Source organism: Staurois parvus, unplaced genomic scaffold, assembly GCF_062004578.1.
Source record: "Staurois parvus isolate SC_StPar_1 unplaced genomic scaffold, SC_StPar_1.0 ptg000207l, whole genome shotgun sequence".
Lineage (NCBI taxonomy): Eukaryota > Metazoa > Chordata > Amphibia > Anura > Ranidae > Staurois > Staurois parvus.
The window spans coordinates 9,999,700-10,143,878 of NW_028318003.1; the positions used below are offsets into that span (position 1 = coordinate 9,999,700).

At 43.1% G+C, this 144,179-nt stretch overlaps 2 protein-coding genes across 2 annotated transcripts; one reads left to right on the plus strand and one right to left on the minus strand.

Moving 5' to 3' along the window:
- The first annotated feature begins 17,390 nt into the window (after nucleotides 1-17,390).
- On the plus strand, nucleotides 17,391-32,255 carry RPL28 (ribosomal protein L28). The gene is made up of 5 exons (XM_089678638.1): nucleotides 17,391-17,453; nucleotides 21,044-21,133; nucleotides 23,609-23,732; nucleotides 27,335-27,453; nucleotides 32,124-32,255. Exons 2-5 carry the CDS (start codon nucleotides 21,053-21,055, stop codon nucleotides 32,211-32,213), a joined length of 414 nt encoding a protein of 137 aa, XP_089534764.1. The 5' UTR covers nucleotides 17,391-17,453; nucleotides 21,044-21,052; the 3' UTR covers nucleotides 32,214-32,255.
- A 15,095-nt stretch (nucleotides 32,256-47,350) lies between these two features.
- LOC149461287 (visinin-like) lies at nucleotides 47,351-92,003 on the minus strand. Its single transcript, XM_089678639.1, has 3 exons — nucleotides 91,540-92,003; nucleotides 55,453-55,564; nucleotides 47,351-49,953 (listed from the first exon to the last, which is right to left on the minus strand). The coding sequence occupies exons 1-3, from the start codon at nucleotides 91,918-91,920 to the stop codon at nucleotides 49,856-49,858; spliced, it is 591 nt and encodes a 196-aa protein (XP_089534765.1). The 5' UTR covers nucleotides 91,921-92,003; the 3' UTR covers nucleotides 47,351-49,855.
- Nucleotides 92,004-144,179: the final 52,176 nt, after the last annotated feature.

A 144,179-nucleotide genomic window follows, 5' to 3' on the forward strand; every position in this document is an offset into this window, starting at 1 on the left:
GAATTTAGGAGAAGATTGTAGAAGCAGTAGGCGCCGGTGAGGAGGCCTGCACACTTGGACGACCTTTGCCAATCCCCAAGCAGGAGGCTTGGGATGGGGCCAGGACAGCCTTTAAATGTGCTGGAGCCTGCTCAGCAGCAGGAGATTTTCGGGTGGAAGATGGAATGAGAAGGCTGAGGTGCAGGAGCCTGGGACGGGGCCCAGTTGGGAAGAGGCTCACCTCCAGGCAGTGGCACTGGAAAGGGAGGAAAGCTCAGGACCTCACCAGCTCTCAGAGCAAGGACCACCAGTGCAGCAGGGAAGGAGAGGCCCAGCAGAAGGTCTGGAAGCAACCACTGACCCACCAGCTCAAAGGGAGAGGTCTGAATGAGTAGACCCACTGGGTCAGTTTAGGGGGAAGAAGCACTCTAGTGGAAAATTGGATTAGCTTTCTCACCCAGGACTGTTTCATACTAAAATGGCAGGCACTATATCCCCTGCCCAGGGATTCCTTTAGACAACCGGCTGGATGGAGGATTATCCAGGGTCTTGGGTGGTACACCAGGAGAGGCTGGCTAGCTCTCCAGGAAAAATATTTTTGTCAGAAAGGACTTGTACATTGTTCCAGGAAGTTGTCCTCAGTTGCAGTTCCCTTGGGCATTCCATACACCACGTAACCCATCAAATTTATTTACCCCTTAGAAAATAAAAAAAAAACCAAGCTCAAGGACTGTTTACCTTCTCCTGGATGCAAGTCTATGAGAACTGCATGTTGTCTCGCTGTGCAGAACTATAGGGGGATCCAAATCTCTAGCGACTCCTAAGAGGGTAGTGCTACAAATTAAGTATGGCCCTGGAATTAGTGCTCTCACTCAGACGTTTGTGGGGATGCCTAACATGTTTGCTGAAATAACATAAATGCAGGGGGGATGTATGCATGCATTTGCAGGGGGGGATGCTTTTACAATTTTTGTAATTGTTTCTATTTATTTTATTAAAATTTAATTTGTAATTCTTTTTTTTTCATTTAATTCTATCCCATCACAAGGGAGCTAGAAAGCCCCTTGTGTGATAACATGGGCAGGTGACAGGCCTCTGTATATCTTTTAGATCCACAATGTCTCTCCTGCCCTTCAATGCAACATCCTTGGCTGCAGTAGTTGAGTAATGACAGCTGTTGGCCAGAATGTGATGTAATACACGTCACTTCAGGGTTTATTAGTCACAGAGGGGTTAAGGGAACAGATTATGCCTGCTCACCTCCTGGTCTCTCTGCAGGAACCATTTTCCATGGTCCCAGGCTCCCTGGAGGGGGGTGGGCAGGGAGATTAATGTGTTCATTAACACATACTAAAATGTATTTCCCTCTGTTCAAACAACCTACAATTTTTCAGTACAGGGCATTTGTTTGGAAGAAGTAAAAATCGGGCTGTCACCACCCTGTCTCTCCACCTCAACCAATCAGAGAATACCTTGTATTCATTAACAGAAAATACAAAGTGCTCTGTGAATGAAGGCCAGGCAGAGTGGGTGGTTATGTAGCGCTACCCCTTCAGGAGCCGCTGAGTATTCTGGGTATTCTGTTCACTACTGAGCCCTGAGCAGAGTGTTGCCCCTGCTGATGCCACCAAAATACCTAGGCCAGATGACTCCCTGGCTGTCACACAAGGAATAAACATGGACACACTAGTGAGACAATAAAGGTTTAACTTGTATTAGTGTCACAGAAATGGCAAAACAGACAAAAGAAACCAATTTTGTTTCAAATAGTGGTATTTGATCACCACTTTTTTATTTTGTATTAAACAAATGAAAAAAGACAGAAAATTTGGGGAAAAAAATATTTTCTATTTTCTGTTATAAATGTAGCACCCTCCTAGTTTAGCTAGGGGGAGCTAGACCCCAATAGTTAGTGAAGAGCTGGTTAGCAGCTCAGGTGAGATAGCCAGAGGGGTAAAATTCTGGTCAGGACTGAGAAACTGTGCAGGTCAGCCTCTCTGGAATTTCCCCCTGCTCTGAGCCCTTCAGAGGAGGGCCTTGGAGGCATGTGGGTGAATATGAGGAGTGGCTGGCTACACTCTTGAGGAACTTCAGCCAATCCCCAACAGAAGGCTTGCAAGGGGCTGGGACTCCCTTAAAAGTGGAAGAGCCTGCTCAGTAGCAATAGTGGGGCGGTGGGAGAGGAGCGTGAAGCAGGAATATGTGAGGCTGGAGGTGGAAGGCTGCCAGGAGGCCTAGTGGGATGGGGCCTGCCTGCGAGCCTGGAGCTGGAAAGGAGGAAAACTCAGGACTTACTAGCCCCCTGAGAGATGACCACTTGTATGACAGGGAAGGAGCAGCCCAGCTGATAGGCCAGTTAGCAGCAGCCATCTTGCAAGTGGTACAGGAGAGGATCTGAGTGAGTACACCTGCACCCCTTGGGTGAATAGGGGAAGAAGCACTCTGGTGGTAAACCAGATTAGCCCTCATTTAAAGGAACAAAAGCCAGATCCCCTGCTCAGGAGAAAAGTCTCCAGATTGCTGGGTGAAGAGGAGTTCATCTAGGGTCTGGGGTGGTACCACTGGAGCTGCTAGCTAGCACTCCAACAGAGATTGTGATGGCGGAGAGTAGCTGTACTCTTCAGTATTTCAGGAAGTTTTCCTCAGATTTTGGTTCCCTTGGGCATCCTATATCCCCCTTACCCTATCCAAGTTCTAATCCCTCAATAAAATAACAAAACAAATGCTCAAGGACTAATTTCTGTCTACGGATGAGAGCTTGTGTGGAAAGTGCTAAATGACTGGCTTTGCAGAACTATAGGGGGACCCAAATTTATCAGCAATCCCTAAGAGGGTAGTGCTACATAAAACAAATCCAATTAAAATAATAAAAAAATCAAATTTCTTCATAAAAATGTATTCTGCTATATGTCATTGCCGTTGCCTTTCAGCTTGTCATTGCATTTAGTTGTTAGTCTAGAACAGTGACAGTAAAGGCCTATAGTTTTGGGCAGGGACACAATAACCTATCCAGTGCTGCAGTCTGACCTACTTACTATACTTATTGACACTGCCTGCAGAATACCAGAATTCACCTCTTTGATTCCCTGTTAGGCAGGAATTCTGCACCTACCCCACTTCAGACGTGAGCCATCCATGGACGAAATTAGCTTTTTCTGTGCCGGTTTCTGTTTAAAGGGACATACTTCAGCAGAAAAAATCTGTCCACCCCCCCCTTCTTACTTTCCAGAGCAATCTATGTTGCTATCTGATAGAACTAAAGCAATTTTTCATCATAGCAGTGCTTGTTAAGCCTTAAAGCAAATCTTCATCCTACCAGTGCTGATTAAAGGGGAACTCCTTCAATTATTTTACCCTCCCTTGGGCAACTCTGTTTTCTTCAAAGAGACTACATTCCTATTGTGCACCAACGTAAAGGCCCAGTTAGCCTGCAAAAGAGTTCTTAAAGTGTTTGGAGGTAACCCAATTTATCCATTAAAGGACTTCTCCCAAAGTTTGCTCTTGCAGTTTTCATACTGACAGTATGTTTTGTAGGGAAGTATATCTGTTTTTTTATTTTTGGATACAGCAACAGGGGGAGGTGGTTAACAAGTCCTGGTTAAGTGAGCGCAGTTCAGAATCTCTGTCAGCAGTGCACTGCAGTTTGTGTCCCTATTATGGAGATTCTTCATTAGTTGATGGCATATGAGGAAAAGGGTGGAAGTCCCCCAAGGGGACAGACTCAGTAGTAAAACATGAGGATAGATTAGAACCTCTGTCAGGGGCTTCATATGTCCCCATCAATGACATTTCCCCTTAAATCCTGCCCAGGTGACAGGTGTCAGACAGAACAGGACACAAGCCTTAGGACTCATTCACATCTCTCTAGTGTGGGGCAGAAACATACACCATTCATTTTCAATGAAAGCACATGCGGGTTATGCTGCACCACGGTGCACTGTAATACAAGAAAAATGCTACATGCAGGGGCGGACTGACCATTTGTAAACTCGGGCACTGCCCGAGGGCCCAGGGTCAGTATGGGGTCCCATGAGATACCCCTGGTACCTTTTCATAGACTTTTCTGAGTTTGGGCAGGGACACAGGGGCCCCATGATCCCCTATTGCCCGGGGGCTCCATGAGTTGTCAGTCCGCCCCTGGCTACATGTCAGTATTTTGTCAGTTGTGGGGCATGTGTAGCAGTGCTGGGACAGGGTTCTTAAGCACCCAAGGTGAAAAGGCCAAAGTGCACCCCCCCCATCAAGAGCTACAGGTCCCACCCATTGTGTGCACTCCTGGCATCCATCTCTTCTACCTACTCCCCGACCCCATTTGAGTAAGCTGCCTTAATGCAACACATGTTAATGAGAGACATACTGTGCGTGTGTTAACAAAATGCACCAGAAATGCAAAGTGTGGATGTGCCCTGACTGCTACAACCATCATTTAGTCCTCATGCACACTGGACATTTTTACAGCGGCTGTTTTTGGCTTTTGACGTTTTTTTCTACAGCCAGTAAACCCTAGACGAGTTTTTTAGCTGTAAAACCACTCTAACGCTGAAAAACGCAGCAAATCACGGCAAAACAGCGTTTTTTCCCTTTTTTGACCAAAAAAACCTCTAAAAACCGCTGAAAATTGTAAACGCAAAAAAAGAGAACAAACGCTAAAAAACACTAATACCAAAATGCTAAAAAACTCAGGGATAAGATACCACTCTATAACAGTAGTTATTATCAATGGTCAATTATCAATAAATACCTTTATAATTATGTTAATAATAAAACAAACCATATGAGGTATACTGTATGACTTACATAACAATTGTTGGAAGATTAATGATCTTGTAATATCTTTCTTATTTTCACATGTTCATTAGAGTATCTCAAAATGACCCTAACCTCCTCTTTGTCAGTTTTTTTATTATGTTTAGAATAAAACAAAAGATCATGCCTATCCAATTTTGTTACACAATTGAAGGCCTTTTTAAGACCTGTTTACGTTTATCCTCGTGCTAGCAGTCGTTCAGTAAGCTCATCTGCCTCTCTCTGGAACACATAATAATCTGAACAGTTTTGTTTAATGCACAGAAACTGACTATATGGAATGGATCTCTTTAATGGCTCCGGGTGGAAACTGTCGGCATGCAGAATTGTATTGCCGGCAGTTTCTTTCCTGAAGAGACTACTCATCAGGCATCCCCCCATTGCCTTCGTGATATTAATATCCAGAAAGTTGATTTTCTCTTGACCATAGGTCATAGTAAAAAAAAGATCTGAATCATTTTGATTTATCACTTCAAGACATTGTTTCAATAACATTTCTGTATATCCAGAGAGAGACTCGTTGGACAAAAAATCTTGCTCCCAGACACCAAGGTACAGATTGGCGTAGGAAGGAACACAACAAGTCCCCATAGCCACGCCCTGTACCTGGAGGTAGTGAGAGCCTTTAAACAGAAAAAATTATGTCTCAAAATAAAATCAAGCATAGTCAAAATAAATTAATTAAATCTCCATTCATGCGTTCCACATTGCTGCAGAACATGTTTGACTGCAGCAACTCCTTTGTTATGTGGAATGCAATTATAGAGAGATTCCACATCAACTGTTACTAAATAGGCAGATTGGTACATCAAGATTTTCAATAGTTTTAAGAAGATGGATAGAATCTTTAACATAGGATGCTAAATGTGACGGGAGTCACTTTGGGTGGGGGGCCCATGGAACACAGCCCCCTTTGGAGGGGTGAGGAGACCTCTGTCTCAGCTCCCCATATCCCTATTATCTGTAAGTCACCTTGTGCTTGTTAGGGGTACAGGGTGGAATGTTCTAATATTGGTGTGGAGGTTGTTCATTGTTTACTGCCATGTGGTCCCATTGTTCTATTGTGTGTCTTGCTTGGGAGAAACTATTATGGGATGTATGTGTTTGTGTATTGGCTTGGTGGGGAGTGTTTCCAGCAGCCCTCCTGATGGGACTGTCTGTTAGTGTGTCTCTTGTTGCTAAGTATAGATTGCCCGGCCCTGTGTCTCTCAGGGCTCCGGGTATGACCAGAGGTGTGTGGACTGACACAGGGAAACGCAGGCTTCGGATATGGTATAAACAATATGATTTATTAAGACTAACAATACAAAACGCAGACAATACAAGAGTCGTCAGGCAGGCTGAGTCAGTAGCAAACGGACAAACGGAGTACCAGGAACAGGCGGGAGAGTGGTCGGGGTCACAAGCTGGGTTCAGTAACTCACGGGCAGCGAGGTGCAGAGGGTCAGGCAGAGAATGGTCAGGGTCACAAGCCAGGGATCAAACAGGAGAAGTCAGCACAGGTCAGGATCAGGCAGGGTCGGCAACAAGTCAGACAGGAACAGGAACACAGGATACAAGATACAGGGGCCCATGGAAAAACACACACCAAGGCCTTGACTGTGAGTCTGGCCATTCCTTAAATACAACCCCTGCAATCAGTTTCAGGTGTTTGGCTGATTGCAGGGGTGAGTCTCTGATTGCTGAGAGCACCCGCTGGCCAGCCCTGGTACTGCAGCCCTCAAGGCAGGAGAGTCCCACCATTATTGGCAAGTCCATTCCTGACAGTGTCATTATGCAGGGAGGGGGGATTTGTCACCTGACTGTATAAAAAGCCAGTTCCAGTTTCAAATAAAGAGTTCCATGTTTATACAGACTGGTGTCGTCTAGCCTCGTACGGTCAGCGGTGGTGTCTGTGAATCTGTGTTCGGACAGGGAAGCGGGAGTCTAGCAGAAATACCCTAGAGCAGTCGGGGTTCAGTTCCGTTACACTAAACTTACAACATGGGGTCTAAGACGATGGTCTATAACTTGACTGATTCCTTCTGAAATACAGCCATTTTCTGAAATGATAGGTCTACCAGAAGGATTGTTCATGTCTTTGTGAATTTTAGGAAGTGCATAGAATGTTTTCATTCTAGGGTGCCTAGTTCTAATGTATTCCCATAGATCTTTCTGGATAATTCCATTTCCATATGCTGAATCAACCAACTCATAAAATTCTGAGTTGAATTAATTTGCCAATGCAGCAGAGATTTTCCTACAACATGTTTTATTTCTAAGGATTTTTAAACACGTTTTCATACATGCAGTTGTCCATTACGACAATGTTCCCTTCCTTATCAGAAGGTTTAATAGTTATTTTCATATTTGCCGATAATGATTTGACTTGTTTTTTCAGCTGCACTCAAATTACCATGAATATGGTCAGATTTAAGTACGGTAATTCAATATCCTTAGTAACCTGTCGTAAAAATAAAGCAATAGCTGGGTTTTGACTAAGATATGGCTAAATATCAAACTTCTTGCAAAAACCAGGCTGCAGTCAAAATCTGAGGTTGCAAGATTGAAATCAGCTTTTGGGGGATACCACTGGTATATGTATCACAATAACTACAATTCTGTTAAGTGAATGAGTTGTTAAAATTACTGTACTCTGTATTGGTGAACATGCTATGTCTATTGCGTATGTGCTGATTTGCAAAACAAAATTTGTTTAAATAAAATGTTGAATCTTTTAAATAATTGGTTTCTTTATGTACAGTTTAAGGTTGCCCTAAAAAATCTCATTAAATGTAAGATACAGTTCTCTCTATTATGGAAATAGAGATGGTGACAACCACACCCTAAGCTACAATGAATAACCTTTTAGGGCCAATTTAGACAGGATCCAATTAACCTACCAGCATGTCTTTGGAGTGTGAGAGGAAACAGGAGTACCCGGAGGAAACCCACGCAGGCACAGGGAGAACATGCAAATTCCAGGCAGGTGGTGCTGTGGTTGGGATTTGAACCAACGGCCTTAATACTGCCAGGCAGAATTGCTAAATATTTATTCCTTTCTTACGATGGGATCTTGTGTCAGGATAAAATCTTTTATACACATCTTGAGACATTATGTTCTCATTTTAAAATCATATGTTTATAAATATGTCTGTGATATTTATAATGGTTTTGTCCAGAAAAATAATTTTGTTATGTGGACAGTTTTAAACATATATTCAAAGATTCATCTGTTTATTTCCCAGAGCTCTTTTTCATGAGAGGTGTTTGCTTACCCTTCCCAGAGCTGAACAATGGTAGTTACTCAATGTCCAGAATGCTAATTTGTTGAATCCAGAGTCTATATGCAAGATGTCTCCACAGTTTACATTTATGGGGCCTAGAAAGCTGGTGAATATTGTTCATTTGCTCCAGGTGCAGTACCGAAACCCATTGTTCCTGCACAGAGGTGTCCTTGCTTTTCTCAATTCTGTACTTGTCAAATCGATACTATATGTACAGCAATCAGAGGAATCTCTCCTAGACTTTATGTGGGGAGTTCCATTGTTCAACAAGATGAGCTCTATAAAATCGCTTTGTTTGCAAAAAACAAACTCTGTTGGGAATGAGATTCTATCCTGCTTGAACTGAGATCTGAAAGTGACCCTGGATTTTTGGGCCTCTTAAGTTTAAGACAAATATAGTTTGAGTTGGAGAGAAGATAAAATATAATTTCTCCTCATAAAAATTTTGACACAGCAGAGTGAGGTGACAGGACTACGTAATAAAGAAAGAGCCTGTGTCAGATGTGGATTCTCCTCAGAGTTTGACAGGACCATCTCAAGGAGCTCCATTTAGTAGAGAAAGAGCCTGTGTCAACGGAAGCCCACTGCTGTGTGAGGGACTACCAGAGGCTACAGATTGTAACCAGCTTTAGTGGATGAACAAAGCTGCCTACCAGAGTCACCATGGGCATCCCAGAATGAGCGGATACCCAATTGGAGGGAACATTGCTGTGTTGCTGGGTCTGGTGAGAGGGTCTTCTGGATGCTACTTGTTACCACCGTTGGTGACTGAGCCATTAGTAATTACTTTACAGCTACTCCAGTTCTAATACTGCCTTGGAGTCTCTGAGCCCCTATGCCTCCCCCATAGTGGTGGCACAGAAGAAGAATGGTTCCCTGAGTATGTGTGTCGACTATATAAGAATAGAAGATATCTTAGAGAGCATGTCGGGAGTGAAGTGGTTCAGCGATTTGGACCTAAAAAGTGGGTACTATCAAATATTCGTGCACCCCAAAGACAGAGAAGACAGCTTTTATCACCTCATTAGGGTTCTTTGAGTTGGACAGGATGCCTCAAGGTCTCTCTGGTGCTCCAGAAACATTCCAGAGATTGATGGAGCAGACAGTAGGAGACATGAAATTGATTGAAGTGTTGGTGCACCTGGATGATATCATTTTCGGCAGAACCCTTGAAGAACAGTGTCTGGAGTAGGTCCTGAACAGACTCCATGACGAGGGTTTAAAGTTGTATCTAGAAAAGTGTCAGTTCTACCAGCCTTTGGGTAATTTCATGTGGTCTCTGTGGAAGGAGTGGCTACTGACCCACAGAAGCTTGAAGTTGTCACTCCCTGGCCAAGACCTACTAATGTGAATGAGTTTAGGTCATTCCTGGGATTTTGCTCGTACTACAGAAGGTTCATTGAGGGATTTGCTAAAATAGTTCTGCCTGTCAGGAATGGACTCGCCAATAGTGGTGGGACTCACCTGCCTTGTGGGTTGCAGTACTGGGACTGGCCAGCGGGTGCTCTCAGCAACCAGAGGCTCACTCCTGCAGTCAGCCAAAACACCTGAGGCTGATTGCAGGAAGTGCATATAAGGAATGGCCAGACTTGTAATCAGGGCCTTGGTGTATGTTTCCCAAGAGCCCCTGTACCTGCGTCCTGTCTGCTTCCTGTCTGATCCTGCTTGAACCCTGACTCTGATTGAACTCCGCCTGTCCTGACCTCTGCTATTCCTGACCACTCTCCAGTCTGCTCCTTTGGTACCTTGTCTGCCTGATTGTTCCTGACCCGGCCCGTCTGACTACGCTGTGCCTGCTCCTTTGTACCTTGCCTGCCCGTTTGCTACCGACCCGACCTGCCCGACTACGCTTAGTATTGTTCTTTTATCTGTTGGGGGTTTTGGTTTGGTTTGTTTGCACTGTGTTTATGTTTAGTCTTGCACTGCGTTTATGTATTGTTTAGTCTTAAATAAATTATATTGTTTATACTATATCTGAAGCCTGCGTTTCCCTGTGTCAGTCCACACACCTCTGGTCATACCCGGAGCCCTGACATTACACCAAGGCCAATCCTGACCAGAAGTGGCTGCACAGGGAAGCCATCTTGGCTTATTGTTGCTGGGAAGGATGAATCTTGATGAGGTGGTGTATTTGTCTCTGCTAGTGTTTGATGACAGAGATTATGCTTATCAGACTCTGAAGGAGTATACCAGGGATCAACTACTAGAATGCATAAGGATCGCTCATTGCCTAGTTGATCAGGGCACAGAGTTCTCTGAGGTGCAACCATTGATTCAGGTTTGTGCAGAGTTGGTTTCATCTGGTACCCCCGAAAGCAGGGATGAATTTTTGCCGCCATTTAGTGCCGACCAGGTAGAGTCCCTGGTATGGTTATTGGAGGATGATGTGGGTTACTTTCTGGAGCGTTATTCTGCATGTTCACAACAGGTACTAAGAGACTGTATAAACGCAGTGCAGTCTTTGACCAGACAGGCTTTGTGTAAGCTGAGCTTTGTTCAACCCATACTGCAGACATGGTCAGACTTGTTGCACCCAGCCTCAGTCAGCTTGCAACGTCATTCCTCTGCTCAAGGCACTCTTCCTGCATCCCCGACAGCACCCCCAGTGACGGCCCAGTATACTCTGCTAAGTACCACATATCAGTCCCCTGCTCCCACTCGCTGCACCTATCCTTTCTTTAACCCTGTAAAGAAGTCCTCTGTAGCAACTGCTCCCTCCTTTGTTCCATCCCCCAGCTCTTCTCTGCCTACAGCTGCTCTATCCACTTACAAACCTGCGCTTACTTCCTGTGCTCCAGTAACTAAAACCAGGAAAAAGCGAAAATTCTTTCCAACTAGTACCATCCTGCCAGTATCCAAACCGGTCAGCCTGCCGTCTGAGAACCCGCCTTCTGTGGTTCAGCCTGGTGCCCCAGCACCCGCAATTCAGCCTGATACCCTGATGCCTGATGACCCAGTGTACGCTACCCAGCCTGATGGTTCTACCCAGCTTGATGGTTCTACCCAGCCTGTTGAACTGATCGAGCCAGATGACCTGTTGCCAGATGACCTGTTGCCAGATGACCCGGTGCCCGCTGTCAAGCCAGATGACCCGGTACCCGCTGTCAAGCCAGACGATCTAATGCCTGATGACCCAGTTCCCGCTGTCGAACCAGATGACCCGGTACCTGCTGTTGAGCCAGATGACCTGATGCCAGATGACCCGGTGCCCGCTGTCAAGCCAGATGACCCGGTGCCCGCTGTCAAGCCAGACAATCCGATGCCTGATGACCCGGTGCCCGCTGTCGAGCCAGATGACCCGGTACCCGCTGCTGAGCCAGACGATCCGATGCCTGATGACCCGGTGCCCGCTGTCTTGCCAGATGACTCGGTGCCCGCTGTCTTGCCAGATGACTCGGTGCCCGCTGTCGAGCTTAAAGACCCGATGCCCGCTGTTTTGCCAGATGAATCGGCGCCCGCCGTCTTGCCAGATGACTCAGTGCCCGCTCTCTTGCCAGATGACTCGGCGCCCGCTGTCTTGCCAGATGACTCGGAGCCCGCTGCCTTGCCAGATGACTCGGAGCCCGCTGTCTTGCTTGAAGACCCGATGCCCGCTGTTTTGCCAGATGACTCGTGACCGCTGTCTTGCCAGATGACTCGGTGCCCGCTGTCTTGCCAGATGACTCGGTGCCCGCAGTCTTGCCAGATGACTCGGTGGCCGCTGTCGAGCTTAAAGACCCGATGCCCGCTGTTTTGCCAGATGACTCGGTGCCCGCTGCCGAGCTTGACGACCCGATGCCCGCTGTTTTGCCAGATGACTCAGTGCCCGCTGTCTTGCCAGATGACTCCGTGCCCGCTGTCTTGCCAGAGGACTCCGTGCCCGCTGTCTTGCCAGAGGACTTGGAGCCCGCTGTCTTGCCAGATGACTCGGTGCCTGCTGCTCCGCCTGGTGGCCCGGTGCCCAGCCTGATGTGCCTCTGTCTGGTGCCCAGCCTGATGTGCCTCTGTCCGATGCCCAGCCTGATGTGCCTGTGTCCGGTGTCCAGCCTTATGTGCCTCTGTCCGGTGCCCAGCCTGATGTGCCTCTGTCCGGTGCCCAGCCTGATGTGCCTCTGTCCGGTGCCCAGCCTGATGTGCCTCTGTCCGGTGCCCAGCCTGATGTGCCTCTGTCCGGTGCCCAGCCTGATGTGCCTCTGCCCGGTGCACAGCCTGATGTGCCTCTGCCCGGTGCACAGCCTGATGTGCCTCTGCCCGGTGCCCAGCCTGATGTACCAGTCCTTGATATCCCGCCAATTACCGGATCCGGGTGGTGGAACATTGTGCCCATTTAGGACGGTTTGGAGTGTCCTGAGGCCGCTCCTCGAGGGGGGGGTACTGTCAGGAATGGACTCGCCAGTAGTGGTGGGACTCACCTGCCTTGTGGGTTGCAGTACCGGGACTGGCCAGCGGGTGCTCTCAGCAACCAGAGGCTCACTCCTGCAGTCAGCCAAAACACCTGAGGCTGATTGCAGGAGGTGCATATAAGGAATGGGCAGACTTGCAATCAGAGCCTTGGTGTATGTTTCCCAAGAGCCCCTGTACCTGCGTCCTGTCTGCTTCCTGTTTGATCCCTGACTCTGATTGAACTCCGCCTGTCCTGACCTCTACTATTCCTGACCACTCTCCAGTCTGCTCTTTTGGTACCTTGTCTGCCTGATTGCTCCTGACCCGGCCCGTCTGACTACGCTCTGCCTGCTCCTTTGTACCTTGCCTGCCTATTTGCTACCGTCCCAGACTGCCCGACTACGCTTAGTATTGTTCTTTTGTTATCTGTTGGGGGTTTTGGTTTGTTTGCACTGTGTTTATGTTTAGTCTTGCACTGCGTTTATGTATTGTTTAGTCTTAAATAAATTATATTGTTTATACTATATCTGAAGCCTGCGTTTCCCTGTGTCAGTCCACACACCTCTGGTCATACCCAGAGCCCTGACACTGCCCCTCAATGAAATGTTGAAGAATGAGAGTGATGATGATGACCCAGATTAATCAAAAACAGTCAAACCAGAGGACCCAGGAAGTCTTGTGAGTCAATCCAAGTCCAGTGGACTAACTCGTGTGAGCAATCTTTCCTTCAGCTGAAATGGAGCTTAACGACTGCTCCTGTACTAGCTTATGCTGACCCCACCAAACCATATGAACTGCATGTCAATGCCAGTAGAGATGAGTTAGGCGGAGTGTTGTATCAAGAGCACAATGGACACCTGTTGCCTGCTGCTTATGTGAGAAGTCTTACATCCGCTGAGAAGAACTACCCCCCACACAAGTTGGAGTTCTTGGCTTTGAAATGGAAAGTGGTGAATAAGTTGAAGGACTGCTTGTATGGTGCTAATTTTGTGGCCAAAATGGAAAATAACCCACTCACATACAGTACATACTCACCACAGCCAAGTTGATGCACAGATGGTTGGCCACCCTATCGGGATTCTGCTTCAGCCTAAAGTACTATCCAGGGGTTGGGAACAGAGATGCTGATGTCCTGTCGAGAAGACCCTATGACTCAGGGGCTTCCTCTAAAAAGTGAACTCAACTGACACTGAAAGGGATACAAGTCCTGTGCCAAACTGCAAAGTATCAAGCCGGAGGAGCAACAGGGGCTGAATCTACTGGAATCTCAGTGGCAATCGTTCGCAAAAACTAGTGTGACCTTTCCCAAATAAGGGACAAAGGCTTTCAAAGAAAGATGAGAGGAGGATTATGGTAGAGAGAAGTGAAGGTGAAGGAGGACTATGGGGGGAGCAGTAAAGATGGATGAGAGGAGGACTATGGGGGATGAAATTAAGGTGGATGAGAGGGGGACTATGGGGGAGGGAAGTGGTGAAGATGGATGAGAAGAGGACCATGGGGGGGCAGTGAAGGTGGGTGAGAGGACTATAGGGGGGAGAAGTAAGGGTGGATGAGAGGAGAACTATGGAGGGGGAAGTAGTGAAGGTGGGTAAGAGGAGGACTATGGGGGAGCAGTGACGATGGATGAGAGGAGGACTATGGGGGGAGCAGTGAAGATGGATGAGAGAAGGATGAAGTAGTGAAGGTGGATGAGAGGAGGACCATGGGGGAGCAGTGAAAATAGATGAGAGGAGGACTATGGGGGAGCAGTGAAGGTGGGTGAGAGGAGGACTATGGGGAGAGCAGTGAAGATGGATGAGAGGAGGACTGTGGAGGGGGAAGTAGTGAAGGTGGATGAGAGGAGGACTATGGGGGAGCAGTGAAGATGGATGAGATGAGGAGGAGGACTATGGGGGGAGCAGTGAGGGTGGATGAGAGGAGGACTATGGGGGAGCAGTGAGGGTGGATGAGAGGAGGACTATGGGGGGAGCAGTGAAGGTGGATGAGAGGGGGGTGGGGCAGTGAAGGTGGATGAGAGGAGGACTATGGGGGAGCAGAGAGGGTGGATGAGAGGGGGTTGGGGCAGTGAAGGTGGATGAGAGGAGGACTATGGGGGGAGCAGAGAGGGTGGATGAGAGGAGGACTATGGGGGGGGAGCAGTGAAGGTGGATGAGAGGAGGACTATGGGGGGAGCAGTGAGGGTGGATGGGAGGAGGACTATGGGGGGGGGGAGAAGTGACGGTGGATGAGAGGAGGACTATGGGGGGGGGCAGTGAAGGTGGATGAGAGGAGGACTATGGTGGGAGCAGTGAGGGTGGATGAGAGGAGGACTATGGGGGGGAGCAGTGAGGGTGGATGAGAGGAGGACTATGGGGGGGGAACTGCAAGTGGATGAGAGGAGGACTATGGGGGGTGCAGTAAGGGTGAATGAGAGGAGGACTATGGGGGGAGCAGTGAGGGTGGATGAGAGGAGGACTATGGGGGGTTCAGTAAGGGTGGATGAGAGGAGGACTATGGGGGGAGCAGTGAGGGTGGATGAGAGGAGGACAATGGGGGGGAACAGTGAGGGTGGCTGAAAGGAGGACTATGGGGGGAGCACTGAGGGTGGATGAGAGGAGGACTATGGAGGGAGCAATGAAGGTGGATGAGAGGAGGACTATGGGGGGAGCGGTGAAGGTGGATGAGAGGAGGACTATGGGGGGTGCAGTAAGGGTGGATGAGAGGACTATGGGGGGGGGGCAGTGAGGGTGGATGAGAGGACTATGGGGGGGGCAGTGAGGGTGGATGAGAGGAGGACTATGGGGGGGCAGTGAGGGTGGATGAGAGGAGGACTATGGGGGGGCAGTGAGGGTGGATGAGAAGAGGACTATTGGGGGGCAGTGAGGGTGGATGAGAAGAGGACTATGGGGGGGCAGTGAAGGTGGATGAGAGGAGGACTATGGGGGGTGCAGTAAGGGTGGATGAGAGGAGGACTATGGGGGAGGAAGTGAGGGTGGATGAGAGGAGGACTATGGGGGGGGCAGTGAGGGTAGATGAGAGGAGGACTATGTGGGAGCAGTGAGGGTGGATGAGAGGAGGACTATGGGGGGGCAGTGAGGGTGGATGAGAGGAGGACTATGGGGGGGCAGTGAAGGTGGATGAGAGGACTATGGGGGGAGCAGTGAGGGTGGATGAAAGGACTATGGGGGGGGCAGTGCGGGTGGATGAGAGGACTATGGGGGGGGGGGCAGTGCGGGTGGATGAGAGGAGGACTATGGGGGGGGGGGCAGTGCAGATGGATGAGAGGAGGACTATTGGGGGGCAGTGAGGGTGGATGATAGAAGGACTATGGGGGGCAGTGAGGGTGGATGAGAGGAGGACTATGGGGGGAGCAGTGAGGGTGGATGAGAGGAGGACTATGGGGGGAGCAGTGAAGGTGGATGAGAGGAGGACTATGGTGGGAGCAGTGAGGGTGGATGAGAGGAGGACTATGGGGGGGAGCAGTGAGGGTGGATGAGAGGAGGACTATGGGGGGGGAACTGCAAGTGGATGAGAGGAGGACTATGGGGGGTGCAGTAAGGGTGAATGAGAGGAGGACTATGGGGGGAGCAGTGAGGGTGGATGAGAGGAGGACTATGGGGGGTTCAGTAAGGGTGGATGAGAGGAGGACTATGGGGGGAGCAGTGAGGGTGGATGAGAGGAGGACAATGGGGGGGAACAGTGAGGGTGGCTGAAAGGAGGACTATGGGGGGAGCACTGAGGGTGGATGAGAGGAGGACTATGGAGGGAGCAATGAAGGTGGATGAGAGGAGGACTATGGGGGGAGCGGTGAAGGTGGATGAGAGGAGGACTATGGGGGGTGCAGTAAGGGTGGATGAGAGGACTATGGGGGGGGCAGTGAGGGTGGATGAGAGGACTATGGGGGGGGGGGCAGTGAGGGTGGATGAGAGGAGGACTATGGGGGGGCAGTGAGGGTGGATGAGAGGAGGACTATGGGGGGGCAGTGAGGGTGGATGAGAAGAGGACTATGGGGGGGCAGTGAGGGTGGATGAGAAGAGGACTATGGGGGGGCAGTGAAGGTGGATGAGAGGAGGACTATGGGGGGTGCAGTAAGGGTGGATGAGAGGAGGACTATGGGGGAGGAAGTGAGGGTGGATGAGAGGAGGACTATGGGGGGGGCAGTGAGGGTAGATGAGAGGAGGACTATGTGGGAGCAGTGAGGGTGGATGAGAGGAGGACTATGGGGGGGCAGTGAGGGTGGATGAGAGGAGGACTATGGGGGGGCAGTGAAGGTGGATGAGAGGACTATGGGGGGAGCAGTGAGGGTGGATGAAAGGACTATGGGGGGGCAGTGCGGGTGGATGAGAGGACTATGGGGGGGGGCAGTGCGGGTGGATGAGAGGAGGACTATGGGGGGGGGGGGCAGTGCAGATGGATGAGAGGAGGACTATTGGGGGGCAGTGAGGGTGGATGATAGAAGGACTATGGGGGGCAGTGAGGGTGGATGAGAGGAGGACTATGGGGGGGGGGCAGTGAGGGTGGATGAGAGGAGGACTATGGGGGGGCAGTGAGGGTGGATGATAGGAGGACTATGGGGGGGCAGTGAGGGTGGATGATAGGAGGACTATGGGGGGGCAGTGAGGGTGGATGAAAGGAAGACTATTGGAGGGAGGGGGGGGGGCAGTGAAGGTGGATAAGAGGACTATGGAGGAGGAGGTAGTGAAGAGGGATGGGAGGGATCATATAGTAACATTATCCAATCACTATACAGGATGCTATGAAGTACGGCTCATCCCTGAAATAAATAAATAAGTTACGTTGTTTGACGTTTTCTGATGACATGAGATGAGTTACTCCATGTTCCACAATATCTCCTCCCCCTCCCCATCGCATTAACACTCAGCAGCCGAACACTACAAATCCTAGCTCTGCCCTTTTCAAATATGGCGTTACAGACGATCCAGGTCTTTTCTTTAACGTAATGACATCACATCCCGGGGAGGCCGGTGATTCGTGAAGAGGAAATAAGACCTGGCTCCGCCCCCTTTCCTTCCTTTCCTTCCCCAGGCCCAGCGGAGAGAGGTAGTGTTCTGTGTCCGCGGCTCTCCAGTCCGGGGGATGGGGGGCTGTAATGGCGGGGACACGGCTCCGCTGCACCCCCTGCCGCTCTCTGTTGTCAGGCCTGCCGGTCCTGTGGCGGCGGGAGCGCTGTACGTGGTGCTATGCCGGGGCTCATACAAGCACATGGGGTGAACGTGGTAGGCCCGGAGCGGCGGGCGACCTAACCGGTGTCCTCTATACGAGCGGCCAAGAGAGCGCTGTGGAGGTTTCTATATCAGTGCGGACATTGTGTGTCCATGGGGGGGAGAGGAGTCCTCCGGATGGGCAGTGAGGGGCGGCCTGTCGGTGTGGTCTCGGTGATCTATGGGAAGGGGATCGCAGTGTTGTCCTCCCAGCAATCCGCATAGGGGACAGAACTTGTTCATCAATAGATGATTGGCTCCTTCCTGGGCTGGATGAACGCAGGTTGCCGCTAGGACATAGGAAACAATTGTTCCCTATGTGTCCTGTTCACACTGCAACACATCTCGGAGGTGCTCCACAGTGATCTACCATACATGTAGACATGCTGCATATTATCTCCGCGTACAGGAAGGGATCACATGTCACTGGACAGCACAACACGCTGGTGACATGAACAAATCGTCACTTTGTGAACTTCACATAAAGTTGATGCTAAAAAGCTAACTATGTGATGTGCTGAAACACCTATCACACTGCCCCCTACTGCTGGGTCACTGCAGCTGGAATGGACAGCTACCAACACACTGAACTGCTGCAGTTTAGCGTGTGTGCAGCATGACCTGGCACTGACGGTAGAATGTGTGCTGATTCCTCTTCTGTTAGTAGTAATCCTTCTCCGTTTTCCATAATCTTGTGGTGTGTCAGGGGTTAAATAAAACCAAGTGGTTGTGATGGACTCTCATTAAGAGAGCACAGCTATACCCGCCCAGCTCCTCAACTCTTGGAAGCTGTATTAAACCTTCTATGAATCAACTGTGATCTATAGATGAAGATTAGCCCCTCTATTCGTAGATCCATCTTCATTCATAGAAGCTGTATTTAACCTTCTATGAATCAACTGTGATCTATGGATGAAGGACAACCCCTCTATTCATAGATCCATCTTTATTCATAGAAGCTGTACTACACCTTCTATGAATCAACTGTGATCTATGGATGAAGGACAACCCCTCTATTCATAGATCCCTCTTCATTCATAGAAGCTGTACTACACCTTCTATGAATCAACTGTTATCTATGGTAGAAGGTCAGCCCCTCTATTCATAGATCCATCTTCATTCATAGAAGCTGTACTACACCTTCTATTAATCAACTGTGATCTATGGATGAAGGACAACCTCTATTCACAGATCCATCTTCATTCATAGAAGCTGTACTACACCTTCTATGAATCAACTGTGATCTATGGATGAAGGTCAGCCCCTCTATTCATAGATCCATCTTCATTCATAGAAGCTGTACTACACCTTCTATTAATCAACTGTGATCTATGGATGAAGGACAACCTCTATTCACAGATCCATCTTCATTCATAGAAGCTGTACTACACCTTCTATGAATCAACTGTGATCTATGGATGAAGGACAACCCCTCTATTCATAGATCCATCTTCATTCATAGAAGCTGTACTACACCTTCTATGAATCAACTGTGATCTATGGATGAAGGTCAGCCCCTCTATTCATAGATCCATCTTCATTCATAGAAGCTGTACTACACCTTCTATTAATCAACTGTGATCTATGGATGGAGGACAGGCTGGTGAGTGGAAGGTCAGCCCCTCTATTCTTAGATCCATTTTCATTCATAGAAGCTGTATTAAACCTTCTATGAATCAACTGTGATCTATGGATGAAGGTCAGCCCCTCTATTCATAGATCCATCTTCATTCATAGAAGCTGTGGAGGAGTTGGATGGAAAGGGCGGCATAGTCAGGCTGTTTAGATGAGCTTGTCCCGGATCCCTTAGTGGAAACAAAGGTAAATAATAAAAATTCCGTGAGCAGGCAGCTCTTATCGCAGAAGTGAGCGGCAACGTTAAGAACTATCTGCCTGCACTCTCGGCATACTCCGGCTATGCTGGAGAGACACTCTGTCCTGTGGTTACGTCATTCCGCTACAGGCCAATCAAGCTGCAAACCCAGTAATAGCCAGGTAGAATATGATAGCGACCGGTGAGAGATTTAGCCTTATTGCTGGAATAAGGAGGCAAGTATAACTTTCAAGTTAATTTCCACTTTAACCCCTGCCACACCAGAAGATGGGTAGGGGGGAGGCGTGGATGGAAGATTACACCTAGCAGAAGAGGCATCGGCACAAGAGACATCCTGCTGCAGGATCTGCTTATGTTCAGTAAAAGCAATAAAGAGATCAAAGATTGCCGGTAGAAATTACTTCCATTACACCCCAGCTCTTGGTCTCTTCCTGTAGATATTGTTGGGGCTGCGTTTTGGGGTGGAGTCATGACTTCATCACTACATCCGATTGGGCTGGAAGTACAGAAGGGACTGTACTAATCCCATCATGTTAATGAGCAGGTTTGACAGATGAAGAGTAAAGCCAACATGACAGCAGATTGCTTTAACCCTGAGAAGTTTATTGAGTTAGGCTTCAAATGTTCAATGCAGGTCTGTCCGCTTAGCTTTCCTATTGGTCCCCTAGGTGCCACTTGTATACCAGGGGCCTCTGGTATGCAGATATCAAACAGCTTTTCTGCTTTACAGCCTGGCCCACTATCCCTGCCTGTGGGGAGGTCACTCATCACAGTGATGGGCTAATACTGATACTGGGCAATCTGTGGGATCAGGCTGTTGATCATGGGACTGTCAAATTTTGTATTTAGGATACCCAGGGGACAGTGGGAAACTGGACCTGATGTGTGAGTGCTTGGTATATCAGAACCAGTGGCTTGTAACATCTTCATTTTTTGGAATTTTGTTTCCTCAGCCTTCTTTTTTGTCCTGATCAATGTGTATTTCTTAAAGCAGTAATAAACCCAAAACAAAAATTTTAACGTACTGCAGCTTGTTCATTCTCAAATGTGGTGGGTGGATGCAATCTTCTTTTTTTTTTTTTTTTTTTTTTTTTTAAGACTGATTTTCTTTATTTTCAGTTCAGCCAGTAACAACCTTCATGTCTTAGGATGTCTCCAGTTTGGATGGCAGAGCAACTGAGAAACCTTTGGACAGCAGCACTGTCAGTCTGGGCAGAGGGTAGTGTTAGATGCACTAGCAGATTTCAATGGACATGACTAACATTGTTTAGTTTCAGCGAACATATTTTTAAGCAGTTACAGCAAATGGTTTTAAGTACGTCTGTCAGTGTTAACTGGTTTATCTCAACCCTCTAACTGCAACTTTGGCTGGACATAATCTGTTAAAGGAAGAAAAGAATGAACAGACTTACTGGCAGGATCCAATGGTAAAAATAAAGTGTAAAAGAAATATAAGAAAACCAATGCAGCCACCACATCTAAGGATTGATGAACTGCAGTATATTTCTGTTTTTGGGTTTAACACCATTTCAAGCTACCTGCTTACTGTTTGATGTTTGCATATTAAAAACTATTCTGAACAATTTGTTTTCTAGGTGCCGAAAATGTCTGCTCATTTGCAGTGGATGGTCATCAGGAACTGCTCCAGTTTCCTGATCAAAAGAAACAAGCAGGTGTACAGTACAGTAAGTAGAGCTTTTTTCATTCTGTTTAAACAGCTTTTCAGAGGATAAATTCACCTTTGGAACATGCTGCACGTTCTGCCTGTGACAGGGGGCGGGGGATCTTTTCCCCACACTTGCTGATATGATTTAAAAACAGTGTGACCGCGCGGGGCTCCACCAACATGACCACTTCATTCATTCTCAGAGTTCTGTGAAGAAATGAACTACAACTAGGCCGATGACTTGCAGTTGTCAGTGAACTTTGAGGACACTGGTGAGTGCGCTTTGTAGTTCATTGATCTTTCAATTCAGTAACTGCCTGCCCATACAGGAGGTATAGGCGGACAGTGTACCGAAAGAGCCTGGCATTGCTCCTGTGATCTGCTGATGCCTTACAGGCTGCAGAGTTCAAATAAATAAATGCATGTTTTTTACCTGCGAAGAGATGTGCTCTTTTTTTCTATAAAAGGTGAACTTAGCCTTTAAAGCTCATCTCTGGGATAAGCAAATTGTCTAAATACAAGATTGTATTCTCACCTCAATCTTGATGTGCATTTTTTCCAGATCTGTGAAGTAATCCAGTGTGAAACCTTGCACCTCTGTATATGTTTCTTGTATTAAGGACCAGTCACTACTGCTCTCTCCTCTTGTGCAGGGTGACTGGTCTTGTATCTGCCCCTTCCTGTAAATTTCCGCAGGCAGTCTGTAGTGGGTGGAGATTACTGGGTGCCTCTCACAGATTTGCACAGACTATCACTTCTACATTTACAAGGAAATTGGGTTTGCAAAGGTATTTGGTGCCCACAATGGATTTTTATCCTTTGCGGCTATTGAGGAATGCATTCAAATGAATGTTTTTGTGCACAGTGTTTGGCTTTAATGTCAGCTTTGGACTGGTTGTTAGCCAGCTCTGTCTTGAGTGAGCACTGCTTAGTATAGTCAGACTGCCAAGGTTCAATCTAGTTTGCCACCAGCTGAAAACTAAAAAAAAATATTCAGTGAATATTAATCTGTCACACAATTCTCTTGCTGGCAACACATGGGCTAAGTCAGAAAGATACATAAAGCAAGAATGATGTGCAAATCACAGCAACACAAGAGCATTGTTTTTGTTGCGCTACAGCTAAGTTAAAGATTGAATATTTTGGATAACTTTACCTAGGATATTACACATTTTGTACTGCTTTTGGCAGCATACACATTTTGTACTGCTTTAGGCAACATACACATTTCCATAGAGAGAGTGCTCAGCACACTTTCTATCAGTTGAAAGAAAATAAATTGAGCCAGGTGGCTCAAAAAAGATGCATTGTTAGTATTTTTTAGGGTCTAAATGTAAGATGAATTTTGACAATACATGCATGCCATTGATGGTGGTGCTTCTCTCTTGATTCCCATCAATTGCTCATCTCAGGCCTTTTGCTCAGTTGAATAAGCTTTTAGAATACCTACTACAGGGGACATAGGTTTTAGGATGCTTTGTATCTAGTTTCTGTATTCACAGAAGAGCCCTATTGGCTCATAAACTATGCTCAAACTTTAAAGAGCATCAGAGCTCTTGGTGGCACAGCTTGTATTCAAGCACAAACACTTGAATACACTGAAAGGATTCTTTAACATATCTAAATGTATTTTAAAAATGTGCCATTCCATGAAAACATTAAAAAAAAAAAACTTCCACCTGCAAATGAAGACTTACTTTGTACTGGCAGGTAGAGAGTCTTCAGTTACTTTGGCTGAAAAATCAACAGTATCCAGCAGACAGATGCTGAAGACTCTTTAAAGTAGCTCTTGAAGAAAGTGAACAAAGGACTTTCACCCTGTTACAGTCAGCCTAGGAAGAAAGAATTGTTTATTATAGTACAGGGCATTCTTGTACAGGTTTAAATACATGAATCTGTTCTACTATGGAACTGAAACTCTATGCATGAAACTCTTCTACTATACCCCAAGTGGGCAGTAATTTATTTAATTTCCTATTTTCTAATGCAATTCTTCATCGCCTGAATATGGTAGCATGATTGCCTAATTAGGTTACATCGTCATGTTAGTAATAATTGTTGGGATTTCTTCTTTAGACAGTAATTCACTTCTGCCCCAGGTTCTTATCTGGAGATGGCTCATAAAGAATGTAACATCATTGTCTTGAGATGTCTCAGTATACAGCACATAAAAAATGTGCCTGTCAGACTCTTGTTCTCATCCCATAAAGAGGCCCTGCATTGTTACAGATAGAATGAGCAGTGTTATAACTGGGCATACAAATGACTATTTTGGCTTTAGCCACCATTTTTTACACCCCTGCCAGATAGACAAGTTTTAGGAGTGTTGGGGGCAGATATGTACTATTAATTGTTGGGAGCTCCTAAACTATTCCTGTTTTTTTTTTTACCAGGGTAGTCATACATTTAGATGTTGGTTATTGGTGGACTTTGTGAAATGTTTGAAAGCCATTTCTGTACTTGTACAAATTATCAGTATAATTTTTTTATCTAGGAGCCAAACAATCTGAAGGCCAGGAACTCATTTCGCTACAATGGTCTGATTCACAAGAAAACAGTTGGTGTTGAGCCTGCTGCTGATGGAAAGGGGATCATTGTGGTCTTGAAAAAGCGTGCTGGTAAGGAGTTGTTAGAATAAATTAGTCTTGATGGTTCCTGCTTACTTGTATCAGTTTACAGAAACCTGTATTAGGAGAAATATTTGACAGCCGTTGCTGAGCCCACCTGAAAATACTAATGGACTAGCTTTTATTGGCTTCAGTGTTTTAAGTTAGTGACTTAGACCATGTGTTTAGATAAAAAAACCATCTGACTACTATGACTTTGCTGATTTTAGGGCTGCAACTAACAGTTATTTTCATAATTGATTAGTTGGCCAATTATTGTTTCAGGTAATTGGATAAAAACTTCAAAAAAAGTTTGTATAATCTAGTTAATATGTAAAGTTTTAAAAAAAGACAGTTTATTCTTGAATATCTATATGCAGTGGTAAATAAAAATAAGAAGCTGTATGGTTAGAGAGAGAAAAATATCTAATCCACTCTGAGAATGACAGACAATAGAGATACACTGTGTATATGCTATTAGAGATTGAATTTGGTACATATCTTCAGATCAACATTTTTATTTCTTTAGATTAAAAAAGACCTAAAACACTGTTTTGCAGTTTTCATACAAGACTGTAATAAAATATTTTGCATGACCGACTCCCTTGTCATAGGCAGATAGCTTGATACTGTCACTTAAATCCTGGTGCACACAATAAGACAATAAATAATAAAAAATATATATTTCATTTTTTTATTTTTTTTATTGTCGTTCAACCCAGCTGGCTGAGCAAAAAATAAAAAACTGACAGATCGCTGTTCTAAAGCTGGGCACACACTATAAGAAAATTGTATGAATGATCATCTGATTTTTCACAGCAAGTTGAACCTGAGGATGGTACTAATTGTATGAACATCCTCAAACTAGAGGGTTTTTTTTAAATTATTTTTTGGCTGAAGTAGAAATGTAGCGTAGATTGTTTTATTTCTGATCATGCTCAGTCTTTCGGAAACTGCATGTGATTTGGACAGGAATTGCATGCTAATCTTTGCGGTGCAATTTGCGTCCACAAATCACACCGCAAAGTATCTTTTAAGGTATCAGGAGTATACTCATAAAAATACTCGGCACCAGTGCATGCCTACTTCCCACTGTGCTGCAGTGTCTGGGAGGTGAATTGTGTGAGATACAAATGAAGAGTAGAATTTGACTCAGTCGAGGAGGGTAAAGGAATTTTTTTGAGACTTGTGCTTCACATAGTAGCTGGATTTGATACTTGTTTAGACTGTCATTCAGGAGCCTTTACTTATACTTTAATGAGAAAGACTAACCGCTTTCACACCGCCCTATAGGAGAAATACTGCTACAGGGCGACACAGCTGTGCAAAATCACGTGTGTGTGTGTGTATATATATATATATATATATATACAGTTGCAAGAAAAAGTATGTGAACCCCTTGGGATTACGTGGAGTTTTGCATGAATTGGGCATAAAATGTGCTCTGAACGTCATCTAAGTCACAACAATAGAAGAACACAGTCTGCTGAACATAATACTACACAAACATTAGATGTTGCCATGGTTTAATTGCACATAACATGTAAACATTCACAGTGCAGGGAGGAAAAAGTATGTGAACCTTTGAACTTAATAACTGGTTGACCCTCCTTTGGCAGCAATAACCGCAACCAAACGTTTCCTGTAGTTGCAGATCAGACCTGCACAACGATCTGGAGTCATTTTGGACCACTCCTCTTCACAAAACTGTTTCAGTGTAGCAATATTCTTGGGATGTCTCGTGTGAATCGCTCTCTTAAGGTCATGCACAGCATTTCAATCGGGTTGAGGTCAGGACTCTGACTGGGCCACTCCAGAAGGCGTATTCTGTGCTGTTGCAGCCATTGTTTTGTTGAATTACTTGTATGCTTTGGGTTATTGTCCTGTTGCATCACCCATCCTCTGCAGAGCTTCAGTTGGCGGACAGATGGTCGTACGTTTTCCTGCAAAATGTCTTGATAAACTCTGGAATTCATTTTCCCATCAATGACAACAATCCCTCCAGGCCCTGAGGCAGCAAAGCAGCCCCAAACCATGATGCTCCCTCCACCATGTTTTACAGTGGGGATGAGGTTTTGATGTTGGTGTGCTGTGCCTTTTTTTCTCCACATATAGTGTTGTGTGTTCTTCCCAAACAACTCAATCTTGGTTTCATCTGTCCACAGTATATTTTGCCAGTAGTGCTGTGGAACATCCAGGTGCTCTTTTACAAACTTCAAATGTACTGCAATATTCTTTTTGGACAGCAATGGCTTCCTCCGTGGTGTCCTCCCATGTACTCCATTCTTGTTTAATGTTTTCCTTATTGTAGATGTGTCAACAAAAATGTTAGCATGTGCCAGAGATTTCCGTAGGTCTTTAGCTGACACTCTGGGATTCTTCTTTACCTCATGCAGCATTCTGCACTGTGCTCTTGCAGTCATTTTTACAGGACGACCACACCTAGGGAGAGTAGCAACAGTGCTAAACTTTCTCCATTTGTAGACTGTCTTACCGTGGACACATGAACATCAAGGCTTTTGGAGATACTTTTGTAACCCTTTCCAGCTTCATGCAAGTCAACAATTCTTGATCGTAGGTCTTCTGAGAGCTCTTTTCTGTGAGGCATGGTTCACATCAGACAGTGCTTCTTGAAACCAGTAAACCCAAAACAGATGTGTGTTTTTTAAGGGCAGGACAGCTGTCAGCAACACATCCAATATCATCACACTGATAGGAGTCAAGGTTGGCTCACTCCTGGCTCCAATTAGCTCTGGGAGAAGTCATTAAGCTAGGGCCTCACATACTTTTTCCTTCCTGCACTGTGAATGTTTACATGTTATGTGCAATTAAACCATAGCAACATCTAATATTTGTGTAGTATTATGTTCAGCAGACTGTGTTATTCTATTGTTGTGACTTAGATGACGTTCAGAGCACATTTTATGCCCAATTCATGCAAAACTCCACGTAATCCCAAGGGGTTCACATACTTTTTCTTGCAACTGTACGCTGCCTCGGCTGTCTGTACTGGGTCCCAGCCGGTGATTCCCTGCCGGCACCCAGCAATCGCTGAGTATCACCGACGGGGGAGAGACCTGTGTATAAACACAGATCTCTCCCGTTAGCTCCTGCATGCTGCTTTTTACGGCTCTGCATGGCAGAGCCATACAAAGCAGTGTGTTTACAGTGTACAGCACACAGTAAAACGGTACACAAGTTAAACCTTTGATCGCCCCACGTGTTACCCCCTTCCTGCCCAGTGCCATAAGTACAGTATCAGTGCTTTTTATTAGCACTGATCACTGTATTGGTGTCACTGGGGATGTCCGTTCCCCCCAGTGTCAGAATGGCTACATCAGTCCCGATCTAAGTCGCTGATCGCCGCCATTACTAGTAAAAAAAAAAAAAAAAACAGTATATATACCGCCATTTGTAAATGCTATAACTTTCACGTAAACCAATGAATTTACACGTATTGGGATTTATTTTAGCAAAGACATGTAGCAGAATTCATTTTGACCTAAATTTGACAATTTGTTTTTTTAGAAAAAAGTTTACTGGACATGTTTTTAATTGCAAAATTAGTTGTTTTTTCCCCCAAAATTATTAATTATTATTTTTTTTTTTTTTAGGCCGGCGCAAACCTGCCTCATCGTATGAGAAAATCACAATTAACAAAAACTCCCGTGCCACCCTCAGCAGCTTGCGCCACATTATCCGCAAGAATAACTACAGGAGGGATCTGCGTATGGTATGTTTTTGTCTAAGCTTTTTGTGACTGATTAGTGACATGAGTGGAAATTTCAACAGGTTTTTAACCCCACTGTTATTCAGATCTGAATATGTATGCCTTTGGATTCCTCTTTACCATGCTTTAGTGGCAAATGTAAAAAGCAAAGATAAGCAGAGGCCTCTAAAATTTGATCATGTTTTTCAAGGGAATTCTTTTTGACTTGCATACCAAAATATGAAAATCCTTATGTCTAGAACCATAAATTGGGGTCTAAAGCTTTACTGCTACTCTGAAGCCTACAGAACTTTGATTTGGGTGCAACCCGCAGGCGATGGGTCTTGTTGTTGTAGCCTAGTGGCTGGTGGGCCAGCCAGTGCTTAGTTCATCAGCTTATTCAAATTACTGAATGGTCAGATTGAAGGATATTCTTTGATTTATGTTACTATAGCAAAGTTCTTTGTGTGAATAAAGGATGATGTGCTAATCAGTCATTAGTGCTGTGAACATGCAATGTAGTTTTTCTTTCCCCAACATAATCTAATTTCTTCCTTTGACAATCATTGCCAATATATAGTTAGCAGATTTTTTATATTGTCATATTTCAAAGTGAAAGTAAAAGAAAAGCCCAAACTTTGGGTTGTCCCCAAAATTGTAATAGAGGGGAAATCTTCCAATGGGGACACTAGTTCTGGTGACCTGGCGGTCCCCAAGGAATTCCCTTACTAGAGGGATTTCCTCTCACTTCCTGTGAAGGAAAATCCTCGCAATGGAACACGGATGGAGGAAAAAAAAAAGTACAGGTTTTATAACCCTCCCTTACTCTATTTAAAATTAAAAAAAAGTATTGCCTATAGTTTTACTTAAAAGAAAAAGAAATCAAAACCTTGGTTCTGCTTAAAATACTGTATATACTCGAGTATAAGTCGACCCGAATATAAGCCGAGGTACCTAATTTTACCACAAAAAACTGGGAAAAACTATTGACTCGAGTATAAGCCGAGGGTGGGAAATGAGGCACCTACTAGTCAATGTAAAAAATTGGTGTCCGTGGAAGGAATAGTGCCCCATCATTGGTGTCAGTGGGAGGAATAGTGCCCCATCATTGGTATCACTGGGAGGAATAGTGCCCCATCGTTGGTGTCAGTGGGAGGAATAATGCCCCATCATTAGTATCAGTGGGAGGAATAGTGCCCCATCATTGGTGTCAGTGGGAGGAATAGTGCCCCATCATTGGTGTCAGTGGGAGGAATAGTGCCCCATCATTGGTGTCAGTGGGAGGAATAGTGCCCCATCATTAGTATCAGTGGGAGGAATAGTGCCCCATCATTAGTATCAGTGGGAGGAATAGTGCCCCATCATTAGTATCAGTGGGAGGAATAGCGCCCCATCATTGGTGTCAGTGGGAGGAATAGCGCCCCATCATTGGTGTCAGTGGGAGGAATAGCGCCCCATCATTGGTGTCAGTGGGAGGAATAGCGCCCCATCATTGGTGTCAGTGGGAGGAATAGCGCCCCATCATTGGTGTCAGTGGGAGGAATAGCGCCCCATCATTGGTGTCAGTGGGAGGAATAGCGCCCCATCATTGGTGTCAGTGGGAGGAATAGCGCCCCATCATTGGTGTCAGTGGGAGGAATAGCGCCCCATCATTGGTGTCAGTGGGAGGAATAGCGCCCCATCATTGGTGTCAGTGGGAGGAATAGCGCCCCATCATTGGTGTCAGTGGGAGGAATAGCGCCCCATCATTGGTGTCAGTGGGAGGAATAGCGCCCCATCATTGGTGTCAGTGGGAGGAATAGCGCCCCATCATTGGTGTCAGTGGGAGGAATAGCGCCCCATCATTAGTATCAGTGGGAGGAATAGCACCCCATCGTTGGTGTCAGTGGGAGGAATAGCGCCCCATCGTTGGTGTCAGTGGGAGGAATAGTGCCCCATCGTTGGTGTCAGTGGGAGGAATAATGCCCCATCATTAGTATCAGTGACACCAATGATGCGGCACTATTCCTCCCACTGACACCAATGACACTTGCTGACCCCTGTTGCAGTATGGTGCTGCTGCAGCCAGCATATGTGGTAGCAGCACCTCTGCACTGCACACTTACCGGCTTTTCCCTCACTCGATTTCGTGGGTCCGCTCGGCTCCGCCTCCTCGCCCGTGATTGGCCGCCTATGTACCTTTCCTGAGCTACAGTTCTGGCGGCCAATCACCGGTGAGGAGGCGGAGCCGAGCGGCAGGAGTGAGGGAGTGGCCGGAGTGACGGAAGGAGCAGCGCTTCCTGGATGGATCATCGGGAGCCAGGTAAGAGACAGCAGCCCTCTGCCCACCCCTGTACGCGCCCCCCTTGACGGAGCCTTACTATCTGCAGATGTTGACTCGAGTATAAGCCGAGGGGGCCGTTTTTCAGCACAAAAAATGTGCTGAAAAACTCGGCTTATACTCGAGTATATACGGTAAGTATAGTGTACTCTTAGCCCATTTTTCTTTTTAAATCTGATGTTTTTATTACAGGTTTTTTTAAACTGGCATACCAAATCTAGAGTGAAAGAAAACCCAGACTAAACACTAATAAACACAAATCCAAAAATTGCATATATAGCAGCTTACCAATGCTTAAAGTGTTACTAAACCCATAACAGTAAAATCAGTCTGTATATGCAGAAAAGCATGCTTGATATACTCACTGTGGAACCTAAGGGGTTAATCCTCTGCGTTGTGTAAAAATGCTGTTTGATGCTCTCCTCCAGTGTCCCCCTCTTATCTCCTGATAAGACAAAGTGTGGAGACACTGCACATGCTTAGTTGGTGTGTGTTGCTAGAAAGATTTTTTTTTTTTCTTCTTGGGACAGTGCATGTGATCAGCACAGGGCCAAATGGCTCTGTCCATACAGAGGTCAGGGGTTCTGCATCCTAGAGCAGAAAGAAAACTCATGCAAGTTTTAACCAGTGCTCTGCTGAACACTGATAGAAGTCACAAGACTGCTCTAACTGCTGATGAGAAATGGTATTGAGCAGTTTATATGTACTAAAATAATTGCACTTCCATGTTCTGTGTACTGTAGGAGACCAGATAGAGAGAATGCAGGGTCTTGGGTTTAGTAACACTTTAAATGTGGTGGCGCCATTAATTTTTTAAGGCTCTTTTCCCTCAATTTTCACCAGGTGATCTGGCCAGTAATAATGTCTTTGGTCGAATGTACTCTGGATGGAAGAGCAACAAAGACACCTTTTGGACAGCAGCATTGTAATCTGGGGGTGAGGGGGGGGTGTATGGTTAGATGTACTATCAGATTTAGATGTTCTGACAAATCAAAGCTGAACTCCAGCTAATTCTCTTCAAGCAGGTACAGCAGCATTTTATTTCCTTTTGGGTTAACGATTTTACATTAACTCCGTGGTGCCGAGGATACGTGGCTGTGTCTTGGCGCCAAGGGGCTGCATATTTTTGTGAACCCAATGTAAACAAAACATTTGCCGAAAGCGCACCCTTGTGTGCTCCCGACACATTCACCGACTCCTCACAGAAAGATCCCGATCACTACTTGCGGTCGGGAGCTTTCCGATCATGTGACAGTCATGACAGCCAATCATGGCGGTCACATGACCCTAAACCCTGCCCCACCTCCCAGGGGTCACAAACCCCTTAAAGGGCCCGGAGATGCCAGCGTCAAGGAGTTAAATAAAACCTGACCATTGTAAGCACCCCTGTTAGTAGTAAACGGTTTGTCTATACACTCTTACTGACCTACTGGCAGGATCACCAGGTGAAAATAAAGGAAAGAGATCCTAAAAAAAAAAAACTATGCGCCATCGCCACTAAGAATTCGTAAACTACAATGTTTGTAAATGTTTGCTTTTGGGTTTAATACAGCTATCATTTTTGCAGTGTTTTCTTTGGAATTTTTTTAAGGTAAATTTGACAGTTTCACATGCTTGATCTTCCATATTTTTTTTGCTGTAATAAAGGTTTAGTCCACCTTTTGCAAAAAATAAATGCACCCAAAAATTCCTCATTTTTTTTTCTTCTCTACAAATGAGCATGCAAAGTGTTGCAGCTGTGATCAGTGGATTGTTGGTGCAAAGCACAGGCTTCTGCACACTCTTCCAGCTCCCTGTCCGCACAGAGCTTTTCAGTTTGAGAGTTGGAGGATGTATCAATGGACCATGAGTGTGATCATCACTGTAGTTGTGCTCCATTGAGAACTAAGTGCCACAGAGGCAGACAGAACTTGCAATTCATTCACAGATCTATGTGAATGAATGATGTGACAGTGTGGGAGGAGCCCCACACGAAATTCACGTTTTAGCTGCTGTAGGGGAGGAAGGGTTGCCTTAGGAGGGGGACATAAACTGATGGCTGTAGTTGTCATACTGCAGCCATCAGGATCTACATTGCAGGCACACACAACTGCCTACTTTGCAAACACAGATACTGAAAGCTGTGGCTTGAAAGTTACTGCAGGCTCAGTCGTTGACATCTGTCAGTCTGGCCCAGAAGGAGGAAGATTGCAGCCCAGTGGTTGAGAAACACTGGTATAGATGTGTGGTGCAGAGGCATAGGTACTTTGATGCATGACACAGCTAAGGGGATGTTCAGTACAGCTTGGTTCATGTGTTTGACATTATTGTAGATTCATAACTGGTAATTTTTAGGTATGTGTGATTAGTATCATTGATTTGTATTTATTTTTAGGCGGCTCTTCGTCGTGCCAGTGCTATCCTGAAAAGTCAGAAGCCAGTTGTGGTGAAAAAGAAGCGCACTCGGGCTGCCAAGACTGCTTAACTTTCTAGGAATATCAGAAATAAAATTTTCAAACCAAAAAAACGTATTGTTGCCTCTTTGTCAAAACTTCTTGGTGGTCTTTGCTGTAAGTTTGATGTTTTACGTAGTTACATAGTAGGGGAAGCAGCCAAAAACACAAACAGAAAAATCAGAACAAGGTACCTAATTTGTCAGGAGGATGTGTCCTTTGTGCTGATTCTTCTGCATTACTGAATATGCTGTGTGTGTCGCACTTTGAATGACAATTGCACGGTCATGCAACACGGTACTCGTATGAAAATTTTTATTTTTTCACACAAATAGAGCTTTTTTTTGGTGGTATTTAAAACCAGTGTCTGGCCCTGAGTACTTTCTAGGGACAGATTTCTGCCTCAATTCTTTTTCATAAACCCCTTACCTCGCAGTCCCTTATCAGTACTTTTCTGCAGGGAGTTGCTCGTATCATTCCTCCAATTTGATCTCCAGTATCACCTTAGGATCTCAACCTGGTGCTATCTGCTCTTCAAAGACCCTCATTTGAAACAAGTAGAGGAATTCCTTTGGAAAGCTGCCATCATGTCTGTCAGGTGTGTTTCAGTGTTAGCAGCTCTATCTTGTAAAGAAACTTTACTGTTTCATACAGGGACAGAGTGGATTTGAGACTACAACCTTCCTTTTTGCCTAAGGTGGTCTCTTGTCACCTCAATAAAGACATGGTTCCCCCTCCCCTCTGTCCACCCCAAAGCATGACAAGGAAATTGCTCTACATTGCTGTGGTTGAGGCCACCGTGGTCTACCTGAAAGCTATAACCTCTAATTGTGAGGCTTGAGTCCCTCTTTGCCCTGCCCGCTGGCCCTCAGAGGACACCCTACCTCCAGCTCCACTGCCAGTGGATCAGATAACTTATTTCCAGGGCATACACCATTAAGGAAACGGTTACTTCCTTTTCCATCAAAGGCCATTCTACCTGAGCTTTGGATGTCTCCTGGGCTTTTTAGCAGCAAGCTGTTGTATTGTAGATTTACAAGGCTGCCATCTGGCCCTCTGTTCACATGTTCTTCAAGTTCTACCAAGTGGACATTCAGGCCTCAGTTGATGCGAGCTTCAGCCACAAAGTGCTTCAAGCTGTTATCTGAGAATTTGGTCGGGTTCCTTAAACCCTTGTTTTTCTTGTTTGTCTTTTGGAAGTACAGTGGGGATCGAAAGTTTGGGCACCCCAGCTAAAAATTTGTATTAATGTGCATAAAGAAGCCAAGGAAAGATGGAAAAATCTCCAAAAGGCATCAAATTACAGATTAGACATTCTTATAATATGTCAACAAAAGTTAGATTTTATTTCCATCATTTACACTTTCAAAATAACAGAAAACAAAAAAATGGCGTCTTCAAAAGTTTGGGCACCCTGCAGAATTTATGGCATGCACTGTCCCCTTCGCAAAGCTGAGACCTGCCAGTGTCATGGATTGTTCTCAATCATCGTCTGGGAAGACCAGGTGATGTCAATCTCAAAGGTTTTAAATGCCCAGACTCATCTGACCTTGCCCCAACAATCAGCACCATGGGTTCTTCTAAGCAGTTGTCTAGAAAACTGAAAATAGTTGACGTTCACAAAGCTGGAGAAGGCTATAAGAAGATAGCAAAGCGTTTTCAGATGTCAATATCCTCTGTTCGGAATGTAATTAAGAAATGGCAGTCATCAGGAACAGTGGAAGTTAAAGCAAGATCTGGAAGACCAAGAAAAATATCAGACAGAACAGCTCGCAGGATTGTGAGAAAAACAATTCAAAACCCACGTTTGACTGCACGATCCCTCCAGAAAGATCTGGCAGACACTGGAGTTGTGGTACACTATTCCACTATAAAGAGATACTTGTACAAATATGGTCTTCATGGAAGAGTCATCAGAAGAAAACCTCTTCTACGTCCTCACCACAAAAATCATCATTTGAACTTTGCAAATGAACATATAGACAAGCCTGATGCATTTTGGAAACAAGTTCTGTGGACCGACGAGGTTAAAATTGAACTTTTTGGCCGGAATGAGCAAAGGTACGTTTGGAGAAGAAGGGGCACAGAATTTAATGAAAAGAACCTCTGTCCAACTGTTAAGCATGGGGTTGGATCAATCATGCTTTGGGGTTGTGTTGCAGCCAGTGGCACAGGGAACATCTCACGAGTAGAAGGAAAAATGGATTCAATAAAATTTCAGCAAATTGTGGATGGTAACTTGATGCCATCTGTGAAAAAGCTGAAGTTAAAGAGAGGATGGCTTCTACAAATGGATAATGATCCTAAACAAACCTTGAAATCCACGGGGGATTACATCAAGAGGCGTAAACTGAAGGTTTTGCCATGGCCTTCACAATCTCCTGACCTCAACATAATTGAAAATCTATGGATAGACCTTAAAAGAGCAGTGCGTGACAGACAGCCCAGAAATCTCAAAGAACTGGAAGACTTTTGTAAGGAAGAATGGGCAAAGATACCTCAAGCAAGAATTGAAAGACTCTTGGCTGGCTACAAAAAGCGTTTACAAGCTGTGATACTTGCCAAAGGGGGCAGTTCAAGATATTAACTCTGCAGGGTGCCCAAACTTTTGCAGACGCCATTTTTTTGTTTTCTGTTATTTTGAAAGTGTAAATGATGGAAATAAAATCTAACTTTTGTTGACATATAAGAATGTCTAATCTGTAATTTGATGCCTTTTGGAGATTTTCCCATCTTTCCTTGGCTTCTTTATGCACATTAATACAAATTTTTAGCTGGGGTGCCCAAACTTTCGATCCCCACTGTATGTTGATATATTGTTACCTACTACTGAGATGCATTGCTGGGGTGTGTCTTATGGTCTGTGAATTCCAGTTCTGTGTCTTGTACTGTATGATTGCGATAGGAATTTTGACTTGTCTGTAAATTCCTTTTCTTACAGTACATAGGTCTCTCCCGTCTTTTTATTTATTTATATATATATATGTATTATATAAAATATGTCTTATCCAAACACAGGATGTGAGAAGAAAAAAAAAGCTTACATATCTTATATACAACTTTACGTATAGAGCGAGTGGTGCCCACGGAGGTGCCGTGAACATATATAGGCAAGTATCTCAATGTTTAGAAAAACATGGAAAGAGTCCCTGACAACAGTGCCATAAGGTGCCCTCTCTGACTTGATCACTCCTTACTGCTTGCTAATAGACTTGCATCTCATGGAGTGGGCTGTATTTTGAGCATGCCTTAGCGGGGACGCTAGCAAAAGTTTTCGGCAGTTCTCAACCACCAGATGGTAGCATATAACCCATGGTTTATGCCTTTAGATTGTAAGCTCCACGAGCAGGGCCCTCATATTCCTCCTGTACTGAAAAGTATTGTACCATCTCCCTTATATTGTACAGTGCTGCGCAAACTGTTGGCGCTATATAAATCCTGTATAATAATGATAATACCAATTTAAATGTACAAGAAAGTCACAATTCCTGTTTTTGAAGAATCCTACATTTACTATGCCTTGTGAACTTGCATTGCTGTTTCACACATTTCACACAGCCTGCTGTCAACTCCAGGGTGCTGAGGAGACTTTTCAGGAGACACGTTTAGTACAGGAATCGCTGCTTTAGGCAGCAATGTACCATGAGCTTAGAAAACAAATGTAAAGCAAAGGGATGTGCAGAGGAAAAGCCAAAACCCATGACAAGAATCCTGGAAGTTGATGAAAGAAATGGCCAGTAGATAGTAAAACCACTTGGGACAAAGATGTAGATTTTTTTTAAATAAGCTTATGTTGAATTTGCAAAATGCTGATGTTTTAAATTAAAAGTGTGTGGTGACTTTTGGTCGGCTTTAACCACTTACCCTCCTGAGGATATCCTGATGAAGTCACGTGGTTAGCGTTACGTAATGCATTGGTATGCGGTGACGTGATTTCTGGCGTGGGCGCCATCTTGGTACACCAGAATACCCATGCAGTACACCCATAGCATGAGGTGAAAGGCTGTTCTAAGGCTAACATGTGAGTAGGCATATTGGCATTTTTTTTATTGTTTTGCATAATAAAACTGGAGTACACTATGGAGGATCTTTTTGTTTCATTGATATGATCCTTTGATGGGACAGCGAGCGATATTGCAGTTATCTGTATCTGGAGGGAACCCAGGAGGAGTAAGTGCTACCACTGATGAGATCCAGTTCGGGTATTTCCCTGTGATGCATTAGTTCCTGTAAGGATTGTGGTTGATCCAAAAAGCGAGCTGGCCCTTGTCGCCATAAGGAGGTGAGGGGGCATTTTGGCCGTTTGAGGATATTACACCACTGCTGTGATCACGAGTTTCACTTCATCACGTTGCATGATCTTCGTTTGTGGATCACGTGTATAGTTTTTTGAATTGGACATTTATACGCGGACTGTAGTTCCTGTATGTATATACACTATTTTTTCACTATATTTTTATGGTCATATGTGGTTAAGTGTGTTTATGACACTTATTACTTTAATATTAATTTTTCACCATTGGATCCAGGGAGGATCATATCACTTTATTTTGTGTTATGCACATGTATATTTATGTATTTTATTACTTATTAGTGCTACACCATTTTATGTCAGTGTATATTTGCTGTCCCCTCAAAATAACTCGACACACAGCCATTAATGTCTAAACCACTGACAACAAAAGTGAGTACACCCCTAAGCGAAAATGTCCAAATTAGGCTCAAAGTGTCAATATTTTGTGTGGCCACCATTATTTTCCAGCACTGCCTTAACCCTCTTGGGCATGGAGTTCACCAGAGCTTCTCAGGTTGCCACTGGAGTCCTCTTCCAATCCTCCAGGACAACATCATGGAGCTGGTGGATGTTAGAAACCTTGCGCTCCTCCACCTTCCGTTTTTGAAGATGCCCCACAGATGCTCAATAGGGTCTAGGTCTGGAGACATGCTTGGCCAGTCCATCACCTTTACCCTCAGCTTCTTTAGCAAGGCAGTGGTCGTCTTGGAGGTGTGTTTGGGATCGTTATCATGTTGGAATACTGCCCTGTGGCCCAGTCTCCAAAGGGAGGGGATCATGCTCTGCTTCAGTATGCCACAGTACATGTTGGTATTCATGGTTCCCTCAATGAACTGTAGCTCTCCAGTGCTGGCAGCACTCATGCAGCCCCAGACCATGACACTCCCACCACCATGCTTGACTGTAGGCAAGACACACTTGTCTTTGTACTCCTCACCTGGTTGCCGCCACACACGCTTGACACCATCTGAACTAAATCAGTTTATCTTGGTCTCATCAGACCACAGGACATGGTTCCAGTAATCCATGTCCTTAGTCTGCTTGTTTTCAGCAAACTGTTTGCGGGCTTTCTTGTGCATCATCTTTAGAAGTGTCTTCCTTCTGGGACGACAGCCATGCAGACCAATTTGATGCAGTGTGTGGCGTATGGTCTGAGTACTGACAGGCTGACCCCCCCCCCCACCCCTTCAACCTCTGCAGCAATGCTGGCACCACTCATACGTCTATTTCCCAAAGACAACCTCTGGATATTATGCTGAGCATGTGCACTCAACTGCCTTGATCGACCATAGCCAGGCCTATTGTGAATTAAACCTGACCTGTTCAACTGCTGTATGGTCTTGGCCACCATGCTGCAGCTCAGTTTTAGGGTCTTGGCAGTCTTCTTATAGCTTAGGCTACCTTTATGTAGAGCAACAATTCTTTTTTTCAGATCCTCAGAAAGTTCTTTCCCATGAGGTGCCATGCTGAACTTCCAGTGACCAGTATAATTGATTGAGAGCATTAACACCAAATTTAACACACCTTCTACCCATTCACAGGAGACCTTGTAACACTAAGGCGTCACATGACAACGGGGAGGGAAAATTGCTAATTGGGCCCAATGTGGACATTTTCACTTAGGGGTGTACTCACTTTTGTTGCCAGCAGTTTAGACATTAATGGCTGTGTGTTAAGTTATTTTGAGGGGACAGCAAATTTACACTGTTATACAAGCTGTACACTCACTACTTTACATTGTAGCAAAGTCATTTCTTCAGTGTTGTCACATGAAAAAGTATTTACAATGTGAGGGGTGTACTCACTTCTGTAAGATACTGTATATACATACATAGCCTTGCCATAGGTTTATTTAGAGCAATCACATTTTAGCAGGCATTTTCCTAGTCCAGATGAGACTGGAAACTAGCATTATTGTTGGCAACAGCTCTAATTTATTCTCCTCCATACTCTGTAATTCCCATATACTTACTGAGCAGTGTGAATGCATAAAATGCTTAGTCAGATAACAATTTTTCTCTTCTGAAAATTCAGGGTAAATTCTTTACTGACATTGCTACGTTACTTTTTTGAGGAAAATTACTTTCAGAGGAAATGAATTGAGCCAACTTCCAAGGCGATATATTTGGCCATTAAACAATTTGCACATTTTGTAAGTCTACATCTGAAAATATTTTGTGTGGCAATTCCCAAAGGCTTATTTATACTCTACTTGTAACCGCTATAGAATGTGTTGCCATAATTTAGTACTCCACTCCCACATCATTTATAGCACTATCTTTATGTTTTGAGAATGTCCCTACCCTAATGAGAAGTGGCTGAGGACACATTGGGGTGGAATTAAAAGAATAGGTTCATGTTGTAAAGTGAATGTTCATTATGCTTATATTGTACAGGTGTACCTCGGTTTACGAATTTATTTCGTTCTGCGGGACTTTTTGTATTGCAAAAAATTTGTAAACCAAAATGCAGTTTCCCATAGGAATGCATTGAAAACCAATTAATTCGTTCTGGAGGTCAGAAAAAAGTTTTTAAAAAAAGTATTTTATCTGTTCAAAACTCTTTATAAAGTGCACTTTAAAGGCATAGTACTGTACAGGCACATGATAAAAAAAAATTCCTAAATGCATTGAAAACCAATTAATCCGTTCCAGAGGTCAGAAAAAAGTAAAAAAAAAAAAAAAGTCTTACCTGTTCAAAACTCTAGGCAAAGTACTGTACAGGGACATGATTACAAATCAATTTGTAAATTCATTGAAAACCAATTAATCCGTTTGTATTGCAAAAACAATTTGTAAACCGAGGCATTATTTTCAATAGATTTTCATTCGTAAATCGAAAATTATGTTAACCGAGGTGTTTGTAAACTGAGGGACGCCTTTATATTAAATATATTAGATAACATTTAATGAACCTATCCTGCTAGATAAAATACTTTTTTTTTCCATTTTCCTCGCACATATTCTGGTATGCGCAGGTTTGCCTTGTTTACTTTCAGTCAGTTTAAAAATAAAACAGATTGCAGATTTTGACATAGGTCTGTGGTCTTTTAAATGTCACGCACAGAACAGAAACTCAATGGTTAGAAGCAATCTTTACCATTAGAAAACAAGATAAATGGATTTAGATCTAAAATAGGAGGCATGCAGTTACATCACAATTAGCTGGGCTTTTTAAATCCAGTTAGTACATTTAATCTTCCTATCAAGGGGTGGAGCATACCAGTTTTAAGAAGCTTGTCTTTAATATAGGATGACCTACAAAGTCACAGGGCTTGCCCTATGTTAAATCTACACTGCGAAAGGTTGAATACTGAAGGAATATTGTAAGGTGAGAATGGGAAATCAGCTCTTTTGTTTCTTAAGTTACCCCTAGACCTGACATCCCAAATTAAACATTACCCAAAATGTGGAACTTAAAATTCAGCACCAGGGATAGATGGTCAGATATTTTTAAATAAATATGCATATGTTTAACTTGTATATGATGATCCGAGTCAATTAAAACATAAAGTGAATGTTAAAAATTGTGTTCAATATTATTAATGATGTATTCTCCAAATCATATCACAAATATAGCAAAAAAAATTGTGTATAAAAATATATATTGGAGTGTGTGTGGTTAGTAGACATCTATCTACTGACGTTTGGACAGGTTTACCTTCTATGGTATGAGCTCTACCTATCTATACTACTCATTTCTTTGATTTCCCTCACTAAGGAACAGCAATTTTTACAAGATCAGATAGACAATAGTAAAACAAAGATTTTAAATTTGCTAACCAGATAGTTTGGGAAGCAAAATATGCCACATGCCTGACTAAAATACGGTAGTGGCTAGTATTCTAGGTACAAGAGGAGTTTCTGCTAAACTGGCTGCTGTTAATAGCCAGCTGTAAACACTAGAAGGCTCTGTGAACACTATTAATTATTAGAGGTACTTATATATCGCTGTTAATTTACACAGCACTTTACATATATATTGTACATTCACATCAGTCCCTAACCCTCAAGGAGTGTACAATCTAAGGGCCCAACTTACATTCATACATACACATACTAGGGACAATTCAGACAGGATCCAATTAACCTACCAGCATGTCTTTGGAGTGTGGAAGAAAACCAGAGTACCCGAAGGAAACCCACGCAGACTCCAGGTGGATGGTGTCGTGGCTGGGATTCAAACCAACAACCCTAGTACTGCCAGGTGAAAGTGGTAACCATTTAGCCACTGTGCTGCCTACTAGTGTGTTTTTTTTTTTTTTTTTTTTAAGCTCAAAAAATGCTAGATAAAAATTGTTTAGGAGCATTAGCGGTTTTACAGTACATGTAGAAAAAAAGCTTTTAGGAGCATGTGGTGTTTTTTCTGCTGGAAAAGCGCTCCAAAAAACTACAAAAACAAGTTTGTTTTTTTTGTTTCTGTTCTTAGAAGCTCAAAAAATGCTAATAGCCTAAAGTAGTGTACATGAATACATCGGATAACACTAGCTTCTAGGAACAGAAAAATGCTAAAAGCTTCTAGGCCAGGGCTCTCCAAACTATGGCCCTCCAGCTGTTGAAGTACTACAAGTTCCATCATGCCTCTGCCTCCTGGAGTCTTACCTGTGGCTGTTAGAGTCTTGCAAGGTCTCATGGGACTTGCAGTTACTCAACACCTGGAGGGCCATAGTTTGGAGAACCCTGTTCTAGGAGCTTAACAAACACTAGTGTGCATGGAGCCTAAAGGCTGCCATAGATACCTCAAAGTTTTCCCAGTTCCTGCTGAATCGTAGTAACTTACAGCCGTGGATGATCCTGGTGCCAACATCCGGCTTGACAAAAGTCAAATTTTCAGTTGACTTTTGATTAAGGAGCAGGGTGGAAATTTATATATATTTTTTTGTTTTTGGGTTAGATATGCTTTAACACAGAACACTGTTCTATGTTTAAAAAATGCTTTTTTAATGTCCTAAAGCAGTCATATAGTTCAGTGAATGCAGGCAGCACCATGTGAGATGTCTAATAGCTGGCTTGTTAAGCTCAATTAATGCAGTGGGGAGGAATTAGTCTTCAAATTGGCACATTGTCTGGCATTGTCCAATTTTGATGTCCATGTTTTGCTTTTATATGTTTTAAACTGCAAATCATTGAAACATGCACAGATTTATGAAAACCATAAAGACATAGTCATGGGGGGGTAAAGCAGGACACATTTATTGTAGATTGGGAGAGATTAGGCAGCAAGACTGGATTATGGTGGGTGATAAGGCAAGAGGTTGTTAGACTACACAGGGGAGGGGGAGAGAGATGAGGCATCAGGACCAGATGGTGCAGGCTGGGATGGGACTATGGAGGAGGGGAGAAAAGGAGGCAATAGGGCCAGATATTGGAGGGGAGAAGAAGATGTAGTGTGTGTTTTTTTTTTTTTTTTTTTTTTCGTGTATGATTTGGTGGAAGACTTCTAAGTAGGGTCCACTGTACTTTAGAATAGCCAGCCTTTCCTGACTGCTTGTCTTGCTATTCAGGCAGACATCAGAAGGTAGGAGAATGACTCTACTCTTGGCTGCTGGTGGCTGGTGCAAGAAATTGGAGGGGCAGCAACCCAGTCTGTCTCTATCCATACATATTGGATGTTTTCTTTATAAAGAGATGTGTTTTTCTCTGTCCATGAACTGTTGGTAAAGGTTGTATAATTATTTTTATATAATGTTTTAAACTTTATAGATTTGCAGTAGGGCAGATATCATTTTGGTGAAGTAACCCATTTATAATTTACCTTACAAAATCGTAAATGTATGTCATGAGAGTCACTAAGGCAAATGGTTGGTTGCCTTGTGAGAACTAGATCAGGTAGGATGGTCCATTGCTCTGAGCTATTGCACATGGAGACACATGATAGGTCATAATGTGTTACCCACTCACTTGTAGAGTGCATAATTAGGTTTTTGTATAGAAATAAGCCCTGCTGAAAAAGGATTTCCTATCATTGGTTGGCTTTATCAAAGCTTTACATCGTAAAGCGTATTTATTTCTTCAAGCACATTTTCTATGCTAAGCATACTAGCAGGTAAAGCATACAGTATCTGCTGGACTAGTTATGTTCAGGCGAATGTGTTTTCTCCCTAAGGTTTGCATTTTCAAGCAAACACCCGGTCTTTCTGCTCTGTTTTATTTTCTCTTGTGTATGAAAAAGAGAATCTTGAGATCCTTCCATGATTAATTTAGCAACTGATTATTCCATTAAAAATATATCAGTTGTATCTGGATTCATCTTGCCAAAACTAATACTTCTTTAAAAGAACCATTGGCTGCTTGTCTCGCTTCTTGGTAGATCATGCATTGTTGCCTCCGTTCTGCTGAATGGGCTTGTCAGAGTGGTATTCATCCTCCATTTTCTAACAGCTAATCTTTATTTGTGTCTAATAAAATTATGAATTATATTGTGTTTTTCTTTTTGTCTCCCTTGGGAGAAATAATGCATCCAACTGCTAGGAATGAAAAGGAAATAATTAATAAAACATCTCTACTAGACAGGAGTCACAATTGCCTAGGGTATGCTCCCACTACAGTACACCGAGAACAAATATACACACATAAAAGTGTTGTCATCTATGGTGGAACTTAACTATGTTTATTCATCCTCCATTTTCTAACAGAGTTTTCTGTTAGTAGTGCCTGATCTCTAACACAAGTGCCCTACAGTAATATCATGAGCAAGGAATATTTCGGGGAAGTGTAGGCTGTTGCTAGGCACCATGCTAGGGCCCCATATTGATAGCAATTAGGGCAAGCACTTGGCGTGGTTCTCATCAATCCTTGCAATCTTTGAACAGGAAATATTCATCATAAATGAACTGGATTTCACAGATAAACGTTATTGGTAGAATATCATAAATAAAAGTGTAAGTGCATTCATATTTAGTATAGTCTACCAACAAATGTTATGATCTGCACAAGCCAGGGCACTTTTGTTCTGTGCTTTACCATGCTGTAAAATGCTCACATCTGCACTGTTATATGGAATTGTAAAGCCTCTTATTTGGGGAAAACAGAAGGTAAACATTTTTATAAGACTGACTACACTATATTAAACCCTGGGCAGAATTCCCCTTTCTCATATTTGTAATTAATAAACATGACCATCTGTTATGAACCATGGATGCCTTTAATTGGATCCAGTACAAAGGACATTGCTCCCTCTATGCACTTCAAAGTCAAATCGCAGTGGTGATGGTGGTAAATTGAGCTGCAGAACACATGATAAATATGTAAGGCACACAAGCTTAATATGTTCCAAGAACGGTATATTTTAACAGGTATCTAGTAATTACGCCAGTATATTATATATGATATTTTACATATATTCATATCTAATGTTATATATATTAGGAATAAGGTATACCATGCTGTCAAATATTTACAGTACAGAGCAGTGCTGTGACTATACTGAAACACAAAGTACATGCACACCATTTTTATGCAGCTCATGGAAATTATATATTCTAATAAAACATACATTAAACCTTATAATAAATATTTCTGTTTGAAACAAAGCAAACCGATTGTGTAAGTTAGTATTCTCTACTAAGAACCCCTTCATTAAATGTCCCTTCTGTCTAGGAGTTCAAACATAGGATATGAGTCTAATCTAAAGATTTTCCGGCAGTTATGGCCCACCAAATATAAAAGGTATCTGTGGTATATTATATTAATAATCAATTTTTAGACAGAGTTGCATATAATGCACACATATAAGAAAAACAGTGATTTTGTAAATCTGAGCATTCCAAAGTGAGTACTTTTTGGAAGCAAGAAACATCCTAAACCATAACAATTTTAAACAATTTATTTACCATTACAACAGGGGTAAGTTTCCACTTACTGTTGTTTCCTTTACTGTGGATATCTGTCATGGACATTCTTTCTGTATCTGTCCTCCATAGTAGTACAAAAAGAGAACCCATGTACTGCCACCTTCACCCCACTCTGGCCCACACAGATTACTTAGTGGGTGGTTGTTTGAAAAAACAACTTAGGCTTTCTCGAAAAGCAAAAACGGAAGATGTTATCACCTACTGTTTTCTAGTAATCTTTGTGTCTAATAAAATTATGAATTATATTGTGTTTTCTTTTTGTCTCCCTTGGGAGAAATAATGCATCCAACTGCTAGGAATGAAAAGAAAAAAATTAATAAAACATCTCTACTGGACAGGAGTTACAATTGCCTAGGGTATGCTCCTACTACAGTACACCGAGAACAAATATACACACATAAAAGTGTTGTCAGATGTTGTCATCTATGGTGGAACTTAACTATGTTTTTTTTTTTTCTATTTGAGCACATGGGAGTTAAAGAGCTACTTTTACAGGAATTTGCAAGCACTGAGTTTGTCTATCTACACTTACAGTAGTTGCTTTGCTGCGAATTGCAAGTGAAGAAGCTTGGAGCCCAATGGATGAATTTCCGAACATTGTAATGGAAATGAAGATGAAACCCTGGGAAAAAGCTCAATACACATACATATAATAAAATACATATAATTACTGGTTTACCTGCCAAAGGATTTGCAATTCTGAAAAGCCAGTCCTGTGATTTCCATTAATTTTTACATTGCACAGCCAAACAGGTGGCATATATAATTCCTAAGTAGAGCGTATGCACTACATCACTGCAAAATATGCAAATGTGTTCATGTTCAGGGGCGGACTGACCATTCGAGCACTCGGGCATTGCCCGAGCGCCTGGGGTCAGTAGAGGGCCCATCAGATGCCCCTGGTACCTTTCATTGGCTTTTTCATAGGTTTTTTTGGGTGTGGGCGAGGACACAGGGGCCCCATGATCCCCTATAGCCCGGGGGCCCCATGAATTGTCAGTCCGCCTCTGTCCATGCTTAATACCCTTAAGAGATGAGTTTACCTTTGGGACAATGTTACATGTTCCACCCGTTTTTAGGGAACATATAATGTGTTCCCGATCCTGCAGCTGATCCCAACACCCCCTGCAACAGCAGTATTGGGAGAAGTTTTAAAAACAGCAGGGCTCAGCCCAAATGGCTGCGTCATTCATTCACAGAGCTCTGTGAATGAATAAACTACAAATCCTGACAGCCTTGGATGTCAGCTTGTAGTTCTTAATGAAATACCATGGTGCTGTTGAGCACTGTGGTAGTTCAATGAGTCTTCTTATCAGACAATATATCTGTGTGCCTGTACAACCCAGATACAGACAGGTCTGCAGGAGTCCTGCTCAAAAATAAAAAATAGTAAATACACATTTTTTACCTGCACATACTGAAGCCGCTGCTGACAGCTCAGCATGGGACTGGACTGTAAAGGCAATTTCTTCATTACAGGGCTAGATAGATTTGTTTTAGAATTTGGCTGCAAGTAGGTTTAGAGTTAGTTAGGTTTTGGATGAACATTAAAGACTGCAGAAAAATAAATGTTGATCTGCTAGAAATGCACTCTAGAAATGATCTGCTAGAAATGCTAAATTCTGTTATCAGCTGACAACAAACAACTTTTTTTTATGTAGAATTGAATGGTGTCAGCCCTGCCCTTTGTCTTTTGCTTAACTACTCAACCACTCCTGCTGCCTTCTTATCCACAGCATGGAAACTAGCTGACTTGCAGTCAGGGCTGCTGTTAGGTTGGCTGTAGGGGGCCCTGTGGTTTCTAACAGGGCTCTGTCCCCAAAAAGTACAGTTTGCTAGGCTTCAGTTATAAATGAACACAGTGAGTAATTGGTATTGATTACTCATTGTGTTCATTTAGGAAAAGAAGGGGCTGGTAAATGTGACATTTCCCGGACCATTCCCTCACTCTCCATCCTGAAGGATCCTATTGTGTGCTTGCAGCTGCTGGTGGGAAGGAAAGGAGGTAAGCTAGCAGCACTGTGAGTGTGGGGGAACACAGGGACACTTAAGGTGCACAGGGAGGGTAATGGGTGCAGTTGGGGGGCAATTACTGGAACCGATCCCCTGTATGGCTCTCTCTGCAGCAGCTCAAAGCCAGTGGGAGGAACAAAAGAAGCCAGCTTTCAGCTGCTGCAGGCATAGCCATACAGGGGATCAGCTCCATAATTGCCCCCCCCCCCGGTCATGCTGGAAAACCATCCCTGCCCACCTCTGATTCACGAAGCTGCCTGGGCCCCCCTGCTGGCCTGGGCCCAGTACAGGAGGACTGGTGGTACCCCCTTATCTGCGGCCCTGCTTGCAGTCCCAAGCTAAGAACTGGGAGAGCTAAATAGTCTCAACAACACAGGCACAGGATAGGTCTGAATTTCTGACAAAAAACAGGTATTTTTTGAAGTTATAAAACACATAGTATAACAAACACTTTCAATGCAATATTTACAATTTGCATACACTTAAGCAATATTTTTTCCTTGTTCAGCATTTCAGCTTCCTATGTCACTAAGGGGGTAATTGACTAAAACTGAAGAGTGCAAAATCTGGGGCAACTCTGCATAGAAGCCAATCACCTTACAGTTTTTTTTTGTGGAAGTCTAATTAATCAAGCTCAAGTTAGAAACTGCTTGGCTACCATTCACAGCTGCACCACATTTTGCACTCTCCAGTTTTAGTAAATCAACCCCCTGGTGATCCAATGATGAGACATTTAACCCAGATGGCGGTAATGCTAAACCAGGATGTAGCTGATGTGTGTGTCACTTGCCAAAATTATAAATCCTTGGCTGAAAAAACAGAAAACATACTGTATTTGTAGTTCAAACATATACATATGTAAATGTTTGCCTAAAGTTTCACCTTAATGTCAATGCCATTGCTTGTTCATCTGCCTACTTTTCAGTGCAGGAAAATTCTCTAAAATACAATTGTATTAATCATTTTTAATCAGTAATTATTAGAAAACTAAAAGAAAGAAACACTTTACGAACAATTTAATTTTTTTTTTATTCCAAATTCAGAAACAATTGAATTTTCCACTTCAAATAATAGCACACATAAACATATTGTTGTATATTTATTATTAATGCAAAACCACAAGGAATTAAAGATATGTACTAACACATTTCTGAAACTTGCTTGTGAACACTGTCTAGTAAAATGTAGACATACGAAAATTAACCAAAAGCAAAGTACAAAGAATCTTCACGGGTTTGTGGTGTTTTTATGATAATTATGATGACACACATGAGTTTTGATTATACAGTTTACCAACAGTGAACAAACCAGGGTAATGCTGCATCTGCAGTAAATGGGCTCTACTGTAAAAATCTAAATTTAATAGTCAACTCATTGACAGTAAGCACCTTCATTGTACTTTTGTTTTAACTCCCTACCAGGCTTAAAGTGTATCTTGACCCCAAAACAAATAATATATTTCATTTGCCAGTTCTTAGATGTGATGGATGAATTAGTAATCTTTTTTAAAGGTTTTTTTTACTTTATTTTTACCTGAGGATCTGGCCAGTAAAAACCATTCCTGCCATAAGGTGACAACTCTTACATACAGTGCAGTAACTGTGGAGAATTTGCGTTGTCACCCTAGGCTGCTCACTCATTTGGATTACTGAACACCCCACTTCCCGTCTCCATAACATAGGAGGGAGATGTTTGGTAGCCCAGAGAGGAGAGCTGGGCAGAGATGATGTAACTACTTGGTATTTCATTGCAGAAGGAGCAGAGTGCATAGCAAATTGCAATCTTCCAGTGGTACAGTATATTTAACAGACCAAAATTTAGAAAATAAAAAAGTTTACTATTAGGGTTTATATACACTTTAGGCCCATCTGTTGAGATAAAATGGTGTTCATAGAGCACAATATCTCATTTTACATTCCATGCTGATCCTGATGAAATCTGGAATTGTAGCTTCTGATTAATAAACTGGAAAATGAATGGGATACTGTGTGAATTTTACTATATAGCCATGCATTAAATTGTGATTTTTTTTTTTTACTAGAGATACTCATTAACTGCAGAATGTGTTTTTATATGTTCAACAATTAACAATAAACATTTAACAGGTTTTTAACTTATGTCACCAATTATGTTAATTTTATAAATAGGAAGTGGGTTCTTTCTCACTACATGGATAGACACACAACAAAAACTCCATTTCTTTGCTTGCTTAGTATGTGAACCTATTACTGAAAATGGGCTTAAATCATAATAAATATGCTCCGACACAACTAGTCTTCAGTAATTTAATGTCTTGGATAATAGCCAATTACAGGACCAATAAGATCTCTAGCATGGCCATTAGCAGCACTCTTTGGACTTGCAATGTGCATTTTAGGACCCCAAGATTGGAAATGGTATGAGAAAGGCACTCCTGGAATAATCAGTGCCTGGAGGGTAATTTTGAGCATCACTGAGAATGAGTAGTTTATTTTGTGTGTAATGACTGATCATGAAATCAAGAAACCTTATTTAATTAATTTGGTTGTGTTGGGGTGTCCTTTCTTGGATGAATGGGGAAACACACTAGGTAGCTCTAAACAAAATGGCAAACTGCAACACAACAGTTGATACCAAAGTTAGTGTAAAACATTTGAGATCTTTTATTTAATACTCAGTACTTGACCTGCAACCTGCTCTAGAACCAGCACACAGTAAAAGACTGAAAAGTTATGGAAACATTGCTTAGTTACAGAAAGAGACTGTCCAGGTACAGAGAATGAAAGACTAAAGATTTCTCATTTACAGAGAGAGATGGCTTTAAGACTTTCTAGTTACATCGACAGCTGCCATTACATGTCACTTACTTCATCTGCAGAATGTGCTGAGTACACTGGTGCTTTGCTATACTTCCCTGTTACTCTAGAGTTGTACAGTATAGGGAAGCCTGTGTTAGATGCCTATGCTGTCCCATCTGCCCCTACACTACACCATGTCATATTACAGTCACGTGACCTAGAGAAAGGAATTGGTAGGGCAGGGAAAACATGACTGAACTTTGCACTGACCCTCTAATACAAGCCTCTTTGAATAACATGCTATGTTAATAGAGTATGTGACATATTATGGCAGTCTACCACAAACCTAAACCCCATTGCAGAAGTATCGTACTGCATGTGGCCCAGTAGCCCAATTAATTTATTCCCTAATGGCCCACACCTGCTCCATATATTGGGTAATCCAACACTGCAATCACACAATTTATGCCAAAGATCTCTGTCGCCTTTTTTTAACCTTGACTTCCCTGTTGTTTTATGAGATTTTTTACTGTAGGTCTAGGAAACAGAAAATTTAGAGTGATTTTTATGCTAGAATCTTTTAGTCCAGATTAAAAGAAGGCATCTACAAAGTAACTCTACATCCTTATATTATAGACAGTAAACACCACCTGACAACTCACAAACACATATATACACCAAATTATATACACCACAGGCAAGCACATTTGGCGTTCTTTTATGCCTTGCTGTCTTTCTTCAAGTCTTGTTAGCTACTTTAGGGTCATATTGGATAAGCCGCATTATTTCATCATTCATCATAACTCCTTGAATGAATTCCCCTTCAGCAATTTTATCTGGATGAAGAGAAATAAAAATATATAAAAATAAACCAATTTCTTATGTAAAATTAATATACCCCTCCCACAATCCAAAGATATGCTTGTAGGTGAATTGGCTCCTGTCTCAATTGGCCCTAGTATATGTATGTATGAATGTGAGTTAGGAACAGGGGCAGACTGACAACTCATGGGGCAATAGGGGACCATGGGGCCCCTGTGTCCTTGCCCAAACTCAAAAAAGCCTATGAAAAAGGTACCAGGGGCATCTCATGGGGCCCCCTACTGACCCCGGGCCCTCAGGCAATGCCCGAGTTTCCAAATGGTCAGTCCGCCCCTGGTTAGGAACCTTTAATTGTACACTCCTTGAGGGTTAGGGAATGATGTGACTGTACAAAATATATATACAGTATCTCACAGAAGTGAGTACACCCCTCACATTTTTGTAAATATTGTATTCTATCTTTTCATGTGACAACACTGAAGAAATTACACTTTGCTACAATGTAAAGTAGTGAGTGTACAGCTTGTATAACAGTGTAAATTTGCTGTCCCCTCAAAATAACTCAACACACAGCCATTAATGTCTAAACCACTGGCAACAAAAGCGAGTACACCCCAAAGTGAAAATGTCCAAATTGGGCCCAAAGTGTCAATATTTTGTGTGGCCACCATTATTTTCTAGCACTGCCTTAATCTTCTTGGGCATGGAGTTCACCAGAGCTTCACAGCTTGCCACTGGAGTCTTCTTTCACTCCTCCATGATGACATCATGGAGCTGGTGGATGTTAGAGACCTTGCACTCCTCCACCTTCCATTCGAGGATTCCCCACAGATGCTCAATAGGGTTTAGGTCTGCAGACATGCTTGGCCAGTCCATCACCTTTACTCTCAGCTTCTTTAACAAGGCAGTGGTCATCTTGGAGTTGTGTTTGGGGTCGTTATGTTGGAATACTGCCCTGCGGCCCAGTCTCCGAAGGGAGGGGATCATGTTCTGCTTCAGTATGTCACAGTACATGTTGTTATTCATGTTTCCCTCAATGAACTGTAGCTCCCCAGTGCTGGCAGCACTCATGCAGCCCCAGACCATGACACTCCCACCACCATGCTTGACTGTAGGCAAGACACACTTGTCTTTGTACTCCTCACCTGGTTGCCGCCACACACGCTTGACACCATCTGAACCAAATAAGTTTACCTGGCAGCACTCATATGTCTATTTCCCAAAGACAACCTCTGGATAAGACACTGAGCATGTGCACTCAACTTCTCTGGTCAACCATGGTGAGGCCTGTTCTGAGTGGGACTTGTCCTGTTAAACTGCTGTATGGTCTTGGCCACCATGCTGCAGCTCAGTTTCTGGGGCTTGGCAATCTTCTTATAGCCTAGGTCATCTTTATGTAAAGCAACAATTTTTTTCAGATCCTCAGAGAGTTCTTTGCCATGAGGTGCCATGTTGAACTTTCAGTGACCAGTATGAGATAGTGAGAGTGATAACACCAAATTTAACACACCTGCTCCACATTCACACCTGAAACCTTGTAACACTAATGAGTCATGACACAGGGGTGGGAAAATGGCTAATTGGGCCCAATTTGGACATTTTCACTTAGGGGTATACTAACTTTTGTTGCCAGCAGTTTAGACATTAATGGCTGTGTGTTGAGTTATTTTGAGGGGACAGCAAATTCACCCTGTTATACAAGCTGTACACTCACTACTTTACATTGTACCAAAGTGTCATTTCTTCACATGAAAAGATATAATAAAATATTTACAAAAATGTGAGGGGTGTACTCACTTCTGTGAGATACTGTATGTAAAGTGCTGCGTAAATTGATGGCGCTGTATAAGTACTTGTAATAAATAAATAAATAAATAAAAATAACCACAGAAACACTAATGCCATATGGGTTTGCTCATTAGACTAGGTTCAGAATTTGTTGATTCTATCATTGCTTCTACAAACCCCATTCAAAAGACACTTAGAGCGGTTTAGCTTGTTAAATCCAAAACAATGTACTGTACAGTTCTTTGGAAAACTAATTGTCATTTAGTTAGGTTTTCATCCACTTTACCAGATTCCACAAAAGTGAAAATCCCCCTCACCGGTGTTGGTTGGTGGTTGTTTTTCAAACTTCAAAAAAGCAGATGCAAGACTGCTGAAACATTTATAAGTATTACGTTTTGAATGGAACCAGGCTAACCAGCTCATAGTGCAACTTTGGCCTTGTTACTTTTATAAACTGTGATCAGATGAGGAGTAAAAGTTCTGAGCTGGAAAGCCCTTCACCAGCTTACATCAATGAACATATAGAGTTGATTCACTTTTTTGTTGAAAGTGGAGAACACCTTTAAAGAGACTTTATCACTTGGGGCAGGTATGGGGAGCTTGCACACATCTTCAGCAGCCACTCAAACCTTCCTGTCATGTTGCAATCTCAGGTAGTTCTAAAATGCAATGTTTCAGCAGTTCCCAATGGTACCAAAGCTTGACCTGCCCTCTAAGGATAATATAATGACAGGCCAATAGGTGTGTGTGTGGTAGGGCTTAGTGGTAAGCTCTGACACTATTAGGAAGTGTAGTAGCTTTGCCTGTCAAAACAGCTTGGCATCCAGCTGTGACAGGAAGGTTTGGGAGTCCACTACAGTTATGTTACCTGGAGGGGAATGCATTTCATAGCTGCATAATCTTGCCCTTTTCTACCCGTAATTTTCTTTAACACACATATCTACACAATCTATAGTATTATATTTCCAATTAGTTGGTGCATACTCTAAATCAGGGGTCTCCAAACTTTCTAAACAAAGACATACTTTCTAAACAAAGGGCCATTTTATTGTCCTTCACACTTTAGGGGGGGTGGGACCGTGGCCAGCAGGAGTAATATATTTCCTGGCATCAGTGAGAATAATCGCCACATTTGGTATTAGGGAGAAGAGTAGTGTCCCATTGTTGATATCAGTTTCAGAAATCGTGTCCCATTGTTGGCAGAATATCTCATTGTGTCTTATGTCTCATATCAGTGGGAAAGTAATTTGTTAGAAGAGAACAAGAAGGCACTTCTAAGTGCAGTACATTCACATATTTATTGGTGAAAACGTTTAAAACCACTTACAAAGGACAAACCACAGCCGGCAGGCATAGATAGGACACCTAAAGAAGGAGCCCTCTTCTTCCTGTACAGCACCGTGACAGGAGGAGAAGGGCTGAGTCCCCACCTTCCCCTCCTATTTATTCGGCTCAGTTCACAGTGGGTTGCTGTCTTGATGAAGAAGTGATTGCGCATGCTCCAAAACGTGTCACCGCCCACCATTGACGTCACTTCCGGGATGTGCGTTCCACGCGGATGGCGTGCATTCCACAAAGGCCCAGGAAGAGTGGTGGCCATCTTGGAGTTGCATCTGAGCTTCCCCTGCTGCTGCTGGATGGCACAGTGAGCTCCAGGACACAGTGACAGGAGCCCTGCATTGATGTTTCATATGCCTGAGCATTTTCATCCTCTGTAAGTGGTTTTAACCATTTCCCCCAATAAATATGTGGATGTACTGCACTTAGAAGCGCCTTCTTGTTTTCTTCTGTCCTGCCCAGAGTCTGCTTCTACTCCTGGAAGTGCTGCTCTAGTGCCTATTCCCACTGTCTACCTTCATTGGTCTCCAAGGCAGATGCACCCTAAGAACGCCTCTTTTCTAAAGTAATTTGTTAGACTGCGCTCGACTGACTAGATCTGTCACTGGTCATCAGTGGGTGATTGAAGTTGTCCCTCCAGTAGGTCGTGCCCAGTGGTGGATACTAGCAGTGAACCCCCTTAGGGCTTGGGCTGCTGCCTTTCTGGTATGGCCTTAAGGTTCAAGCGAAGACTTGGAATAATAGGAAGGAAGGCACGCCCGATGTCCAAAAGAATGCAAGTTCGATAATAAATTAAGTGGTGTTTATTGAGAATAGTGACAAGTATATCAAGCCAATGTGTCTCAGGAGACAAGGGCTCTCCCTTCTTCAGGGCTGGTGATGCACGCTATTAAATGGGAATGATTCCCAATTCGGTTATATACAGTATCTGCAACATTTTTGGAGGTAAATCTGACAAAGTTTATTCGGCTCCTGGAGCCTCACCTGTAATTTTGTCAGTTTTACCACCGAAACTTTGCAAATATTGTATATAACCGACATAGGAATCATTCCCATTTAATAGAGTGCAGCAACAGCTCTGAAGAAGGGAGAGCCTTTTTCTCCCAAAACATGTTGGCTTGATATACTTGTCGCTACTCTCAGTAAACACCTCTTAATTTACTATTGAACTTGTATTATTTTGGACACTGGGCGTTCCTTCTTTCCTACTGTTCCAAGTCATATCAGTGGGAGGAAGAGTGCCCACGGGCCAGATAAAGGCAAGCGAAGGGCCACATCTGGCCCCCAGGCCGCAGTTTTTTTTAGTTTTGGAAGAGGATATGACGCTAAAGCAGAAGAAATCCTCATAGCCATTTGTGACTGGAACCATTTGAAGATTTCCCCTCTATCCATGTTTTCTGTTTTTTCCCCTTCCTGTAAAGGGGTGGTCACCATGACAAAAAAAAAAATAAATCTTCCAGTGGAGGCACAATAATAAAAAACCTCATGGGGATATTAACACATTCCTATTTCTATCCAAAATTTAAAAAAAAAAAAAGATTTAGATGAACTTTAAAGTTGAACTAAACCCACTGATTTAACTGTTCCCCAATACAGTAACCTTGGCATGCCATGAATGATAACAATTACAGTTGCTAGTGAGTCAAGTCTCAACTGAACTGTTAAGCCATCAAATGGTTGGTGTTCTAGGTGATCACATGTGAATAACTGCAGATCAAACAGAGGCTAAGATGGCAGTTTCCTTGGCTGTAAAGGAGAGGAGGGTTTACTTCCACTTTAAGTGAGACGTGGAAGTTCTCAATATTTCATCATTCCCCCCATGCTTGTGTAACACGCCCTAAAAGTCTAACAAAACTTACCAAAACCTATCTTTCCAAAGTCTTGCTCAATATCAATTAAAAACAAAAACAAAGCAAATACATTAGCAATCATTTTCTGACCTCAAGGGACCAGTCCTGTTTGTATCCATTGAAAAATCTTTTATGTGCTAAAAGCTGTTTCATGACAATGAACTGAAAAGTGTGTTGAAATGCAGTCTGGCTTAGCAGGAATTTGCCTTATAAATACAAATAAAATGTGTAATGTGCAATGATTATATACAAACTGCAGGAATTATTGGCACCCAAGCAGATTAATATGAATTGGTTGCACTGAGTTTCTGTACTTTGTGCATATCTGATTCTATATCTGATTGCCTTGCATGGCAGACTATTCTTCCTGTACATTAGCAGCCAGAAAAAGAATAATAAATAATGGGTTTCACAATCTCATGTCCTGAGTGAACTTTCACTATTTAACTGGAAAATGCTTAGAAGAATATGATTGTTCATTGTATGCATCGCAAACATTGCTATATTGGTAAGGAACTCTTAATTAAATTGAATTACCATTATCTTTCTTTTTGAAATAAGCCCATAGCTTGTCCGCTCTCTTCTGTGGTGTATTTTCATCCTCTGGGAGGTTCTGCTGTTCTGATTCAGGGATCATCTTGAATATAGCCTAGAGAAATCCAAAAAATATATAATTTGTAAATATGATGTAGTAATTTGGAATTGCAGTTGTATGTAAATATGGTGACAGGTTGTGTCATCACAAAGCTCTTCTTTTGCAAGGGGCCCTTCTATAGGAAAAAATCTCTTTGCAACTGGATCTCTTTAAAGGAAAATTTTCCTAAGAGAAAAATATAGCCTGCCATTGTGTCTTTCTGTAAAAGCTAGATTTCTGGCTGTCGTGATTACCCTATTATGCCACTACTTTGTGTCCCTTGTCTGGAAAAAGTATGCATTCAGCACGTCTGACTTTACCTTGACTTTACACATAAGCACAGTTGCTACAGGTCAGGTACTCAAACGTTAATTAACCAATGTATTCAGTGAACTAGCCAGACATTTAGCATCTTCAGAAGTAAATTGGTAAAAGCAACCCCCATATGTCTCTCAGGAAAGGTTTGGTTCTCATGTTCCCTGATTATCTCACGCCTTGACTACTGCAACTCCCTCCTCACCGGCCTACCCCAGTGCAAACTCTCCCCGCTTCAGACCATCCTGAACTCAGCTGCCAGACTCATCCACCTCACCAGCCGCTCCACCTCTGCCACCCCCCTCTGCCTCTCCCTCCACTGGCTCCCCATTGCCCAACGCATTAAATTCAAATTGCTCACCCTGACCTATAAGGCCATTCACAACACTGCCCCTAACTACCTCACCGACCTGATTCCCAGGTACCACCCTACCCGTACCCTTCGCTCTTCACAGGACCTCCTTCTATCTTGCTCCCTGGTCTCCTCCTCCCACGCACGACTGCAAGACTTCTCCAGGTCCTCCCCCATCCTCTGGAACTCACTACCCCAATCCATCAGACTGTCACCTTCCCTCCTCACCTTCAGGCGCTCCCTGAAAACCCACCTCTTCAGGGAAGCCTACCCCACCCTCACCTAACAGCCGCTGCCCTTCCCTCCTCCTACCACTCCATCCCCCACAGCCGTTTCCTCCTGTGCCTCTACCCCCTCCCTCCTAGATTGTAAGCTCGAAAGAGTAGGGCCCTCTTACCCCTTGTGTACTGTTTGATATTACTGTTCTGTTTCATGTATTGTCCCCCCCCTCTATTGTACAGCGCTGAGCAAACCCTTTGGCGCTATATAAACTCGATAAATAAATAAATGTTCCCATTTTTGATTACCCGAAGCCTTCAGTAGTTGCATACAGAATACACTTCAAATCCTTCTGGCAGTAGGGAGGTGTGAACAATTTTGTCTGTTTTTACAAACAAATTACACAATGATTGATAATTAACCTTCCTAGCGATCTGATTGGGGTTGATTTACTAAAACTAGTGTACTCAGAATCTGGTGCAGCTGTGCATGGTAGCCAATCAGCTTCTAACTTCAGCTTGTTCAATTAAACTTTGACAATAAAACCTGGAAGCTGATTGGTTTAATGCACAGTTGCACCAGAAAGTTTGCACTTTCCAGTTTTAGCAAATCCCCCCATCATGTCCATATTTCTGTGCTCAAAGTGGTAAATTTTTTTGCATGGAAATATGTATTTTTTTATTGTAGACCTGTAATTCTTAGGAATAACTCACTGAAATCTGTCCGAACAAGAGTCTAGTAAACATCCGGGTATGTTAAAATTTGAAACACGAAGTCATAAATGATCATTTAATAAATAATCATAAAAAATAATAATATAATAATAATAAATTTAATTCAATAATATAATCAAACCAAAAACACTGAAATATAGCGCCAAGTTTGCACATCACTGAGCAAAGTCGCAAAATCGTTTTCAGTGTCTGATGACGAATTTCCCCACGAATCATTATCACTCAATTCTGCAAGTAGTTCTAATTTACTATCACTGTTCTCTAGCTGGTCTAAAACTGATTTTGACCTAAAGGGACGCTTTTTGGACGCCATGGACGTTTCTCAGTTTCCAGGCAGTAAAAATGCAGGCAGGGCACAGGACAAAGCACTAGGGACAAAATGTATGTGAAATGGTTTGATACAGTAATGTTTTACTATGTGATTTTAGTGTATTTAGTGTATGTCACTTTTTGTCATTTTCAAATTTCCCACCAGTTCCGTCCCCGTACGTCCCGACGTCGCAGGGGACGGAACCCAGATGACAGATGCCGGCATCCGCCGGAGGACATTACAGGGGACACTGCAGGAGGGACATCGCTGGAGCGCAGGACAAGGTAAGAGAAGAACAGATCCCGGAGCAGCGACACATGGTAAGCCCGAGTGTAGCTCGGGGTTACCGCTTGTGGTACTGAAACTTTACCCCGAGCTACACTCAGGAATACCGCCAGGGAGGCTACTAACTAAACATTTCCTTTAGATGTTTGGATGCGAAGTCTGACTTGACCTCTTGCGGTCCTGCTACTGGCTCTCCAGTTAGGGCTTCTCTGGATGAGCTGTGATTTACAACACTGGAGGATCTTATGGTCCATGGATTTTTACCCCTTTACCGACTTTTTGACATTAGTGGCTTTAATATACTCTACATCTGCCTTAACAGCATTTGCCTCTGTGGCTATCAGTGCGGCCTCAGTGCTCTCCTGGGGGGCCCTGGCTCTATTGATGCTTGTCTGGATGCGGCCTGAGGAGGAGTCATGGACTTGGTCACACACCTAACGTTTTTAATATGGTAGAAATTCAATCATTGATACTCTTTACTTGGTCTCTATCACAGCATGCTTCCGTAGAGGCCATATGTCTCATGCACAGAGTTTTGACCCTGAAGAAGGAGTAAACTTACTCTGAAATGCGTTGGATGCCATTTAGGAGCTCTGTTATGCCAACATAATTCTATATGGTACCATTGTAATTATTGAATACACTGCCGCCTATTTAATGTTTTATGGCTATCATTCACCTTTGTTCAATAAAGACTGATATAACTTTTACATATTTTGGTGACGCATTTAATGTCATACCAAGGGGGTTGTTTTCTCCTATATAAATTTACACTTTAGGGATGTTTGGCATTTATTAGAAAAACCTCAGGTTCACCTCCCATATAATGATTACCCTATTATGTCACTAGTTTGTGTCCCTTTTCTGGAAAAAGTATGCCTGTCAGCACGTCTGACTTTACACATAAGCACAGTTGCTACAGGTCAGGTACTCAAACGTTAATTAACCAATTTATTCAGTGAACTATCCAGACATTTAGCATCTTCAGAAGTAAATTGGTAACAGCAACCCCCATATGTCTCTCAGGCAAGGTTTGGTTCTCATGTTCTCATTTTTTATTACCCATAGCCTTCAGCAGTAGGAAGGTGTGAACACTTTTGTCTGTTTTTACAATAAAAATTGGACAATGATTGAATTAATAACTTAATGTATGAATATCGGTCACCAATTAATGTCTGCTGACTGTTAGATGATGGCTGGTGCTTAGTTTTGGGGACTGATTATATTGCTCTGATGAGTGCTCACCTTGTTGGCTCCCTAAAACTGATCTGGCAATTAGATGCACATTTCAAATACATATATGCGAGATGTCTAGCTCTGGAAAATATTTTTGATTCCGTTCAGTCTCTCATGGGATTCACACACCCCTCCAACACTGCCTAGCTTTTAGGGTGACTCCTCTTTCTCTATTACACTTAGGGAATACATGACAGTCACCTTTTGTCTCCTGGTCTTCTGACTAGACAATGAAGGAGCAGCAGCACATTAACGGGGGGATTTCTGTGCTCTTGATTCCTGTAAGCATGTTTTCAGTGTTAGACAGTGTTATGCAATTTATTATAGCCTGGTTGCTTAACACTGCTGGCTTCCTCTCTATAAAAAGATATGTTTAGGTTTTTGTATTGTCTGTAATTTATATTCAGGTTTAATTTGTTACTAAACCCACAACAGTAAAATCAGTCTGTTAATGCAGTTTAGTATGCTTGTTACACTTACTGTAGAACCTAAGGATTTAAAGTGTTACTAAAGCCATGGCCCTGCATTCACTATATCTGGTCTCCCACAGTACACACGACATGGAAATGCAATTATTTTAGTAAATATAAACTGCTAAATACCTTTTCTCATCAGATGTTAGAGCACTCGTGACTTCAGCAGAGCACTGGTTAAAGCTTGTAGGAGGAGTTTTCCTTCTGCTCTAGGGGGATGCAAAACCCCTGACCCTCTGTCTGGACAGTGCTGATTGGCCCTGTGCTGATCATATGCACTCTCCCAAAAAAAAAATACCTCTCTAGTAATACACATTAAACTGAGCATGTGCATGTCACTACGGATTCAGTCTGTATCAGGTGGTAATTTCAACAAGAGAAGGGGCAGAAAGGATCAAACATCCTTTTTACACGATGCAGAGGATTAACCCCTTAGGTTCCACAGTGATTATAACAAGCATGCTTTACTGCATATACAGACTGATTTTACTGTTGTGGGTTTAGTAACACTTTGATCCTAAGCATTTTGTAAAAAGGATTTTTGATCCTGCCTTCTCTGATCTTTCTCCTTCTTCTAATGTCCCCAATCCATCTGCTGATAGTACAGAACCTTGGGGGCAAGATGCACATGCTCCGTTTGGTGTGTATTGCTAGAGAGTTTTTTTTTTTGGGAGAGTGCATGTGATGAGCACAGGGCCAATGGGTCAGGGGTTATGCAGCCTCATAGGACAAGCGGGGGGCGAATGAAAACTTATCCTACAAGCTTTAACCAGTGCTCTGCTGGATATTGATAGAAGTCACATGACTGCTCTAACTGCTGAAGAGAAAAGGTATTTAGCAGTTTATATTTACTAAAATAATTGAGTTTCCATGTTGAGTGTACTGTGGGAGACCAGATATAGTGAATGCAGGGTCCGGGGTTTAGTAACACTTTAAATAATAACTTACTTTAAATTACAGTTATGCAAAGACCATTATCTGGGAAAATGGGAACCCTTATATGTTTGTAACAGTACATCAGGTTCTACCACACTAGGAGGTCTCAACATTTCCAGGAAATAGATGTGCAATGATTGGTTTCTCCTGCATCAATACAGACTGGGGAAATCTGATACTCTGTTGCCTCCTAAACATCCAATGAATCAAAGACAATTATGTCAAAGTGAAATGGAATAGTGGACCTATATATGAAAAAGTTAAAACTAACATTAACATCTTCTTGTTTGTCTCGTTCTCCAGTTGTTCTTCAAGATCTACAAAGCCAGGAACAACAGGGTAAAGCCTAGTGCACATGATGAGAAAATCAGCCGAAAAATAACGCTTTCAGAGCGATCATCCGATAATCTGATCATTAGTACACAGCTTTCGAGAGCCGATCACAACAGCTAATGCAAAATTATCCGAAGGGATAAGCACAAACATTTTTCTCATATGATACCAGAATGAACAATTTTCGTTTAATCAGTACAGTATTTGTCCGAAAAAAAATGAGTGACCAAAACCACGCATGCTCGGAAATGAAAGAATTACATTACAATACAATATTATACATTATATCACTTCCAAAGTTGTAATCTATAATACGAGAATTTGTGTAGCTTTAGTAACCTGTTCATTTTCAATATGACACTAGCGTGCAAAAAAAAAAAAAAATGGACGATCATTTGTCTGATATTCTCATGTGAAAGTGGCTTAAAAGTTTTTTTAAACATGTAAATTAAAAAAAAAATAACACCTACTGGAGACAATTCCACTAACTGGAGTTACGTAACCCATTTAGGATTGGCTGATAGATTTGCACAAATCAGAGCCAAAGATAGCTCTGCTAGCAGTGTCATGGTTTAAAGGTTTTTCTTTTTTTCTTTTTAGGCAGGGAGGGAAGAATGAGTGGGTACCAGATTACCTGTATTGAAAACTTGGCCAGTTTAGGCTGCTTGGCCAAGCTCAGGCTACAGACATTATTATACATGGGATCATATGTTATGCATGGGCTAAAGCCTGGCCATCCTGTCTATCTATTACTATGTAAGAAGATAATATCAAGAGAGAATAGTAAATAAGTGTAGAGAAGTTCACAAAGTGGGTCATATCAAGACAAAGCACAATTAAAAGAAACAACACCATTTCTCAGAAGTTCCCAAAGCAGGCCATACCAATTAGCAGCAGCAAGCCAGGACCCGAAGCAAGCCATACCAACCACACCAGATCTTTTCAGAGGCCATGATGAAGTAGGACATTCCAAAAGAGGATTCAATTGCAGAACAAAAAAATGGAATTCTCAAATTGGACCACACACAAAGTGGTGTTGAATGAACTTATCAGCCTAACAAGCCAGCAATAAGACAACACAATACATATCATCAATATATCTGTGCAGATATATGCAAATATGATATATATTTTTTATTCTTTTATAGTGTTACTAAACCCAGGACCCTGCATTTACTATATCTGGTCTCCCACAGTACACAGAACATGGAAAAGCAATTATTTTAGTAAATATAAACTGCTAAATACCTTTTCTCATCAGCAGTTAGAGCAGTCTTGTGACTTCTATCAGTGTTCTGTCGAGCACTGGTTAAAGCTTGTAGGAGGATTTTTATTTCTGCTCTAGGAGGATGCAGGACTCCTGAACTCTGTCTGGACAGTGCTGATCGGCCCTGTGCTGATCATATGCACTCTTCCAAGAAAAAAAAAACCTCTCTAGCAATACACATCAAACTGAGCATGTGCAGATTGATAAGGAGATAAGAGGGGCACACTGGAAGAAGGGGAGGATCAGAGAAGTCAGGATCAAACAGTGTTTTTATATAATGCAGAGGATTAACCCCTTCGGTTCCACAGTGAGTATAACAAGCATGCTTTACTGCATATAAAGACTGATTTTACTGTTGTGGGTTTAGTAACACTTTAAGGCCAGGTTCACTCTGATGCGAATTGTCCTATGATTTGACAGTTTGTCCTACGATTTTGACCACATACAATGATCTGCAATGGAACCAGTCTAATCGCCCTTGGAGTCGCACGGATTAGAAAAGTAGTTCCTGCACTACTTTTGCCGATTTGGGGTGAGACTTGCATAGACAGCTGTGCATGAATTTCTATAAAAGCTAAAGCAACAGATTTATATCAGTCAAAAAACATATAAATGAAAATGAATCCCAAATCCATTATAATTTCCTAGAGCCTATTTGAAAGGAAGTTGGGTTGAAATGTGTACACTATTTCTGCATACACCAACTTTGTAAGCCTGTTCAACATCGGTATGCTTGTGGATCAAACAGCTAACTGACACATTGTAAAGGCTTGTCACTGAAGTTTTGGTCAAAAGTGTCATATTTTTAAAAACAATAGCAAACAAAACTGCCTTACTGGAATAAATGATACAAAGGTAAAGGACAGGATGTATTAAAGATAACCTGTAAGGTCTCTGAACCTTAAATCACCAGTCAACAGAAGAGCTGTTATACTTACATCTATGGTGGTCGGTATCTTCTACCACCCCATCGGTTCAGGGCTTCAGCTTCCAACAATGCCTTCATAATTCAACAATTCCAGAAGTGTCAGATGCCTCTGTCCCCTGCCGCATGTTGTAGCTCCATCCTCTGATCCCTAGGCCACTGCTGAGTCTTGTAGAGACATAGGGGAGAGCAGGGGTGGACTGACCATTTGGAAACTCGGGCACTGCCCGAGGGCCTGGGGTCAGTAGGGGGCCCCATGAGTTGCCCCTGGTACCTTTTTCATACTTTTTTGAGTTTGGGCAAGGACACATGGGCCCCATGATCCCCTATTGCCCGGGGGCTCCATAAGTTGTCAGTTTGCCCCTGGGGGAGAGTTAGGAACCACAGAGCACAGTGGAGAACATTTCTGGAAGTGTTGAATTGTTGAGGCTGCAACATTGGAATAGAAGAGAGAAAGGAGACACAGGCCTACCTCTTCCATTGCAAGAGCATTTTTTTTTAGTTTAGAGGTCTGTCAAGGTCTCTGTAAAGTACACTACTTTGAATTGCTGTGCTAACCAAGCACTTTTTTCATTCCAAATCCATTTACACCTTTTCATAAATGTTCCGTGTTTCAATAAAGTAAGGCGTAAAAAACTAGAACTAGAAAAGTGAGATTTTGGTAAAAAAAAATGAACATGCTTTTTGTACATAGTAAAGAAAGCAATAGTTCACCATAGCTATTTGATGTTTTATTAATAGTCCCTCTACCTAAAAAGAGAATAAAGTAAGTCAAGAACACAACAAGTCCTCTTTTTGCAAATAGTGTATTTCATGTAGTTTTTAATTTTTGACAGAAAAGTATACTGCACTGCAATCAGCCTTGAAACAATCAAATCTGGACAACTTAATATTATAAAAGCACACAGTGGAATGCAATAGTCTGGGGAATGGAGGATATGTTGGTATGTATACCACTATTATGCACCAAGGGGGAGTTTTTTTTTAGAGAATTTGACTTATTTTTTCTGCACAGGACATGTTGTGTTTTGAAGCAGAGGGCCGTATATATGCAAAGTGTTAAATAAATGGTACACAATTTCGAAGCAATCTGGCAAACACATAGCCATTCTGCTAAGTAGCTCAGAGATTTTTCTGACAAATGTAAAATGCAGTCACAACCTGTGTAAGCAATATGGCAATTGCTCTCTAGTGGTCTAAAAGGAGAAGCTGATGCATAGTGCCACTTTGAGAGAACCCAGAGTACCAAATTGCGTAAGATATTTCTGCAGGTTGTCGCAGGTGTAATACTAAGGATAGCCTATACCTACAGTATATGTGAAAAATACTACAAAATTCAAATAAACCTATTATAACCCTATATGTGTAAATAGAAATCATGAAGAATCACTTCCTTGAATTCTTCTATCATTTTATTACATTGTACGTGCACACTTTATAAAATATGCAGTTCAGTTTTGGGCACCAATTCACAAAAAGAACATTGGGGAACTGGAGAAAGTACAGAGAAGGGCAACCAAACTGATAAGAGGCATGGAGGAGCTCAGCTATGAGGAAAGATTAGAGGAACTGAATTTATTCTCTTGAGAAGAAGAGATTAAGAGGGGCTATGATCAACATGTATAAATACATCAGTGGTTCATATAGTGAACTCCGTGTTATTCACCCTGAGGTCATTAGACAGGACAAGGGGGCACTCTTTATGTCTGGAGGAAAATAAATTTAATCTCCAAACACAGAAAGGTTTCTTCACAGTAAGAGCTGTGAGAATGTGGAACAGACTCCGTCAGGAATGGAGTTGGGACTCACCTGCCTTGTGGGCTGCAGTACCAGGGCTGGCCAGCGGGTGCTCTCAGCAGCCAGAACCTCACTCCTGCAATCAAGCCATCACCTGAGGCTGATTGCAGGAGGTGTATTTAAGGAATGGCCAGACCTGCAGTCAGGGCCTTGGTGTATTGTTTCCATGAGCCCCTGTACCTGCATCCTGTCTGCTTCCTGCCTGATCCTGACTCTGCTTGATCCTGACTCTGCCTGAACTCTGCCTGCACCGACCTCGGCAACTCCTGACCAATCTTCTGCCTACTCCTTGTACCTTGTTTGCCCGTTAGCTACCAACCCGGCCTGCCTCACTACGTTGAGCTCCATATATATATATATATATATATATATATATATATATATATATATCAGTTAAGGTTTGGGTTTGTTGCACCTTGTTGTACATATTTGTGTTAGCTTTGGGTTTGGTTTGTTGTACTGTGTTTATGTTTGTGTTGCCCTTAATAAATTATATTGTTTTACACGCTATACCTGAAGTCTGTGTTTCCCTGTGTCGGTCCACACACCTCTGGTCATACCCGGAGCCCTGACACTCCCTCAAGAGTTGGTTCTGGCCAGCTCAGTAGATTGCTTTAAAAAAGGCCTGGATTCTTTCTTGGATACACAGAATATAACTGGATACTAACATTTATAGGTAAAGTTGATCCAGGTAATATCCAATTGCCTTTCGGGGGATCAGGAAGGATTTTGTTTTCCTTGCAGGAGCAAATTGGATCATGCTTTGCTGGGTTTTTTTTTGCCTTCTTCTGGATTAACTGTGGGTGTAGGATTATAACTTTTTTTTTTATTGTTGGTCTTATTTCAGCCAGACTAACTATGTAACTTTGTATGAAAAACAACTGAATTGTAATTTAATTTACAACTGTTTTATGTTTAATTAAAGGAGTTTAAAAATATTATAACATTTCAGCCCCTTTTTTTGGACAGTTATGATAGGTTACATGTATCAGATTTCTTGCTGCAGTCTGTACCCCATCTGGGAAGATTTGCCCTTCTCAAAGAATGACATTGGTACAAATAGGAGCTAGAGATCTTCAACAGACAATCATTTAAACTCAAAAGAGGCTCTTACCATTCTACAGCTTTATTGAAATTTATTTTTTATTTCTACTCTTATTTTCATTGATGAAAATGTTATTACTTCCTGTTTAATGCTGAAGGCAAGAAGGAAGGTGGTATCTTCTCAACACAAAAGCAGAAAAAAACTGATAGAGGTTTTGGCTTTTCACTAATTTGTTAAAAAAAAAGAAAAAGCAAAAAAGAAAAACTTTTGTCCGCAGTATGTCTTCCATCTTACCAATTATGGAAGATATCTAACAAATACTATGCATTGATTTAAGTAAAAAACCTTCTGTGTCACAGAATCCCCTCCACCCATACTTACCTGAGCCCGATCTGATCCAGCGCTATGCTCTCTCGACTCTCTCCCTCCTCAGGGAGGCTAGGCTCAGAGACAGCAACAGGAGCCAGTGAGGATAGAGCGGGGGGGATGTGGCCAAGTCCTTGGACACACAGAGCTGGCACAGGAGCGAGCCCGCATGAGCGCCCCATAGCAGGTGATTCGCTATGATGGGCACTTGTTGGGGGGCCTGAGAAGAGGAGGATCAGGGCTGCTCTGTACAAAACCACTGCACAGAGCAGGTGAGTATGACATGTTTGTTATTAAAAAAAAAAATCTAACTTTGCAATCACTTTCCCTGCATTAAATTCTATTGCAGTCCGCACAAATTTAACCCTGGTAAAGGCATTCAAAATACATTTCTAATCTAAATCACTGCTGCTCATTGATGTAGGATGGCATATTTTCAAAGCCCTAAAGAACACACACTCAGTTAAAAATCTAAAACTGGCTGAGGGCTTCATAGGAGTAAGAGGGCTGCATGTGGTCCAAAAAATTGATATGCCTGCTGTAAGTGAATTGATTTATTTCTGTGGTTCGAAGTTCAGTCCTCCATGTGCTTACAAATTACAATAATGAGAAGATGGATTTTCCCCTGCTGCTTGCTAGGGGCTAGAGGAGGTGGGGGTCACTCCATGTTACTACATGGGCAGCTCCCATCTAAATCAAGGATTTGTATTTTTCCTTCAAAAATCATTTTACATATTTTTTTTTATTCTCTTTTACGTATAACCATCAAGTATAAGTGCATTGTCTACATTGGAGAACCAATTGATATACAATTTACATACAAGAAATATTTATTTATAACACTTTATAAAGTTTTATACATATATGATTTTAACCTTTTACACTTAAGTTAGCTTAATTTAGTTACACAATATAATTGGTTATTTAATGCAGTATAGTATTACTGGGATTTAACTTTGAACACTGGTATCTCCATTACATTAGAAGACCTTAATGGTTTATTCCATAAAAAGTATAGTCTTATTAAATTGCCTTAATACAGCTGAATATCAGTGTAATCGCGTTAGTTTCATGGGTTTGGTGATTTGTCTTCTGTACATTTTGTTCCTGCTTGGATTATGTGACAGCTGTGAGTTGGTTTTAATGTCCTCAGTTTGCTTGTTAGTAAGACCCTGAGCATAATGTGCAGTATTTAGTACAAGCACCTCCTGCTCATGAGGCTTTTCTCCAAGGGTTTCTGGTGTGTCCTGATTTGTGACCAGTGTAACCTTTTTATATGTATATGTTGAGCTCTTTTCTCGATAACCTCAGAAGTGCAGCCATTTAAAACTGGTGTTGAATAATCAGACTACATACCAAGCACTTCAAGGTTGTCTTCACCTACCTACAGAAATATTACGTTTACAGCTAAGATGTCTCTGTAAACAATTGCAAGTCAGTCCTCAACAGATATCAAACTGGTGCACATCTTCTGTGTTCCATATTTATTGTGTTGGTCTTAGCTGCGTACTTGTAAGGATGGTGTTCTTAAATAGAGGCTTTCTCATAAATGCACCAGGAATGTGGTTGATTTTAGCTGTTCTTTAAGAAAATGTACATGAAAGCAAGAGAACTTCTCCAGCTGGGCAACTGTAAAATAATCCAAATACAGCCCCTGTTTTTTTATAATTTGTACATTGATAACTACATATCATAATGCCATTTGGAAATAGTAATTGTGTCCTTCAGCTGGATTGGTTAATCATTTTATTTCTTTGGTTCAGGTTTATCTGTATGCAAAGGTCTCTAGAGCTCAGTGTAGGATAGTACAAATGGTTTCCTCTCTCCTTCTCTTACTCTGTTTCCAGGTTGCTATTAGTGATTACAACAAGATTCCTCCTCAAGCAACAGGTTGCCATTGGTCTAAATTGGCGGGCACTTAGCCAGCGCTTCCGGTGCCTATATAAAACTGCTGCCTTCCTGCTCTGCCTCAACTCCTGTGGACCAACTGTGGCTCTCACCCACCCTCTCCTCTTTATTATAAGTCATCATGGGGGTTTAGCCGTCCAGTATATCTGGATGGACAACGTGACTGTGTTTTATAGTTGATATTTTGGCTTTAGCCGGGATGGCTATATTAAACATTTAATATGTTATTTATTTAAGGCTACCCCTTCAATGACACCATGGCCAGTTAAATATTCCAATAAAGATTTAATAAATTGAATCATTATGGTGTGTTTTTTTATTATTATCATTATTGTTTTGGTTGTTTATGGCTCCTTTGTGCTATCCCATGTTGCAACAGGAACTTCATGGTTTTAAATATATTAACTTTAAACTATATTACATTAGTTTTGCCCACATTTGCCTCATCATCAACATTCAGATGTAAGGAATATTTTAGAACTCAATTACTCACCCTTGTCTACCAATTATGACATACCAATTTACTAAAGGCAAATAGACTGTTCCCTTTGCATGGGAAGTTGCTCTTTGCAAGGGAATTTTCCCCAGAGCTTAGTGAATAAGGGGAAGCTTTACTAACTTCCACCATCCAATCATGTGCAAGCAAAATGCTATTTTTTATGATGCTTGTTTATGATGCTCTACATTTTTAAGCTCTGGGAAAAATTCCCTTCAACAGTTTGCCTTCAGGCAATCAATCCTATTATTCACATATACATTTTAACGCAATAATATATGCATAGGTGGCAACCCTACCAACACTTTTATGAAGAGTTCCACTAAGTTATACAGTAAAACCTCCTGAAAATAATAGTTAGCTTTGCCCCCTTTAGGATCATACAATGGCCTTGTCAATAGACTAAATAGTCACTTGAGGGTATACAGACCTAGGAGAGGTGGAACATGTACCTTGGGATGTGATCCCTTTCTGAGGGATTTGTATGTCAAAAATTAAAAAAAAAAAAGAGAGAGATGGAAGGTACAAATGACATAATAGCCATTTTCTATAAAAAAAAAAAAAAATACCAGCCCCCTCCTCTTTTGATGTACAGTGCTTGGGCCTAGCAAATGGCTGCAAGACCTGTGCACTGTCATGGGGAGCAGGTCATATGCTTCTTTGCCTGAAGGTTTATAAATCAAGGTCAAGGGATTCCCTTCTCAGAGACACTTTTGGGTTGTTCTGCATGGGCAAGGTGACTGTATCTCCTTATAGTGCCATCTGCTTTATGCAAATGGTAAATATTAAATATTTTGCAGTATTGCATGTTTACTTGTATAAAGGAAAGTTAAACATTCTTACTTATTAGTGCTGCAAATTACTGGAAAAAAAATAAATAACCAAATCATCATAATTCATTATTGTTATTATTTGTCATTCTTTACCTTTTGGTTCTTCACCCACAACTAAAGTTTTTTGAGTAGTATGCAGTATATCTTTATGGGCTGCAGGTACCACTGTTGCAATTTTCCATATAGATACTTTAGATTATGCTAGAATTAAAAACTCAGAGAACCTTGGTACCATTTGTGATTTAAAAAGTTTTTTTTAAAAAGTGTTTTTGCAAATTTGACCCTAGTTTCACAAAATGTATTACTGTGCAGGAATTATTTAATAAACTTGAAGGGTATATTTGATGGTGCTTGTAATTGTACTAATAACACATATTTGTTACTTTTTTTGCTAATTAAATTTGTATTAGCTTTCAAAGTAGACAGCATTTTCATTATAAATTATTAATCTGCATATCATACAGTTGTGTGCAAAAGTCTGTATACCCTGGCATAAATAATACAATTTTGGCATTGATATTGAAAATATGACTGATCTTCCCAAAATGTCTTTTATTTAAGGATAGTGATCATATGAAGCGATTTATTGTCACATTACTATGGTAACATTGTACTACTTTGGTCATAGTGAAATATGAAAAAAAAAAGAAAAAAAAAAATTAAAACTAATAGAAAAATTTAAAAAAATTATAATTTTTTTTTCATACTGTCACCAGTCAGTGTCCCTGATCACCGCCATGCCAGATATATGATGACGCTGTACTGCACTGGTGACAGTATGTAAAAAAAAAAGTGAAAATAATTTTTTACATTTATTTCATTTTCCGAAAATTTACAAAAAAATTAAAAAACTTCAAAAAACTTGCCATGCCTCTTATGAAATACGTTGGACTGTCTACTTTGCAGAAAGGGGTCATTTGGGGGATATCTGTACTGTTCTGACATTCTTGGACCTCAAGAAATTAGATTGGCTGTCAGTACTTCAGGATTGATCAATATTCAGATCTATACCATAGTTTGTAAACTCTATAACTTTCCTACAAACGAAATAATACATCCTAATTTGGGTTATTTTCACCAAAGACATGTAGCAGAATATATCTTGGCCTAAATTTATGAAGAACAATTATTTATTTGCAAACTTTTATAACAGAAACAAAGAAAAACATATATTTTGTTTTTAATTTCGGGTCTTTTTTTGTTAATTTAGCAAAAAATAAAAACCCCAGTGTTGATTAAATACCACCAAAAGAAAGCTCTAGTTGTGTGAAGAAAATGATAAAACTTTAGTTTGGGAACAGTGTTGTATGACCGCGCAATTGTCATTCAAAGTGTGAGAGCGCTGAAACCTGAAAAATGGCCTAGGCAGGAAGGGGGTAAAAGTGCCTGGTATGGAAGCGGTTAATTGCCATTTTAACCTGAGTGTGTCAGCTTGTGTGTCTGCACCAAGGCCAAACATTCCAAGGCCAAACTTTTGATCATGGCCATTTGGGTGATTTCTGTTGTCATTATGATTTTAAAAAGGAGCCAAACACCTATGTGATAATAAATAACTTCATATGATCACTATCCTTATATAAAATACATTTTTTCGGCATGATCAGTCATATTTTCAATATTAATGCCAACAATTCACATTTTCTGCCAGGGTATGCAAACTTTTAAACACAACTGTATTTGTTACTTTTTATTTGTGCAGTTCTCGCATACATACAAATAAGTAAGCTAACACTGTAAAAACATTAATCAAACTGTCAATCAACACAACTATGAAGAATGGTTTCAAGAAGATTGAAACAGACAGAAATAAATCAGAAAAAGAGAGAGTAAAGAAAAAAAAAATTTGGATGGGTGGCCCTTTCATTGGTTGTCCCACTGCCCAATTTTCAGTCTTTGCATTCACATCCATAATGTAAAGCCTTACTCTCACCTTAGCTTCTCCCTCCCTCCTCCCACTGTGTGCCCCTCCCCTCCTTAAAGCACCCTTTGCACCTTTATTATTATTGTACAAATAACAAGATCAGGAGTTCTGACTTTGCTCTGACATTGAATTAACTGAATTGTTCCAGGTCATTGGGCCAAAAATTATTGAACAAGAATTTTTTAAACGATGGTCAACAATATAAATTTCTCTTGAAAAATGTTTCCATTGTATTGTATTTTAAACTAAAAGCCACTTTGCAAAAAAAAAAACCTAGTTCATTTCTGACATCCTGTTGTCATTCGGCATACAGGCTTTAGAAGAAATCTGATGTCTACCATTAATGGTTAAAAAAGCCTATATACTTACCTGCTCTGTGTAATGGTTTTGCACAGAGCACACAGATCCTCAGCTTTTTTGGCTCCCTGTGGGCAGTCCTGGCTCCTCCCCCCTGCTGAGTTCCCCCAATAGCAAGTTTCTTGCTATGGGGGCACTTGAACAGGCTCTTTTCCGAGCCGCTCACCCTTGAATGGACATTGTCCATTCACACACATGGAGCCACGCCTCGGACCTGCCCATCGCTCCTTGCTTATGCCAATGGCTCCCGCTGCTTCTTGAGCCAATGAGGAGAGTTCATCCCGAGACAGCTGAGGTTCCCATGCACATTGCTGGATCACATTAGGGCTCAGGTAAAGTATAAGGTGGGACTGTGGGGGGGAGCTGCAACCAGAAGGTAAAAACTTTCTGCCTTTAGAAAAACGTTAAGAGACTATTCACAAGGTGGTAAGGTGATCTGTTGTGGTGCATTATCATATGTATGCTAATGAGATTTTTTTTGCATGTGTTAATGTGCATTGCACTGTCCTGTAGAGTGCATAGGGGTGCATTTACATTGACAGGCACCACAATGCACTGCTTATTGATGCATGCACTGTAGCACACATTTATGTGTATGCCTAATTACAGTTTGCTGCAATGCACAAGTGTGAATGGGCTCTTAATAATAAAAAAGCAATAATTGAATTTTTCCATATACTGATATTTTTCATAATTTGGAGAAAATCTTTTAAGGATTATAGCAATCCATGTGAGACCCTTTAGGAAAGGGTTAAATTAGGTGGAATACTTTTGTGCCCCTGAGTGATCTACAACACCTTGATATACACTGACCAACCTCTTTATTAGGTACACCTGTTCAATTGTTTTGCTAATCAGCTAATGATATGGCAGCAACTCAATGCATTTAGGCATCTAAATGTGGTGAAGATGACTTGCTGAAGTTCAAACCGAGAATCAGAATGGGGAAAAAAGGGGATTTAAGTGACTTTGAATGTGGCATGGTTGTTGGTGCCAGATGGGCTGGTCTGAGTATTTAAAAAACTGCTGATCTTTCACACACATCTCTAGGGTTTACAGATTATGGTCCAAAAAAAGAGAGTGAGCTGCAGTTGTGTGAACATAAATGCTTTGTTGATGTCAGAGGTCAGAGGAGAGTGGACAGACTGGTTCGAGATGATAGAAAGGCAACAGTAACTCAAATAACCACTCATTACACCCAAGGTATGCAGAATACCATGTCTGAACACACATGTCGAAGCAGATGGGTTACAGCAGCAGAAGACCACACCAGGAGCTACTCCTCTCTGCAAAGAACAGGAAACGGAAGATTACAATTAGCACAGGCTCACCAAAATTTGCCAATAGAAGACTGGAAAAACGTTGCCTGGTCTGATGAGTCTCGATTTCAGCTGTGACATTCAGATGGTAGAGTAAGAATTCGGTGTAAACAACATGAAAGCATGGATCCATCCTGCCTTATATCAACAGTTCAGGCTGGTGATGGTGGTATAATGGTGTGGGGGATATTTTTTCGACACACTTTGAGCCCCTTAGTACCAATTGAGCATAAATCAAATGCCACGATCTACCTGAGTATTGTTGCTGACCATGTCCATCTCTTTATGATTAAAGTGTCCCCATCTTCTGATGGCTACTCCCAGCAGGATAATGCGCCATGTCACAAAGCTCAAATCATCTCAAACTGGTTTCATGAAAATGACAATGAGTACTCCAATGGCCTCCACAGTCACCAGATCTCAATCCAATAGAGCACCTTTGGGATGTGTTGGAGAAGGAGATCATGACTATGCAACCGACAACTCTGCAGCAACTGCGTGATGCTATCATCTCAATATAGACCAAAATCTCTGAGGAATGTTTCCAACACCTTGTCGAATCTATGCCATGAAGAATTAACGCAGTTCTGAAGGAAAAAGTGGGTCCAGCCTGGTACTAGTAAGGTGTACCTAATAAAGTGGCCAGTGAGTGTACATTGCTGGCCAATTAGACAATATTTTATCTGAACCTACGATCGTATTAATTCATTAGAAATGGTCAAAAACTGACTATTTATTTATTTATTTATTACAGGTACTTATATAGCGCCGTCAATTTACACAGCACTTTACATATATATTGTACATTCACATCAGTCCCTAACCCTCAAGAGGCGTACAATCTAAGGTCTTTAACTAGGGACAATTTAGACAGGATCCAATTCACCTACCAGCATGTCTTTGGAGTGTTGGAGGAAACCGGAGTACCCGGAGAAAACCCACGCAGGCACAGGGAGAACATGCAAACTCCAGGCAGGTGGTTATGGAGCAAAGATCGAGCTAATCAAAACTTACTGGGAGAAAAGGCAGAGGAGGACCTTGAGAGAAGAAAGACATACAGGAGGTGGCATGGGTTTTGGGTTTTGGGACCAGGGTAGATAATAAGGGAAGAGGCACATAGGAAGCTGCTTATTGACTTAATGATAGCTAATGCTTACCATGCACCTTCTGGGGTGTCTAATATTTCAAGAGTTTCTAAAAAATATCTATTCTACCACCAAACTTACATTTGCATTTTCAACTACCGTATTTTTTGCCATATAAGATGCTCCGGAATATAAGACGCACCCAATTTTAAAGGAGGAAAATCTAGAAAAAAAAGATTCTGAACCCAATACTGTAGTAAAATATTTTATATCAACTGTATAAAGTTAACAGCAGTTTAAGAACAATTTTATGCCAACCATGTAACAAATCCAGAAATGAAAGAACTCACGGTTCGGATCGTTCCACGGATCAGGAGTCACGGATCGGATCTTTTTCGGATCAGTAAAAATAAAAAACAAGACAAACATACCGGTACGTTTTGTCTTTTTGTTTAATACATCATCCACCATTGCCCCCACTCATCACGTAATGTCCACCATTGCCCCCACTCATCACGTAATGTCCACCATTGCCCCCACTCATCACGTAATGTCCACCATTGCTCCCACTCATCACTGTAAAGTCCACCATTGCCCCCCACTCGTCATCACCATCACTGTTCCAGTGCAACATTGCCCCCACATTAGTAATTATAGCCAGTAACATTGCCCCCACATTAGTAATAATAGCCAGTAACATTGCCCCCACATTAGTAATAATAGCCAGTAACATTGCCCCCACATTAGTAATAATAGCCAGTAACATTGCCCCCACATTAGTAATAATAGCCAGTAACATTGCCCCCACATTAGTAATAATAGCCAGTAACATTGCCCCTAACATAGTAATAATAGCCAGTAACATTGCCCCCACATTAGTAATAATAGCCAGTAACATTGCCCCCAACATAGTAATAATAGCCAGTAACATTGCATTGCCCTGCTCCTCACCTGTTGTTGTAGATCCGCGCTATGGTAGGATCCACGAGCAGAGGGGGTGATGACGTCAGCGCGCACCGCCGGGTGTACTAAGATGGCCGACCGCTCCAGAGATAGGCCAAAGCCGCGGCCTTTCCTACGGCCGTGGCCGCGCCTCACGGATTCTCTCTCTATTCGTCGTATAAGACGCACCAACTTTTCCCCCCCAGTTTTTGGGAAGAAAAAGTGCGTCTTATACGGCGAAAAATACGGTAATTCTTTCTGTCAATATATATCCAAAGCATGTATTCTGGTTTCTTGTGTGCTTTGCCAAAAATTAAACAAAAAAAGTTCAGAGGCCCTATTCTAGGTTTGCCAGTTTATATTCTGTGTATCTTAATCCAAAAGCAAAGCAAAAGTTTTTAACTTTTATTTTTCCAACTAATTTTAAAAGACTAAGCCACACAGCAAAAGTGGCAGTTACAGAGTGAGAGATGGAGAGAATCCACTGAACACTTACAGGGGTGCTCACAATAATCAGATTTTATTAATTTATGTAAAACCTTTATCCCAAAAGGGAAAAAAAACTGTTGCTGTAACTGGGCAAATGTGTTAGCTGGATTGTATCTTTAATTTGCCCATCTAAATTTGCCAGAGCATTTAACGCTATCCTCTCCACGGATTAATAATGCTGCTGTGCAAAGGGTGGCTCCATTGCTTCACCATAGAATGGAGCCAGTCTTACCCTAGATTCACACCTAAGCAATTTCTGCAGTGTTTTGAAGAAATGCAGTACAGTCCATTTAACATGATTTCCTAGGGGACAGGTTCACATCTCCGCATTTTCACCCGGTGCGTTTATTTGAAAAGGGTCAGGGACTGTTTTGAATGCAAAAAGTTGCGTTTTTGGTGTTTTTGCCGTGTTTTTGATGCGTTTTAAATCTGTATAGCAACAAGAAAAAAAAAATGCATCAAAAACTAGTCAGAAACGCAGAGGCAAAAACACAACGCAAAACGTAATGCAGAAACGGCTCAAACGCAACCTGCATAGGTGTGAACCTAGTCTAAAGGTGGGAAGTGTGTAATTGGGTGGATCACCAAGTGAAAACTATTTAAAAAAGCATACAATAACCAAATGCAGCCAGCACATTTTAGCAATACTTGCTTGGTCTAGCTATTAGTTCTCAGCTGAATCTACAGAACTTATTTATATAGCAGTTAATTCCATGCAGGTGCAGACGTATCTTCCTGGTGTATGAATTTTAAAATATAGTGACTGATTTGCCTACAGTGAATGCGACACTCACTGCCTGATAATTATGTAAATAAGACCTCCAGTTTATTAAAGGCTTTTTTTCAAGTGGTTGAAAACCCTTCTATATACCGAGGGAAGTGACTAGCCTTTCCCACAGAGGTGAAACAAATCCTTCTACATATGTTATATCTGCAGCAATCTCTCCTCCACAGTCTTCCAAAACACACAGTTTACACATGATCTCTCAGCTCTGAAAAGCTCAGGGGGTGGGATTCTGACGTCTCACACTGCAGAGCTCAGTGAAGAGAGCTCTGAGCCCTGATTGGAGGAAATGGTCACATCCCCCTTCACTCAGTACAAGGGAATGTGCACAGCTATGACTGTTGATCACAGACTGTGTACTGGATCTGTCCTTAGTGGTGTATTTTGGCTTTGTCCTGCCCTTGGCAACAGAAAAATTGGAGCCCCCCACCCCAGGGGAGAGAGCCTGGCACCGACCAACACCACCAATCATACCCAACCCCCCCCCCCCATGGAGAGAGCCTGACATTGACTAACAAACACCTCTGCCCCCCCACCCGAGAGAGCCTTCCACTAACATACAACCCCCCCCCCTTCCTGGAGAGAGAAAGACACTCATTTTCACAGCTCCGAATATCCTTGGGAACAGAAGTTGATAAACCATCAAGCAGCCTGCAGCCTCTCTCAGATCCCACCTGGTCCCTGTGGTGCATGTGTCCATTATTCTGGGGGGCAGTGCTGCCCCCCTGAAAAATTTCGCCCTAGGCAAATGCCTTGTTTGCCTTGTGCTAAATACATCCCTGGCTGTCCTTCCCATCACCAATTATCTCTTAGTGTCAAGAATAGCTGCCAGAAGTGACTTATGCAGATAACAGAGCAATGAGGCACCAGAGAGAAATCACACTCAGTGCTTTGGACAGAGACAAGTACACAGTATAGAAAGTTGTGCTTTGTGCATATTTCAAGAGAGGTTTACAAGCACTTTAAAGCGTATGTGAACCTTAATTTATATAGTTGGAGATTTGATGTCCCTAGTAAGTCTTTTTGTTTCTTGAGAAGTTATAAAATAGATTCACACACCTCGTGATCCTGTCAGTCCCCTTCCCCTTGTCTCTTTCTCACCACTCTAGGCACAGAAGCAGATCCATCCTATCATGGTCATTTTGCTTCTGTGCTTTCTGAATGGCAGCTACAGAACATAGGCACAGTGTGCCTGAACCCCCCTGGTCAGATGGCTGCTGACAACCCCCCCCCCTCCCCTGTACATGCCTGTACTCCTGTGGTCAGATCTCTGCTGCCACACCCCCTGCCCAGCCCTTCACAGTTGGGTGACAGAGGCTGGTATATGTGACATCTTCAGGAATCTCCTCCACTACCCCTTGGATCGCAAGACACAAAGCCTGCCTAGCAGTTATGTGTGCAAACTTATTAAATAAGTTATTTAGATTTTTTTGTTTTTGTCTGAAAATGTGTGCCTTAAATTCCTATTGTACATGATTCAGATGTTTTAGGACAGGGTTCACATTCACTTTAAAGTGTTAGTAAAGATTCAGATTGAAAAAGAAATACTTTTCATATTTACAGTCCCTGCTCTGTGCAAAACACCAGCCCCAAGTCTTTTTTTCTCAAGTTCCCTGCCAGGGCTCCTGGCCCCTCCACCCTGCTGAGTGCCCCCAGAGCAAGCTGCTTGCTCTGGGGGCACTCATGCTTGCTGTCTCTTGAGCCACCTATAAGACACACAGAACGCGGCTCAGCCCTGCCCCCCACTCACTCCTCACTTGTTGTGATTGACCATCGCTCCCGCTGCTGTGTCTCAGTCAATGAGAAGTAAGAGACCTGGGAGAGCTGCTGCTCTCATGCACATCACTGGATCGAGATCAGATCTGGGAAGTATTGGGGGGACTGAGTGGGAAGCTGCACCCTGAAGGTTTTTTTAGCCTCATGGATAGAATGCAAGAAGGCAAAACACCTTCATCCTTTAGAACCAGTTAAAGATAATATATAATATACAATAGATCTGCATAACAAGGCATAGCAATAACAGAATCTTTAAAAGTATATCTATCAAACATGTGTTTTGTTTTTTTGCTTTTTTGGGGGTGCGATAGACAAATGAAGAGTTAAAACACCTGTCATGATTTTGCTCTTGCTTAAGAAATCTCTATTCTACAAGAAAATAGCATGCAGTAACGTCACTCTTATAATTTCATAGTGAGAAGTGGAATTGGAGCACCATATGGAGTGAGGTCTGAGTCATGAAATTGACCAGAGTTCTATTCTTACTTTCATATTTAAGATTTTTTCTTTTTTTTTTTACTTTTGTTGCCACTACTCTTTTCATGCCTTTCTAGTTCATCATCCATTCAATGGAGCTGCCAGATATTCATGAGCACCAATTGCACTGTATATCATGATGCCTATAATACAAATGTAATGTTCAATGTCATTGTGCCTTGTTAATCGTTGTGGGACATAGATTTATTCTTTCAGATTGGTAGCTAGGAAAATTCTACTGAGAGGTATATTGGTAGACTACAATATAGAGTGCTGAGCAAGTAAAACAGAAAACAAATTGTACTTTCTGAACAAATTTGAACCTGTATGGCTTAAAGTATAACTAAAGGCAAAACTTTTCTTTTGTTTTGGAGAAAGGGAAACCTCTGACCCTCTGTCTGGACAGTGTTGATTGGCCCTGTGCTGATCACATGCACCTTCCCAAGAAAAAAACAACCTCTCTAGCAATACACACCAAACTGAGCATGTGCATGTGACCACGGGTCCAGTCTGTATCAGGGGGACATTTGAACGAGAGGAAGGGCAGAGAAGAAAGGATCAAACAGCCTTTTTGCACAATGCAGAAGATTAGGTTCCACAGTGAATACAACAAGCATGTTTTACTGCATATATAGATTGGTTTTACTGTTGTGGGTTTAGTAACACTTTGACTAATCTTTTTTTTGTATAATTCTTCTTTACGGAGGTGTGGCAGGGGGTGTGTTCTATGCCTACATACATATGCTAATAGGTGTCCCTCATTTCCATCTTAAAAAGTTGGGAGGTGGTCCCCAGAACAGTAATAGAGGACAAATCTTCCAATAGGGACACTAGTTCTGATGAACTGGGGGACCTAAGGGATTCCCTTAATTGCAGGAATTTCCTCTCACTTCCTGATTGGTATTAGGACACAGATGGCGAAAAAAAAAAAAAATTGACAGGGGTCATAACCCTCCCTTTCTCTATCCAAAATTAAAAAAATTTAATTCTACTTTAACCACTTCCTGGCCGTTTATATACATGGGCCAGATGGGAGCAGTGCAGAAGCGGGTTGCCGTTCATAAACGGCACCCACATTTACAGCCTGTGCACGCTCCCTGGGAGCGCACAGCACTGCAATCGCTGTACAGGACCTCTGTGTGAGGTCCCGATCATGTGATCACAGATTGGCCAATCAGTGATCACATGAATAGCAGTAAGCAATATGTCACTTCTGACATCATTGCTTACTACTAGTGAAATCTGTGAATGATCACAGAGGTCACATGGTACAAGGCTAGAATGCAGCCAGAGAGAAGGAGAAATGATTGCTTTTACAGCCCTTATGGGTGTAAAAGCAATCAGTGTAAAATGAAAAAAAGGAAATCTTCATCACCCCCCACAAGTAGTACAGTGTCACTATGGTGACACTGTACTGCTAGGGTGACAGTATGTAAAAAAAACACATAAATAATAATATAAAAGAATAAAAATGTAATTAAAAATTTAGAAAAATAAAAAATTTTGGTTATAAACTAATTTGTGTTTTTTTTTACTAAAAAGATAGCTGAATACATTTTGGCCAAGATTTATAAAAAAAGATTATTTATTTGCAAAATTTTATAAGAAAAACACTTTTTTTCTAAATTCTTGGAATTTTTCATTTATATAGCAAAAAAAAAAAAAATCCCACTGGTGAATAAATACCACCAAAATAAAGTTTTATCTGTCTCAAAAAAATGCTAAAAAATTAATATGGGTACAGTGTTGCATGACCGCGCAATTGTCATTCAAATTGTGATAGCATTGAAAGCTGAAAATTGGCTTGAACAGGAAGGGGGTAAAAGTGTCCGGACTTGAAATGGTTAAAGAGAATGTACCTGTGTAGTGTTTTCCATATATTTTTTTTATTCACTTTGAAATGTTCATTTACATTCACATGTTTTTTTTAAATGTGTTTTACTCAGGTAACTATAAAGTATTGCAATTAAAGTGGTTCTAAAGGCTTAAGGTGTGCAGCGGTGCCCCCAATACTCACCTGAGCCCAATCTCGGCCCAGCGATGTGCATGGGAGACTCAACTTTCCTGGGTCTCTCCCTCCTTATTGGCTGAGACACAGCAGCGGTAGCCAATGGCCTTTGAAGAAGGAGCAGGGGCGGGGCCGAGTATGGCTCTGCTGTGTCTTATGGATGCAGAGAGCAGGGCTTGGAGGTGAGCACATACCAGTGCCCAAATAACAAGTGGCTTGCTATTGGGGCACCACTCGGGGGGAGGAGCCAGAATCACCATCGGGGGACCCAAAAAGATGAGGATTGGGGCTGCTCTGTGCATAAACACTGCACAGAACAGGTAAGTATGACATGTTTGTTATTTAAAAAAAAAAGAGGCTTTAATACCACTTTAAATATTTAAAATGTTTTAACTGTTAAAAAGATATTTAAAATGTTCTCCTTCCTTACAGCAGGAGGTGTGTGAACTTTCAGGGTTTCAGATATCTGATTTGCTGCTCTGCTGAAACTTTGGAGAGAGTGTGAAAAGGTAAGTACCTGTGCCAGGTTTTATTGCTGCCTTATCCTTGCTGGGGAGATTCATCCACACTACTGGTTCTTTTTAGTTGTCAGTGACACAGAGGGTGAGAGGAAATCTTCCAATGGGGACACCTGCTTCTCTGACAAACGTCTAAGAGAAGAGTTCCTGTTTCTCTTTGGAAAGATCTCCCTGGGTGACAGATGGGGACCTCAACCATTTCCTACTTTATGAATTGACTTAGAAAAGGCATTTATTATTGTTATTATTAAATTATCAAAAAATTATCAAAAAAAGCATTTTTTTGTTGAGATAATTTTTTTTAAATAAGTAGCATCAGTACCTCGAGCATCTTGTGACTGACAGATGGCATTCAATTTGCAAAAAATATTTTATGTAAATGTTTTTTTTTCTGCTAGATGGGGCAGGGAATAAGAAAGTATTGTAACCTTTCTAAATGTAAAGACTTACCACCTAAGACTGGACAGAGACATTGGAAATTGCAAAAAAACACTCTTTTGGTAGGTCGCTACAGCTGCAGAGGACAAAAAATGGAGGCTTTGTTCTTTTAGCCTTTTGCAGTAACCACATGGGAAACTGGAGCTCAACCTTGAAGACTCAGCAATAGCGTATATATTTGTAACTAGAAAAAGAATTTGTGCAGAAATTGGAAGAAAAAAAATCTCTTACTATCCATCTCAAAGATTTCCCCCACAAAGAAGTATAGACAGGGTGCAGCTACTACATAGAAAAACAACATGAAGCACCAGTCATCTGAGATTTCAACTTTGCAAATTTGGAAAATCATAGAAATGTATTATGAAAGAGTATATCAACACTACATGAAAGTATCAACATTTTGAAAGTGAGACTGAACTTTCTCAATCAACATTACCTATTTTTTCATCCTTATGCTTCCAGCATTAGTAAATAGATAGGAGCATACTGTATATTATACTTACTTTTCAACCCCTTTTTTACATTTCTTCAGTTGCTTCCTGGTTTCTGACCTAGGCCAAAATGAGCTCATACATCCCATGAGTATTCATGGGCATTTTTGTTTTCTTTCATCTGGAGGAGGGGCTTTCTCAGCTAAGCACACCCTCCTGCCTCCATGCCTGAGCTAAGGGCAGACGGATTCCAGGAAGTAAATACTACATGGATCATCTGCCCTTACTTAAGATGGCCACAGACATAAATGTTAGGGGGTGTTTTTCAAAGTAATTCCTCAACAAAATAAAGCATGGAGACATGGATGGGTGGGGGAGTTTGCTTTGAATGCTAGAAATGAATTAAGCAGTGTTTTCAGTTTGTGGTGCTCAGATACAGTTTCGTTCCGCTTTAACAATGATTCCCTTCACCTTGAGGCCATTTCACAGAATGTTATAAGTCATAAACATATCCATATGACAGACCAAGAAACATGCTTTTCTACACAGAGAAATCCATCAACAACACAGCATGAAAAGAGGACAAAAAATGGGCTTTGCAAAAGTAATGTTAAAATCTCTGCTCAGTACAAGTATAGAGATAAGGGCATTGATTTACTACAGGCAAATTGGCTGTTTGCTTTTGCAAAGGAAGTTGCACTTTGCAAGGGAATTTTCCCCAGAGCTTAGCAAATTAGGGGAATCTCTGCAGAGGTCCATCATCCAATCATGTGCAAGCAAAAATGCTGTTTTTAAAATCTTTTTGCCCATAATTGGGTATTCTTTGAAAAGTGAAAATTCAGCACATTCACAAAGCCCTGGGGAAAATTCCCATGCAAAGTGGACAGTATATTTGCCTTTATTGAGCAATCCCAAGGAAATGACATCCTGATGAGTGCACTTTAAAATTATTGGAAGGTTGTGGAACTCATGCCGTATCTGCGACCTCAATGTTGACAACTGTGACATGCTGAAGAGTAATCGCCCCTATAACTGGGACAGTATTTTCTTATTTCTTTTATTATGGTGTTACACTATGGATATGTTAGCAGATTAGATCTAGACTTTTGCTTTAATTTTTTTTTATTTTCATGATGATCATAGATTTATAAGTGAGGTGAATCATAAATCTGAGATGCAATTCATAGCTGCCAGGACCTGCAATCAGTTGTACATACCCCCTTTTCGTCATATAGAGCAGTGGTATGCAAACTTCGGCCCAGGGCCAGATGTGGCCTTTGCTTGCCTTTATCGGGACCTTAGGGTACTTTTCCTCTCACTAACCCCATGATGGGGCACTATTCCTCCCATTGACAATAATGGGGCACTATTCCTCCCACTGACAATAATGGGGCACTATTCCTCCCACTGACAATAATGGGGCACTATTCCTCCCACTGACAATGATGGGGCACTATTCCTCCCACTGACAATGATGGAGTACTATTCCTCCCACTGACACCAATGATGGAGCACTATTCCTCCCACTGACAATGATGGAGCACTATTCCTCCCACTGACAATGATGGGGCACTATTCCTCCCACTGACAATGATGGGGCACTATTCCTCCCACTGACAATGATGGAGCACTATTCCTCCCACTGACAATGATGGGGAATTATTCCTCCCACTGACAATGATGGGGAATTATTCCTCCCACTGACAATGATGGGGAATTATTTCTCCCACTGACAATGATGGAGAATTATTCCTCCCACTGACAATGATGGGGAATTATTCCTCCCATTGACAATGATGGGGAATTATTCCTCCCACTGACAATGATGGGGAATTATTCCTCCCACTGACAATGATGGGGCACTATTCCTCCCACTGACAATGATGGGGCACTATTCCTCCCACTGACAATGATGGGGCACTATTCCTCCCACTGACAATGATGGGGCACTATTCCTCCCACTGACAATGATGGGGCACTATTCCTCCCACTGACAATGATGAGGCACTATTCCTCCCACTGACACCAATGATAGGGCACTATTCCTCCCACTGACACCAATGATAGGGTACCATTCCTCCCACTAACACCAAATGGGGCACTATTCCTCCCACTGATACAATGTAAGAAGAGTTAAAATTGAAGCACCACACCACTGCTATGAGGTCCAGATACAACTTTATTCCATTAAAGGTAAGGGGTATAATTCAAAAAGTATCCAGTGCATTTCAGGTATCTAAGTTCCACCTTCATCAGGGCTAGAAGGAACATAGCCCTGATGAAGGGGGCATTTAGACCCCCAAATCGCGGTGGCTACATCCTGAATTATACCTCTGACCTTTAATGGAATAAAGTTGTATCTGGACCTCTTAGCAGTGGTGTGGTGCTTCAATTTCAACTCTTCTTACATTACACTGCAAGCCAAGGAGACTGTGGAGATCATCTGGGGTGTAGAAGCTGCCTACCCAGGAACCAGATCATTTACACCAACATTAATACCCTAAGATAACAATACCAGTAAATAAACCTACTGGTCCAGCGCTATCTTACCACTTTCTTCCCATTGATACAAGGCACTAAACCTCTCACTGACAACGGTAATACGGCACTATTCCTTCCACTGACCAGGGGCGGACTGACAACTCATGGGGCCCCCAGGCAATAAGGGATCATGGGGCCCCTGTGTCCTTGCCCAAACTCAAAAAAGCCTATGAAAAGGGTACCAGGGGCATCTCATTGGGCCCCCTACTGAACCCGGGCCCTTGGGCAGTGCCCGAGTTTCCAAATGGACAGTCTGCCCCTGCCACTGACACAAATGATGGGGCATTGTTCACTTCCATTAACAACAGGACATTTTCTACTCCAACTGGCCACAATCCGGCCCCCCTTAAATACATTTTTTTCTGCAGTCCAGCAAACCTTCATATTTTTTGAATGCTCTTCTTGAGGGAAACAAAGGAAAAAAAATATGAAGGTTCCCTGAATTTTACTGGATATTTAAAGTGGTTGTAAACCTCAGACATGAAATATGAACAAGGCATACCCTTCTATAGTGTGTACTTGTTTCAATCCAGAACACTAAGCGTCATTTATGTCCTCTGCCTCCTTCCTCTGATGTAAGCATGAGTAATTTCTGACAAATTTTCCTGACACCAAGAAAAAAAAAAAAGGTGACAGGGGAGGGCACAGCCTGTTACTGACAGCCTCAGCTCTGTTCCTGTGTGCTGAGTGAAGTGGGTGTGTCCCTATCCTCCAATCAGCTCTAAGAGATCTCACTGAGGTAAGGTCAGATCCTCGCCCCCTGCTTTTCAGAGCTGAGAGATCCTGTGTAAATTCTGCAATTGAATAGATGTAGGGGAAAGACAGCTGTAGATAAACAGGTACAACTTATGTAGGAGGATTTGTTTAATCTCTGTATATCACCTGAGGTCAGTCACTTCACTGGGTATATGTAAGGGTTTACAACCACTTTAACACTGGATCTACAGAAAATGTATTTCTCTAGAAAGCCAATCAGCTTCTAGCCTAAAGACTAAGGCTAGGTTCACACTTATACAGGTTGTGTTTGAGCCATTTCTGCATTGCATTTTGTGCATTTTTGCAATTTTGATGCATTTTTTTATGCGTTTTGTGTTTTTTTTAATTTTAATTTTATTTTTCTTGTTGCTAGGCAGATTTAAAACGCATCAAAAATTCAGCACAAACACAATACATGCTTTTCTGCAGCGTTTCCATTGAAGATAGTACTGCTTGGGCCTTGAAGAAGGGGAAATACCCCATAAGCTTATCCTCAAAATTGTATGTTAGTGCAAATAAAAAAAGTATCACGTCAGTACTCAATTGTTTCTGCATTGAAGTCTATGGAACCCAAAAAGAGATTATAGCCATATTATAATCAGCGGGGGTCTGGATTATGGGAATTACTTTTTTCTAAAAACTTCACAGTTAAAGTTTGTTTTATTCTTGAAAGCTGTGTACTGTAAATTGTTTTTTTTTCCCAACTGTGTGCAATCAGATTACGATACATATCCTTGCAAACACATGCCTAAATGCTTATGTTTTAGGAAATAGACCACTGGATTGCAAATGATTGTACTTGCACAGGAAAAGGCCTACACCCCATTTACAATTGCCTATTCATATTCACATACTCTCAGACTGTCTGGGACTTGATGTTAACTCCTTAGAAAGCAGGCAGGACTACAGATCTGAATAGCTTGGGCTGTAAAGTATTGTTAAGTATTAAGTTAGGTGAATAACTTTCACTAATTAGTTTTCACATGTCAGTGTCCTTGAGTACATTCATTATTACTCATTGATTTGAATTTAACGCTAATTAGTCCAATAAAACCATTATCAGCTTAAAATCCAGTGGGGCTATTTATGAAAACAGAGCACGAACCCAGAACAATCCAAAAGACTTAACTTTCCATTGATTTAGATCAGTCCTAACAACAGAAAGTAATAATTTATTGTAATCAGACATTATAAATTGTCCCCGATGTTTTATCAAACAATACAGCTGTCAGATGCTACAGGTGATGGATATTTATACTTTAACCTCCCTAGAGGTCTGATTATGTCCATATTTCTGTGCTCAAAGCGGTACTTTTTTTGCATGGAAATATGTATTTTTTTTATTGTTGGCCTGTCATTTTTAGGAATAACTCACTGAAATCTGTCCAAACAAGAGTCTAGTAAACATTCCGGGTATGATAAAACTTGAAACACGAAATCATAACTTATAATTTAATAAATAATCATAAAAAATAATATAATAATAATAATAAATTTAATTCAACAATATAATCAAACCAAAAACACTGAAATTTGAAAAATAGCACCAAGTTCGCACATCACTGAGCAAAAGTCGCAAAATCGTTTTCAGTGTCTGACGACGAATTTCCCCACCAATCATTATCACTCAATTCTGCAAGTGGTTCTGATTTACTATCGCTGTTCTCTAGCTGATCTAAAACCGATTTTGACCTAAAGGGACACTTTTTGGACGCCATGGACATTTCTCAGTTTCAAGGCAGAAAGAACAGTAAAAATGCAGGCAGGGCACAGGACAAAGCACTCGGGACAAAATGTATTTGAAATGGCTTTATACAGTAATGTTTTACTATGTGATTTTAGTGAATGTCACTTTTTGTCATTTTCAAATTTCCCGCCGTTCCGTCCCCCGTACGTCCCGACGCTCGCAGGGGATGGAACCCAGATGACAGATGCTGGCATCCGCCGGATTACATTGCCGGGGACACTGCAGGAGGGACATCGCGGGAGCGCAGGACAAGTTAAGTGATCGAGGGATCGTGGAGCAGCGCCGCATGGTAAGCCCGAGTGTAGCTCGGGGTTACCGCTTGTGGTACTGAAACATTACCCCGAGCTACACTCGGGAATACCGCCAGGGAGGCTACGCTGATGCGTTGCGGCATATCACATTTGATTCGCACAGGAACCACACCGCTTTTCTGTACAAATCACATGCAAATTCTGTGCGGTGCGATTTGAGCCATACATTTTGTATGGCTCAAATTGCACCACATCCGCACTAAAAGATGCAGGACCCATAAAAGGTCCGCACTAGAATCAGATTGCATGGGTATTCACACCTACGCAATCCGATTCTGTACATCGCACCGCGTTTTGCAAACCAATTTTGGGGTGTTGTTAACTTAACATACACACCCGCAGCGGTTCGCATGAACAGGGTGCGACTGTGATGCGGTTCGGAATTCGCACAGAAACCGCTGCGAATTCCGCACCGGATCAGTGTGAGCCCAGGCTTAATCCTTTGAATACTATGAATAGCATAGAACGTGCTGTGCATTCTTGTGTTATTCACATTTGCGATTCAGTACAGTGTGATTTGCGCCCATTCATTTTGAATGGGTTCAGATTGCACTGCATTGCACCTAAAGTACTGCATGCATTACTTTTGGAAATGCACTGCAACTGGACTACATGGTACTTTTGTAATATGCACTCCGGTGCAGGCAGATGCACTGCGTTTGCAATCTGCGTTTGGGGTGTCATCAACTTTGACATTCGCTGCAGATCACAACTGCACCGCATTCTAGTTTGAGCCTGATCTTGTTGGCCTAGCATGGCTAATTCTATCTGAATTCTTAAAGTTGAACTTCACTGTCAATCAACATTGACTATTTCTAATCCTTATGCTGCTAGAATTAGTAAATAGATAGGAAAGTATATTATATCTACATGTTACATTTTCTTAAGTTTCTTCCTGGTTTCCAGGCATAGGCAAATATGTCATACATTCCAGGAGTCTTCAGGAGGGGAGGAGAGGTAAGCTAAGCACGTCCTTCTGCTTGCATGCCTGAGCTAAAAGCAGATGGATTCCAGGAAGCAAATGCTACATAAATCATCTGCCCTTACTCAAGATGGCCACAGCTGGAAATGCTGGGGGGGTTTTTGAAATTGATTTCTCTGCAAAATAAAACATGGAGACATAGATGGATGGGTGAGTTTGCTTTGAATATTAAAAATTAGTAAAATAGTGTTTTTGGTTTGTGGTACTCAGATGCTTTACCCTTGTTATGATTACAGACTTTAAGGCCCTGTTCACAGTAGTGTGCTTTTGCACCTTTCAAGTGCAGTAAAAGCACATGAACAAATTGTCCCCTTTAAATCCTTTGTAACTGTTCACATCACTGCGCTGCATTTTAAAAGGTTCTGAATGTTGCATCTTTGTTGCCCAGTTTCAAGAACTCACCAAACACACCTTCCAAGTCAATGGAAACACACCAAAAATGTAGTGTCTTTTTAGTCATATGTAAAATTTTTTCTCAGACAATCAGGGATGAAGATTTATGCAAAATGCATATAAAATGCATGTATTAAATTTGAATGCCATACATGAAAAAGACAACAAAACACATACCACATTTTTAAGCACACCAGTGTCAACGGGCGCTAATTAATTGCCCAAAATTTCCCAATGCCCTCTTTTCACTGTCATCAACAGTTTGACTTAAAGCAGAAAGTTCTGCTTTATGCCCTTGTTCCCCCTCCTCTTCTACTTTTGGCATTTTTTTTTGGGGAGGGGGGAGTGGGTACCTGATTTTTACAGGTACCCATTCTCACTTCCGGTCGGATCGCTGTAGCAATCCACGGGACGTTTTCCTCCTCCCCCCTCCCACATTCTTCTGGGACACTTCACAGGTCCCAAAAAGCTGAGGGACCATTCACAAAGTGCAGCACAGCTCACGCATGTGCAGTGGGCAGCCAGGTGTGAAGCTGCAAGGAATCATAGTCTGCTACCCACATTAAACATACCAGGATCCAAAGACGGGGGAAGAATTGGTTTGGGTGAGGACAGCGCTGGACCCCTGGACTGGTGAGCGTATTTTTATTAAAAAAATAAAGTCAGCAGCTACAAATCCTGTAGCTGTTGACTTTATTTTTTTTCAAAAAGGGTGAAGAACTGCAATATATGTCAATAGCTTAGTTTTACTTTGCATGTGGATAGCTAAGAGCAGAACAGCTTAAAGAAATTTATAAAGGATTTTATCATAAATATTTATAAAAAAAATGATAAATCACACATACAGAAGTTAGCTCCAAATAATGAAATATTTGCTGTTTTTGACGAATCAAAGAGGTACAGATACAGACAATGACACTGTTACTCACAAGTCATCAGACAATTCAATTTCTCCACTTTGATTTTGGATGCATTCATGCAAAGAATTCTATTTCATTTATTTTAGCTATTCAGAGATTAAGGTCTATGGATACAACCAATTAAGAACCCCTGTTCTATTCCTTGGGCTGTAGTACCTTATAAAGAAGTATACTCATTTTTAACCACTTGCAGTGCATGAGCTTTGTATCCTTTGTTTTAGAGAAGAGGAGATTAAGGAGACATGTATAAATACATCAGTGGTTCATATAGTGAACTCGGTGTAGAGTTATTCACCCTGAGGTCATCACCGAGGACAAGGGGGCACTCTTTATGTCTGGAGGAAAAGAAATTTAATCTCCAAACACGGAAAGGTTTCTTCACAGTCAGAGCTGTGAAAATGCGGAATAGACTCCCTCAAGAGCTGGTTCTGGCCAGCTCAGTGGATTGCTTCAAAAAAGGCCTGGATTCTTTCTTAGATACACAGAATATAACATTTATAGGTAAAGTTGATCCAGGGAATATCCGATTGCCTCTCGGGGATCAGGAAGGAATTTTTTTTCCCAACAGGAGCAAATTGGATTATGCTTTGCTAGGTTTTTTTGCCTTCCTCTGGATCAACTGTGGGTATAGGATTAGAACTTTTTTTTTTTTTATGGTTGAACTGAATGGACTTTTGTCTTTTTTCAGCCAGACTAACTATGTAACTATGTCGCTGGTGCTCGGCTTCCATGTAAAAGCAATCCGGGCGGCTGTACCATGCTGTGATGTGCAGCAATGCAGTTCTCCGATCTGCTTTACAATGAACGAACATGGAAACGCTCAGCTCTGAGCCTTTCCGGGTTCACAGCTGTCACAATCCCTGCTGAGATGCTGGGTGCCCAGCCGATCAAGCACAGTCAGTGCTTTATCAGCTGCAGTGGAAGCAGGGGTAGACAATAGAGGCGTAATAGACCCCTGGGGGTTTATTTACTAAAGCTGGAGAGTCCAAAATCAGACTCCCTTCTGCATAGAAACCAATCAACTTCCAGGTTTCATTGCCAAAGCTTCATTGAACAAGCCGAGGTTAGAAGCTGATTGGTTTCTATGCAGAAGGGAGTCTGATTTTGGACTCTCCAGCTTTAGTAAATAAACCCCCAGATGTCTTCATAAAAAAGAACCTGTCAGCTGCCAATGTTCTTACATAGGGGGCTTGTTATCCCCCTTGTAATAGCAATAAAGTTAAATGTAAAATAAAAGTGTACAAAATTTTAATTATTACTAAAATATATAAATTAAACAAACAAAAAAATTCAACAGCAACCCCATCACCCTGCACACACATAAGAATGTAAACCAGTGTATAGGCAGAAATCACTGCTAACGCTGGAGTGACTGCAATAATTCTGGGGTTATTATTACTTTTAACTTTAAATTGATGACTTGTAGAGGCTTTAGAAACACTGGGGTGCTGGAGAGTGCAAACTCTGGTGCAGTTGTTCATGGTAGACAATCAACTTCTAACTTTAACTTGTTTAATTAAACGTTGACAAAAAAAAAACCTGGAAGCTGATTGGTTTCTATGCAGAGCTGCACCAGATTTTGCACGCTCTGGTTTTAGTAACTCAATCCCATTGTCTACAAACAACTGGGGGTACTATAGTTTTTTGCATTTTCATATAATTTTAAGACTTGAAATGTTTTAGTGTCTATTTACACAATGCAACTCCATCTTTTAAATTTGACCAAAATTGGGTATCATATTTATGTGCATTAAAATCATATTAGAACAGTTTTACTGAAAATATGTGAATAATAAACAGTTGCACAAATATAATGCAACATAAAAAGTTGCAACGACCACCATTTTATTCTATTGATTATATTATTATTATAATAATTGTTTGTGGGTTTTATTTCCTATAAACATCAGTTTATTTTACATGTTGGATTCTTTAGTAAAATGCTAAATACCACACTGTACTTACTGAGATAATCTCAAGTACTTCAACTTTGCTGACTTCACCGTTCCTGTCCACATCAAACAATGAAAATGCCCATTCTAACTTAAGGTTGGTTTTCCCTGAAGAAGTGAGATGAAGTGCAATGATGTACTCTCGGAAGTCCAGTGTGCCATCATCATTTGTATCGAAGCTACGGAAGACATGCCTGGCATATGTCTGCGGGTCTGAATTGGGGAAGAAATTCGCGTAGATCTTCTCAAAGTCTGGGCGTGTTATCTTGCCATCTGGACATTGTTTCTTAAAACTCTCATACCAGTTGCAAAGCTCGTCCTCTGAATACTTTGTATTCAGTTTCAGGTCTTCAAGGATCTCTTTTGAAAGGGCTCCACTTTTGGTGTTCCCCATGCTTGTTGTGACACCTTACTCTATGTCTCACCAGTGGCTGCAATAAGAAAATAAATATCTTCAAACTCTTTTGCTTCTGCTGGGCTTAACTGAAGTAGAGATGTCAAGATTTCCTGATCCTCCTTTTATGGACTCTTAAGTGACTTATTACATCAGAGATTGAAAATCCAGCCCCTTCTTCTACACCTTTCAGAAGTGCCTGGGTAAAGGGCTTAGTGATACCTATATCTTTTTAATGAAGGGAGATTTCAGCCCTGAGCAGATTTAGTCATGTCTTTAATTTCCGCCAGATGCTCTCTGTCTATATCCTAGCCTCCTCTCAGTAACTACATTAAATTGGAGGCAACAACTATTCACCATATTTTTACAGTATGGGTATACCTGGAACTTTTCTTTATCTTGCTTTGTATCTGTATTCATTAACTTACTAATATGCATAGTAAAGCCTGTAGATGTTTGTATGTACCAGCATAATTGAAATGGACTGTAGCTGGAAAATCCCGTAAGCCTATTAGTCTATAAGTATTTACCAGTACAGTCTTAACACTGAACAGAAAATTCAACTTCATCTTAAGGGTACATCTTCCCAGAAGTTATTGTTTTTAAGTAAGTGTTGGGAGGTTTAATCATTTAACAGGTTCTAACATATTTCTGTGACTCCTTCGGAAAGTCTTTGCACCTGGACCCTAGTCTTTACTCACATGCTTCTGGCATCAGTGATGGGTCTGACTCCCATGGCTGGTTGGGTGTAAAAGGAGGAGGGAGATTTCCTTGCTTGTCTTCTTCATGACTGGAGAGGGGGAGGGAAGAGCTATTAACTTCTGTGAGGATAGCATTCTGTTAGTACAGTATATAGGCAGTCCCTGGGTTACAAACAAGATATGTTCTGTAGATTTGTTCTCAAGTTGAGTTTGTATGTAGGTTGGAACAGGTACATTTCTCAAGTGTAACACCAGCTAAAACATTCTTTTAAAGTTTTGGATAGCATAGGAAAGGGTTAATGTTTGTTTTGCAGTTGGTGCCCGTATTAAGAAGATTTCACCTCACTTTTTGTCCCTGTGACAGTGGGATTTGAAAATTTTGGGTTGTAATGGAAACAAGGATTGGTAATAAAGATTGAGTGGAGACACCTTTTTTCCATGATAACTCATACAGGAGTAAATTTCCCTATCTAGGGGTAGATTTCCTCTCATTTCCTGTTGTCTCAGGGACAGGAAGTGAGATTAAATCTTTCTAATGAGGATGCAGACAGCAGTAAAAACCTCACAGTGGCTCTAACCCCACATTGTACTAGCCAAAACTAAACAAAAATACCTTATTGGACAACTACAAATAGTACAGTAAGTTACAGGTGGAAGCTAGGGCATACTCCTAATAGTAGTGGGCACAGAGTAACGGCCTCAGACACTGCCCATAATGCACAAGTTCTTCCAGCCCGGGGGACATAGCAGATGTCACCGGGATTGTTATAATTAACTGTATCTCACCAGTTCCACAAGTTACAGCCGCTGTTGGTCATGCAGTAAGGTGGGATTGCTGACAGTTCCACCAGACAGTAGGTGGCAGCGTGCGGTGGGGAGCAAGATGGCCGCCCAGCTGTTTCCAGGACCAGCGTAGAGCACAAGTGACCGGAAGTGACGTCACGCTGCCATCCGTTTGTAAGTACAAATCTTACGTAAGTCGAATGTTTGTAACTTTGGAGCTGCTTGTAATTAAAGCAAATCGAAAGCCAACATTTTTTGGATAGAGTAAGGAATGGAATGCTGTTCCAGAGACACAACAGTACGTAAAAGAAATTTCATTTAGAATGAGGGGAAAATCTTTTCTTAAATGTCTGACACTAGAACGGGTGTTCCTATCAAAAGGTTTCCCTTCACCTGCCCTTCAGGTGATAACTGTAAAACTTTAGATTTCCTTTTATTTTCTGTCCCGGCTTAAATGGTCACCAAGATATATTGAAAGGGTGAATCTTCCTAGTAGGGAACACAGACTGTAATAAGAACCTAACAGGGGTTTCAACACCTTCTAAGCCTAAAACTAAAAGAAACATTTTGGCTTTAGAAATACTTGAGGCTCCATGCACACAAGTGTTTTTTATCAACTCAAAAATGCTAGAATGAAAAACACTGATAATAACATTTTTGTGCCAGCTTGTATTAGTGTTTTAGTAACGTTTAGAAGCCCTTAGGAGCATTTAGGAACATTAGCATTTTATTAGCATTGTACACAAAGAAGAAAAAAAACACTTATAAAGAAGTTTTTAGATGCGTTTAGGAGTGTTTAGGAGCATTCAGTGGTTTTTCTGTTGGGAAAACACTCCCAGAAACTCTACAAAAACATTTTTTTTCTGCTCCTAAACTCTGAAGCTTGAAAAACACTTCTAGCATAAAATTGTGTGAATGGACACATAGGATAACCCTATTAGCTTCTAGGAGCAGAAAAAATGCTCATAATATCTTCTAGGAGCTTAAACAAAAGCTAGTGTGCATGAAGCCTTAATGTGTATGTACAGCCAAAATGTTTTTTTTCCTTTTGGATAGAGAGTAGGGCTATTTTTGCTATCCATTTTATATTGGGGAAATTTCTTTTCCTGTCCCTGAGATGCAACAGAACATGTGAGAAAATCTCCCAAAAGGGAGAACAATTCCCATCTTAGGCAGCTGCCACCAGAACATTTTTCCCCATTGGAAGATTTCCATACAAATTTTGATTTGATGACAGATCTATAATTTTTGTTTTCCTCTTACCTTCTGTCTCAGTAACACTGGTCAACGGAGCAAGAAGGGTGAATCTCCAAAGCGGGGACACAGACAGCAATACAAATTAAGGGTCCTACTCTTTCCCACTCTATCCCAAATTTTTTAAAAGGTTTAGCATTTAAGCTAAATATAGATATGTGACTATCATTGGAGCACCATCTCAACACCTGTTTTAACCCTGTAAATGCCACACTACTGCACTACAACCACATGCATTACATATGGTTGCAGAACGGTTGTGGCATGGTCCCATTCACCTGAATGGTTCGCATTAGGTGGGCAGTTTTTTAGCTGGAGCCACAGGATGTGTAAATCCCTTTCCAGGCTTCCTTTGCAGCTTGAGGGGTGAGGATCAGTCCAACGCGCCTTAGCCACCTATTTTTACAACTTTCCTCCCCCAACCACAAGTGAATGATCCCTAACGTATATTTTTTAAGAGAGTTGACCAGTGTTTACAGAAAACTGTGTTTTCTGTACGCGCACATTACCACAACACATGTAACACTAAGGATAGCCATACATTATGCAATTTTCTTTCCTTCAACCACAGAAGGAAAGAAATAGGCAGTGTTGATATGGGAATCCCTCCTGCAGTACTACTGTGTTCTGCCTGTGGGGAGTGTAGGGAGGCTGTAGCTGCCGTCAGTGATCGCACAAAAAACCCCACAACGTTGGTTGTACCGAAATCGATCAATAGATCGACTTCAGTACAATCAGCCTGCCCATAGATGGATTGAAATTCAGCTGGTTTCTGCTAAACCAGCCAAATTTCAATCTATCTATGGTCGGTTTAAGGCAACATATATGTGTGGCAGTGCCCTGCAACCCCCTGCAATGCATCATGTGGTGCATTGCCACAAAAATGTTGTGACATGTTTGATTTTTGGGACATTTTGAACTCCATTGCTAATAGGAGAAGATTGCTGAGTGACAGAGAAAAAAAGTTAATCAGTCTGCTAATTCTTCATCACTGCCCATTGGCAGGGAGAGGCACAAGACCAGTTATTGTTAATTTACTATAGCAAAGAAAAATCATACCTCCTTCCCTGCCAGCCACAACTGTGCTGGGTAGCAGACCTGTCTGAATCTCCAAACTGGATGGTCACAAATACAAATCCTTTGGCAACTAAAACAGCTATGTACTGTGTATTATCTGTAGGTTTAGTTGTTTGCCTGGAGTTTGGCTTTAAAGCAGACCTAAGTTTAATTGTTATCTTTAGTCTGTATTGCGTGGATGAATAAATAGACTAACAAAATGCTGATTCATAGCTTGCATTTTCCACTAATTCCTGCTGAATCTGAAATTGAATCCATGGGTGGCCCTGCAAGCACCACCTGACTTGACAAAAGTTGATTTGAATGAGCCAGGTGGTAAATTGTCATGTGAGCTGAAATCACATCTACAGAAAAATGAAGACTACCTCATCAACAAAAAATGTAAATAGACATATACTTTTGAACAAGCAAGGTATTTAATTGAATAAACAAAAAACATCCATGTCTTCTCATTATTGGACAGATTTTGATGATCAGATTTACAGCAGTCAAGTTAATAAAAACAGAGAAAAAAAAATAGTGTGGACCATAAGGTAAAAGATAAATAAACAGATACATCTAATAAAGGTAATGGTTCTTATCTAAGAGTTCACCATAAAGACAATTACAAAAATGAGTACAATTAATACTCTATAACTTTCCATGATTGAACTGTTAAGATTTATGAGAGTTTCATCTCTTGAAGGCCATCGGAGCCCAAACACTAATGACTTTAGAAAAGTATTGCAAATAACATTTTCCCATTATAAACCTCCAATAGATAACAATAATAACAAGACAGACACCCTTCCATCCACTGATAAGGATTCAAATCCTATGACATGACCGTTATCAAATCTTTATTGGACTTGCGCAGTAGAGGGGCAGAAAAAAAACTAACAAATCTGCAATACCACATGAAGGAGGAGTGAGACCTAAATATCCTCCTACTGTTGGAGACAGAAAACATTTTTTAGGGACTCCACCAAGAGTCACTAGCTCTTGAAGGAGTAAGCAAATTTAAAAAAAAAATCCCTCAAGCACAATAAATAATCCTCCTACTTAATTTACTACAATTAAACAGTACCATTTATCTTCTTGAATAGTTTCTCAAACCTTTTTTTCGGTCAAGGCACCCTTTAAAATTATGCACAATCTTGAGGCACCCCATTATAAAATGTAAAAAAGAAAACTAATAGTTTTACATAAAGCAGCAACATCCACACATGTAAGACAACCAGTGTTAGAGGTGTTTTATACTTCCAAAGCAAATACATCCTTGCACACTTGTTCTGACTAGTGTTCCAGTGGTTTTTTTTCTCACTCAGCTTCTCTCCCTCATCTCAGCCAACGGGACCCCAGTACTAATGGAGAGGGGCAAGGGAGGGGAAAACAAGGATGCTGTGCAGGCACCTCCTTATCAACTGATGATGTCATTGGTTGTTAGGACACTGGTGACTAGAAGGTCGTAATCATGTGCACTATGAAAACCTGTGGCTTTGTATAACTAAAAGGTAGGCTTGATCTACCCGCTGGTTTGTATGCAATTTTAGGGCAATTTTTAGGCATTTTGCCAAGACACCCCTGAAAAAACCTCAAGGCAACCCAGGGTGTCTGGGCACCCTGGCTGAAAAAGGCCGCTCTAGAGCACTAACCAGTGGCAATGTTTCTCTTTTGCAGAACAATTTAAACCTTGTCCTTACAAACATACCTAATTTATTTAAAGATTTGAATAGTTTTGTGAGATCACTCATAACAAACCGTTTAGCTTCTTGTAAAAATCTCATGAATTATTGGACAGTCCACTTATGTCAGATTCCCAATGGGATGATATAGACCAGAACTGTCCAGCAGTATTACTAGAATTACAGAATAATTCAGAAACAATTGAGTACTGTCCGTGATACTTTTTTTATTTGCACCAACATATAATTTTGTTAGTGCAAATAAAAAAAGTATCACGGACAGTACTCAATTGTTTCTGTCGCAAATGCACTAATACGGCTACAATCACCTCAAGCAGAATAAGTCAGGAAATATTACTTGTCATCCTTCTCCTGTAGAAATTGAGGACTAAGTATGGGTTCAGAATGACATTATTTAAGACCTAAGATGGTATTTTACCCCTATCACGCAAATGGCCCCTTTATTCAAATTTTTCATCATATGATATATAAGGATCTAGTTGATCTATGCAGACCTAGAAGAATATACACTCACCCAAGCATCACAGGAGGAAAAACTCTCCCTGGTTCAAAAGCTAAGCATGTACAATGTGCTCTTTTCCCCATCTATTGCAGCGATGCTGAGGTCAGTGTGGCTGTGACAGATGGGGAAAGATCACACTGTACATATATAGATGTCAGACGTTGTAGGCTATGTGGGGTCTGCCTTGTCGGAAAATAAAATAAGTAAAAAAAAAAGGAATATGTTTTTTCTTTTTAATAATTACAGGTTACTATGCTTGTTTTTTAAACTAGGGGCAGATGAACGATACAAAGGTCAGTAAACCTCTTCTGCCTATACAGTGCAGTTTTTGAACTGGTCAAATAAACAAAATATTAACATTATGCCAATTTTTTCAAAATGTGGTCCTCATGGCTGGATTATATGTGCCATATGAACTTGGAGTATTTTCTTCTCCCGCTCTGAATTCGCTCTCCACATAACCAATGTTGCTGTACCTGGTTGGGCTTGTTCCTCCTGTATCCCGTCACTTCCCCCTCCCCCTCCACCCCTTATTTTTTTCTTCTCTCCATTCCCTAAAGTCCCCCTCTCTCTCGTTGCTTTTTTCTCTTTTATTTCACTACTTTTTCCAATCCCTTTTCCCCCCACTGGATTCCTCTTGCTCCATGATTCTTCCCATTTTCTTTTCACCTGCTATTAGAAATAGTGACAAATGCCATATGCTATACAATCTGCAAAGTAAAGATTACTCTCAAATCTCTGTGACCTCCAGCTCATATAAGCCATGCACTGACATTGTCTTTGACATTTGATCTGCTCTCAGGTTTCAATGTATTGTGTACTTCTCCCTGTCCTACAGCTGGAAGTGGTATACAGTATGTGTTGTGTGATCCCGTGCTACCTATTTAAATATCCTATATTTTATTCATATATATGTAAAATAAAGTGAATAGAATAAAGATGAAGTAAAAATAAAGTAAAATCATTTCAGTTTTTTATTTTATAATGAACATGGGATTTTATTCTATTCAGTTTTTATGTTTGTAAAGATTATATCCAATTTCCATGGCAATTAGCATTAGTCACTATTCGCCGGCCACTTTATTAGGTACACCTTCCTAGTGCCAAGAAAATATCCCCCACACCATTAAACCCCCATGGATCCATCCATACAAGGCAGGATGGATCCATGCTTTCATGTTGTTTATGCCAAATTCTGACCTTATCATCTGAATGTCGCATCAAGCAGTCTGCTCAATCACCTCTGACATCAACAAGGCATTTTTGTCCACACAACAGCTGCTCACTGGATATTTTCTCTTTTTTGGACCATTCTCTGTAAACCCTAGAGATGGTTGTGCGTGAAAATCCCAGCAGATCAGCAGTTTTTGAAATACTCAGACCAGTTCGTCTGGCACCTACAACCATGCCACATTCAAAGTCACCTAAATCCTTTTTCTTCCTCATTCTGATACTCGGTTTGAACCTCAGCAAGTCGTCTTCACCACATCTAGATGCCTAAATGCAATGAGTTGCTGACATGTGATTGGCTGATTAGAAATTTGTGTTACCAAGCAATTGAACAGGTGTACCTAATAAAGTGACCAATGAGTGTATAGATAGATAGATAGAATGCGCTCGGCCCCATACCCCTGAAGAAGTCAAATGACCATGATGACATGCATTGAGCAGAGCTAGGAGATGAGTGCTGAAACCAGAAGCGATGAGGAAGCAGCAGCCTCGCTGTTTGTAAATATATGCTGTGTTTATTTTACTCAATGTAAGCGCAATACTTTTTAGTAAAAGGAATTTTAAATGTACTACACCATGAGGGCATGCCGTGTTGTATGAGAAGAACCCTGCTAATTTTGAGGGCCAAACACCTGAAAATTTGGAAGCAGTGTGCACTGCCAGATATATCAGTAGGAGGAGGAATTGCTAAGGAGCTGCATTGGAGTGGAGTCTGTGATTAACCAATGTGGGGAAAGTGTGGTTTGACCTGCGAGTTGACAGGTCATTTTTGGATGTGAGCACATATGTGAATGGTGGTCGGAGTCACTGTGTATGATATATGAAGCATCAACACAAAGGGTTACAGAAATTCTGTTAAAGAGGTCCTTGTAATACTTTCACTTCATATTCATAAAAGTCTGTAATAATGACATCATTCATAGTATGTGTTATAATACAATGTTCATGTAATTTTGTACAACTACAGTACACCAGTATCAGTATTCAGTAGATATATATTCTTCAACCAACAGATGGCAGTATTTATAAGTTTGTAGCTCCATCTATGATAAAACTCTGTCTTTTCTCTATAATAAAGTTCCGGTTTCCTGTTTCCAGGGAAGCAGCAGATAAACAAATGTGGACTGTGCACTGTCTGTTCTGCAGGACTATATACATGATGTCAGGAAGGGACTTGCCAGTAATGGTGGGACTCACCTGCCTTGTGGGCTGCAGTACCAGGGCTGGCCAGCGGGTGCTCCCAGCAATCAGAGACTCAACCCTGCAGCCAGCCAAACACCTGAAGCTGATTATGCAGGTGTATTTAAGGGATGGCCAGACCTGCAGTCTGGGCCTTGGTGTGTGTTTTTCCTGGGCCCCTGTATCTTGTTACCTGCATCCCTGTTCCTGTTCCTGTTCCTGTCCCTGTCTGACTGATTTGTTGCTGACCCTGCCTGATCCGGACCTCTGCTGACTTCTCCTGTTTGATCCCTGGCTTGTGACCCCGACCATTCTCTGCCTGACCCCCTGTACCTACCTGCCCGTTAGTTGCTGTACCCGGCTCGTGACCTGACTACTCTCTGCCTGTCCTCCTGTTCCTACCTGCCCGATTGTTATTGACCCGGCCTGCCTGACGACGCTTGCATTGTATGTACTGTTATCTGTGGGTGGTTTGGTTTGGTTCGTTTGCACTGTGTTATGTTTAGTATTGCACTGCGTTTATGTTTGTATTGTTAGTCCTTAATAAATTGTCTTATTGTTTATAACATATCTGAAGCCTGCGTTTCCCTGCGTCAGTTCACATACCTCTGGTCATACCCTGGAGCCCTGACACATGATCTCTTACAGGTTATGTGCACAGACACCCAGTCATAGCCTGCTAAAGCAAAGAAGTGCAAGATAAAGCAACAGAGAGAAGACTGCAACAGAATAAAAGAAAAAGGCCAGTAACACAGCTGCAAGAAAGCTTTCATTTGCAAATCTGACAAACCAGAACTACCAGTCTTGGAAATCCAAGATGAAAATGATGCTAATAAGAGAAGGTACACAGGAAGGCACAATCTTTCTTAGCATAAAAGATTGTCAAATCATACATATAAGTAAGCGTGAAACTGATAAAGAAATGTGGTTTACAAAAATGATTATAAAAGGTGCATAAAAAGCTAATCTCAGAAATAAACTGCATTTGATTAGAAAGCTATACCAAACCAAGCTCATGAAATGTAAGGATATGCAGGATTACATAAGGCATACCTTGGAAATTATTGATTGCCTGAGAGATATAGATGAATAAAAGATTTTCATGTTGCAGCACTACTACTTAATGGTTTACCAAAAAGTTATGAAACACTTGTCACAGCACTTGATATAGATCCAAAGGCAAGCTTCTGGATGAATATAAGCGTAAAACAGAAAGTGTTAACAGTGACGATGCCTCTGTTGCAGAGTCTGCTTTAAAGATGGAAAATAGGAATAAAATCACTAACATGCAACAAGAAATACGTGAATGTTTTGTGTGGAAGAAACAAAACCATTTAAAAGCAGATTGCAGAACCTAGAATGCAAAAAGAAACTAAACTACAAAAGGTCAAAAGTGTGAACGAAGAAACTGATTTTATTTCAGATAATGAATGTTTTTCAATCCAAAAGTTGCACCTCATCTTTGCAGGCATGGTGTTTTGATTCAGGCGCTTCGAGTCACATGAAAAATTACAGAATTTCTTTATTCACTTTGACCAGAGTAAAATAGGAAAAAATCACCGCAGCTCATGGGAAAATAATGGAATCAGAAGGAATAGAAGACAGTTTTCTTTACTGTCCTATTTCCCATAGTGTCAACAGAAAGATACCTGTGAAAAATGTCCTGTATGTCCCTGCTCTTGAAACTAATCTTTTGTCAGTGAAGAAGCTCACAGTACAAGGCAATGTAGTGACCTTCCAAGGTGAGAGTTGTGCCATCACAAAAGTAGACAGGGGCGGACTGACCATTTGGTTACTCGGGCACTGCCTGAGGGCCAAGGGTCAGTAGGGGCCTAATGAAAGGCTCCACACATTTCACACAGTGGCAGTATCTTTATGTCTGTCTGAATAATGTGTCCGCCTGAAACCAGGACACATTATTCAGACAGGAATGTGGCTCAGATCGGGAGTCCGAGATTGGAGCAGATAAAGACAAGGGACTGTCAGTGATGGTGAGAAGAGCTGAGGAGGAGGCAGCAGCAGAAGAAGCCCCCGATCCAGGAAGTTGCTCATATTAGGTGAATAAACACTGACTCCTTCACCACTGAGTCAATCTCTCATTCTCCCTCTCACCCTCTCTCTTACCCCTCTCCCTCTCTTTCTCTCTCCCCGTCTCTCTCACCCTCACCCTCTCTCTCTCCCTCACTCTCTACCTTCCTCCCCCCCTCTCTCTCTCTCACACTATCTCTCGCGTACCCCCCTTTTTCTCTCCCCCTCTCTCTCTCACACCCTCCCTCTCTCTCTCACTCTCTCTCTCACCCCCCTCTCTCACTTCCCTCTCTCTCTCTCCCTCTCTCACCCCCCTCTTTCTGTCACTCCCTCCCTCTCTTTTTCACTCCCGCTCTCTCACTCACCCTCTCGCTCACCCTCTCCCTCACCCCCTCTTCCTCTCTCACCCTCTTCCTTTCTCTCTCATACTCTCCCTTTTCCCTCTCTCTCCCCCCTCTCTCTCCCCCCTCTCTCTCACCTTCCCCCCCCTGCCCCCCTCTCTCACCCTCTCTCTCCCACCCTCTCCCTCCCTCTCTCACTCTCCCTCTCTTGCTCCCACACCCTCTCTCTCACCCCTCTCTGTCTCTCACCCCACCCCCTCTTTCTCTCACCCCCTCTCACTCTCACCCCCTCTCTCTCTCATCCCTCTCTTTCACCCCCTCTCTCTCACACCCCCGCCCCTCCCTTTCTCCCTCTCTCTCACTCTCTCACCCCCCTCTGTCTCACCCCCTCTTTCTCACTCTCACCCCCCTCTCTCACTCTCACCCCCCTCTCTCTCACCCCTTCCTCTCTCATCCTCTCCCTCTCACTGTCTCACCCTCTCTTTCTCTCTCATCCCCCCCCTCTCTCTCTCCAACTCTCTCCTACCCCCCCTTCTCTCTCTCTCTCGCTCCCACACCCTCTCTCTCACACCCTCTCTCACATCCTCTCTTTCCCTCGCTCTCATCCTCCTCCCTCTCTCTCTCACCCTCTTTAAGACTCTCACTCCCCCTCTCTCTCTCTGACCCCCACCCCTGCTTTCTTTCACCCCGTATCACTCTCACTCCTCTCTCTCGCCCCCTCTCTCTCGCCCTCTCTCTCACCCCTCCCTCACTGTCTCACCCCCCTCTCTCACCCTCTCTTTCTCTCTCATCCCCCCTTTTTCTCTCTCTCTCTCTCTCTCTCCCTCCCTCTCTCTTTCCCTCTCCCTCCTATCCCCCCTTTCTCCCTCTCTCTATCCCACCCCCTCTCAGGATTTATTGCCAAAACTTAATTGAACAAGCTGAACTTAGAAGCTGATTGGTTATCATGCACAACTGCACCAAATTCTGAGTGCGCCAGTTTAAGCAAATCTTCCCCTATGTCTTTTCTCTATAATAAAGTTCCTGTTTCCAGAGAAGCAGCAGGTAAACACATTGACTGTGCACTGTCTATTCTGTAGGGCTATATACAGAATCTTTAACGGTACTGTATGTTCCAATTTGTCAGAACGGCAGCCTGATTTCCTGGATTTCCTGCATAAGGTCAGTTGCCTGTTTATCGGTTGCTGCTGTGAGTTCTTTCTGGATCTGAATATGAATCTGAATTTCTCCAAAACTATTGTGCCTTTCTGGTAACCAAAGAGGAGATTGTGCGGCACTATACAGTGAGGCAGAGTTAAGTGCCTCCGGAAAGAGCTGTGGCTGGCTCACTTTTGTTGTCACAAGGTGCTGCCATCTTTGATTTGATGGATGCAGCAGAAGAAGTTTTCTTTGGGTTAGGAAAAAGTCTGCCTATGTAAGTAAAAATGAGTTGAGGTTTCTCTCTGTAGTGAAGCCAGGTTTAGCTATGGCCATCTTGCTTGGCTATTTATCCTGGAAATATGATTTCAATTGCTTTACTATAAGCTCATACTGGTTTCCAGTCTATATTCCTTTAGTAAATCAACATCAACAGATTTTAGTATTTAATGTACTAATACTATGTGTGACACACATACAGAATTTGAACAAGTAAGTACTGGCAAAAAGCTCTATTACACCTTTGATGGACATGTTGATTTCTGAATGCAGAAGGCATTGTGGGAAAAGCCACATTTGTGGGACCTTAAAAGGGAATTCTAGCTTCCAAAATGTGGATTACAAAAGAACAAATGTCATCCACATCTGGTGTTTATTTTGGGATAATAAAAAGTATATATTAATAGAGCAATATAAATGTAAATTTAAAATGATCATATGCATTTTAGAGTTCTGTATATGACAGCAATACACATTAGATCACATGGAACTGTAAAATCAGTATTGTATAATTTTTTAGAAGTGCCAGATCAACACTGTTGCTTAGCAGTTGCAGGGCACAGTGTGCTATAAATTAACAAAGTACACTAGGATATAAAGATGGACGTTCAAAGCAGAGTGCACTATGTAGTAATAGAGCACACTAGGCAATGAAGATGGTGATATATAAAAATAAATGGTGGGTGTCAATGGATAATACAATGTACCACATACCACATACTATGGCGCAAAACCAAATCCCAACAAGCCTTCGCCCGCTACAAATCTGCCTTCCACACCTACACCTCCTCCCTCCACGCAGCCAAACAAGTCTACTTCCTGACCCTCATCAAGGCCCTCTCCTCCAATCCTCGCCGACTCTTCTCCACCTTCAACTCTCTACTCTCGCCACCCCCACCTCCACCCAGCACCTCACTCACTGCCCTTGAGATTGCCAATCACTTCAAAAACAAGATTGACACAATTCGCAAGGACATCGCCGCACCTCACACGCCCTCTCAACCCGTCCCCTCTCACACAGCTACCCCCTCATCCCCCCTCTCCCTCGACATAACCCGCAGGGACTTTGTCGCTGCTCAAACTCCCTCCAACCCCATTCCCCCTCATTCAACTACCCCCCCATCACCCCTCTCCCACGGCCCCACCACTGCTCTGACCCCCACTTCCACCCCACCCTACATTCCTCATACTGAAGCCCCCCCAACACTCCGCACCTTTGACCTTACTACCATCGAGGAAGTCTCCAAGATCCTCTCTGATGCCCGCCTCACCACCTGCCCCCTCGACCCTATCCCCTCACAACTCCTACGACCTCCCTCCCCCTCAATCCTACGCTCCCTCACCCACATCTTTAACCTCTCCCTCTCCTCCGGCACTTTCCCCTCCCCTATGAAACATGCACACATCACCCCCATACTTAAAAAGCCCTCCCTGGACCCCAATGACCCGAACAACCTCAGACCCATCTCCCTGCTCCCATTTACATCTAAACTCCTTGAACGCCTAGTCTACACCCGCCTAAGCTCTCACCTCAACGACAACAACTTCCTCGATCCCCTACAGTCCGGCTTCCGTCCCCTGCACTCCACCGAAACTGCCTTGCTCAAACTCTCCAACGACCTGCTAACCGACAAAGCTAATGGCCATTATTCAGTGCTCCTACTCCTTGACCTCTCTGCGCCCTTCGACACAGTCGACCACCCCCTCCTCCTCAAAAAACTACACTCCCTCGGCCTCAGAGATTCTGCTCTCTCCTGGCTCTCATCCTACCTGTCACAACGCTCTTTCAGCGTTACCTATAATGCTACCACCTCCCCCTCACTCCCCCTCACTGTTGGGGTCCCTCAAGGCTCTGTCCTCGGGCCCCTTCTCTTCTCCATCTACACCTCCTCCCTTGGCCAACTCATACACTCTCACGGCTTCAACTACCACCTCTATGACGACGACACACAAATCTATCTCTCAACCCCCCACCTCACCCCCTCGGTCTCCGCCCGAATCACACACCTACTGAGCGACATATCAGACTGGATGTCGCTCCACTTCCTTAAACTGAACCTCTCCAAAACTGAGTTTCTTGTCTTCCCCCCAGCCCGGACACCACCCCCCATTGACTTCTCCATCACATCCAACAACGCCACCATCAAACCCGCCCCGCAGGCCAGAGTACTTGGTGTCATTCTGGACTCTAACCTATCCTTCCAGCCCCAAGTCCAATCTTTAACAAACTCGTGCAGACTCCACCTCCACAACATCACCAAAATACGCACGTTCCTAACCCCAGAAACCACTAAACAGCTCATCCACTCCCTCATCATATCACGACTCGACTACTGCAACTCACTCCTCACTGGCCTGCCTCGCCGCTGGCTATCCCTGCTTCAGTCAATCCTGAATACGGCTGCCAGACTCATTCACCTTTCCAACCGCTCCATCTCCGCCACCCCCCTCTGCCAATCCCTCCACTGGCTTCCAATTGCGCAACGGATCAAATTCAAAATCCTAACACTGACGTACAAAGCTGTCCACCATACTGCCCCGTACTACATCACTGACCTTGATGGACTTTAAAAAGGGTCGTTTGATATTGGCCGGGGATTTCAATTCTTGTATGGACCCAAAAAAGGATACAATCTCTCCTGTGCAGCGCGAGGGGAGAAAGTCTCTGAGAGTATTAAAGAAGGTGACCCATGAGTCTCAATTGGTAGACACATGGAGAATTATGCATATGAAATACCAAGTTAAAATCCTAACACTGATGTACAAAGCTGTCCACCATACTGCCCCGTACTACATCACTGACCTAATATCCAAGTACCGCCCAGCACGCACACTCCACTCCTCACAAGACCTCCTTCTCTCTAGTTCCCTGGTCTCCTCCTCCCATGCCCGCCTCCAGGACTTCTCCAGGGTGTCACCCATCCTCTGGAACTCCCTGCCCCAACCCATCAGATTATCGCCTACTCTCCTCTCCTCTGCTTTGGGCGCTCCCTGAAAACCCATCTCTTCAGGGAAGCCTACACCACCCCCTACTAACCTGCCGACCTCCTCCACTCTTCCTACCACTCCATCCCCCACAGCTATCTCCTCCTGTACCACTATCCCCTCCCTCCTAGATTGTAAACTCGAAAGAGCAGGGCCCTCAATCCCCTCATGTTTTGCATTGTATTGGTATTGTTCTGTCACATGTTCTGTCCCCCTTTGTAATGTACAGCGCTGAGCGAACCATTGGCGCTTTATAAATACTGTATAATAATAATAATAACAATAATAATGAAGGATAGAGACTATACATTCTTCTCAAGTGCAAGTGAGACGTATACGAGGTTGGATTACATATTGATAGAACATCGATTTATTGAATCAATGGTTGAAGTAGAAATAGGAGCAATGGCTATCTCAGATCACACCCCTGTTGTATTAAAGATGGGGTGGGGAAGGGAGAAAACAGGTGGTGTAGGATGGAGGTTGAATGAGGCACTTCTCCAGGATAATGATACTGTCCAGAAGATTGGGAAAGAAATTGAGAGATTTTTTAGAGAGAATGAGACAGAGGATGTGTCGATAGCTACAGTATGGGAGGCTCATAAGGCATATATAAGAGGTATATTGATCGGAATCGGGGCAAGAAAGAAAAGAGAAAGGAGAGAAAAAAATTAGTAGACTTTTAAAAGATATATCTGATCTGGAACAGACACATAAAAATAGTATAGCAAAAGAAATCAGGCAGCAGATGATAAAAAAGAAAGAAGAACTAAAGACTTTAATGGAGGAGGAGAGATGGAGAGTCTATAATAAAGTGCTAAGTGAGAGATAGGCCTGGAAAACATCTAATGAGAGCCTTAAGGAAAAAGAAAAATAGGACTTATATTGAAAAAATAAAAATCTCCAAGGGAGAACTGGTCCACTCAAATAAGGAGATTGCAAAGGTGTTTATGGATTATTATAGAAAGTTGTATAACATCAATCCCTATGACTCAGTAAATAATATGGAAACTGAAAAAAGAGAAAAAAGGATATATTTAAAAAATGCGGGTCTATGGAAATTAAAGGAAGATCAATTAAAATCCCTAGAAGCAGAAATTACACAAGAAGAAATAAAAGTAGTGCTTAAAAGCACAGAGACGGGGAAAAGCCCGGGACCGGATTGGCTACACGGTGAGGTATTATAGAAAATTTAGCGAATTACTAGTTCCCAAGCTGGAGAAGTATATGAATGCTTTGGGAGGAGAGATGGACATGAGGAAAGAATCTATACAGGCTCATGTGGTGTTGTTACATAAGGAAGGAAAAGACGCTACACAGTGTTCTAGCTATAGGCCAATTTCATTGTTGAACTCAGATACCAAGTTATATGCAAAAGTCCTAGCAAATAGGTTGAAAGAGCTTATGCCTGAATGGATACACGGGGACCAGGTGGGTTTTGTCCCAGGGAGGGAGGGGAGGGACAATGGGCTGAGAACCCTGATGCTTATTCAGAAAAGTAGAAAAGGGGATGTACCGACTGTAGCTCTTTCGATCGATGCTGAAAAGGCCTTTGATAGAGTAGATTGGGGCTTCATGATGGACACCTTAGAAGCCCCGGGAATTGGAGATAGAATGAAAGAATGGATTAGAAAGTTGTATAGGGATCCCTCCGCAATAGTTATATTAAATGGGGAAAAAACAGAGCCCATTGGGATGTCAAATGGAACAAGACAAGGATGCCCTTTGTCCCCCTTGTTGTATGTCATGTCATTGGAGCCCTTATTGTCTACAATAAGGAAGAATAGCAATATAAAGGGGATTCAGCTGGGAGACATAGAGCATAAGGTGGCGGCCTTTGCAGATGACTTGCTATTTTATGTAGGGAATCCCTGGTTAACACTCCCAAACTTAATGAAGTCGCTGAAGGAATATGGGGAATTATCAAACTTAAAAATCAATCCAACAAAAACTCAGATACTAAATATAAATATACCAAAAAGTGAAAAAGAAAAAATACAAAAGGAATTCCCCTTCATCTGGAAAGAAAGAGATATAAAATATTTAGGAGTAAGGCTCGCAGCGGCGTATAAGAACCTGTATAAACTAAACTATTTTTCATTAATAAATGAAGTGAAGGAGGAATTAAAAACTTTAGAAAGAGGAGTCCCGTCATAGATAGGACGTATAAACCTGGTAAAAATGATAATTGTACCTAAAATCTTATATAGGTTTCAAATGATCCCAATTAAACTCCCAGAAGTGTTTTTTAAAGTAATAAAAAGAATGATAACAAGATATATATGGAGAAACAAAAGACAGAGGGTGTCTCATGAAATACTAAGTAGAGACAAAAGGAAGGGAGGTCTGGGAGTTCCAGATATCAAGAGATATTACAAAGCAGTAATATTAGGGAGAATTTTTAATTGGACGTTCAATTTAGAGGGGAAACGTTGGGTAAAAATTGAAAATGCACTGAGTGGAACTAATTTGAATAGAATCATATGGTTACTGGCACAATAGAGGATTGAAAGAGGATCGAAGTATATACACTGTAAATGTATTAAGGGAATGGGATAAAGTACACAAATATATGAGGTTGGAATTCAATTCTATATTGATGCCACTAAGAAATACGGAATTCTTTCCCCCAGGTAGAGAGGAGATAACAGGTAGATGGTTTAAAAAGGAAGATATCCAACTGAGAGATACAGTGGGGCAAAAAACTATTTAGTCAGCCACCAATTGTGCAAGTTCTCCCACTTAAAAAGATGAGAGAGGCCAGTAATTGGCATCATAGGTAGACCTCAACTATGAGAGACAAAATGAGAAAAAAATCCAGACAATCACATTGGTTGATTTGGAAATAATTTATTTGCAAATTATGGTGGAAAATAAGTATTTGGTCAATATCAAAAGTTCATCTCAATACTTTGTTATATATCCTTTGTTGGCAATGACAGAGGTCAGACGTTTCCTGTAAGTCTTCACAAGGTTGGCACACACTGTTGCTGGTATGTTGGCCCATTCCTCCATGCAGATCTCCTCTAGAGCAGTGATGTTTTGGGGCTGTCGCTGGGCAACACAGACTTTCAACTCCCTCCAAAGGCTTTCTATGGGGTTGAGATCTGTAGACTGTCTAGACCACTCCAGGACCTTGAAATGCTTCTTACGAAGCCACTCCTTCATTGCCCAGGCGGTATATTTGGGATCATTGTCATGTTGGAAGACCCAGCCACGTTTCATCTTCAATGTCCTTGCTGATGGAAGGAGGTTTGCACTCAAAATCTCACGATACATGGCCCCATTCATTCTGTCCTGTACATGGATCAGTCGTCCTGGTCCCTTTGCGGAAAAACAGCCCCAAAGCATGATGTTGTCACCCCCATGCTTCACAGTACGTATGGTGTTCTTTGGATGCAACACAGCATTCTCTCTCCTCCAAACCCGACGAGTTGTGTTTCTACCAAACAGTTCTATTTTGGTTTCATCTGACCATTTGACATTCTCCCAATCCTCTTCTGGATCATCCAAATGCTCTCTAGCAAACTTCAGACGGGCCCGGAAATATACTGGCTTAAGCAGGGGGACACGTCTGGCACTGCAGGATCTGAGTCCCTGGCGGCGTAGTGTGTTACTGATGGTAGCCTTTGTTACGTTGGTCCCAGCTCTCTGCAGGTCATTCACTAGGTCCCCCCCGTGTGGTCCTGGGATTTTTGCTCACCGTTCTTGTGATCATTTTGACCCCACTGGGTGAGATCTTGTGTGGAGCCCCAGATCGAGGGAGATTATCAGTGGTCTTTTATGTCTTTCATTTTCTAATTATTGCTCCCACGGTTGATTTGTTCACACCAAGCTGCTTACCTATTGCAGATTCAGTCTTCCCAGCCTGGTACAGGTCTATAATTTTGTTTCTGGTGTCCTTCGACAGCTCTTTGGTCTTCACCATGGTGGAGTTTGGAGTGTGACTGTTTGAGGTTGTGGACAGGTGTCTTTTATACTGATATACTGACAAGTTCAAACAGGTGCCATTGATACAGGTAATGAGTGCAGGACAGAGGAGCCTCTTAAAGAAGAAGGTACAGGTCTGTGAGAGCCAGAAATCTTGCTTGTTTGTAGGTGACCAAATACTTATTTTCCACCATAATTTGCAAATAAATTCTTTCCAAATCAGCCAATGTGATTGTCTGGATTTTTTTTCTCATTTTGTCTCTCATAGTTGAGGTCTACCTATGATGCCAATTACAGGCCTCTCTCATCTTTTTAAGTGGGAGAACTTGCACAATTGGTGGCTGACTAAATACTTTTTTGCCCCACTGTATAATGGGGGAGGGGGAATTAAAGCCCTTTAAAGATTTGGAAAAGGAAAAGGGAAAGATATTTACTAGGTTAGATGAGTGGCGTTATCACCAATTAAAACGTTTTTAGGGAAATCTAGCAAAGCCTCTGAGAATGAAAAAAGATTGGAATTTGTATGAAAGGTTGTTGGTTTCACGGGGGGATGGGAAACACAGCGCAGCTAAAATATATAGAATTTTCACAGAACTAGACACAAACACCAAACCAATGCACATAGTGAAATGGGAAAGAGATTTGGGGGTGGTATTAGATGACGATAAACAGCAGAAAATAAATAGATTAGTCCACGAAAATGTAAGTTTGAGGGATGTAGAAATAAATTATAAATGTTTGATAAGATGGCACATTACACCAAGTTTAGAATATAAGATAAGTGGGGAAAAATCACCATGGTGTTGGCGAGGATGTGGAGAAGTAGGGATAGTTTATCACATGTGATGGGAATGTCCAAAAATTCAAGTATTCTGGAAAAAAATAGTACATTTAATTGAGATCATAACTGAGATAAAAATTGGGATAGACCCAGGGATGTGTTTGCTGCATAGTTCAGAGCTAACTGTTAGCAAATATAAGAAATTAGGTTTAGGGTACTATTTGAATGCTGCAAAAAGTCTGATCCCTAAGTATTGGAGGAAAACAGAATTACCGAAAGAGGAGGATTGGATAGAAAGAGTGAACTGGATTAGTAAGATGGAGAAGCTTTATTACATGCAGGAAGATAAGATGGAGATATACTATGCGAAATGGGAAAAATCTGGAGTAAACGTGAAAAAGTGAAATGTAGGATGATATAGAGTGGGTGGATGGGTAGGATATTCTTCTTGCTTTGGATGAGATGTTGGGAAAGAATGCAGAGTGGGGGGTGTTGGGGGGGGAGGGGGGAAGGGGGAGAAGTTTTAAGAGGGAAAAAAGAAATGTAATAAGAAATAGTTATGTGTATTTATTATGAATATGATGAAAGTGTTTGTTATTATTTTTGAAAAATTAATAAATATTTAAATAAAAAAATAAATAAAGTATCAATGCGTTTCATGAAAAAATTAACCTCTTCAGGCGAAAGATGGTTAGCTGTGATACATAGTCACATAAAGAGGAGGGGATATTTATAATTCATACATATATACAGTACCTATTATCAAAACATTTCATTGCACATGTGCTTACATTGATAGTTGTACACAAAGTCCTAGGAACATTTAAAAATTTGCTAGCGTTACTTGTATGCCACCCACTAGTGCCTTCTAGGTGGGGGACCCCAGAAGAAAACCAGAAGGGGAAGTCACCCACTTTATGTAGATCTGTAATGATCATCAATAATACCTATTATATCTAAGGCCACATAATGTCTGCCCTACAAAACCCTGGAGAATGCCAACAGGCTTGACGGAGCATACAATTAAACATTTTCATATCCCCATATCATCCTTCATATTCTCAATGTATTACATTCCTCATTAGGGACATCTTGTTAGGACACAATCCCTTCATAGTGCTTACCTAACATAAAGGTGTTTTCACATGCTTCAGTCTATCTCAAGTGATGTATTTCTCAATGTCTAGTTTATGAAGTGCCCTTTCCATATATTGTGTCTTGTCTCTGTATTGTGGGGAAAGTGAATGGTAGGAGATAAAAGGAAGGGGCACCTCTTCCTGCATTCTCTTGTTTCCAACCCAGTGTGCTGACCAATTGGGCTGTATATTGAGGAGATTCCATTTATAAGTGGATACTAATGGAATTTTACATGACTTTTTGCCCATATACATGAGAATTTGATTTGTAATTCTTAATTCATTTTTCCATGTACACTTTTACTTATGGAATAGGCTCAGAGGGTATATCTCCATCATAATACATTATACTTTTGGATATGCAGAGGACTCTTTGGAAGATAGGTAAAACACATTTTGACTCTTCCGCCGAGATATTATATTTAATCCGTAGTTTATTGCATCTAAGCTTATATAATGATGTATCCTTGAAAAATGAAAGACACAATTAGAGATGAGTGAATCGAACCAGGCGAACCGGAATTCGAGTCGAATTTCAGGAAATATTCGATTCGCGTCGAATCCGAAATTTTGCCTACTTCGGGTGCGCGATCGGGTGCTACTTCGGGTGCGCGATCAGCCGGCAAAAGTGTCCCTGCAGTGAGCTCCGCTATTTCTGACAGTTCTCTGACAGAAGGAACACATGTTTAGCGGTTGAAACATTGTATCAATTAGTTTCCATTTAGGATACAGATGTTTCAACCGCTGTACATGTGAAGAAGCTGTCAGAGAACTGTCAGAAATAGAGGAACTCTGCACATACACTTTTTGCCGGCTTGGAATTATTCTTCTTTTCATCCTACTTCTTCTTCTTCTTCTTCTTCTTCTTCATCCTCATCCTCATCCTCTTCTTCTGAGGATGAGGATGAAGAAGAAGAAGAAGAAGAAGAAGAGGAAGTAGGATGAAAAGAAGAATAATTCCAAGCCGGCAAAAAGTGTATGTGCAGAGTTCCTCTATTCTGCAGATACACTTAGAGGAGCTCTGCAGATACACTTAGAGGAGCTCTGCACATACACTTTTTGCCGGCTTGGAATTAATCTTGTTTTCATCCTACTTCTTCTTCTTCTTCTTCATCCTCATCCTCATCCTCAGAAGAAGAAGAAGAGGATGAGGATGAAGAAGAAGAAGAAGAAGAAGTAGGATGAAAATAAGAATAATTCCAAGCCGGCAAAATGTGTATGTGCAGAGTTCCTCTATTCTGCAGATACACTTAGAGGAGCTCTGCACATACACTTAGAGGAGCTCTGCACATACACTTTTTGCCGGCTTGGAATTAATCTTATTTTCATCCTACTTCTTCTTCTTCTTCTTCATCCTCATCCTCATCCTCAGAAGAAGAAGAAGAGGATGAGGATGAAGAAGAAGAAGAAGTAGGATGAAAATAAGAATAATTCCAAGCCGGCAAAAAGTGTATGTGCAGAGCTCCTCTAAGTGTATCTGCAGAGCTCCTCTAAGTGTATCTGCAGAATAGAGGAACTCTGCACATACACTTTTTGCCGGAAACCGCTGTATGGAGGGAATGTCCCATAACTGTCAGAAATAGACTATTTCTGACAGTTCTGGGACATTCACTCCATACAGCGGTTTCAACCGCTGTATGGAGGGAATGTCATAGAACTGTCAGAAATAGACTATTTATGACAGTTCTGGGACATTCACTCCATACAGCGGTTGAAACATTGTATCTATTTTTTTCCATAAATGACATTCTGCAAATACACTTAGAGGAGCGCTGCAGATACACTTTTTGCCGGCTTGGAATTAATCTTATTTTCATCCTACTTCTTCTTCATCCTCATCCTCATAAGAAGAAGAAGAAGAAGTAGGATGAAAATAAGAATAATTCCAAGCCGGCAAAAAGTGTATCTGCAGCGCTCCTCTAAGTGTATCTGCAGAATGTCATTTATGGAAAAGAATAGATACAATGTTTCAACCGCTGTATGGAGTGAATGTCCAAGAACTGTCAGAAATAGACTATTTATAACAGTTCTGGGACATTCACTCCATACAGCGGTTTCAACCGCTGTATGGAGGAAATGTCATAGAACTGTCAGAAATAGACTATTAATGACAGTTCTGGGACTGTCCTTCCATACAGCGGTTGAAACATTGTATCTATTTGTTTCCATAAATGACATTCTGCAGATACACTTAGAGGAGCGCTGCAGATACACTTTTTGCCTACTTCTTCTTCTTCTTCTTCATCCTCATCCTCTTCTTCTTCTTATAAGGATGAGGATGAAGAAGAAGAAGAAGAAGTAGGATGAAAATAAGATTAATTCCAAGCCGGCAAAATGTGTATCTGCAGCGCTCCTCTAAGTGTATTTGCAGAATGTCATTTATGGAAAAAAATAGATACAATGTTTCAACCGCTGTATGGAAGGAATGTCATAGAACTGTCAGAAATAGACTATTTCTAACAGTTCTGGGACATTCCTTCCATACAGCGGTTGAAACATTGTATCTATTTGTTTCCATAAATGGATCCATTTATGGAAACAAATAGATACAATGTTTCAACCGCTGTATGGAAGGAATGTCCCAGAACTTTCATAAATAGTCTATTTCTGACAGTTCTATGACATTCCCTCCATACAGCGGTTTCAACCGCTGTATGGAGTGAATGTCCCAGAACTGTCAGAAATAGTGTATTTCTGACAGTTATGGGACATTCACTCCATACAGCGGTTGAAACATTGTATCTATTTTTTTCCATAAATGACATTCTGCAGATACACTTAGAGGAGCGCTGCAGATACACTTTTTGCCGGCTTGGAATTAATCTTATTTTCATCCTACTTCTTCTTCTTCATCCTCATCCTCATAAGAAGAAGAAGTAGGATGAAAATAAGAATAATTCCAAGCCGGCAAAAAGTGTATCTGCAGCGCTCCTCTAAGTGTATATGCAGAATGTCATTTATGGAAAAAAATAGATACAATGTTTCAACCGCTGTATGGAGTGAATGTCCCATAACTGTCATAAATAGACTATTTTTGACAGTTCTGGGACATTCACTCCATACAGCGGTTGAAACCGCTGTATGGAGGGAATGTCATAGAACTGTCAGAAATAGACTATTTCTAACAGTTCTGTGACATTCCTTCCATACAGCGGTTGAAACATTGTATCTATTTGTTTCCATAAATGGATCCATTTATGGAAACAAATAGATACAATGTTTCAACCGCTGTATGGAAGGAATGTCCCATAACTGTCAGAAATAGACTATTTCTGACAGTTCTGGGACATTCACTCCATACAGCGGTTTCAACCTCTGTATGGAGGGAATGTCATAGAACTGTCAGAAATAGACTATTTATGACAGTTCTGGGACATTCACTCCATACAGCGGTTGAAACATTGTATATATTTTTTTCCATAAATGACATTCTGCAAATACACTTAGAGGAGCGCTGCAGATACACTTTTTGCCGGCTTGGAATTAATCTTATTTTCATCCTACTTCTTCTTCTTCATCCTCATCCTCATAAGAAGAAGAAGTAGGATGAAAATAAGAATAATTCCAAGCCGGCAAAAAGTGTATCTGCAGCGCTCCTCTAAGTGTATATGCAGAATGTCATTTATGGAAAAAAATAGATACAATGTTTCAACCGCTGTATGGAGTGAATGTCCCATAACTGTCATAAATAGACTATTTCTGACAGTTCTGGGACATTCACTCCATACAGCGGTTTCAACCGCTGTATGGAGGGAATGTCATAGAACTGTCAGAAATAGACTATTAATGACAGTTCTGGGACTGTCCTTCCATACAGCGGTTGAAATATTGTATCTATTTGTTTCCATAAATGGATCCATTTATGGAAACAAATAGATACAATGTTTCAACCGCTGTATGGAAGGAATGTCCCAGAACTGTTAGAAATATTCTATTTCTGACAGTTCTATGACATTCCCTCCATACAGCGGTTTCAACCGCTGTATGGAGTGAATGTCCCAGAACTGTCAGAAATAGTCTATTTCTAACAGTTCTGGGACATTCCTTCCATACAGCGGTTGAAACATTGTATCTATTTGTTTCCATAAATGGATCCATTTATGGAAACAAATAGATACAATGTTTCAACCGCTGTATGGAAGGAATGTCCCATAACTGTCAGAAATAGACTATTTCTGACAGTTCTGGGACATTCACTCCATACAGCGGTTTCAACCGCTGTATGGAGGGAATGTCATAGAACTGTCAGAAATAGACTATTTATGACAGTTCTGGGACATTCACTCCATACAGCGGTTGAAACATTGTATCTATTTTTTTCCATAAATGACATTCTGCAAATACACTTAGAGGAGCGCTGCAGATACATTTTTTGCCGGCTTGGAATTAATCTTATTTTCATCCTACTTCTTCTTCTTCATCCTCATAAGAAGAAGAAGAAGAAGTAGAATGAAAATAAGAATAATTCCAAGCCGGCAAAAAGTGTATCTGCAGCGCTCCTCTAAGTGTATATGCAGAATGTCATTTATGGAAAAAAATAGATACAATGTTTCAACCGCTGTATGGAGTGAATGTCCCAGAACTGTCAGAAATAGACTATTTATGACAGTTCTGGGACATTCACTCCATACAGCGGTTGAAACCGCTGTATGGAGGGAACGTCATAGAACTGTCAGAAATAGACTATTAATGACAGTTCTGGGACATTCCTTTCATACAGCGGTTGAAACATTGTATCTATTTGTTTCCATAAATGGATCCATTTATGGAAACAAATAGATACAATGTTTCAACCGCTGTATGGAAGGAATGTCCCAGAACTGTTAGAAATAGTCTATTTCTGACAGTTCTATGACATTCCCTCCATACAGCGGTTTCAACCGCTGTATGGAGTGAATGTCCCAGAACTGTCAGAAATAGTCTATTTCTAACAGTTATGGGACATTCACTCCATACAGCGGTTGAAACCGCTGTATGGAGGGAATGTCATAGAACTGTCAGAAATAGACTATTTATGACAGTTCTGGGACATTCCTTCCATACAGCGGTTGAAACATTGTATCTATTTGTTTCCATAAATGAATCCATTTATGGAAACAAATAGATACAATGTTTCAACCGCTGTATGGAAGGAATGTCCCAGAACTGTTAGAAATAGTCTATTTCTGACAGTTCTATGACATTCCCTCCATACAGCGGTTGAAACCGCTGTATGGAGTGAATGTCCCAGAACTGTCAGAAATAGTCTATTTCTGACAGTTCTGGGACATTCCCTCCATACAGCGGTTGAAACAGCTGTATGGAGTGAATGTCCCAGAACTGTCAGAAATAGACAGAAACTGTCACAGAACTGTCCTTCTTCTCATCCTTCTCCTTCTTCTCATCCTTCTCCTTCTTCTCATCCTTCTCCTTCTTCTCATCCTTCTCCTTCTTCTCATCCTTCTTCTCATCCCTCTTCTCATCCTTCTCCTTCTTCTCATCCTTCTCCTTCTCCTTCTTCTCATCCTTCTCCTTCTCCTTCTTCTCATCCTTCTCCTTCTCCTTCTTCTCATCCTTCTCCTTCTCCATCTTCTCATCCTTCTCCTTTTCCTTCTTCTCATCCTTCTCCTTCTGCTTCTCCTTCTCCTTCTTCTCATCCTTCTCCTTCTTCTCATCCTTCTCCTTCTTCTCATCCTTCTCCTTCTTCTCATCCTTCTCTTTCTTCTCATCCTTCTCTTTCTTCTCATCCTTCTCCTTCTTCTCATCCTTCTCCTTCTTCTCATCCTTCTCCTTCTCCTTCTTCTCATCCTTCTCCTTCTTCTCATCCTTCTCCTTCTCCTCATCCTTCTCCTTCTTCTCATCCTTCTCCTTCTTCTCATCCTTCTCCTTCTCCTTCTTCTCATCCTTCTCCTTCTCCATCTTCTCATCCTTCTCCTTCTCCTTCTTCTCATCCTTCTCCTTCTGCTTCTCCTTCTCCTTCTTCTCATCCTTCTCCTTCTTCTCATCCTTCTCCTTCTTCTCATCCTTCTCCTTCTCCTTCTTCTCATCCTTCTCCTTCTTCTCATCTTTCTCCTTCTTCTCATCCTTCTCCTTCTTCTCATCCTTCTCCTTCTTCTCATCCTTCTCCTTCTCCTCATCCTTCTCCTTCTCCTTCTTCTCATCCTTCTCCTTCTTCTCATCCTTCTCCTTCTCCATCTTCTCATCCTTCTCCTTCTTCTCATCCTTCTCCTTCTTCTCATCCTTCTCCTTCTCCTCATCCTTCTCCTTCTTCTCATCCTTCTCCTTCTTCTCATCCTTCTCCTTCTCCTTCTTCTCATCCTTCTCCTTCTCTATCTTCTCATCCTTCTCCTTCTTCTCATCCTTCTCCTTCTTCTCATCCTTCTCCTTCTCCTCATCCTTCTCCTTCTCCTTCTTCTCATCCTTCTCCTTCTCCTTCTTCTCATCCTTCTCCTTCTCCTTCTTCTCATCCTTCTCCTTCTCCTTCTTCTCATCCTTCTCCTTCTCCTTCTTCTCATCCTTCTCCTTCTCCATCTTCTCATCCTTCTCCTTCTCCTTCTTCTCATCCTTCTCCTTCTCCTTCTCCTACCTGATCTCCAAGGGCATTTAAATTAAAGGTACAGTGTTCTGCACTAATTTAAAGGCTCTCTGAAGCCTAGAAACCCTTTTTATAAGCCATCTTCGTAGCGAAGAAATTCGCATCGAATCGAATTTCATACTGGAATTCGCCGAATCAGCCGAATCGAATTTTTCAATACTTCGCTCATCTCTAGACACAATATTTGAAAAGGGCCTTTATAAACTAGACACTGAGAAATGTCTAGACATAGTAAGTACTCTTAATGATTTTTACAGAGCTACCTTGGCATTTGGATACGACTATATATGTAAGTACAAATGAAATGGACACTTTGGTGATGTAATATATATATATATCTCTATATCTCTATATCTCTATATATATATATATATATATATACACACACACACACACACACACGAGCCATAACATTATGATCACTGACAGGTAAAGTGATGAACATTGATTATCTCTTTACAATGGCACCTGAAAGTGGGTGGGATATATTAGGCAGCAAGTGGACATGTTGTCCCTGCACTTGATATGTTGAAAGCAGAAAAAATAGGCAAGAGTAAGGATTTGAGTGACTCTTAGAAGGGCCAAATTGTAATGGCTAAAGCTCTTGTGGGATGTTCCCCCGTCTTCAGTGGTCAGGACCTACCAAAATTGGTCCAAGGAAGGAACCAGCAACAGGGTAATGGGTGGCTAAGGCTCACTGAAGAATGTAGGGAGTAAAGACATGTAGTTGGATCCAATAGAAGAGCTACTGCACCTTAAATTGCTGAAAAAAATAATTTTGCTTTGATAGAAAGATGTCAGAAGACAGTGCATCACAGTTTGTTGCATATGGGACTGTATAGCCACAGACCAGTCAGGGTGCCCATTGCTGACCCATGTCCGCAGCCAAAAGTGCCAAGAATGGGCACTTGAATATCAAAACTGGACCACGATAACAATGAAAGACAGTGACCTGGTTTGATAAATTTAAGAATAGGTTAAGAAACACAAGTCTGAAGTGTTGACTTGGCCTCCAAGTTCTCCAGATCTCAATCCATCGAGAATCGGTGGGATGACCTGGAAAAACAAGTCTGATCCATGGAGGCCCCACCTCACAACTTACAGGATGTAAAGGATCTGCTACTGATGGCTTGGTGCCAGATACCACAGCTAGCTTCAGAGGTCTAGAGGAGTCCATGCCTCAATGGGTTATTGTAGGTGGTCATAATTTTATAGCTGATTGGTGTATATATAATATGTATATGTATTGTAAATAATATGTATCACAGATACCCACCTCTATCCTGAAGAAGTGAATTCTTTCATGAAACACGTTGTGAATAATTGCAGCCTCTCCATCATAAGTTGATACTTTCTGATTGCTATATTAGTATATCTTGCTGTGAGAATAATTACAGCTCCTCATCTTAGGCTGATACCGTATGATTGATGTATTATCATACCTTACTGTATGCACAATATGATAAAATAATTGTTGAATGGTAGGCTAAAAAATGTGTGGATAAATACTAAATAATGTATAATAATATATACATTACATTAATGTGCAATAATGTAGGCTTTTTAGGAAAAGTAATTGAATTAATTTTAATAACAATCAATAGAATTTATTTTTAACAGTGATTTTATTCTTATTTACAATTTGTACTTTAAAGCAATACTAAAGGTTAATTTTTTTTTATTTGTAAACTAACAAACATGTTATACTTACTTGCTCTGTGCAATAGTTTGCACAGTGAACCTGGATCCTCCTCTTCTCGGGCTCCTGGCTCCTCCTTTCTGTCGGGTGCCCCCATAGCAAGAAGCTTGCTATGGGGTCACCCAAGCAGGCATGTTCCCAAGCTGCTGCTCCGTGTGCCCATTCACACAAAGAGCCATGGCTTGGCCCGACCCCTCTCTCTTCTCATTGGTTGACTGGCTGTGATTGACAGCAGTGGGAGCCAATGGCTCCCACTTGCTGTCTCGGTCAATGAAGAGGCAGAGACCCGGGACAACCAAGGCTGTTGTGCACATCAATGGATAGCGATGGGGCTTAGGTGAGAATTGCAGTAGCTGGGAGCACTGTTGCACACAGAAGGTTTTTTTTACCTTCATGCATAGAATGCATGAAGGTAAAAACCCTTGTGCCTTTACAACCACTTTAAAAGTCCCACTATATTGTTTTGGCTTTTATTAGACTATGATGGTGGACATGCAATGCATAGTGTACTAGTAGCTTAAGGGCACATTATGCAATGGAGATAGGTATGCAGGACAAAGTGTACCACAAATTATAAGTCACACTAGACTATGGAAATGGACATGCAAGGCAGACTGTACTATGTAGTTATAGGGCTCACTAGGCTATGGAGATGGACATGTAGGGCAGATTATCGTTGTCACTTTGTTTCTCTTGGCGGATTCCAGTCTGAAGTTCATCCAGTCAAATTTGGTGTTCCTCAGGGCTCAATCTTAGGTCCCTTACTTATTAGCATTTACATGTTTCCATGGGCTCAATTATCACTTCTATGCTGACAACACTCAGATATAAATCCACACTAAACCGAATTCTACTTGGGTTCTTCTCTCCTATCTAACTGTATTTGTGATATAAAAACTTGGATGCCCACAATTTCCTTCAATTAAAATGTGACAAAACTGAAGTCATGCTCTCACTCTCCATCAATTATATAAGGCCAGTCCTGATAGCCTATCTATAGATGGAACTGTATTTGAGTTTCAGTTTAAACTGCAAAATCTAGGGGTGATATTTGATGCAAGTCTAACCTTTATTTCACATGTACAAAATGTTGTCAGAACATCCTTTTTCCACTTTAGAAACATAGCTCGGCTGTGGCCTATGCTATCATAAACTGTAGCTGAAAAGCTGATTCATACATATGTGTCCTCCCGACTTGACTGCTGCAATGCTCTACTCCCTGGTGTACCTAAATCCACTATTAATTTACTAACATATGTAAATTAACATATTAATTTACTAACATATGTACAAAATTCTGCAGCCAGAATCCTATATAGGTACTATATAAAAAGAAAATGATTATTATTAGATTATATTTAGAGATGAGCGAATCGAACTCGGCGAAGTGGAATTCGTTTTGAATATTAGAAAAATTGCGGATGCGCGAATCGAAATTTTTCCAAAAATGGCGGCGACATGTGCGGCGACGGAGCAGGGATCTCTGGGAAGGCGCGCAGACAAGGCGCGCTGACCCATAATGCATTCATTCATGACATGTGATCGCATTAGCCAATCAGCAGCCAGCCAGCCAGCACTGTGTAATGGTGGAGCTATAAATTGCGGCCATCTTACAATTCTCCATTTGCCTCTGGTCATTCAAGAGAGACAGATCTCTCTGTATTAGGGACACAGAATCGTTACTTAGGGACACAGAACCGTTACTTAGGGACACAGAACCGTTACTTAGGGACACAGAACCGTTACTTAGGGACACACAATCGTTACTTAGGGACACAGAACCGTTACTTAGGGACACAGAACCGTTACTTAGGGACACAGAATTGTTAAACAGGGACAGACACAGAATTGTTACTCAGGGACAGACACAGAATTGTTACTCAGGGACAGACACAGAATTGTTACTGAGGGACACAGAATTGTTACTGAGGGACACAGAATTGTTACTCAGGGACAGACACAGAATTGTTACTCAGGGACAGACACAGAATTGTTACTCAGGGACAGACACAGAATTGTTACTGAGGGACACAGAATTGTTACTGAGGGACACAGAATTGTTACTGAGGGACACAGAATTGTTACTGAGGGACACAGAATTGTTACTCAGGGACAGACACAGAATTGTTACTGAGGGACACAGAATTGTTACTGAGGGACACAGAATTGTTACTGAGGGACACAGAATTGTTACTCACGGACACAGAATTGTTACTCAGGGACACAGAATTGTTACTCAGGGACACAGAATTGTTACTCAGGGACAGACACAGAATTGTTACTGAGGGACACAGAATTGTTACTGAGGGACACAGAATTGTTACTCAGGGACAGACACAGAATTGTTACTGAGGGACACAGAATTGTTACTGAGGGACACAGAATTGTTACTCAGGGACACAGAATTGTTACTGAGGGACACAGAATTGTTACTCAGGGACACAGAATTGTTACTCAGGGACAGACACAGAATTGTTACTGAGGGACACAGAATTGTTACTGAGGGACACAGAATTGTTACTCAGGGACAGACACAGAATTGTTACTGAGGGACACAGAATTGTTACTGAGGGACACAGAATTTTTACTGAGGGACACAGAATTGTTACTCAGGGACAGACACAGAATTGTTACTGAGGGACACAGAATTGTTACTGAGGGACACAGAATTGTTACTCAGGGACACAGAATTGTTACTCAGGGACACAGAATTGTTACTCAGGGACAGACACAGAATTGTTACTCAGGGACAGACACAGAATTGTTACTGAGGGACACAGAATTGTTACTGAGGGACACAGAATTGTTACTCAGGGACAGACACAGAATTGTTACTGAGGGACACAGAATTGTTACTGAGGGACACAGAATTGTTACTCAGGGACACAGAATTGTTACTCAGGGACACAGAATTGTTACTCAGGGACAGACACAGAATTGTTACTGAGGGACACAGAATTGTTACTCAGGGACAGACACAGAATTGTTACTGAGGGACACAGAATTGTTACTGAGGGACACAGAATTGTTACTCAGGGACACAGAATTGTTACTCAGGGACAGACACAGAATTGTTACTGAGGGACACAGAATTGTTACTGAGGGACACATAATTGTTACTCAGGGACACAGAATTGTTACTGAGGGACACAGAATTGTTACTGAGGGACACAGAATTGTTACTCAGGGACACAGAATTGTTACTCAGGGACAGACACAGAATTGTTACTGAGGGACACAGAATTGTTACTGAGGGACACAGAATTGTTACTGAGGGATACAGAATTGTTACTCAGGGACAGACACAGAATTGTTACTCAGGGACAGACACAGAATTGTTACTCAGGGACAGACACAGAATTGTTACTGAGGGACAGACACAGAATTGTTACTGAGGGACACAGAATTGTTACGGAGGGACACAGAATTGTTACTGAGGGACACAGAATTGTTACTGAGGGACAGACACAGAATTGTTACTGAGGGACACAGAATTGTTACTGAGGGACACAGAATTGTTACTCACGGACACAGAATTGTTACTCAGGGACACAGAATTGTTACTCAGGGACACAGAATTGTTACTCAGGGACAGACACAGAATTGTTACTGAGGGACACAGAATTGTTACTGAGGGACACAGAATTGTTACTCAGGGACAGACACAGAATTGTTACTGAGGGACACAGAATTGTTACTGAGGGACACAAAATTGTTACTCAGGGACACAGAATTGTTACTGAGGGACACAGAATTGTTACTGAGGGACACAGAATTGTTACTCAGGGACAGACACAGAATTGTTACTGAGGGACACAGAATTGTTACTGAGGGACACAGAATTGTTACTCAGGGACAGACACAGAATTGTTACTGAGGGACACAGAAATGTTACTGAGGGACACAGAATTGTTACTCAGGGACACAGAATTGTTACTCAGGGACACAGAATTGTTACTCAGGGAAAGACACAGAATTGTTACTGAGGGACACAGAATTGTTACTGAGGGACACAGAATTGTTACTCAGGGACAGACACAGAATTGTTACTGAGGGACACAGAATTGTTACCGAGGGACACAGAATTGTTACTGAGGGACACAGAATTGTTACTCAGGGACAGACACAGAATTGTTACTGAGGGACACAGAATTGTTACTGAGGGACACAGAATTGTTACTCAGGGACACAGAATTGTTACTCAGGGACAGACACAGAATTGTTACTCAGGGACAGACACAGAATTGTTACTGAGGGACACAGAATTGTTACTGAGGGACACAGAATTGTTACTCAGGGACAGACACAGAATTGTTACTGAGGGACACAGAATTGTTACTGAGGGACACAGAATTGTTACTCAGGGACACAGAATTGTTACTCAGGGACACAGAATTGTTACTCAGGGACAGACACAGAATTGTTACTGAGGGACACAGAATTGTTACTGAGGGACATAGAATTGTTACTCAGGGACAGACACAGAATTGTTACTGAGGGACACAGAATTGTTACTGAGGGACACAGAATTGTTACTGAGGGACACAGAATTGTTACTCAGGGACACAGAATTGTTACTCAGGGACAGACACAGAATTGTTACTGAGGGACACAGAATTGTTACTGAGGGACACAGAATTGTTACTCAGGGACACAGAATTGTTACTCAGGGACAGACACAGAATTGTTACTGAGGGACACAGAATTGTTACTGAAGGACACAGAATTGTTACTCAGGGACACAGAATTGTTACTCAGGGACAGACACAGAATTGTTACTGAGGGACACAGAATTGTTACTGAGGGACACAGAATTGTTACTCAGGGACACAGAATTGTTACTCAGGGACACAGAATTGTTACTCAGGGACAGACACAGAATTGTTACTGAGGGACACAGAATTGTTACTGAGGGACACAGAATTGTTACTGAGGGACACACAATTGTTACTCAGGGACACAGAATTGTTACTGAGGGACACAGAATTGTTACTCAGGGACACAGAATTGTTACTCAGGGACACAGAATTGTTACTCAAGGACAGACACAGAATTGTTACTGAGGGACACAGAATTGTTACTCAGGGACACAGAATCATTGAATTAAAGAGTATGTCAGACAACATGCAGAGGAGTGGCAGAGGAGGCAATGTTTTAGGAGCGAGCAGACATGGCAGCAGAGGAAGGGGTCGAGGCAGCACTAGTCGCAGCCAGAGGCCATTGCTCCCAGTGTCATCCAGCGGTCGTGTCTCCACCGACAACCCTGCCGTCATCGATTGGTTGGCTCGGTTGTCTTCCTCTTCCCAGGTCACCTCTGACACCTACAGCCAATGGTCGGTGGGTATGTCAGACACAACCGTTAGTTGGCATGGCCCGGGAGCAAGCCCACTGAAATCACGTGTCCTCTACCTGCCCCTGTCCTTTGGTGTTCCCTCACCAAGCGAAGTATCGCATGCTGTGGGCTCAGCCCCACTGTACAGTGAGGAAGAGCTAACAGAGGGCGGTCAGGATCAGGGGGAGACATCCGCCTCTTCAGCAGCCAGGCGAAGAAGTACTGGCGAGGAGAGTGGCTCGGTAGCCGGTCTAGAGACAGGTCTGTCTCCTGACCCACACGCAGCCGAGGGGGCTAGTAGTGAGGCGGAGACCCTAATTGATGATGATGAGGCTGATCGCACTTGGCAGCCTCATCGTCATCAGGCTATTGCTTCCGCATCATCAGGAGAAGAGGGTGCCAGCTTGGCAGCGAGCAAAACAGTCGGTGGGTTGCCCAGGAGGCAGCAGGGTCGCAGCAGTGTCAGTGGAGGCAAATGGCCACGGAGTAGAGCACCAGCTCCACTGCAGTCTACCACCACGGCCAGTAGTGGTGCCGGTGTGCACGGAGGAAGTAGCAGTCAGCCAGTGAGGAGTAGTGGGGGCAAAGTTTCCTACTCGGCGGTGTGGCAATTTTTCGTCAAGCCGCCCGAGGAAGTAAACGTAGCCGTATGTCGACTATGTGGCCAGAAAGTCAAGCGTGGCCAGGGGGCCCATGTTGGGACTACAGCGTTGCGGCAGCATATGCAGCGTCGCCATTTGGTGGCCTGGGAAAACCGTGATAAAGATACGGCGGTTCTGCCTGCCCCAGCCCCCGCTCCATCACCCGCTCCGTTACTTGCTCCGTCACCCGACGTCAATCGCCCTCTATCAGCCAGTCAAGGCTCCAACACCTCTGCTGAGGGGAGTTGTCGCTCGTTGGCATCTTCCGCTCGTTCAGATGCTCCTTCTCCTGCTACTCCTCTTCACGTATTCCATCAGCAGTCTTTCTTGGAATCCGTTTCCAAGAGACAACAGTTTGCGAGCACGCACCCGACGGTGCAGAAGCTGAACGTTCTCCTGTCCAAGTTGCTGGTGCTGCAGTCCCTCCCTTTCCAAGTGGTGGACTCAGCACCTTTCCGAGAAATGATGGCTTGTGCCGCGCCGCGGTGGAGAGTGCCAAGCCGGCATTTCTTCGCCAAAAAGGCAGTGCCAGCCCTGCATTCACATGTAGAAGAGATGGTGGGCCAGTCTTTGAGCATGTCGGTCTCTGCCAAAGTGCACGGCAGCGCCGATGTGTGGAGCTGTAACTACGGTCAGGGACAGTACATGTCATTTACGGCCCACTGGGTGAACGTGGTGCCGGCACAGCCGCACCAGCAACTTGGACAGGTCACGCCGCTTTTGCCTCCACGTTTGCACGTCCTTGGTCCGGCAAAGATGTCCGCCTCTACCACCTCTTCTTCCGCCGTGTCCTCAGCCGCCACCCCCGTGTCAAGTCCCATTACCCGACCGGCATATCACATGTGCAGGGCGCAACGGTGTCACGCTGTGCTGCACCTGGTATGCCTTGGCGAACGTAGTCACACAGGGGAGGAACTTCTGAGTGTAATGAACAGAGAAATCGACAGATGGCTGTCTCCGCGCAAACTGAAAATCGGAACCATGTTGACCGACAACGGAAAGAACATGGTGTCTGCTCTGCGTCAAGGAAGGTTGTGCCATGCGCCATGCATGGCTCACGTGTTCAATCTGGTTGTCAAGCGGTTCCCAAAATCCACCATCCCACTGCAAGACATCCTTAAAATGTCACGTAAACTTTGCATGCATTTCAGCCATTCCTACACCGCAAAGCACACCCTCCTTGAGCTGCAGCGGCAGAACGGAATTCCACAGCATCGCCTGATCTGCGACGTTGCAACAAGGTGGAATTCAACCCTACACATGTTAGACCGCCTTTACGAACAGCGAAAGGCCATCACCGATTTCCTGATGTTACAAGCGGATAAAGGTACTCCCCTGTGTAACTTCGATGTCAGCCATTGGCAGCTCATGCGTGACACCTGCCGCTTGCTCAGGCCCTTTGAGGAGGCCACGCTATTCGTGAGTCGGCAGGACTATGGGATGAACGACGTCATTCCTCTGTTGCACGTCCTGGAACAAATGCTGTTAACAATGGCTGGTCAGGGTGCGGTAGACGTGGCGCACAGATCTCAACGCCACATGACCCCTGTGGGGGCAGGACAGGAAGAAGAGGAGGAGGTAGAGGAGGACATTGGTGCTCAGGAATTATTGAGTGAAATGGGTGGTTTTTCCACTCAGCGGACAGGAGTGGAGGAGCAGGAGCATCTGGTAGAGGAGGAGGAGGAGGAGACAGAGGACCCAGACGCACCGTGGCAGTATGCTGTGGAGATGGAGGCAGGGAGTCCCTCGCATTCCTTGGCACAAATGGCCCATAGCATGCTCGCTTGCTTGCGTAGCGACAGCCGAATAATAACCATCAGACAGAGGGATGACTTTTGGCTGTCCACCTTGTTGGACCCTCGCTACCGTTCAAAAATGGTGGCCTTTGTCACACCTGCTGAGAGGGAGGCCAAAATAACGTACTATAAAAACCACCTATGTAGTCAGTTGGTCTCTGCCTTTCTGCGCCAACGTCCATCCTCAGACACTGTGGGCCCTGTGCGCTCGCATTCCGCTGCCATGGCAGCAGGGGAGGGGTGGGGTGGTAGGAGCAGTGGCAGCTCCACCAGCAGTGGCTGCCACAGTCTGCAGTCGATGATGAGTAGCTTTCTTCACCAGCGCAGTGAGGAAACTACTAACCAGCCGCAGCAGCAGCAGCATCAGGTGGACCTGGAGCAGGACCTCAAACAATAGGCTTGGGCCTACTTGGACAGCACCCTGCCAACCGAGGTAGACAATCCCCTTGACTACTGGGCAACGAAACTTGACCTTTGGCCCCAACTAGCTGAATTTGCCCTTGAAAGGCTGTCATGCCCGGCCAGTAGCGTGGCATCGGAGCGCGTGTTTAGTGCGGCAGGAGGTATTGTAACTCCGCGGAGGACACGACTGTCCACCCAAAGTGTGGAGAGACTCACGTTTGTGAAAATGAATCAGGCGTGGATTAGTCTGGATTTCAAACCACCAGTTCCTGACACAACTGACTAAATCCGCCATGAATCATGCCCCAAACATGTGCCACTTTCAGGTCTCCTCACACTGCTGGTGGGTTCCATTTTGTCATAGGGTGCTGGCAGATTACGGGCCTCCCATTGCTGCTGCCAGGCCCGTAATCTGCCATGGGCCCCCGTACCGCCTCCTCATGCTGCTGCCAGGTCCAGAGTGTGTCATGGGTCCCTGTACGGCCTCCCATTGCTGCTGTCTCCATCGCCACACTCTGCCATGTGCCACTTTCAGGTCTCCTCACACTGCTGGTGGGTTCCATTTTGTCATAGGGTGCTGGCAGATTACGGGCCTCCCATTGCTGCTGCCAGGCCCGTAATCTGCCATGGGCCCCCGTACCGCCTCCTCATGCTGCTGCCAGGTCCAGAGTGTCTCATGGGTCCCTGTACGGCCTCCCATTGCTGCTGTCTCCATCGCCACACTCTGCCATGTGCCACTTTCAGGTCTCCTCACACTGCTGGTGTGTTCCATTTTGTCATAGGATGCTGGCAGATTACGGGCCTCCCATTGCTGCTGCCAGGACTGTAATCTGCCATGGGCCCCTGTACCGCCTCCTCATGCTGCTGCCAGGTCCAGAGTCTCTCATGGGTCCCTGTACGGCCTCCCATTGCTGCTGTCTCCATCGCCACACTCTGCCATGTGCCACTTTCAGGTCTCCTCACACTGCTGGTGGGTTCCATTTTGTCATAGGATGCTGGCAGATTACGGGCCTCCCATTGCTGCTGCCAGGCCCGTAATCTGCCATGGGCCCCCGTACCGCCTCCTCATGCTGCTGCCAGGTCCAGAGTGTCTCATGGGTCCCTGTACGGCCTCCCATTGCTGCTGTCTCCATCGCCACACTCTGCCATGTGCCACTTTCAGGTCTCCTCACACTGCTGGTGTGTTCCATTTTGTCATAGGGTGCTGGCAGATTACGGGCCTCCCATTGCTGCTGCCAGGCCCGTAATCTGTCATGGGCCCCCGTACCGCCTCCTCATGCTGCTGCCAGGTCCAGAGTCTCTCATGGGTCCCTGTACGGCCTCCCATTGCTGCTGTCTCCATCGCCACACTCTGCCATGTGCCACTTTCAGGTCTCCTCACACTGCTGGTGTGTTCCATTTTGTCATAGGATGCTGGCAGATTACGGGGCCTCCCATTGCTGCTGCCAGGCCTGTAATCTGCCATGGGCCCCTGTACCGCCTCCTCATGCTGCTGCCAGGTCCAGAGTGTGTCATGGGTCCCTGTACGGCCTCCCATTGCTGCTGTCTCCATCGCCACACTCTGCCATGTGCCACTTTCAGGTCTCCTCACACTGCTGGTGGGTTCCATTTTGTCATAGGGTGCTGGCAGATTACGGGCCTCCCATTGCTGCTGCCAGGCCCGTAATCTGCCATGGGCCCCCGTACCGCCTCCTCATGCTGCTGCCAGGTCCAGAGTGTCTCATGGGTCCCTGTACGGCCTCCCATTGCTGCTGTCTCCATCGCCACACTCTGCCATGTGCCACTTTCAGGTCTCCTCACACTGCTGGTGTGTTCCATTTTGTCATAGGGTGCTGGCAGATTACGGGCCTCCCATTGCTGCTGCCAGGCCCGTAATCTGTCATGGGCCCCCGTACCGCCTCCTCATGCTGCTGCCAGGTCCAGAGTGTCTCATGGGTCCCTGTACGGCCTCCCATTGCTGCTGTCTCCATCGCCACACTCTGCCATGTGCCACTTTCAGGTCTCCTCACACTGCTGGTGTGTTCCATTTTGTCATAGGATGCTGGCAGATTACGGGCCTCCCATTGCTGCTGCCGGTTCTGTAATCTGCCATGGGCCCCTGTACCGCCTCCTCATGCTGCTGCCAGGTCCAGAGTGTGTCATGGGTCCCTGTACGGCCTCCCATTGCTGCTGTCTCCATCGCCACACTCTGCCATGTGCCACTTTTAGGTCTCCTCACACTGCTGGTGGGTTCCATTTTGTCATAGGGTGCTGGCAGATTACGGGCCTCCCATTGCTGCTGCCAGGCCCGTAATCTGCCATGGGCCCCCGTACCGCCTCCTCATGCTGCTGCCAGGTCCAGAGTGTGTCATGGGTCCCTGTACGGCCTCCCATTGCTGCTGTCTCCATCGCCACACTCTGCCATGTGCCACTTTCAGGTCTCCTCACACTGCTGGTGGGTTCCATTTTGTCATAGGGTGCTGGCTGATTACGGGCTTCCCATTGCTGCTGCCAGGCCCGTAATCTGCCATGGGCCCCCGTACCGCCTCCTCATGCTGCTGCCAGGTCCAGAGTGTCTCATGGGTCCCTGTACGGCCTCCCATTGCTGCTGTCTCCATCGCCACACTCTGCCATGTGCCACTTTCAGGTCTCCTCGCACTGCTGGTGGGTTCCATTTTGTCATAGGGTGCTGGCAGATTACGGGCCTCCCATTGCTGCTGCCAGGCCCGTAATCTGCCATGGGCCCCCGTACCGCCTCCTCATGCTGCTGCCAGGTCCAGAGTGTGTCATGGGTCCCTGTACGGCCTCCCATTGCTGCTGTCTCCATTGCCACACTCTGCCATGTGCCACTTTCAGGTCTCCTCACACTGCTGGTGGGTTCCATTTTGTCATAGGGTGCTGGCAGATTACGGGCCTCCCATTGCTGCTGCCAGGCCCGTAATCTGCCATGGGCCCCCGTACCGCCTCCTCATGCTGCTGCCAGGTCCAGAGTGTCTCATGGGTCCCTGTACGGCCTCCCATTGCTGCTGTCTCCATCGCCACACTCTGCCATGTGCCACTTTCAGGTCTCCTCACACTGCTGGTGTGTTCCATTTTGTCATAGGGTGCTGGCAGATTACGGGCCTCCCATTGCTGCTGCCAGGCCCGTAATCTGCCATGGGCCCCCGTACCGCCTCCTCATGCTGCTGCCAGGTCCAGAGTCTCTCATGGGTCCCTGTACGGCCTCCCATTGCTGCTGTCTCCATCGCCACACTCTGCCATGTGCCATTTTCAGGTCTCCTCACACTGCTGGTGTGTTCCATTTTGTCATAGGGTGCTGGCAGATTACGGGCCTCCCATTGCTGCTGCCAGGCCTGTAATCTGCCATGGGCCCCCGTACCGCCTCCTCATGCTGCTGCCAGGTCCAGAGTCTCTCATGGGTCCCTGTACGGCCTCCCATTGCTGCTGTCTCCATCGCCACACTCTGCCATGTGCCACTTTCAGGTCTCCTCACACTGCTGGTGTGTTCCATTTTGTCATAGGGTGCTGGCAGATTACGGGCCTCCCATTGCTGCTGCCAGGCCCGTAATCTGCCATGGGCCCCCGTACCGCCTCCTCATGCTGCTGCCAGGTCCAGAGTGTGTCATGGGTCCCTGTACGGCCTCCCATTGCTGCTGTCTCCATCGCCACACTCTGCCATGTGCCACTTTTAGGTCTCCTCACACTGCTGGTGGGTTCCATTTTGTCATAGGGTGCTGGCAGATTATGGGCCTCCCATTGCTGCTGCCAGGCCCGTAATCTGCCATGGGCCCCCGTACCGCCTCCTCATGCTGCTGCCAGGTCCAGAGTGTCTCATGGGTCCCTGTACGGCCTCCCATTGCTGCTGTTTCCATCGCCACACTCTGCCATGTGCCACTTTCAGGTCTCCTCACACTGCTGGTGGGTTCCATTTTGTCATAGGGTGCTGGCAGATTACGGGCCTCCCATTGCTGCTGCCAGGCCCGTAATCTGCCATGGGCCCCCGTACCGCCTCCTCATGCTGCTGCCAGGTCCAGAGTGTGTCATGGGTCCCTGTACGGCCTCCCATTGCTGCTGTCTCCATCGCCACACTCTGCCATGTGCCACTTTCAGGTCTCCTCACACTGCTGGTGGGTTCCATTTTGTCATAGGGTGCTGGCTGATTACGGGCTTCCCATTGCTGCTGCCAGACCCGTAATCTGCCATGGGCCCCCGTACCGCCTCCTCATGCTGCTGCCAGGTCCAGAGTGTCTCATGGGACCCTGTACGGCCTCCCATTGCTGCTGTCTCCATCGCCACACTCTGCCATGTGCCACTTTCAGGTCTCCTCGCACTGCTGGTGGGTTCCATTTTGTCATAGGGTGCTGGCAGATTACGGGCCTCCCATTGCTGCTGCCAGGCCCGTAATATGCCATGGGCCCCCGTACCGCCTCCTCATGCTGCTGCCAGGTCCAGAGTGTGTCATGGGTCCCTGTACGGCCTCCCATTGCTGCTGTCTCCATCGCCACACTCTGCCATGTGCCACTTTCAGGTCTCCTCACACTGCTGGTGGGTTCCATTTTGTCATAGGGTGCTGGCAGATTACGGGCCTCCCATTGCTGCTGCCAGGCCCGTAATCTGCCATGGGCCCCCGTACCGCCTCCTCATGCTGCTGCCAGGTCCAGAGTGTCTCATGGGTCCCTCTACGGCCTCCCATTGCTGCTGTCTCCATCGCCACACTCTGCCATGTGCCACATTCAGGTCTCCTCACACTGCTGGTGGGTTCCATTTTGTCATAGGGTGCTGGCAGATTACGGGCCTCCCATTGCTGCTGCCAGGCCTGTAATCTGCCATGGGCCCCTGTACCGCCTCCTCATGCTGCTGCCAGGTCCAGAGTCTCTCATGGGTCCCTGTACGGCCTCCCATTGCTGCTGTCTCCATCGCCACACTCTGCCATGTGCCACTTTCAGGTCTCCTCACACTGCTGGTGTGTTCCATTTTGTCATAGGATGCTGGCAGATTACGGGCCTCCCATTGCTGCTGCCAGGCCTGTAATCTGCCATGGGCCCCTGTACCGCCTCCTCATGCTGCTGCCAGGTCCAGAGTGTGTCATGGGTCCCTGTACGGCCTCCCATTGCTGCTGTCTCCATCGCCACACTCTGCCATGTGCCACTTTCAGGTCTCCTCACACTGCTGGTGGGTTCCATTTTGTCATAGGGTGCTGGCAGATTACGGGCCTCCCATTGCTGCTGCCAGGCCCGTAATCTGCCATGGGCCCCCGTACCGCCTCCTCATGCTGCTGCCAGGTCCAGAGTGTCTCATGGGTCCCTGTACGGCCTCCCATTGCTGCTGTCTCCATCGCCACACTCTGCCATGTGCCACTTTCAGGTCTCCTCACACTGCTGGTGGGTTCCATTTTGTCATAGGGTGCTGGCAGATTACGGGCCTCCCATTGCTGCTGCCAGGCCCGTAATCTGCCATGGGCCCCCGTACCGCCTCCTCATGCTGCTGCCAGGTCCAGAGTGTCTCATGGGTCCCTGTACGGCCTCCCATTGCTGCTGTCTCCATCGCCACACTCTGCCATGTGCCACTTTCAGGTCTCCTCGCACTGCTGGTGGGTTCCATTTTGTCATAGGGTGCTGGCAGATTACGGGCCTCCCATTGCTGCTGCCAGGCCCGTAATCTGCCATGGGCCCCCGTACCGCCTCCTCATGCTGCTGCCAGGTCCAGAGTGTGTCATGGGTCCCTGTACGGCCTCCCATTGCTGCTGTCTCCATCGCCACACTCTGCCATGTGCCACTTTCAGGTCTCCTCACACTGCTGGTGGGTTCCATTTTGTCATAGGGTGCTGGCAGATTACGGGCCTCCCATTGCTGCTGCCAGGCCCGTAATCTGCCATGGGCCCCCGTACCGCCTCCTCATGCTGCTGCCAGGTCCAGAGTGTCTCATGGGTCCCTCTACGGCCTCCCATTGCTGCTGTCTCCATCGCCACACTCTGCCATGTGCCACTTTCAGGTCTCCTCACACTGCTGGTGGGTTCCATTTTGTCATAGGGTGCTGGCAGATTACGGGCCTCCCATTGCTGCTGCCAGGCCTGTAATCTGCCATGGGCCCCTGTACCGCCTCCTCATGCTGCTGCCAGGTCCAGAGTCTCTCATGGGTCCCTGTACGGCCTCCCATTGCTGCTGTCTCCATCGCCACACTCTGCCATGTGCCACTTTCAGGTCTCCTCACACTGCTGGTGGGTTCCATTTGGTCATAGGATGCTGGCAGATTACGGGCCTCCCATTGCTGCTGCCAGGCCTGTAATCTGCCATGGGCCCCTGTACCGCCTCCTCATGCTGCTGCCAGGTCCAGAGTGTGTCATGGGTCCCTGTACGGCCTCCCATTGCTGCTGTCTCCATCGCCACACTCTGCCATGTGCCACTTTCAGGTCTCCTCACACTGCTGGTGGGTTCCATTTTGTCATAGGGTGCTGGCAGATTACGGGCCTCCCATTGCTGCTGCCAGGCCCGTAATCTGCCATGGGCCCCCGTACCGCCTCCTCATGCTGCTGCCAGGTCCAGAGTGTCTCATGGGTCCCTGTACGGCCTCCCATTGCTGCTGTCTCCATCACCACACTCTGCCATGTGCCACTTTCAGGTCTCCTCACACTGCTGGTGGGTTCCATTTTTGTCATAGGGTGCTGTATGGCCTCCCATTGCTGCTGCCTCCACCGCCACACTGTGGCTCCACACTCTGGTTTTGGCCCCGTGACTGCCCAAATGAGTGAAGTGTGCGGTGATTCTAAGATCGACGGCACTCATCTGCATGTCATACTGACTGACAGTATTATTTCTCTTCCCCAGCAGACTCCAAGGGCATTTAAATTAAAGGTACAGTGTTCTGCACTAATATAAAGGCTCTCTGAAGCCTAGAAACCCTTTTTATAAGTTAAATTCGCAGCGAATATATTCGCATCGAATCAAATTTATTCCTCGAATTCGCCGAATCAGCCGAATCGAATTTTTGAATACTTCGCTCATCTCTAATTATATTATGTAGTTACAGGTCAGACTAGAGTATGGAGATAGACATGCGGGGCAGATTAGATTATGTATTGTATCTATAGCAGGCATGTCCAAAGTCCGGCCCGCGGGCCATTTACGGCCCGAGGGTCAGTTTAATACGGCCCTCCATGTCAGTGTGTCAGATGGAGCGAATATGGAGCGGCCGGTCCGGTATTTCCACCGCGGCCCTGTCAGAATACTGGGCCGGCCGCTCAGCTCTGCAGCGGGACCTTACCTGTTCCTCTATCCAGCGGCGCGCTGTCTTCCCGGCTTCTGTAGTGTGGGTGCTGGGCATGACAGCCGGGTGCCAAGTGCGCATGCGCAAGAAGCGGTGCTTTTTGTGAATGGTAAGGCGGTTCCTGGGACACATGACAGATCCCAGAAGCCGCCGGACCAATCACAAAGCGCAAGTGCTTCTCGCTCATGCGCACTGGGCACCCGGCTGTCATGCCGAGCGCCATTACAGAAGCCGGGAAGACAGCGCGTGGCTGGATCGAGGAACAGGTAAGATCAAAGAACAACTGCGGAAGTAAGAGCGGGTACCTGTCAAATTCAGGTACCCGCTCCCCACCTCCCCAAAGGTTAGCAGTCATCTGTACTGTCCGCAGTCTCTGGTCATCCCTGTGCTGTCCGCAGTCTCTGGTCATCCCTGTGCTGTCCGCAGTCTCTGGTCATCCCTGTGCTGTCCTCAGTCTCTGGTCATCTCCTGTACTGTGTCTGCAGTCCATTAGTTCAGAATTTTGTTTTTTCCTGTCTTCTGCCTCTAGAACCTAGGTGCGTCTTATGGTCAGGTGCGTCTTATACGGCGAAAAATACGGTAACTTGGCATAAAATAATTTATTTGCATTTAATTGTAATGGTTCAAAGAATGTTTGGAAAAATGTTCGGCCCTCCACCATGTTCACTTCATGCAATCTGGCCCTCTTTGAAAAAAGTTTGGACACCCCTGATCTATAGGGTATACTAGGCTATGGAGCTGGACATGCAGGGCAGATTATAGTATGTAGTTGCAGGGCACTCTAGACTATAGAAATGGACTTGGAGGACAGATTATATTATGTAGTTATATGGCACACTAGGTTATGGTGATGGACATGCAGGACAGAGTGTACGATGCCATTATAGGGCACACTAGACTATGAAGATGGACTTGCAGGGCAGAGTGTACTATGTCATTATAGGCCACACTAGGCTATGGAGATGGGCATGCAGGTCAGATGCACATGTGCTGGAGCTTTTTGTTGCACGCTGGGTATTGTAGGAGGCAGCTCACCCAGAATAACATCATGATGTCAGGCTTGCAAACACTGCCCATGCTACATTTACAATCACGTCTACATTTAACATTTTTAGCAGATAAAATTGATATGCATTCAATAATGATTAGTCTCCTTCTATAATTGGATTGCGCCATTTCCTTCTACTTAACCTTTGAGTGATAAAACCCCATTTTGTTATTTACTGTGTTATTAAATAAGGGATACATACAATTCTACAATTTCTATATACAAGCTTTATGACCATTAACTAATTACAGTAATTACTAATTACATTTTAAAGTGTTAGCAGTCTTGTAAACTGAAACTTCAAAACTTCATTCCACTCAGAAATATTATATCACGATATACTGTAGCTACTCCAGAATAGCAGGTGGTACATTTACGTAGAGAAAATGAATTACCCATTTTAGAGTAAACATACTACTAGGCAGCTGGCAGTCTCACATCCTGATAAATGCAATTACAAAAGTCCTGCTTTAGCTTTAATTTCCACTAGCACATGCTTAATCTTCTTGTCCTTATTGATCTGTCACTAAAGAGGAATTAATGTCACTCCTTATCCATCGGTCACACTAAGGTGAGGAGTTCACTACTTCTCCACTCTCTAACATGTTTAAAGCAAGTTACAAGGTGAAAAATTATACTTTATACCACAAGGCTGGGAAATTCCTTACCAGGGGCTCCTGTGTGAATAATACACAGTGCAGGTACAGTCTAACCTGCCCTGAGAGAAATATGAAGGCCGCTACTATTGATCATCTGTTAATGCTTGATACCTAGAGCTACTGACCAAGAACAGTCATGCAACTAGTGAAGTCAGAAGAAAAGTCAGAACCTCTGATATGTATAATTGAAACTTTTGGATTAAAGCCAGGCATCCAGCAATTTTTTCAATGAGTCGAGCAGTATATAGGTGTGTGTTTTCATAATAGAGGCTTCCTTTAAGAAATTGTAAAATAAATCATTAGAAGATATTTGTTAAAATAGATTACACTTTGCTTAAGCCCAGTGACAAGCAAAGCAAAGTGCATTTTGGAAAGAGCAGTAATCCTTAGAAACCAATCAGAAAAAATATTTCATTGATCACTTTGATCAGCTGATATCTAACTTGTTCTCATGGCATACTGTACTTCACACTAGGTTTTGTAGTAGGTTATATTTCTCCAAATACACATATGCAGTCAACCAAATTTCTGTCTGTAACTTGTAAAGATCAGGGAATGAATAAAAGAGACCTCAAACTGTTTACATTTTAATTATTCTCTAACGGAACCATTTAGGGCTCATGTACACTGCAGCTGATAAACTCACGTTTAGGAGTTGTTCAGCATTTTTTTCAGCAGCCCATGAACTCTCCCTAATGTTTTCCTATGTATCCATGTACACATCGTCGTTTATAGGCGTTCACAGGCAGTTGAGTTTACAGTCGTTTTTTTTTTAACGCAGAAAACTTGCATTCAGGAGTAGATTTTATCAGCATTTCAAATGCCAAACGCTTGTAAACGCATGTAAATGCGACTAAAAATTCTGCTAAAAACTCTTCCATTTCCAGATGATGTCCAGAGCCTTTTTTCATCATGAAAAATGCATGCAAAGCATTTTCCCGGTATTCAAATGGACCTGGTACACCATACTTTGAGGTTTTGCATGAAAGAAAATATGTTAGACACCGCTGCAATAATTTGTGCACAGAAATGAGCTGGAACACATCCAAACACCACAAAAAAAAAGACAGCTAATCTCAACAAATTCTGCTTTCTCTGCTTCTGCTCTCTCTATTTCTCTAAAAATGTCTGAAATAGTTAGCTTTTTACTGTTTTTCAGTGCATTTTGGAAGGTCTCCTGAGGTTATCTTTAAAAAACACTTCTAAACACAAACGCTCATAAACACGCATAAACGCGGTATGCAAACGCGGCTAAACAGACGTTTTCCAGCAGTCAGTTTCCATCGTTCAGAAGTGTCCCATGTACATGGAGCCTTAGGATTACATAGAACAGTAACAAGTAAAGTAATACATGAATTGTAAAGCTATGGTGGTAAAACAAACAGGATTGTTAGTATACAGTTAAAGTTAGCAACAGGAAGCCTCAGTCCAATTGTTTAGGCTGAAGACTAATGAGGAAGCCTGTTTGGTTCCTCTGTAGTTCGGTAATGATCTGGCATTTTTTTTTGTTGTTGGCTAATGGATTTGACTCACACATCCTTTACTTAGGTTTGATCATGGTAGTGCTCTTTGCCGGCATGGGCTGAGGTCTACAAAGAGGCTTTGCTGGGATTTGTAGCAGAGGGCAGCTACATTAGCGTGTGCTGTAAATGAACACAGAGGTGCTTAACATCGACAGAGGTCTTCCAAGGGCTCTTAGTTGGAAGGAATTAGGTCAGCTCAGGTACTGCCAAGATTTATGGCCTCCAGCATGTGTTGCTGGGAACTAAAATGAGTTACATGCTCTGTTACTTAAGTATTTCATCCATTTATCTAACAGCCACTGTATACAAGATGGCACTAAAACTGAAGGTTTAGGTCTAAATTTGTTTCTCTAAGCACTATATAATTTTTAATACCAATGGAATTCATTTATCAAGTGCTCATGTTTAATGAGTATCTGTAATCACCTAATCCTATGTAAAGCAAAAGCATGTAATCTTCTGTTTGCCTTTTATCTTTTGGAGCATCATAAACTTAGGGTACCCTCATACACACCCCTTGGCCTGCCCTTCTGCTGTTCGTATCAGCCCTTTATTGGTCAGTGAGGCAGTCTATCAGATTGATGGATATGGTGGGATTGATTTACTAAAGGGAAATTAGGCTGTTCACTTTGCAAGGGAATTTTCTCTTCCCTTCCAATGAGGTGAAGCTTTTCTGATGTCCATCATACAAAGAATTTGACACCATCTGTAGTCCTTACTACTACTAATCCTTTGACTACCATCTGTAGTCTGACGTCGTCTGTACATTTTGACATGCATTTTCATGCAGCTACTTCACTACTTGACATGCATTTAAATTCAGCAAAATGCAAGAATTTTGCTGCATCAAAACAGACAAGTGTAAACAGGCTCTTTATTTATAATATACAGGATTTATATAATGCCAACAGTTTGCACAGCGCTTTACAACGTGAGGGCAGACAGTATAATTACAATACAATTCAATACAGAGGGAAACAGGGGACCTTGCTCATTAGAGCTTACAATATAAAAGGGAGGGTCAATTGATATAAAAGTTAATAACTGTGGGTTATGAGCTGATGGAGAAAATAAGGTGGGGGCAGGAAAGGCTTGTCTAAAGAGATCGTCTAAATGTAGACAGAGTAGGAGACAGTTGGATGAGTTGGGGTAGGAAATTCCATAGGATGGGAGAGACTCGAGAGAAGAACTGGAGGTGAGCATCTATGGTGTTAAAATACATTTCTGCAAGACTTCAATCCATGTAAACCTGCCCTCCTAAAGTACAATTATTGTCTGCATGCTGCCAAACAGTGAGAGTGATGAAGAAAATCTGGGTGGGGGTAGAAGGTGATGACAAAGAAAGTTAAAGATAGAAAAGCATTGACAAGGATTGGATGAAAGAGTGTTGGTGAGAGTGATGAAGAAAATCTAACACTCTTTCATCCAATCCTTGTCAATGCTTTTCTATCTTTAACTTTCTTCTTCATCACCTTCTACCCCCACCCAGTAATTCAATCACTTCCCAGGAGATTGAAAATCATTAAAAAAAACAAGAATGATGCCATTTGTGATGAGATTTCCACTGTCCAGATACTTTATCACCCAACAAGCTATGTCTACCACAAAAGTCAAAGTGTCACCTACAACTCTATCTCCTCCTCTTCTCTTTCCCTTTTTGTAGGGATCCCCCAAGGCTTTGTCCTCTGACCTTTTATATTATCTATCTACACCTCCCTCCCTGGGTAAACTGATAACCTCTCAAGGCTTCTGATACCATTTCTATGTTCACGACACCCAAATCTGTCTCTCCACTCCTCAGCATATCCCTTCAGTCGCCTCACTCATCACTAATTTACCAACTGACATATCAGTAGGGATGTCACACCACTTCTGCAATTGTCACATACCTGATAGGAGACTAAAATGACGAGGTTGGCCTCTCTTGTATCTCCAGCCCAGGCCACACTGAGGGTGGAACAGAGGGTACCGAGGGACAGGTTGAACACGAGTGCTGGCAGGTGTTGATAGGAGCACTTGCAGCAGAAGATGCAGTCCCAGGCAGGCTGGGGGAACATTAGCTCAGGAGCAGTAGCTGTGCACAGAGGACCAGTTGAGGTTAAAGGGGCACTCAACATGCGCTACAGGTCCATGGAAAGTGGCTTGTCAGAGCTCCCAGCATACTGGAGGCAGGAACACATTGTGGTGAGCAGAGCTGATACAGATGATGGCTAGGTAGGCACTCGAATGGGACATGAGAACAGAATCGGGAGCAGAAATGTGGTCACAGGAATAGCCAGGGTCAGCAGCAGGCAGGTAGCAAAGTACAGAGTCATAGGCAGAGATATGGTCAGGAACTAGCAGCAAGGCAGAAGCAGGATCCAAGGTCAGGTCAATGGCAAGGTGGGACAGCAACAAGGGAACAAGCAGAGTAGTAGCAGGAAACTGGGAACAATTGGAAGACCAGTCAGCACCAGAGCACAGGCAGCAGCACCCTTAAATAGGCCATCTGGCGCTAAGAGGCACCATGGGCACACTTGTTCACACAAGAATTCCTGTGCATATTCCTGTGCACGTGCATGTTCCTGGTCATCATTCTATGTAAAATGCCACACGTATGCGCATTCCTGAATGTCAGATGTCTCACAGGAGTTCCCTGACAGCAACTCCCTTCTTGTTGGTCTACCTTTGCACATGCTCTCCCTCTTTCAATCTATCAATCAACCAATCTATCAAATTAATCTATAAATCCACTTTACCAACCATTCAGGGGCCACTGCACCTCTCTGCCAATCCCTCCACTGGCCTCCACTAACCCAATGTATAAAATCCACATACTAACAACAACATACAAAACAATCTGCAACTCTGCTCCCAGCTACATTTCCAACCTTATCTCAAACACCACCTATGCTCTCCATCTTTCAATCTATCATCTATCAATCAGTTTATCAAGTAACTCTCTCAATCCACTTTACCAACTATTCAGTGGACACTGCTCTTCTCTGCCAGTCCCTCCACTGGCCTCCACTAACCTAATGTATAAAATTCAAATACTAACCGCAACATACAAAGCCATTTGCAGCTCTGCAACCAGCTACATCTCCAACCTCATCTCAAAATCCCAACCAAACCGTTCACTCAACTCCTCCCAAAATATACTGCCACTTCCTCCCATGCTCACACATAGGACTATTCCAGAGCCTTTCTCATCCTCTGTAACTCCCTGTACCAACCTGTCTCATTATCTCTTACTCTGTGTGCCTTTAGGTGATCCCTGAAACTCATCTCTTCATGGAAGCCTGTAAGCTGCATGCCCATATTTCTCTCATATGGCTGGCATGTGCAGCAGGGCTCCACCTACAGATAGAGCTTCATGGCCACTCCATTTGTTCCGGTGTTCACACATTGCTCATGTGCATTGCGTGCTGGTATGAGGCTACACTGACTCATCTTCCTGGTCACAGCTCATATAAACCTCCTACACTCTGAGCACTTGACTTGTAGGCCTACACTGTTGGGGTTGAAGACTAGGGCTCCAGCAGTCCATTCGAATACCTGGGGCTCGTGATACAATGGAGTTATGAGGGCGATTCCTTCCCCTAGTCATCACCCTCCCCTAAGCCGATCAGTCTTGCACAGTAACGCATTCACTTCTTCATCTCAAAAAAGCTAAACCCACAATATCTAATTTTCTATAGTTTCCCCAGAGTAGACAAGGATGAGTCAGGGAGTATCTTTACTTTCAACTAATGAGCAGGACCCTGCTAATTCTCCTGTGCTGAACTGTATCATAATTGCACTGTGTCTCTTTATTTTGAAAAGTACTGCATAAACTGTTGGTGCTTTATAAAACCTGCATTATGATATATATCTATATCTATATACCCACATGGAAGAAAAATATATTTGAAATATATTTTAAAAGTATTCTTCCCAAATATATTGCCATATATTTGAAATACTACAATTTTGGCCATATTCAATATATTACATATACACACACTGCATGTTGAAATGCGTTTTTATTACAAAATATATGAAAAATATTTTAAAAATACATTTCAAATATACTGTATGTCTTTAAAAATACAAATCTACATTTCTGGAATGCATTTGCAGTATTGTAACTAGAGGATAATCAGTTTCTGACAACAGCTATCAAACTAAATGCGATGGAGCGGATTTTAAAGGGTAGTTTTCATGCTTGCCTGTGATCATTTCAAGCACCTAAAACAGGCTCAGGGGAAATTTTCTATTTTTGAAACTCCTAAGATGCTGTTTGGGTATTTGAAATGAACACAGCCTAGGAAGAAAAGGACCTCTTTAGCTCAGT

Coding starts and splice junctions, on each gene's coding strand:
- RPL28 (XM_089678638.1), top strand. CDS start 21,053: ATGTCTGCTCATTTGCAGTGGATGGTCATCAGGAACTGCTCCAGTTTC. Junction 21,134..23,608: donor ACAAGCAGGTGTACAGTACA/GTAAGTAGAGCT, acceptor TTTTTTATCTAG/GAGCCAAACAATCTGAAGGC. Junction 27,454..32,123: donor ACAGGAGGGATCTGCGTATG/GTATGTTTTTGT, acceptor ATTTATTTTTAG/GCGGCTCTTCGTCGTGCCAG.
- LOC149461287 (XM_089678639.1), bottom strand. CDS start 91,920: ATGGGGAACACCAAAAGTGGAGCCCTTTCAAAAGAGATCCTTGAAGAC. Junction 55,565..91,539: donor AAGTACTTGAGATTATCTCA/GTAAGTACAGTG, acceptor GGATTTCTCTAG/GCTATATTCAAGATGATCCC. Junction 49,954..55,452: donor TTTCAAAAAGAAAGATAATG/GTAATTCAATTT, acceptor CTCTTCATCCAG/ATAAAATTGCTGAAGGGGAA.